The sequence below is a fragment of the Taudactylus pleione genome, unplaced genomic scaffold (assembly GCF_031769625.1).
Source record: "Taudactylus pleione unplaced genomic scaffold, aTauple2 ptg000235l, whole genome shotgun sequence".
Taxonomy (NCBI): Eukaryota; Metazoa; Chordata; class Amphibia; order Anura; family Myobatrachidae; genus Taudactylus; species Taudactylus pleione.
In genome coordinates this window covers 2,683,186-2,827,364 of record NW_028284637.1, presented here as the reverse complement: position 1 = coordinate 2,827,364, position 144,179 = coordinate 2,683,186, and the positions used below count along the sequence as shown (strand labels likewise).

The window sequence follows — 144,179 nt, the reverse complement described above, 5'->3', positions numbered from 1 at the left end:
CACCCCAGCTGTTGTGGAACTACAAGCCACAGGAATCATACCGGCTTGGAAGTTTCCAAACAGCTGGGGGGCATCATCCTGTCCGCCTCTGCCCAATAATAATACTGTTCAACTCCTATACAATAGACCAACATGCCTTTCCAAATCATATAGGGGCCCATTTAATAATGGATCACAATGCAAAATGCAATCACATTACCAGAATGTATCATCCGACACCGACAGGGGCTCCGAAAGGAGCCCATCCCTGCAATGTGCCCAGAATGCTGCCATGGCTACTGCACATGCGCGGCCACCATTGCCAGGGAGGGTTCCGGGGGAATCCTCTCCCAGCTAGTTATGCGAAGTGTAGCCCATAAGCTACAACAGGCTAACACCATCTTCAGATGGCGGTAGCTGTAGGGGCCAATATCCAGAATGCATTGCATGCTGGAGCTTGATAAATCTGGCAGCACCCCCCCCCTACCCTAGGAATGGAAGGATCGCAGCAGGTATCAGAGATATCTGCTGGGGTCTCTCCTTCATACAGGGGATGATACTAAATATTTGCGGTTACCCCGCGAAAACAAATGTTTTTGGGGAATAAGCCACAAATATTTAATTATTATAAATAGTCCCCATAGTGTGCATCTAGGACTTTATTGTGCAGTATACCTTACACTCATGCAGAATTTGCCAGTCTCCCTACCAACGGGTTGGGTACGGGATGTCGGCGCTTGAGATCCTGGCGGTTAGAATCCCAACGCCATCATCTTGACAGGGTTAGGACACCGACACCGGTCAGTCAGTATCTTAACCCTCCCCTTCTCCCTACCCCTACCCCTCCCGCTGTCTAAACCTAATCACCCCCCTCCCGCACCCTAAACCTAACCCTACCCCTTAGTGCCTAACCCTAACCCTCCCACTAGTGGCTAACCCTAACCCTCCCCCTAACCCAAATACTTGCCGTCGGAATGCCGGCACCGGGATTCTGACAGGTGTCTTCATTCTTGTAACGGCATTCTAAGCTCCAGAATCCCTGCAGTCAGTATTATGACCGCTTCCCCTACCAACATGAAAAGAGCCGAACAGGGAATAGGAGTCACAATGCATTCATTTACCAGATAAATAATTTTTTCTACAGTTACAAAGTCTACTGTGATCTCTTGCAAATGCTCAAAGACAATAGCGAGAATAAACTAACTACAGTACTTTCATGATACTAAACTATGCATGCTAGCAGCATAGAGACTATATAGCATATCCAGGCCATGGAGTTTAATCACTGCACTCAACACAGGTATACTGTAGTTGCCTATATAAAGGTAAGGTTACACTAGGGGTTCCCAACCACGGTCCTCAAGGCACACTAACAGTCTATGTTTTTTTAAGGATAGTCATACTTGAGAACAGGTGTCTTAATTAGTACCTCAGTTATTTGGATTTAACCAACTGTGCTCAGGCATGGATATCACTAAAACCTGGACTGTTAGTGTGCCTTGAGGACTGAGGTTGAGAAACACTGTGTTACACCAACAGTCTGGCCTGCCGAGCGTCACAGGGGGAACATGCTAACATGCACCCATGATGGGGAGGCTGCACATCATTAATGCACTGTAATATGTGGCTGCAACAGAGCCACATGCAAAACCAAACTGTCAATCATCACTGATCAATGATTCTGAATGGCATCCAAAAAGGTTCTGCATCAGTCCTGGTTATTATCAGTCACCTTCTTGTGCAATGGTCTAGCTCAGGTAAAGGAAACCACCAGACCCCAGGGACATCTGCAGGAACTCTGCAGAAACAACAAATCACACCACAAAGAAGAATAATAAAAGTTGTTACCTGCGGATGAGAGAGTATTGCAATGAACTTACAGTCACTGATTGTCTGTGTTCAGCTGCTGGTGCATGGCCAGTGAGAAGCCAAACAAACTCCCAACTTCTTCTCCTTTCTTGACTGTCTGGGAAAGAAGTGGCCGGAAGGCCAGACGCATACATGCTGGGCAGCACGGCCCCGCCCCCTGTGATTGCGGCCTGCTAAGCCCCGCACCATCTCAGAAAGGGGCGTGGCCTCAACTCCTTGGGGCCCATCTGGGAATTACTCGGCTCTCCAGTGGCCCAGTCTGAGACTGAAAGCACAACCGGCACCAGGCTGTTTTGAGCTGGTCCTGGCTGTGAAAACATAGGGTTCCCCTGTATTTCCATTGCAGCTCCCCTACATTCTGTCAGCCCAGCCATGTGAGAGCAGGCACAGTTGCCGAGCCTCATTCTCTTTGCAAAAAAACAATATATTGTTCAGTTGGGCGGCGATGAAGCGGTGGCCAGGGGGGGTTTCTAGGTGCTCAGAACCCCCTCTGCGTGCGTGTATGGGTCCCCTGTATTTTCCACAACCAGCACCGGACTCTTTCTAATGGGGGTGTAATGCCACAGCCGGGGGACCCTTTCAACGGGTCCCCCGGCCAAAGCATTATCACCTGACAGCTAGTAAGCCCAGGCCAGGAATCCTAGGGGAGGTAGTGACCCCCCAATAAAGGGTGGTCCCTACCTGGGCTTGATTGTGTAGATTCAATAATATTGTCTTTCACAGTTGGACTAGTGGTCCCAGCAAGCCTCCCCCACATGCTGGTACTTGGAGAACCACAAGTATCAGCTTGTGGGGCATTAAGGGCCCCCTGGTATAGTACCTCTAGATCACCTGCAAAAGAAATATTAAAATAAACACAGGACAGGGACCCCGAAGGTTGTAATATTTTATTTCACACTCACACATACTCACCTACAATCCCTATAGCCATTCACGTCCTCTTATAACATCCACGACACCTGTAAAAAAAAAAAAAAATCAATACTCACCTATTCCTAGTGCAGATCACGTCTTCTTCAGGTTAAAAACAAAAAAAAGAACACATGATCCAAGGCAGACAAGAGAAACTGTATGTGTGTTTACAGTCAAGGCCTGGGGTGCCCTGGAGAGGTGTACCCCATTATTGGGGGAGGTCCCCACCTCCCCAGGGATCCCCAGCCTGGGCAGACTAGCAGTCAGGTGAAAGTGCTTTGGCCGGGGCACTCGGTGGGAGGGTCTCCCGGCTGTGGCATTATTATTAATAGTAAGAACCCTACTTTTTTTCCCTCTATATTTTTACAACCAGGACAAGGCTCAGCAAAGCCTGGTGCTGGTTGTGCTTTTAGGTGCGAATTTCACGTTGTTGTTTTTTTTTTTACTTTTTTTTTTAACACAGAAGCATGGACAGATCTCATGGATCTGTGCATGTTTCTGTCTGACTTGGACCTGTTCAGGTCTTTTTACTTTTTGCAAGTTTTAGGTCAGTATTAGTGAGCAAGTTAAAAACTTGTACTCTTACATTGGCCGAGTTGCGTCCTCACAATGGCAAAACATCTGGATAAGAGTTTTGCATTGGGAGTGTGTGAGAAACATGCGAGTTTGCATGTTCTCACAACCTATTACATAGTGTGGGTTCTAAAAATGTTCAAAACTCGGACCCTATTACATTTTGCCCCTGGTGACTACAGAGGCCATTGGAATACACATAACTCATTGTCATGTCTGTGTAACCAGCTCGAGATTATGGCCCCTTTAGCGCTCACTAATGGTGTTATGACTTCCTTTCTGAATTTAACAAACAGTAGTAATCTAAGATTACAGCTGTTTGTCACAGCATTGTTCTCGCCATTCCAGACACTGCCAGGTCCTCGTGACACACATGCACACTCACCAAATACAACATCTCCGATTGTCTCATTTACCCAGCTCATCTACCTTAGACAAATCAAGCAAGCACACCAGTTAAAATGACACAAAGTTCTATGCCTAGACCAGTGGTCGGGGAACAGGGGTAAATTACCCCACATGGGGTAAAAATGAAATTCCTGGGGGTAATGGACGGACAGCCGGGCATGCATATGAATCATTCTATAAAATAGAATAATTCATATGCATGCCCGGCTCCTTCCCTGCAGCGCCGCGTTAGCCGGAGGCTGGAGTTCTCTTCTGAACTCCAGCTTCTGGCTCTCTCCATGCGCACTATGGGAGAGACGTCATGACGTCTCTCCCATAGTTCCGAGGAGCAGCCGGGCGGACAGGACAGCGGTGGATGCAGGAGCGGGGATTAAGGTGTGTTTTTTTGTGTACTAGCGGCACTACAGGGTCATTATATGGGGGCACTACTACAGGGGCATTATATGGGGGTACTATATGGGGGCACTATTACAGGGGCATTATATGGGGGCACTACTACAGGGGCACGACATGGGGGCACTATATGGGGGCACTACTACAGGGGCACTACTATAGGGACATTATATGGGGGCACTACTACAGGGACATTATATGGGGGCACTACTACAGGGGCATTATATGAGGGCACTACTACAGGGGCATAACTATGGGGGCACTACTATATGATTTCCTACCTTTCAAATCAAGGGGTAACGTCGGCGTATCTAAATATATTTTGGGTCAAAAGGTAAAAACGTTCCCCGACCCCTGACCTAGACATAGTGTGTGGACTGTGGGGGGGGGGCTGTGGGTCAGGGGGGGAGGTCACAGACTGCTCTGGCACCTAAAAATAGAGGAACCTCAGCAGATATCAGATTCTTATTTAATGCGTATATCCACTGAAAACTGCAGTTTTTAGAGGATTTTCCACAATAGGTGCTAAAAAAATGTCAGCGGTGTCCCTCCCAGCTATTACACCCAGTGCGGGGAGGGAGAGGGCGCCGTCTAAAAGGTGGAGTGGCCTTGCGGCCCATACCCCGTGACAACAGGGGAACTCCAGTGGAGGGGTCCCAGAGTTGTGGACTGCACCCGGGGACCACTACGCAGGCAGTGCTGGCTCCCTCACTGTGTCAGGAGCCGAGTCCTGCACATAATGTTACAGTGCAGCACCCGGCAACTGTCACTGAGGGGGAGTCGGCCCGCACCCCCTTGTGACGCCAATGATAAATATGCCCCTGAGAGTGAGACAAAGGGGTATATTTACTAAAGTGACAGTTTTTAAAAGAGGAGATGTTGCCCATAGCAACCAATCAGATTCTACTTAACATTTAACTAGCACCTTCTAAAAGATAATAGCTAGAATCTGATTGGTTGTTATGGGCAACATCTCCACTTCTAAAAACTCTCACCTTAGTAAATGTACCCCTAAACATTATTATTATCCTTTATTTATATGATGCCACAAAATGTATACAAACAGCGATGTGCTCACGCTGCCACGATGTGTACGATTTCTCCCTGAACCCTCCCCGGGAGCTCCCCAGCAGTCGTGGGCACGATTTGGTCTGAAAAGCTGCCAATTTGGCACACAATCTATCGTGCCTCCTAAGTCCTAACTATCCAGTGCATTGTGATTTAAATTTCAATTAGATTATCCGCTCTACCCAAGTTTTTATAAAGTGTTTTCCCAGTAGTTTAACATTATTCCCTGTAACTCTGACCTGTTTAAATGATGCCGAGTGAATATAATTTAAGTCTGAGTAGTCCATTGCGGTTGCTGCTCGAGTAAATTTTGATGCTGCTCTGGGGTATATTTGTGAAAATGCGGGTTTTTAGAAGTGGAGATGTTGCCCATAGCAACCAATCAGATTGTACTTAACATTTCTCTAACACCTTATAGAAGATAATAATAGCGAGAATCTGATTGGTTGCTATGGGCAACATCTCCACTTTAAAAACACGCACTTTAGTAAATATACCCCTCTGTGTCTGTGGAGAGTCAGGGGTGCAGAGACAGCAAAAGATGATAATCTGAATAAGTGAGGGATTATGCATGCATGCACTTTGCGGTTGTTAAACCTGCACCTGCAGGGACGCCTGTTTGCTGTTCACCCACTGAGTCTGAGGTAAGAGAGAATAAGATAAAGCTGTGTGGAGCACAGAAAGTCCGAGAATAGTAGGTGTAGTGGCAGGGCCGGACTGGGACTAAAAATAGGCCCTGGCATTTATAGAGCGCACAGGCCCACCTCGCGTCAGCATCTGCCTGTTGGCTTGGACTCCTCCCCCTTACTATTCTTGGCCCCTCCCACTTCTTAGTCTATTCTCTTACATATATAATTGATATTAGAATAACATACTGTACAAGTACACATCATTCTCTGTATTAATAATGTAATACCTACAACAGAGCTCATCCTGCAGGGGATTCAAACATGTGCCATAGTCAGACATTACTGGTGTAGGTCACACACAAAGAAAAGGGAACGCAATTTCCCAAATGACCAATCCCTGGCTTAGCAGTTGTACAGGATTAGATAGTGTTCACTGCAGGAATTATTTAGGGCAGGGGTGCTGAACGCAGAGGACACATCTGTGCACACCAAAGCAGAGCCGTAACGACACATTTTGACAAAAGAGCATTTGTGCCGCAAACCACAGGTGATGCAGGGAGAGAGCGTGCCGAAGGCACGCATGAAAAAAATCCAGGTGTGGTCTCGCTGGGAAGACGCGTAAGCACATAATAGTACCCCCAATTAAAATTATGCCACACAGTAGTGCCTCTTAGTCACATTATTATTATCCTCTATTTCTATGACGCCATAAGTGTTTAGCAGCACCTTACAAAGTACAGTACATAAACAAATAAGTGAACAAGAAACCAGTGACTTACAGTACAATAGAATACAGAACAAGTATATGCTGCATTAGCGATCATAATGCTCAAAATAAGCAGTAGGGAGTCAGCAATCACATTACGTCACACAGTAGTACTAGTAACCCATAGTCACGTTATGTCACACAGTAGTGTCTCTTAGTCACATTACACCACATGGTAGTGTTCCTTCGTCACACTACACTGACAGTAATGTACCTTATTCATGTTACGTCACTCAGTAGTGTCCCTTTTTCATGTTACGTCACTCAGTAGTGTCCCTTTTTCATGTTACGTCACACAGTAGTGTCCCTTTTTCATGTTACGTCACACAGTAGTGTCCCTTTTTCACGTTACGTCAGTGTCCCTTTTTCACTTTACATCACACAGTAGTGCCCCTTATTCACATTACACCACACAGTATAGTCCATTCAGTTATGCCACCCAGAGCCCATTCACGTTATGCCACACAGTAGTAGTGTCCCTTATACATTATGCCATGCAGTAGTAGTGTCCCTTATACATTATACTACACAGTAATGCCCCTTATACATTATGACACACACAATAATGCCCCTTAAAACACATTATGCCACTCACAGTAATACCCTGGCATCTGCAGATGGCGTCTGTCAGCAGATCATGAGGCGTCCAAAGATGGCATCCAGTCAGCTTCTCGCCCGCCCTTTGCATCCATCGGCCGGCCGAGTCATGACATCAACGCGGCCGCACGTGACACTCCAGTTACTCCACCATGTCCTCAGCATGGTGCCACCGGGCAATCCTGCTGGCAGCTCACAGGAGCTGTCAAAATGCCGTCCAGCCGTTCCTCCCAGATTATTCCCGGGCCCAGCCCCCGCCGTGCATCACATACCAGGCCACATCACTAAGTAATGACGTGCCCCAGGGCCATATTAAGATTGTGGGGGCCCCATCAATAAAATTGCCAGGGGGAAGGGAGAGAGAGAGACACAGAGGGAGGGAGGGAGGGAGGGGAGAGAGTAATAGAGAGAAAGAGAAGTCGAGGGAGGGAGAGGGAGAGAAAAAGAGGGAGGGACAGGGAGTGAGATATATAGCGGCCTATTCATCGACACTTCATTTTTACAAAAGCAGAGGAGAATGAACATTTTCACCTGCAATTGTAGAAATTAGGTGTTTGGGCCATTCATCACGAAGGTAAAGTAGGAGATATAACAGATATCTCCTGCTTAACTTCATCTTGCGGAATGGCCCGCTGTCCCCATACGCTCTTGTGCGCATGCGTGACCCGTAGGTCACACGTGCACTTGTCTCCTCTGAAAGGAACAGTGAAACACTTTGGGGACACAGCTGATTTTTGGATCAGCTGTCTCCACGCTGGAGCAATGATGAATTGCTCCGGTGCTTGCGAAGCATTAAAATGTTAATTATCAGGGTCCGTTCGACCCTGATAATTAACATCAAATAGACCCCTAAGAGAGGGAAAGGGGGGGGGGGGAGAGGGTATATGTTTAGGAAGTCGGCAGACGGAATGCCGCCTGACGGCTTCCAGACAATTTAATCCAGACGAGGGACGAATGACAGGAGTCTAAATCTAGATGCCTGTCATTTTACGTACGCTGGGAGACCGGCGCCCGGCAGCGGACAGCCGCGGGGGGGGAGGGTTAGGTTTAGGGCTCCTGGGGGAACTTAGGGTTAGGCACCCCCCGGGAGGTTAGGGTTAGGCCAGGGGGAGGGAGGGTTAGGGTTAGGCACCCTTGGGGGGAGGTTAGGGTTAGGCACCACCCTGGGGGACTTAGGTTTAGGCGACGGAGAAGGGGGGGTTAGGTTTAGGCCCATAGAGGGGGGATTAGGGTTAGGCACGGGGGGGAGGTTAGGGTTAGGCACCCTAAAGGAGGGTTAGGGGGAAAAATAGGTGAATTGGGATTTGAACCACCGGCCAGGGGTCCAGCGGTAATTCATACCGATCCCGGGAGAGAGAGAGAGAGAGAGGGGGAAAAAGGGACAGGGAGGGAGACAGGGTAAGAGAGGGGGGGAGAAAGTGAGAGAGATGGAGAGAGACAGAGCGTGAGATAAAGGAAGAGAGAGGGAGGGGGGGACAGGAGTAGGGGACAGATAGAGAGAGAAATGGAGTGAGTAAGAGAGAGATTGAGAGGTAAGAAAGGAGTGTGTGTGTGCACTGCACACTCTCTCAATAGCACTTAGGTACCAGCTTTCCTAAAGGGGCGGGCACTTCGCGGCATAAGGCCACGTCCCCCACTCACGGCATTATTTCATAAAGAAAAGGGTGATGCTGCCGGGTCTGCCGGGACGTGGGAGCCAGCCAGGGGGCCCCAGAACGACCGCCCTGCGGCTGCCTATAATCTGGCCCTGATGTGGCCGCACATAGTAGCTGTCCAAGCAGGGCTGCTAGGCACTGTAACAACCCTGCACATTGACAGCTCGCAGGACCCGCCTGACTAATTCACCTGCCCGGGGGTGGATGCTGCCTTGGTGGAGCTTGACCACCGGCCGCGTCATTACGTCATTACGCAACGACGTGGTCGCTGCTTCAGAGCATGGCGCCGCCCGGGAGGTAGTTCTGCCGGGCACGCCAGCGCTTTGTCAAACTGGCCCTTGTGGCCATCGGCCCTTCTGGCATTTGCCAGAAGTGCCCGATGGCCAGTCCGGCCCTGTGTAGTGGTAAAATACACCCACCAGGCAGAGAGGTGGTAACAGAAAAAAGGTTTGACTTTTTGTCAGTATTGCAGCATACTTGCCTACCAGCGGCTGGCTGGCAACTTTTAGCCTGGGGGGCAAATGCATGCAAGCGGCCCTGGCAAGTATAGATGGCACCCTGCCATCCGACCCTCTAAAGCAGTTATGTGGGGCCCCTCCGGCTAAATGTTTCTTTTTGTATCTATTACAGGTCAGAGAGGCTTTCAGCTTTACTTGTAATAGTGAAATCACAGTCCTACCCTGCTTTTGCTCACACGCTAGGGGGTGACGTGACAAGGGGGAATGTTCATTATGGGTGATGACAGGGCTTATATAGGAGTTTTTTCTGTTATTGACGCTTTGTTTCACACACAAAAAAAATCACTTGCCCAGTGATCACGATGAGCGACAAAATATGTGGGTTCCAGCGACCCTCCACTTAAAAAAATAAAATAGGGTGCTACATGACCATTTCTGGGTCCCATCATAAATTATGTTTTAGCGCTCCCAATATACCCCTCAGACCTCCCCATATGCCACCACACATCCCCACATACCCCTAGAATGACCAGCTGATACCCCCAATAGCATGGTAGTGTCTACTTTCCCTTCACAGAGAGGACCCTGACGTCATCAGCTACTGTCCAACGTCATTCCCTACCATCCAAGTGGGCATAGAGGGGGAATATAACCTTGTGGCGAGAACAAAGCATGGCGAGCGGACAACTTTCTTCTTTAGGTGGCCTTTATGGGAATGGAACTGCACTTCCGCCCTCACTCAGGTCACTTCCAGGTCCCTAGCGCGAAGGGGAAATAAGCTCTACTCAATAGCATCAGTTTTATACCTAGAGGTCAGACTGCAGTCCCCATTAACAATAATGGTGACTGCAGTCTGCTGCGGTAGTTAGCATTCTGCAGGAGATTTCTGTGAAATCTTCTGCATTAGACTGTTCTGACATAGCGGTGATGCATAAAATTATGCAGAAACTGCAGTTTCAGCATAATGTTATGAAAAACGACGATCCAATAAATACATTTTAAAAATATACCAAAAATATGCTCAAGGAATTCTCTGCGTCTAGCTGTGCATTCTTCTGTCCTTTTTATTCTGTGGGAGCTGGATGAGGGGACAGGTGTAGGAGGTAGGAAGCCGGGCACAGGAATAGGAGGTGGGGAGCCGGGAACAGGAGTAGTAAGTGGGGAGCCGGTGACAGGTGTAGGAGGTGGGAAGTCAGGGACCAGAGTAGGTGGTGGTGAGCCGGGAATAGGTGTAGTAGGTGGGGAGCCAGTGACAGGAGGAATCGGGGAGGGGAGATGGGAGCAGGAGGGGTAGGCAGGGACAGGAGAAGGGGCTGGGTGCCACTGGGTATTAGAGGGGAAGGGGAGCCCAATAAAGGAGATGGCAGAGGTGAGCTGGGGATAAAAGAAGTAGGTAGGGACAGGAGAAGGGGCTGGGTGCCACTGGGTATTAGAGGTAGTGAGGAGCCACATACTGAGGAGGTGGAGAGTAGCTGGGGACAAGAGGAGTAGGCAGGGACAGGAGAAGGAGCTGTGTTCAGGGTATTAGATGTTAAGGGAAGCCACATACAGGAGGAGGTGGAGGGGGAGCTAGGAACAGGAAGAGTAGGCAGGTACAGGAGCAGGGGCTGGGTGCCACCGGGTATTAGAGGAGGCGGGGAGCCACATACAGGAGGAAGTGGAGGGGAGCTGGGGACAAGAGGAATAGGCAGGGGCTGCAGAAGGACCTGGGTGACATTGGGTATTAGGAATGGAGAGGGAAAAAAAGGACAAGAACTCAATTACCTTCAGAGACTCCTGAAATGCCATGTCTTTCAAAGACATTTACTAATGTCTTTGAGGTGGGGATTAGAGGCAGAAACCCGGGAACTACTGGAGGAGCTGCGGTACTGGCAGCAGGCACCTGTATGGCTATTCTGTAACAGGCTTTAGGCTATGGCCGTGCTGTCCTCAGCGATTGGGGGCGGAGCCATAGTGGAGGGGAAGGTAGGGATTATTGGTTGATTCGGCTGGGCATGCGGGACTCGGGAGCCAGGCAGTAGGGGCTGACAGGGGGCCGTTCCCTTTACTTGTAAGGGGCAGGGCTAGATGCCGCGGTGCTGCACGGGCAGCTGTGTCATACTGACTGACACAGTCTTCCCAATGCAACTTTGCTGTGCACGTCGCTGGCGCGGCCAGCCGGCCCAAAGTGCTGAAAATGGGACCAGCCCGTGGGGCATCTGTCACCCTGCCCCTCGGCCCAGCCCGCCTCTGTTGCCTACCCTCCTGATTCGGCCGAGAGCCTCCCAAAATCGTGTGCCGCTCAGAGCCCCATAGAAAAGCAAGCAAGCCTCCCTCCACCCCCCCCTGAATTCCCCGCAGCGGGAGGGGGGGGTGACGGGATTCACGATGAGTCACGTAATTTTGGCCCCGCCCCCTGCCTCCCAATGCCGGTGATCTGCGGTGCCTAAATGACGTGATCATGTGGCCACGCCCTTCAATGTCGGCCAAGCCCACCTGTGATGCCAATCTGGCTGCCCCCTCCCGGAAGGAGCAGCCAGAAAGTCGGCAACCGTGTATTGCAGCAATGAGCACGTCTGTGAGCCTGTGGGAGAAGAATTTAGGAACTGTAAGTACCTATTTAAAAATGTCCAAAGCGGTGCCCCCCATCATTCCCCTGCAAAATAAAGTATTGCTGTTATTTGCCCCATTATGATATCATTGTATTGCTAAAATTGCTGCTGCTTATAATTTTCCATGGAATACAGTATTCATCGTTATATTTGTCCATATTGGACTTATGTATCTACTGTATCATTGATGTGTCGTTAAGATCGCTTTTCATCCTCGTTTCCCAAAATACATTTTGCCTGCCCCTGAGGACATGTAACCATTACTTTGTATGGGGTTTGAGCAGAGCTGTAAAGCTGCATTCACACGTAAAGATTTTCTGTCCAACCAGCCAACTAGTTGATTGGTTGGAATGAAAATCTGGTAACGTATGGGAGTAACTGATGATCATCAATTTGCTCCTAAATGGCAGAAAACAGATGAAAATGGTTGTTCAGACAAGTTTGTTAAATGTTTGATCTAAACCAGTGGTTCTCAAACTCAGGGGGTCATTCAGACCCGCTCGCGAGCGCAGGACGCTCGCAAGCTGGTCGATGTTGCCCCACTGCGCATGCGCACGACGGAGGGAGCTCCGTCGTGCGCATGCGCGAGACCCGGATAGTGACGGGCTCTCTGTCGCTCCGGGTCTCGCACCAAAGGGGGCGTGCTGTCGATGTTGATTGGCAGCACGCCCCCTTTGGTGGGCGTGCCGGGGGCGTGACTACCAGACGGAGGCGTTCCCATGGGAACGCCTACCGTCTGAAGCCGGCCCCACTGACATCACTAGTGATGTCAGTGGGAGTGATTTTGGCTCTGATAGAGCCAAAATCACTCTAGGGCTTGCGGCAGCGAGACCCTACCGTAGGGTCTCCATCGCAAGCCCGATGGTCGTGATGGTCTTGACCATCGCGACCATCATCATGGACGCTCGCTATAGCTGTGGGTGGTAACCATAAGGCCGCTCCATTTTCAGGGAGGAGGGCCCTGATTCAGAGCGAGCGCTCTGGTCACAGCGTTCGGCTCTGAATCAGGCCCTCAGTCCTCAGGACCCCACACAGGTCACGTTTTTCATGTCACCCAGCAGGTGCACAGGTGTGTTCATTACTCACTGACACATTTAAAAAGATCCACAGGTGGAGCTAATTTCACTTGTGATTCTGTCAGGAGACCTGCAAAACATGTACCGTTTGGGGTCCCGAGGACCGAGTTTGAGAACCTGTGATCTAAACAATTTGTTCAAACAGTTTTTGTAAATTTTCCGGAATTTGGGAGCAAATTGCTGATTGTCATTTGCTTTCATTCCAACCAATCAACTAGTTGGATGGGTGGACAGAAAATCTTTAAGTGTGTATGCAGCTTTACTTTTGTAATACAAATTACATGGAGCAGTGGAAATTAATCCATTCCAGAGGAAGCTACTATCACTTTACATTATGCAGCATTTTTGGAAAATACGTAAAAAACTAATGTTTGCCTCCTTCCTGTTACCTTACATGTTGATAAAAGTGAGGAGGCAGGCTGTACCAGACTGTGGACCACAAAATAATTGTTTCTTAATGCTATATTTATTATTCTCTCCCATAGTCCTGTCCTCTTACATTGCTGCAAATGTAACTCTGGCATTGAAAACTGAAATACTGCAGTGATAAAGCTGAATAGTCTGTTTATGCAGAACTTTTCTAAGGAATTTAATGACTGAAACGGATTATGCAAATATGAGTTTTAATGTATTTTAAATAGGAAACTTGAGAGTTAAGTGGTTTAAGATCTGTTAAAGAGTGAAAGCAATATAAATATGAAACTCCATTATGTTGCATAGACTCTCATGGACATGCATGGCAGAAAGGAACTTAGTGGAAAATCACATATTAATGTTGTTGTTCTTGGTGTATTAGCAGTGGGAGTCACTTGCAGCCAAAATCACTTGTAAACCATCAAGGTCTCTATATAACTAAAACTACCTACTCTACCCTAGCCTCTTGCCAGTGGCATAGCCAGATTTTGACAGGAGGGGCAACGAAGATGGAAATATTGGCGACCCAACAATTCGGCATGCTGGATTAACTCCAGGCTCCTGCGACCACTGCAGAGACAGACGGCCTTTCACACAGATCAGCCATGTTGGGACAAAATGGGCGCTGGATTTTCAGCACCCCTCCCTACATCACTGCCACTTGCTTAAAGGGCTTAAACCTACCCTACTGCAACTTGAACTGCCCAGACACACTGCATACCCTAACGGTTTTCATGTTATATATTTCCTATCTTGCATGTCACATTACTACAAATTTGTTATGGTTTCACTATGTATAAACCAAATGCGGATTTCTGAAGCAGATGCAGGTGCATAAAAGGTTTATTTTACAAAGGCAACTTGGGTCAGTAACATGCAGTGAGTGAACATTATCCAAGTTACTAGCAGAGAACAGGGGCGTGTTACAATTACAGGGCGGAGGCAGATCAACTATTTTTTTTTTTAAACGTTACATTTTTATTATTTAAAAAAATTTTTGAGGTTGGGTTTGGGATACAGAAAAAAAAGAGGGATGGGGGTACACAAAAACAGAATAAGGGAGTTAGGTACAATGTTTGCTTAGAAGAGCTAACATTTAATATAATAATATAAATACAGTTCGGAACTAACAACTGTTCACGTCCATCAATAAAAGAATACAATACTTTAATCCAGTAGTCACTGATGGTGGACCGCTAGACTGACTATATTAGACTACTAGGTAGATTAATGTGATCCAAATGGTCAGGGCTGAAAAAGGGACAAGAGAACTCTCTGAGTAATAACCCCTGATCTGCTTAAATTCGGGGACCTATCCTCAGATCAAAATTCTAGGATCTTAAGATTTGGATCCCGCGGACCAATAGTCAGACCAATTAAGCCGCTGGATCAGCGGGTTTGATGACGCTGAGGAATAATTCACCCCAGCAGTTTCAAACTCATAGTGAGCTTGGACTTTTTTTTACTATTTCCTCCATAGTGGGGATTATAGGGGATCTCCATCGTTGAGCTAGCATTATTTTAGTGGCAATAAGGATGTGTCCCATTAAGTACCGATCATTGGGGGTCATATCTACTTTATATAGATGGAAAATAGCTATAACCGGATGTGGAAAGATTGTGATTTTTAATATTTTTGATATTAAGATGAATACTTCTTTCCATAATGAGGAAATAAACGGGCAGGTCCAAAATATGTGGAACAACGAGCCTACATGGCCACAGTTCAGCCAACATAAATTGGAGTGAGATGGTGAGATAACATGCATTAGTTTAGGCGTAAAGTATAGTCGGTGAAGTAATCGGTAGTATTGTTCAATGTGCGACATGCATTTTGAAATCCTATAATTATTTTTAAAAATTATACGGCAGTCTTCCTCGGAGAAGACACACGTAAGGTCCGTTTCCCATTTCATAATCATTGAGGGTTTATTAAATTCAGTGGGGATCATAAGTTGAGTATACCACCAGGTAATACCTCCTTTATTATTGACTTTATTTAATTGGTTAGTTAAAAGTTTCCATGGATCATAAATAATATATGGGGGAGGGGTTATACTTTGTAACCAATGTCTGATTTGTAAATATTTATAAAACTCTCTAAAAGAGATGTGGAATTGGGCATTAATATGAGTGAATGGCTGAAGAGTGCCGGATGATGTAATTTCTTTAGGTGATAGGACACCCTGTGTTCTCCAGGTCTCAAAACTTAAATTAGGCATTAAAGTGGCCAATCCCGCCAGAGAAAAACCCGTGGAAAGAAGACTAACCTCTGGTGTCTCTTTAATCATTTCTAACCAGGCTTTCCTGGTTGTGGATATCGCTGTACATTTTTCAATCCACGGGATCTTAACACGAGGTGGTAACCAGAGACAGTCTTTGAATGGAAAAGGGGAGGCCATATCCCTAACTGGGCCCAGGTCATCAATTTCCCATTTGAGAGCCAAGAGTTCACTTGTGTTAATATAGATGCTATTTGGTACCGGTGTATGTCTGGGTATCCCAAGCCTCCCTCTGTCTTGGGTAAAGACATTGTTGTCCTTGCTTGCCTATGTTTCTTACCCTTCCAAATATATGAAGAGAAGAGTTTTTGAATCTTAATGAGAATATAATGAGGTATTAGAATTGGCTGTGTCCGAAAAAAATACAATAACTTTGGTAGAACCACCATCTTTAGGGCAGAAAGTCTGCCTATCCATGATATATCGGACATCATCCAATCCTTGAATAATATCGACAATTGTCGTATCAATGGTAGGTAGTTGGCTGCTATTAAGCTATTGGTAGTGGCTGTTATGTGAATTCCTAAATATTTAATAGAATGGTCTTGCCAAGCATATGTATAATTTGTTTTAAGGGAATCCAATAAATGTTGTGTGAAGTTGATAGGGAGCGCCTCAGTTTTGGAACAATTCAATTTATAATAAGAAACCCCAGAGAATTCTTTCAACAAGCTGTGAAGAGCAACTAAGGAATTCATCAGATCTGTAAGTGTCAGCAGGATATCGTCTGCGAACAGGCTTGTTTTATATATTTTGCCATATAGAATGGGGCCTGCAATATTATGGTCATTTCTGATGGCTTCTGCTAATGGTTCGATCGCCATAGCGAACACCAGTGGGGACAAGGGGCATCCCTGTCTCGTACCATTTGTGATCGGGAAAGGGGAAGACAGAATGCCATTAACAAAGACTCCGGCCGAAGGCGATGAATACAATGCAAGAATTGATGTTAGAAAACTACCCTTAATACCCAATTTGACCAATACTGCTTTTAAATATTTCCAATTCAATCTATCGAACGCTTTTTCTGCGTCTAATGATAGAAGTAGGAGGGGTTGGTCTAAGCTGGAAAAGGATTCGATTATATTGATCACCTTTCTTGTGTTGTCTGGTCCCTGCCTTCCCGTCACAAATCCCACCTGGTCTTGATGTACTAACATTGGTAACAATGGGTTAAGTCTATTCGCTAGGAGTTTAGCGAATATTTTAATATCCGTATTGAGAAGTGCGATAGGCCTGTAGTTAGCCATGGATGTCAAATTGTTACCTGGTTTGGGGAAAGCTACTATTTTTGCCTCTAACATTTCTCTCGGGAAGGAGCCCCCAGAGGAAATATCGTTAAACAATTGCGTTAAAATAGGAGATAAAGTATCTTGAAAACTTTTGAAAAAATTGTTTATATAACCATCTGGACCTGGAGCCTTATCTAAGGGAAGGGATTTAATAACAGATAATATTTCTTCTTCGGACCAGGGAACCATTAGTGCGTTCAAAGTGTCGGCATCTAAGGATGGTAGATTCACTTTACTAAGAAAGTGATCAATCTGGGTTAATGAGGGTTGGGGAGTCATTGGGTCATCTTTTAGATTGTAAAGGGAGGAGTAATACTGCACGAAGGATTCCGCTATAGCAAAGGGATCTGTGAGTTTGGTACCTCTGATATCGGAAATCATTCTTATGCTGTCTTTCGCTCTTTTCCCTCTTAACTTTCGTGCTAACAAACGACCCGCTCTGTCTCCCTGTGTATACAGTTTTTGGCGTAGTTTGAACATTGTCTGATGGACTTTTTTAAGTGCCAAAGTGTTCCATTCATCTCTGGCTTTCAGCAATTCTCTATAAATTGTATCGTCGTTTGGGTTAAGTTTATGTTTAGAATCTAAGTCTGCTATTCGACACTCGATATTTGCTTGTTGGAGGATAGACGCCTTATGTAGACGGGCTGCTGCTTGAATGGCTGAACCCCTGAGCACTGCTTTTAGCGAGCACCAAAAAATGACTGGGGAGGTGTCCTCTGGTTTATTGGTTTCCAGAAACATGGATAGGGCATTTGATATTAATTGTTTAGATTCCGTATGAGCCAGCAGGTATTCTGCCAAACGCCAGGGACCAGGAGGAGGTCTCAATCTATTTATGTCCCATTCAATTGACAGAGCTGCATGGTCTGACCAAGCAACAGGAATAATTAATGATTGTTTAATGTAAGGCAAGGACCATTTATTCGCCAGGGCGAGGTCAATGCGGCAATAGGATTTATGCCCCTGCGAATAAAAGGTGTAGTCCTTCTCGCCTGGATGTCCCGCCCTCCATACATCATAGAGCTCATATTCGCTAAGTATTCGTCTAAAGCTCTGAGATTTATCTTGGGAGTCAGTTTTATATGAGGATTTATCCCATACCGGGTCCGGGGCGATATTAAAATCTCCTAATAGTAGCAAAATCCCTTTTTTATAGTTATGGAGAGTCATGCAAAATTTCCTAATAAATGATATTTGTTTCGTGTTTGGGGCATAAATTGATGAAATTGTCACTGGGGCATTATCTAACCTACCTATAAGAATAAGGTAACGACCTTCCTTATCCTGTATTTGTTTTTCCAACATAAAGTTACTTGTATGAGAAAAAAGAACTGCCACTCCTGCTTTTTTGGTAGGGCCGTTGGAAGTATAGCAGGTAGGAAATTTCAAATTAGAAAATCGAGGGGGGGCAGATTGTTGGAAATGGGTCTCTTGAATGGCGATGATGTGAGCTTTACATTTATCAAAATATCTCATTGCGAGTTTTCTTTTATTGGGAGAGTTGAGTCCCTTAACATTAATAGATAATATCTTAACCATTTGGAAATAGTGTCACTTTGCACAGTATTAATTGTTCCGAACCTAAATGTATCAAAAATAAGAACTGATTGTCGGGCAAATGAGGTACCTGAGGACTAGTTAAATTGGTAAAAGGAGAAAAAAGATAGGAATACAGATTTAAAAAAAAAGAAAATATATCCGTAAAGGAACTATCGGGGACCACCTTCTTAGGTGGTACATTGGGGCGAGTGACCAAAAGAACATTTAACCCCCGTCGCCCGGGGCTAGACTACGTTGCTTTAAAATTGAGTAATCATTGTAGGGTATAGAACACATATATAGGCTACCTATATCTATTGTTTTAAGCTAAAACATAGAGAGGAGAAGGTCTCAAATGCATGTGTACAGGAACACACCCAGGGATCCAAACTGTTAAGTAAACGTTACAAGAACATGATACTCAAAACTGTGACCCAAACAGAAAAGGCAATTCTATTCCATATTTAACATCTTATTATGCTAATTAAACTAATTATAAAGTGTCACAGAAAAAAGGGTATCCTACAACAAATAGTCAATTATATCTAACAACCCTGGGTGGGTACATTGCTATGATAAAGGATACTGAGACTCTGAGAGCAGTTATGACCAGTCCTGGTTAATATGCAGGTCGCTTGGAAGCTTTTGTGAGATGTCTTCTAGATTCCAAGACACAAGGAGCTGGATACCTGCCGCTGGATCTGATGTGACCGTGGTAGAGCCGTTTCTATTTTGACACTGTGGACCACCCTCTCCTGCTGAATATCCTTCACTCCCTTGGTCTACGTGAAACTGCCCTCTCCTGGCTGTCATCCTACCTCTCTGACCGATCTTTCTCAGTTTCCTCTCACGACTCCTCTTCCCCCCCACAGCCTCTTACAGTAGGTGTTCCCCAAGGTTCTGTTCTTGGTCCTCTCCTATTCTCCCTCTATACTTCCTCTCTAGGTGAACTCATCAGCTCTTTTGACCTCCATTATCATCTCTATGCTGATGATACTCAAATCTACCTTTCCTCCCCTGATCTCTCCCCCTCTCTTCTGACTCGTATCTCCAACTGTCTCTCTGCTGTCTCTTCCTAGATGTCCCAGCAATTTCTTAAACTTAATATGTCTAAGACAGAGCTGATCATCTTCCCACCCTCCCACATCACCTCACTTCCCACTATTTCTTTATCAATTGATGGAATAACTATCTCATCTAGTCCCAAGGTGCGCTGTCTTGGAGTTATCCTGGACTCATCCCTCTCCTTCAAACCACATATCCAGAACCTTTCACAGTCCTGTCGTTTCCATCTCAAAAATATTTCTAAGATCAGACCCTATCTCACCCAGGATGCTACTAAAACCCTCATACACTCACTGGTCATCTCCAGATTGGACTATTGTAACCTCCTCCTATCTGGCCTCCCCAAATCCCATCTCTCTCCTCTCCAGTCTATCCTTAATGCTGCTGCACGGTTTATCTTCCTCTCCAAGTGCTCTACATCTGCCTCCCCTCTCCTACAAGCTCTCCACTGGCTCCCCTTCCCTTTTAGAACCCAATTTAAGGTTCTCACGCTCGCTCACAAAGCCCTCACCCAATCTTCTCCCATATACATCTCTGATCTCATCTCCCTTCACGCTCCTCTCCGCCCTCTTCGCTCAACTAATGCATGCCGCCTTTCATGCCAGCTGATTACTTCCTCCCACTCCCGCCTCCAAGATTTTGCCCGCTCTGCTCCCTACCTCTGGAACTCTCTCCCACTCCCCATCAGACTCTCCACCTGTTTGCAATCCTTCAAACGGGCTCTCAAGACCCACTACTTCATCAAAGCCTTCCAGCTATCATTCTAACTCCTTGCTACTTGCTCCTTCGTCCCCATCTGTGTCAACCCAGTTTGTCTTCCCCCACCTTTTTAGAATGTAAGCTCTCACGAGCAGGGCCATCTACCCTCTTGTGCTTCTCCTTACTATAGTGTCATTTACTTCTTACTCACCACTAGGGCACCTAACACTTGGTTGCTTATGCTCTGTTGCTTATCTGGGTGATATGGTCGCTAATGTAGCAATATATATTATCCATGTCCTGTATTGTATTGTTCTGTAAGTCACTTGTATACAATTTGTTTTTGTACTTTGTAAGGTGCTGCGGAACACTTGTGGCGCCATATAAATAAATGATAATAATAATAATAATAATAATAATAATAATAATTAGTTTAGTGGGGAAACCCCATCTATAATTGATGGATGCCTTTTGTAGGGCTCTAATAAATGGCAGAAATAATCTCCTTGATGCTAGTGTAGCAGCAGAGAGGTCACCAAAGAGTTGGATTTTTCCAAGGACGGCAGCATCTGCTGACCTTACTGCACGGAGGATTGCCTCTTTAATATGAAAGAAGTGTACTCGCATCAGGACATCCCTAGGAGCCTCTGTAGGAGCATTACGAGCTTTGGGCAGTCGGTGTAGACGGTCTAGCAGAAAGTCCGAAATCTGTGTAGTTGGTAGAAGTTTTGTAAATATTTGCGTTACGTGTTCTGTCAACTCTTGAGGTTATTTCGCCGAGACCTTACTTCTAGGTCTGCGGTCTTGATCCTCAGTGATGTAACCTCTGACTGTAACTCTTCATGAAGCGTGATCAGTTCATTGTGTGATTTAACTACTTCCTCTAACTTGTTCTCCAAATGATCTGTTCGAGACCCCAACTCGTAGACCGAGCGTTGACAAGATTGCAGCGCTGCTTTAAATCCGGATGTAATATCGTCCTTAAAGGAAGCTAAGAGCATCTTCATACAGCCCATTGTGAGAGGGGCATCATCTGCAACTTGGCTGGACGTAGCTTGTGGAGGGCCATCAGGCGAGACATTTACCGCAGACTGGTGTTTACTGCTTTTATTATTTGACGGACCTGCTTTGTCCATTTGTGAAGAAGGAGATGCTTTAAAGAAAGAAACTGGTGGAACAGTTGAGGTCTTTGGGCGTTTAGGTGCCATCATAGAAGAGTCGGAGGCCTGTAGTTATGTTGATGAAAATAGAAAGAGGAGTCTGTACTGTTATTCAATATATAAACGGGCGACAGAGGGCCAAATTGGGATTAGTGAGAGTGAGCCCACATTTTGTAGCAACAAAGATATGTATTACTTGGAGTGCAGACTAAGAGTGTCGTGGATGCAGCTCCTGCAACAATAGATTGGCAATGGACAGTGTGCCAAATATCCTTAGCAATAGAGAGCCCTTAACTGTACAAGCTATCGGTGATGCCGGAGGTGAAGACGACAGTCGGCATTAACTGGCTGCTAGGAAAGGCCAAAAGTTAATAGTAGACGAGGTTCCTGGGCTGGGCCGGGCAGCCTAATGAGTAGCCTCCCAGGTATCCAGGCAAGGATGCAATGTGACTGAGGCGGCCAGTAGCGGACACCGCTGCTGATGTCTTCCACAGTATAGTGGGCTGGATGCTATGATGATGGGGCAGCAGGAGGTGAGAGGAAGGCCAAGATGGCGGCCGCCTCTCAATAGGAGCCCAGAATCGGGCCTTACCTGGGTGCACAGGAGATGGACAATGCGCGGGCTATCCTGCCGAACCGGGAACACCAGCAGCGTGGGCGGCTCAGGGATGTGCGGCCGTTCCGCGATGTACACTCAGGTCTTGAGTCCGGAGCTGTCAGGCCACCAGCCGGCTCCCGTCTCCCCGCCGCAGCGTGCGAGCCCCAAAGCAGGAGCAGAAGGTAGGGCCCGGCCCCGCTAGTTAGCAGCTGCCGGCGGTTTGCTTCCTAGGCCTCTGTATGTAGCGGCCGAACAGCGGCCATCTTCAAAATCGAGGCCGTGGCTTGTGGTTGCTGGGAAGGCCTGAAAACGCGCAGGTCCCCCAGTCTGCTCCCAGAGGGGTGATGACTCCCAGGAGTAGGATTACTGTGTGCCCAAGGTTAGGGGCTGTTGTTTAGGGTATTTTTACCCCGTACTGCGATTGCTAACCAGGGAAAATAAGGGTAAAACTGCAGAGCTCTCATACACTGCGACCACTCAGCTCCAGAGTCAGGCCACACCCCCCGTAGATCAACTCTTTAAGTGGGGTGAGGATGATAAGCTGTTGCTGAATAATAAGAAAACCAAGGAGGTAGTGGTAGATTTTAGAAGGACCAGGAAAAGTACCTCTATTTTTAAACAGTTCAGAAGTAGAGAGGGTTAGTGGATTTAAGTTTTTAGGAATTAATTTTTCTGATAACTTATCGTGTTTTTCACATATCTCATCAGTGGGGGGGGAAGGCTCAGCAGCGCCTTTTTTACCTTTAAAAAACTTAGATCAAGTGGTTTATCAAGGCCATTACTTGTAATTTTTACTGTTGTATAATTGAGAGCCTTTTAATGTATTCTATCACTGTTTGGTATGGGAATTCCAAATGCTCAGACCGTGGTTCCTTACCTAGGGTGGTTAAAGCAGCTGAAAGAACCATTGGCCAATCCCTACCTAGATTAGAAGAAATTTATGCTCAAAGGTTTGTTTCAAAAGTAATTAAGATTGTTGCTTACTTTAGCCACCCGTGACATTCTCTGTTCTCCGTATTGCCTTCTGGTAAGCGTTTTAGATGTATTGGGTGTTGATCTAGGAGACTGCGGAAGTTTTTTTTTTGCCGCGATTATTAGTCTAATTTCCTACATTTTTATTGTACTTTTTAATGTCATTTTATCTGACTGTGAGTTTTCTTGCACCACAATTGCACTGATATATTTGTAATGTGGATGGGATAATACATTTTAATTGATTGTTGCAAACAGACAAGTCCAGAATCCATCTTATTTCCAAATGGCACAAGTATATTCCAGAACTGATGGCAAGTAACAGGTTTTCTGAATGCACAGGTAAATGCCTTGTAGAGAAATACTGAACAGTTCTGTCAAATAGCACAAGTATTTGCCACTATAGAGAATTGCAAATAGCTAATTGATTGCCTGAACAACACGAGTAAGTTGCACAACAGAGAGCTATTGAGTAGATCTTCAGAATACTTCAGATTAATAACACTGTAATGAAATGCTACACAGGTACAAATAATTTACATGAAGCAAGATACTTAGCAGATCTTTAGAAGAATCCAGTTAAACTTCACCATAAAGAATTATCAGGAGGTAACAGACTTTTTAAATGACAGAGTCAGAAACAGATAATCACCAACACTGTTTCAGTCATTTATAACAGGTGGAACACGGGTGAATGCAGTCATGAGGTTAACCTACAACAGATGGGATCCAGTGGGTCGATGGTGCCCTAGTGCGCATGCGCACGACGGAAGGAGCTCCGTCGTGCGCATGCGCGAGACCCGCATAGCGACAGCCAAGCTGTTGCTATGGGTCTTGCACCAAAGGGGGCGTGCTGTTGATGGTGAGGACAGCACGCCCCCTTTGGTGGGCGTGCCGGGGGCGTTGCTGCCCAGATAGAGGCATTCCCATGGGAACGCCTATCGTCTGGGGCCGGCCCCACTGACATCACTAGTGATGTCAGTGGGAGTGCTGTTGGCTCTGATAGAGCCAAAAGCACTCCTGGGCTTGCGGCAGCGAGACCCTACCGCAGTGTCTCGTCGCAAGCCCGATGGTCACGATGGTTTTGACCATCGCGACCATCTTTTTGGCCGCTCGCATAAGTTGTGGGTGGTCACCCACAGCTATGCGAGCGGCGAGCAGGCCGCTCCAATTTTAGGTAGGAGGGCCCTGATTCAGAGCGAGCGCTCTGGTCAGAGCGTCCGGCTCTGAATCAGGCCCAGAGTCCTAACAGGATGGGAAACACATGGAACTGATAATTCTGTGGTGTTCTTGTATTTCCTGTGTAGCTTTTTGTGCCCTATGTATTAAATTATGCATTTTTTTTATTTCCTTATTATGGATCACATCTCTAAGTATTAACTGTCCTGACCATTGAAACCTATGTAGTGTGCTCAAGATGCTGGCTCACCTGGTATGATTGTGTGTAGGATGAACAATCTGTGGATCTGAGGATTCTGTGGTTATTAGTTATATTGTATCTCACTTTCTGCATCTTAAGCTGGGTACACACTGGGCAATATCACATGCTGCAGGGTACACTCTGGGTCCCTATTACATGCTGCAGGGACCCAGCGGTGACAGCTCAACTGGGCAGGCAAATTTAAATGCTCACCCAGTTGTGACGTCAGGCCGACACATTGGATGGATGATTGGTAAGTGTATGTGCACTTACCATTCATCAGATAGGTCGATTTAGTGTGTACCCAGCGTTATCCAAACTGTACCACTGCCCCCCGGTATTGCCCTCCCTGACCATTGTAACCTATGTAATTCTTCAAAGACCGTTGCCTCGTCTGGTACTTACATGGGTGGGATAAACAATCCATGGAAGTGATGATGGAATAGACATCTTGAATGTTCTTTGTATTTCAGATTTAATATCATTGTAGTTCGCCCAAGATGGCTGCCTCCTTTGTAAAATATAAAGCGCTTTGCGTTCTTTTGCAGAGAAGAGCTATGGAAACATTCTACTATATTATCACTTGACCCTCATTCATAGATCAAATAACTTGATAGTAATGGGACATCAGGACCATATCTATTTTAATTGTTATAATCATGTAGTTTATAAAGTCAAATACAATAGTAAACTTGCACCTTATTGTAGGTATATCTTGTGCACTTATTAGAGTTTAAAAGAGAGATGAATCAAGCAGCTTGGAGAGATAAATTAGAGAAATTACACAAAGCATCCAATCAGCTCCTAGCTGTCATTTATCTAGCACAGTCTATGAAATGACAGTTAGCAGCCGATTGGTTACTCTGGTAAACTTCTCCACTTTATCTCTCGCCAAAGCTTCATACATCTCCTCTTAAGAATTGAAACCCCAACGCTAAGGGGGAGATGTATCAAACCTTTCTTTAACGAACAGATGGAGCTTTCCAGAGCAACCAATCAACCTTTAGCTATACATTTATAGAATGTGCTTGATAAATGCTACCTCAAAGCTGATTGGCTGCTATGGACTACTGATAACGCTTTTATACCTAAATTCTGGGTCTGTCCCAGAGGTTGGAACAGGGTTCGAAACCAGATCAGAGCCGGAATTTAGCTGGCGCCGACCCAGGATATTCTCGAGTCGGCACGGTCACACCGGAGCCGGGTCTGCAGTGACCTGGCTTCTTGGAGATGACGTCATCTCCAAGTGTCACTGAAGCCGGCCAATCATTCGGCATGTGGCGCGCTCCAGGTCATCGTGACTTGGATCGTGCAGTTTACATGGCAGGGTTTTACGGGTCATTCCCGTATTAAACCCTGCAAGTTACCTGGGTTGGATTGCTGGGTCACTCGACTCGGGAATCCAACCCTCTCCCCTTTTACACCAAGGAGCTACCCGGGTTAACTCTGCAATAACCCGAGTTTTAGCTCTGGTGTAAAAGGAATATGATCCTCTTTAGAAGGCATTATACATTTCCTCCTAAGAGTGTAATGCTCCCACATTTACCTTCCATCCAGTACTCTAGGAAGTAGCCTTGCAAAGGTGCATGTACATCATAAGAAGCTGAGATGAAGGAGGAAACAGTAGGATGTTGAGGTGGGAGATGATGGCAACCAGGGAGATAAGAAAGAGGGAGGAACTATCATAAGAATAGAGGGAGGGGGAGCTGCTCAAGATATGTTGGAGGGAGAAGAGCAGTTGGGAGCGCATGGCCCTGCAAAGTGGATCATTGTGTCCATGGACCACCCACTTCTTTGGGGAAGTTGCTGGATCTGGGTGGTGGCCAGTCCACTGTCTTGGCAGTCCAGGGGAGGGGCAGGTTAAGCAACAAAAAAATAGAAAATTATGTGCAAAAAAAATTTCTGGGTCATCAATGACTCTCATTGTTGTGTTATCACAGATCAAATGCGTCACTGAGCAGTACAACAAAGTATGTTACACTATTTCTTTTTACAGCTGGTTTGAAACATGTGTATACTGCAGATATTTCCTGATAGTGCGACAGGCACAAATAGTGTAACTCACATCTTTGCAATATGCACTGGGGTGTCACAGTCATGTCATAATTGCAGAGCGGGTAAACATGAGCATTATAATTATTATTACCTTACAAAGAAAATGAATTCCCTTATTTGAGGGGACATTTCAGTTTGAAATTTCCTAATAGATCTCCATTTTCCAATGAGTGTTTTTAATCAGCTGGGAATAGGTTAGACAAGTGATGGTAATAAGATTGCTTTTAAGCATGCTCCTAAATCATTGCGGACTAAGAGCCCAGTAATCACCTCACTGAGCAATTGAGACATCTCGGACAAGCTGTCTAATTTAAAATGCAATAACCTGAATTTTTATCAAGTTTGCTGAAATGCCTCAATTAATTGTCTGTCAATAAATATTAATCACAGCTGATTGTTAAGGCTGTTAACTGCAGGGAGTAAAAATGAATGAAGTTGCTAGTTTGTTACTGTAATGATCTCAAGGCTTCTGATGCTAATAATTACAGACACCAAAGTATTTGCAATGATTATTTTCTAGGTTGCATCTTTCTGAATTGATTGTTCATTTACTCATTGTATATTCATCTAATGTTCATGATTAATGTAATGTCATCCGACATTACAGTATTTATTGATCAATTAGTATGTATTGTATGTTGTACTATATGTTTTTTTTTTACTAACATTGTTCTACATTTAGCCATGTTACCACATATTTTTAAAGCAAATTAATATTTGTATAGTGCCAGGATATTCCTTTGTGCTTTGCAATGTACCCTCTACAATGCAAACAAAAATACTCAGAAACACAGAATTAGGTTGTAAATACTTTTACTGAGCATATTATTGAAATTTCCTTAGTTCTCTACAAAAAGAGTAAAAACCTACCTGTTTGGTCTGAAACTGCAAAGATCAGGTCATTCGGCATCAGACCTAGATTACATATCAAAGGCGGTGTTATGAACTCACAATGGGGCAGATGTATGAAGCTCTGGGAAGTGATAAAGTGTAGAGTGATAAACGACCAACCAATCAGCTCCCAACTGTTATTTTTCAAACACAGCCTGTAACATGTCAGTTGGGAGCTGATTGGTTGGTTGGTTATCACTCTGCACTTTATCACTTTTCAGAACTTCATACATCTGACCCAATGTGCATAAACCAAAACACTGATCCGAACCAGTAGCAGGTGCACGAATAGTGTTATTTAACATAAGTACACATGAATGCAGGTTTTTAAGTGAATCCCTTGCAGGCTGCAGACTAGGAAAACAAAACACAGGGTACAGTTCATTGCAGGCAAACAGATTAGCAACAAAACAGAAATGTCATAAGAACACAAGACCAGCACAGGAAACATTAACAACCCAGCAATGAGTCCTGGGACCCGGCAGTCAAAATAGGCAGGTGTCAGGTATTGTCCATGCTGGTAATGAATGAATGAATAATTAATCACCTGATACCTGACCACAGAAGCAGAATTGCAGCTCACAAAGAGGCCTGGTTACCCCTAGTGGCAAGAAAACATACTGCAGGGGGACAATGCAAAACAGACAGAGGACCAGATTCAGAGCCGGACGCTATTTGCAAACGGTCGTTCAGAAAAAGGGGCCGGCTATTTAAATTGAGCGCTCGCTCTTTGCGGTCTGTTGACGCCTCTATGTCTGAGCGAGCGAATGAAACATGCGCTCGCTATTTTGTAAAGACGCCCCCTGGCCGTTTGCCTCATACGTCATCTCCGCTATTTATTAGATTAATCGAGTACATCGAAAGGCGTCTGAATTGCTCGCAGTGCTTGTGGTAGGTTTTACTTCCCACAATCACTGTGAGCAGTTTAGGCTAAAAGACAACCAAGTGACGTGATCGATGACACTCCCTTACTAATTATGCACTCCCATTAAACGCCCATTTTGACCGTTTGGCACGCCTGCGTTCGGATCTCCACTCCCCGTTTTCAAGCACCTTCCCCTGTTACCACCCACAAACGCCTCATTCTGTCACTCAAATTAGCAGGCCCTCGCTGTTTTGCGAGCGCACGATTTCCGACCGCAATGACTGGTTGGCGCATGCGCATTATGACCCATACGCATGCGCAGATGTGCGAACATCGCTCGGAGCGAACGAGCGGCCGCTTACGAGCGGCTCTGAATCAGGCCCAGAGTACTAAAAGTAATTAATAATAATTAATGTGTGACAGAAGGTGGAGACAGCAGTACCTAACTTTCTGCAAAGCTAGCACGAATACAATCAAGAAGAAACAGGGGGCCTGATTCAGAGCCGGACGCTCTGACCAGAGCGCTCGCTCTGAATCAGGGCCGGCCTAGCTTAAAATGGAGCGGCCTCCTGGCCGCTCGCATAGCTGTGGGTGACCACTCACCATCGACAGCACGCCCCCTTTGGTGCGAGACCCCGAGCGACGGCTTCCCCGTCGCTCGACGGGTCTCGCGCATGCGCACAACGGAGGCGCCTCTGGGTAACATCGACCCACTTGAGAGCGTACATCGCTCGCGAGCGGGTCTGAATGAGACCCAGGGTTCCAGACTAGTATGTAGGGGGTGACACCTAAGCCTTCTTAGTGGTGTTGTCCTTCACATTTATAATCGTTAAAGGGGACTACCATGGAAAGTAATAATACATTTATTGCAGCAAAATAATACATTTTTCAATTTGGTTAATTTTTAATGGTAAATATATATAATTGAGCTTTTGTTATCGACAAATATACTAAAGATGCCCATCCACTAGTAGACCAGGGAAAGACGATACAATTACGACATCGTAATCGTACCGTCGTTCCCCTAGGGGGTGCAGTGCCTACACTGAACGATTGACCGTTCATTGTAGGCACATCAATCATCCCTGAACATGGCCAATCTGTCGTTATCGGCAGATTGGCCTGCATGTTCGACCGATGATTGAAGTCGAAAACGACCAGCGGGAGCGCGCATCGCTGGTTGTTTCCGACATTTGGGTGCACGATTTGTGCACGATTTGCGGTCAATTACTGAGCGATTGCACGATTACGATGTTGTAATCATGCAATCGTACAGTGTAATCGGCTAGTGGCTGCTTAGGGAGTTTGCTTAAGCCAGGTAAATTGTGTGTTTCCGGTATGAGTTTTATATTAAAGTCTGATTTATATTTTATTTCCATTTGTGATATTAAATAATCACTAAATCCAAAATTGTTTTATCTTGCTATAATGCGATGTTCAATATCTTGCCAGTTTTCATTTTTTCAGAGGAATTTTTTTTATTCGACTGAGTTTTCTTATGTGGGGTACACACCTGGACGGATCGACTGACCGATTTTGGTAAGCATACACACTTAGAAGAACCAGATGTGATATCCTATTCACTGGTTCCTGTGGTCAGCAACCTGCAGATGTGAACAACATATCTTTCAGATATATCTGCCATGCTGCACGCATGTGATACATCTGTGAAAGACATCGTTCACAGATGTATCTTGCGTACATACGAGCAGATGTCCTAACCGATATGTCGTTTAGGCTGTACGAACATTATTTAGCCTAGTACATACCCAGCATTACAGGCAGATGATCATATGAAACAACGGTCCTGTTTAAGAGATGCGCAAAATGTCGATGTCGGACACAAGAGCGTTTTTTTACTACTGCACATGCACCAAAGCATCACTAAGCATGTGTAGCGATTAGTTAGCGATGGTGGTTGAGGGAGGTCTATTTGCTAAGTGAGTGACAAGTAGTCAGCAGTTGTGGGTGGTAATGGGGGATGGCTACGAAAACGCAGGTATGTCGGGACCGTTCTCTTGGCGCGTCCTAGTGAGCCTCTGCGAATCTGTACGCAGCTGGAGGCCCCGGCGTCTTAGGTGAGACGCTTTGTCCGAGACAGCATAGACTTGCTCAGAGGAACAATGTTTCCGCTTTTGTACGCAAGCGGCATATGTGAGACGTCAGAGGTGGGCGTCTCTGTGCACAAAGCAGAACATTTCGGAAGTCTGCCCCGTATGGTATCACTGCAGCCACGGGCACTGCGTGCCTCAGTGGAACAGGCCCAATGTCCTGGCTGTGGAATCCTCACCACTGAGTTGAATGCTTTCAATCAACAGGAAATTTCAAACATGGAGCTTACAGTGCTCACTGGCAGGCAATACATTTTGCAAGCTACATTATAGCTATTGGGAACTTTGTAGCTTGTGATGATGTAAATGCACCAAACTCCACTGTGACCTCTGACATCTTTTTCATTATATACTAAGTGGTTACATAATCCCTTATAGTACATGACTGATGAATGATTGTATACTCATAACTGACGCCATACATGTTACTCACAAGGGAAGGAATAAATAGTATGTATAAACAGAATAAAGTATGTACAGTACACGTTCAGGTCAAACATTGTTTGATAATGCTTAAATGATGCTATAATGTTTGTCCACGAACAATCACAGCTGCATTATGTATGATCATTGTCATTATAAATCAATAATCGGTTACTATAGTGTTACTCTAGCTCCCTGCATACGCTGGTGAGTTATGATGCCAGAGGAGAATGTCTATAACAATTATTAGGGAGGAAAAACAAATTCATCTCTCATCTCAGTACTTATTACTGGCAGACATTGACTATGAGGTTGCAGTGTAATTATTTACTACAGTATCTCATTCTGTGCCCAGGATTCATTAATGGCAAGTGAGAATGAGAAAGGGGTGGTGGGGTGATAATCGGGGAACTGAAGAGGAAGCGGAAAACATCATGGCTACTTACAGAGGGAACTAAAGGTTTTATACAACTAACACTGGGTTGGGTTCGGTATATATGCCCAACATTTACCATGCCAATATTAGAATGTTGTAAAGTTGATGCTGAACATGTTGACATGTCAACTGCATGTCGACACTGATGTTATGTTACCATGTAAAATATCATTACAAACACAAATAAATACCAAATTAAATTTAATGAACTAAATGAAATGCAAGTAAATACAAACACACAGTACCAGTCAAAAGTTTAGACTCATCTTCTCATTCAATGGTTTTTGTGTATTTTAATTATTTTCAACATAGTAGATTAATACTGAAGACATCAAAACTATGAAAGAACACATATGGGATTATAATGTAAACAAAAAGTGTTAAACAAATAAAAATATGTTTTATATTTTATATTCCCCAAAGTAGCCCCCTTTTGCTTGGATGACAGCTTTGCACACTCTTGGCATTCTCTCAGTCAGCACCATGAGGTATCTCCTGGAATGATTTTCCAACAGTCTTGAAGGAGTTCCCAGAGGTGCTGAGTACTTGTTGGCTGCTTTTCCTTCACTCTGCGTCCAACTCATCCCAAACCAGCTCAGTTGGGTTTAGGTCGGGTGATTGTGGAGGCCAGGTCATCTGACACAGCACTCCATCACTTTCCTTCTTGGTCAAGTAGCCCTTACGTAGCCTGGAGGTGTGTTTGGGGTCATTGTCTTGTTGAAAAACAAATGATGGTCCCAGTAAGCGCAAACCAGATGGGATGGCATGGCGCTGCAGAATGCTGTGGTGGCCATGTTGGTTAAGTGTGCCTTGAATTTTGAATAAATCACCAACAGTGTCACCAGCAAAGCACCCCCACACCATCACACCTCCTCCTCCATGCTTCACAGTGGGAACCACACATGCAGAAACCATCCACTCACCTTCTCTGCGTCTCGCAAAGACACAGCGGTTGGAACCAAACATCTCAAATTTGGACTCATCAGACCAAAGTACAGATTTCCACTGATCTAATGTCCATTCCTTATGTTTCTTAGCCCAAACAATTCTCCTCTTCTTGTTGTTCATCGTCAGTAGTGGCTTCTTCACAGCAATACGACCATGAAGGCCTGATTCACGCAGTCTCCTCTGAACAGTTGATGTTTTGTCTGCTACTTGAACTCTGTGAAGACTTTATGTGGTCTCTAATCTGAAATGCTGTTAAGTAGCAGTTTCTGAGGCTGGTAACTCTAATGAACTTATCCTCTGCAGCAGAGGTAACTCTTGGTCTTCCTTTCCTGGGGCGGTCCTCATGAGAGCCAGGTTCATCATAGCGTTTGATGGTTTTTGCAACTGCACTTGAGGATACATTCAAAGTTCTTGAAATTTTCCGTATAGGCTGACCTTCATGTCTTAAAGTAATGATGGACTGTCGTTTCTCTTTACTGAGTTGAGTGGTCAGTGCCATAATATGGATTACAACAGTAGTCAAATAGTGGTATCCACTGTGTACTAACCCTACCTCTGCACAACACAACTGATGGTCTCAAACACATTAAGAAGGCAAGTAATTCCACAGATTGACTATCGAAAAGGCACACCTGTTAATTCAAAACCATTCCAGTACACTACCTCATGAAGCTGATTGAGAGAATGTCAATAGAGTGCACCCCCCCCCCCCCGCCCGATTACAGCTGTCTTTGGTGCGCATATGCATTACGGAGATGTGTATTGTACGCTAATAAAACAGTGGCTCGAATAGTGAATACAGAAATAGCTGTGCCAAAGTATAATGCTGCAGGGAAGGCCTGTGCAGGTGTGGATGTCTGGCTTTTCCAAAAATTCTGAGTTACACTTTACACTAGAAGGGTAATTGTCTCAGTGCAAAGGGCAGGTGTGATAAATGACTTCTGAATAAAGCATTTACAAGACGTGTCTATGCTGTTGCTTTACTCACCAAGACAAGTCAGATAATTGCTTCCAAACTAAATAAATGAATTCTTAAATTCCTTGAATAGTGGCCATCTGTGAAGTATTACTTTTCTCATATTCTATAATAGATGCATTCTCATTAATTCTTCTTGTTCTGTAAGCTGCCCAAGTTACATTTTATTTAAGGCAATTATTTAATAAACAATAGCATTCCATTCTAAGTATATGAATATTCATGACCTAATTTGTGCTGTAACGCATGGAGATAAAGTCTGGGGTCATCCGGGCTGCCATAGTCTTTAGTGCTGCAATGTAATCTTCAGTGTCCTCCCAGCACATCACATCATTTTGAGATTTACTTCTCTAATGAACAAACATAGCACTGTGGGCCTTATTTTTATAAATGGACTTACTTAGGAATGCGGATGGATCTTGCGGATTGCACCACACTACGCATGTGTTAAAGGAGCTGGCACAACCACGTGAACAGAAACTGCTAGTGCGTACGTATTTTTCTGTCCAACACAGACCACACTTTGGCCGAGATGTACTAAATAGGAAAATGCGGTAAACCCCCCCAAAAATTCAGTTTTCTGAGATTTTACTGCATTCCCCATACGTACAAAGTATGTACAACTTCAGATGGCGTTACCCAATAGAAGCCTATGAGCTTCATTTGGGGATGCACCCCTTGGGGGGGATACTATCGGATCCCTCCCATGAGCCTCCGTGGCTCACGTCCTTCTGCGCATGCGCAGAAGGACACCAGAGGAACTTCTGGTGTTAAACGCACAGGACAGCTCCTACCGGGAGAGCTGTCCTTTGCGATATTCTTGGTACATACCGCGGTAATGAAGCCCGGTATGTACCCAAAAGACAGGCGGATGTACTGCATCGCTAATGCAATGCTTAGTACATCCCGCCCTTTCAGTGAAATGGGTGTTTCTGGGTGGCGACGTCTGTTCCGACTTGTGGGAGTTTCATGATAGTGGTTGGGGTCACAGTCAGACCTCACAGCGGAATGCGTCAGCAGAACTCTGACCCAGGAGCCTGTCCTGGGCCTTCCACTGGATGGATTTGGATGACATCACATAATATAACTTTAAAGATTTAAACCCGGGCAACGCTGGTTACTTCAGCTAATATTATATATATCTATTCCCATCACATATTTAATAACTGAACATACAGTGCTGCAGCATCTTTGGATGTTAGCACATTTGTACTAACTTTCCTTTATTGGCGGTCTAATTGAAAATACTCAACTCCAATTATAGCCATTCCATGGGGCCTATTTCTCAAAATTGCCTGAAAATAGAGCTTTCCTATTGCCGCTGAATCTTTTTTATGTCGGGTAGGTATAGGCTTGTAACTAAAAGCCTGGTGAGAATTACGCAAAGATGATATTATGCAGATGGAGCAATTGTTGGCCAATGTGTATGTGAGAAATATGAGAAGGCAACAGTGGGCGTCCCTATGATTGGCTGTGCTGTAGAAGGTATTAGCATATTATAGCAACTGCGATCCGTGAGAGAATGCAGTTGCATTTGCATTGCAAGCCATAAAGCTGGCCACACACTAGACCAACATGCATCCAACCAATTGATTGGTTGGAATGAAAATCTGGTAACGTATGGGAGTAACTGATTATCAGCAATTTGCTCCTAAATGCCAGAAAACAGATGAAAATCGTCGTCAGACAAGTTTTTTAATGTTTGATCTAAACTGTTTGTTCAAACAACAGTTTTGGTCCATTTCCCAGTGTTTGGGAGCAAATTGCTGATTGTCAATTGCTTTCATACCTTACCAGATTTTCATTCCAACCAATCAACTAGTTGGCTGGTTGGACAGATAATCTTTAGATCTGTGGCCAGCTTAAGTCTACACATGTAATCAGGTACATATGTCATTCTTAGATAGGGAGCTTTTTCAGTCTTATTGATGTGTATAAATAATATCATTCCCTCCTAGTAATGTACTTATATAAATGGAATTTAAGAACACCAGTAAATTTGGAGCTTTTTTTTACCTTGATAAAAAAAATTTTGCTGAAACATTTTGCCCAGTTAGTGGTTTATTAGAATTTAATTATATTGCTTAAAATGACCATGTTCAAATGTACAATATTTAATTTCCATAACAAAGTTTTATTTTAATCTCTCTATTTAACCAGCCCTTTTATTTATTGGGGCTTATTATAGTTCCGGATTTATGGGCTGGTTATAGGAAATAATTGTCATCACACCAACGGACATTGGGATAGACAAACGATCGTCCAAAGGTCCATAATTTTTTACTAAAGGTGAGTGCAACCACTAGTAGTATTTGTTTGGAGGATATACACCTTGTTGTTTCACTTTTGTCCCATCTCCTGAGTATTAGAGGATAGTTTTCTTTGCCACTGTCAGTATGAGTGTCAGAAGTGGGGAAAGCTTAGAGTTGGCCTGCGGCGGGAGGTGAGATGCCCAAACGTCGTCATTACAAAATAACATAGGAACCACATGGGAAAGAACATTACAAGAACGTTGTTGATAAAACACTAAAACTTTATTCCAGAATCGCGTGACTTTCCTGCGTTCTCTGAAACAGTAATAAGTCGCCTCGCTGCTGGAGCACTTATGGCAGCAGCCTGTTTCATCGGGGGCAGAGTGTTTCCATTTGTAGGGAGAAATGTATGCCCTATTTATGAATTTGATGTGGACTTCCAGCAGGGAAGGGGACTACAGATGTGTCAGGGTCTTCGTGTAATAAGTCAAAACAGTCAGAGACGGGAATCCCGGACTCAAGGCATCCCAAGCTGCATAACCCGGAGCCCATATATCTGCTCGAGTGGTGGCAATGAGGTCTGTGTACAGACATTTTATTCTATGAGTTAGTCATAAGAAAATAGGGTAGCATTTCAAGTGTATCAGCAGGGGGCAGAAGGTTGTCGTGAAGAAAGTTTAGTTATAATGGCAGTACTGTAAGTACATAAAGAAATTGGACAGGGGGATCTGAAGTTTATCTTTCAGCTGTTGGAAGGAATACAATGTGCCCCCAGGGTCAGATACATCTCGGAATTTAGCTATCCCGGATTCCCTCCACTGTGAAAAGATAGCGTTGTGCAGTCCACGTATGAAATTTGGATTCTTCCAAAGAGTGATGTATCGATTAGTCAGATGTGGGCAATCCAGTTTTATTAATTGGGGTCCATGAGGAATAGAAAAGATATTCTGGAGAATAGCTGGGGGAATCATAGCTTTCACCGTTTACACAAGTGTATGGGGAGCAGAGCTCCCAGATTATTACACTAGTTGCTTTTTTTTGTATGTTTGCTCTGTTCGGTGCAGCAAAGCTTTGTGCGCTCTAAATATAAGTGCTAAAAACAATAACAGCTAATTAAGAAGAAAGCGTCACAGGAGATATCGTACAGTGGAAAGCGTTTGCAGCAGCTGTCCCTATGGTTCTCTATGGGGATGGCGATGTGGGACTGTTTGACAAGCGCCAAAAAGCTTAGCTTCTATGGGCAAAGCCTGGCCAGAGGGGAATCGTCTGAGCTTATCCCCTTCTTCACAATGTTTTCACTAAGTGCAGCCTGACGGGTCTGACACCGGCAATATACTAATAACGGAAGCTATTATTATACATTTGTGCCTTTGCCGAGAAAGTGTCTCCCGGCTGGGACTTTTTGGCAAATAACTCCAAAGCTTCTTCGGTGAATATCGGATAAGAAATGCTTGGTAATGGGGCACAATTACGCAACTTGATGCATGTGTCCATTGTATGGCGCATCATTATCAATGTAAGGCAGTGATTCCCAACCTCGGTCCTCAAGGCACACTAACAGTCCTGGTTTTGGTGATATCCAAGCTTGAGCACAGATGGTTAAATCAAAATAATTGAGGTACTAATTAAGTCACCTGTGCTTCAGTATGGCTATCCTCAAAACCTAGACTGTTAGTGTACCTTGAGGACTGTGGTTGGGAACCCCTGATGTAAGGGTTTGCTGCTATCGTATCTTATCCAATGACTAAATTCTTCAGTTCTATTGTGTACTAGGTATACAATTGGGAAGCCGGCTGCCTTAATACCGCAAGCCGGCTTCTCGACTGTCATATCCCGGCAAGGGTGAAATGCTGGGCATCTAGTTGTAGACGCCCGACATTTCTCTGACGCCGGGAGGCCAGCGCCTGGCATCCCGATCGAGCGGACAGCTGCGCGGGGGGGGGGGGTGTTAGGTTCAGGGCACCCAGGAGGGACAGGGTTAGGCACCCCCCGGTAGGGTTAGGCTAGGGGGAGGCACTTGGAGGGGAGGTTAGGGTTAGGCACCCCTAAGGAGGGTTGGGGGGTTAGGTTAGTCAATACTTAGCTATCGACGATCGGGATTTCGGGTCGGCCAGGCGCTGCCGGGAATCGAACCGCCGGGAATATTAGTACCAATTCCGTTTACTAATATTAAAATGTGTTTATTTACTTTATCCTGCTTCTTAGGGCTCAATCCAATTAGCCGCAAAGGGTGCGAGTTGCTGCTGCCACATCGTTTAAACACTGGCAACGGCACCGCTTCTCGCACCCCCAGGGGCCCGCTCCGAACCTGAATTTGCACTATTTTGCTCAGAGCCATATGGGGCTGCGTGCGCTTTAGTGCAAGTTCGGGATGCTGTAAAGTTCGGCTGTTGCCGAGATGACTCGCACCCGCCAGATCATTGTGACTAATTGGATTGACCCCTTAATATGTTATATATCTAGTATTAAGATAAGGGGTTAGTGCAATCGCTCTCCCCGCACATCATGCAGGGTGAGAGAGGACTTACTGCTGCTGCACTGCTGTGCGCTGGGGAGAGGCTGCAGCCGCTGAGTGGAACCAGTCAGACCTCTCTCTATCTGCACGATATGCCGCTGCCTGTTTCAGGGGAGAGGCCCCTCCAACAATCCCGGGGAAAGAGTCCCCCCTCCCCTCTTGGTTCCCCTGCCGGTGGTAACCATCAGGACCCATGTGCAGAGTGTCGCAGATGCAAACACAGACTTAAAACATCCATCCACCTCTGAATCAGGCCCTATATGTGTCTACAGCATGGAGGTATCAAGCCTCTATGGGAGAGCATAAAAATACTGCATGGTACCCTCCTAGCGAGCACCAGTCCTATTCTTTAAACCCCTTGAGATACTTCCCAGAACTCCTGGGCTGTGGCTACTGGGGGTAATGAGGAATACCTGGATCGCTAACTTGCCACCTGATTGATACCAGTATAATGGTAAGAGGTCAAATAAAAAAATAAAAAATAACACGTTATATTAAAATTACAATATAAAGACAAATGAAAGACACTGATCTTAAATAAACTCTTATTTATTAATTACATTCTAAAATCCCTCTTCTGATGATCATCTTCCTGTAAATCAAATGGAAATGTGGAAATGTTACAAATCTCTAAAACTTAAAAAAAATATATTATTATTTTAATCTATTATTATTTTAATCTACTGGAAATAAATAATTAAAAAACACATGAAGTGAGGGAAACTGCTGCGCTAAGAGCCCACCCCAGAATGAGAGAAGAATGAATGGACCAGTATTGTTGGTGAGGGGAAGTCCCTGCTTTGATCAAACATCAATAGATATTATTTGAATCTGTATAGGTGTAGGATAATAATTAAATTACCATTACTGTGTAGCTTTATTCATGTCTTCCACCTATTCCTTTCAATGGGGTTTTTACTTATACTGCACAACTGAAAGGGATGGGCCATTCACATGTATGGCTACACTACAGCACAATGCAAATGGACTCCTATAAAGAGCAATGAACTTTTACCAAGTGCAGTGACATGCTTTGAATGCACTAAAATGGAAGAAATCAATGTCTGAAAAAAACCAACCATGCTGCATATTACACAAAAGCAAACACGAGTGTGAATGAAAATGGTTATTAGCACTAAATCCATAAATACTAAAGCAGACATTGTTTCAACATAAGTAGAGAAACAGAGGCTTCATTTAAATACTATTGTTTTCCTGCTAATTCCCCGATTTTGTGCCGGGATATAGTTAAATTACCGGCCGTCGGAATCCCGACGTTGGAAGCCTGACCCGGGACTAAAGATAGACGGAGAAATCCCGACGCCTATCTTTAGGCTCACGCCGAAATCTCGACAGCCGGCATCCCGAACAAAGGTAAGCGGGGCTTCTTAGGTATTTGCCACATGTGGGGGGATGGGGGTTTAGGCACCACTGGGGGGACTTAGGGTTAGGCACCCCTTAGGGTTAGGCTACGGGAAGGGGGGTTAGGCACCAACAGGAGAGTGTTAGGTTTAGGATGCGAGAAGGGAGTTTAGGATTAGGCACCACCGGGGGGCAATTAGGGTTAGGCACTAGGGTGGGAGGTTAGGGTTAGTCACCACTAAAGGAGGGCTAGGCTTAGGGGGTTGGGGGAGGGGTAGGGATAGCATACTTACCACTCCTGTTGGGATCTTCAGGTATTGGGATACTGCTGTCGAGATTTGAACCGGCGGCTATTGAGCCTCTGTTAGTTCATACCCATTCCCTTGTGTCTTACAGCTATTACTAGATATATGAACAAGGACAGACACCTGCACAAACTCAAAGTAAGACTATTTAATCTAGATATACAGACTCAGAACCTATAATATAGGCACTAGGTCCTATATAATAACATATTCTTCCATCCTTAGATTAAACTAGCAGGCTTATTTAATGGTGCAAGTAGTTCTTATGCATTATAAAATGTAACAAATGTTACTCCATATACATTGACATACAATTTCAAACATATAAATTTGTACATAATAATGGCACAAATTGCCATAGAGAATAAAATGGACTCTCAACATGGTCTAATATAGACAGGTGAGTCTTGTTTGGTGGACACTGGTACATCTTTCAGACAATTAATTATACAGTACATGTTTGCAACCAATCATAAAATAAGATCAGTTTGACTCTTATTTCCCCCCTTGAGAATTTAGATTAAAAAAAGTTTTCAGATTGAACTACAGTTACAGTACTACATAGTAATCAGGCAATTATACAGACAAACATAAGAAAACAAGACATTACATTGTATGGAAGTACATTGTATATAGTAAACGCACTTCGCATATTAACAATCTGCCTACACATTAATTTAATTAAAGGTCTAATTTTAGAAAAAGAGCCAGCTAGCCTTAGTATTATTATTTATATGTGTAATTTTCATAATTACAACTGTAGACGTTCTCAGCATGTGAAAGTACTGTATTTGCATAAATTGCTAATCAACTTGTGCACTCCTTTCAGCTTCTTAGAGGTCACAATATTATCTTTATTCACTTGTAATTGTGCCTAGCTTAATGGGAAAATATTATAGTATAAAATAACGAATTCACCATTTCCACAGTAGTTGTACTAGACCAGTTTCTATAAGGAGGCAGGATTTCACGCAACACCATGGTCAAAATTCAGCTATGGAATTTGTATCTATTATCGCACGCCAGCATTTGAGTAATGGATTTAGACTACATTTCGGGACATCTGCAGGAAAAGTAGACTTGTAAGAGACTCAATGGATTTTATACCAGCAGGGAACGGCCTCCTGCTGTGGCATTTGAACTACCAATAACATTTCAAGTACACAGTGCTCTGCAAAGTAAAGAACACCTTTATAGATAGGTTTGTAAAAGAATACTTTCCAATATTTACCATTCCAAAGTTTAAAAGACAGTAGACCATTCTTCAAGAGCTATTCATTTAATGGTTACACTTTTACAGGTATGTGATCTATTATTCAGAATACGTGTGACTTGCTGCTAAAGACATGGATTGGCATTTAACATCAATCTGGAGCACTATCCAGAAAATGAACTAAAATAAATGTAACAAACACCCCTGGTCATCCACCTACACACAATGTTTAGCAGCAGTACTATGACTGTAGGGTCATGTACTGTATACGGGATCGGTATGAAATACCGCCGGACCTATGTCCCAAATCCCGACTCCTGGAAGACCGGCAGCAGTGATGATCCCGACAGGTCCAAAAGGTAAGTATTTACAAATCCTACTCCCCCCCCAACCCTCCTTTAGGGGTGCCTAACCCTAACTCCCCTCTAAGTGCCTAAACCGAACCTCCCCTTCCCCGCCTAAGTCCCGCCTCGGGGGTGCCTAACCCTAACCCCCCCTTCCCCTAGCCTAAACCTAACCTTAAGTCCCCCCGGGAGCCCTAAAACCTAACCTTCCCCCCCTGCGGCTGTTCGCGCCCGGCTTACCTTTGTTCGGTATGCAGGGCATTGGGCTCCGCGTGTGTAGGCCTAAAGACAGACGTCGGGATTTGACAGTCGGGAAGCCGGCGGTCGGCATTTCGACCGTCGGCTTTCTGACTGCATCGTCTTTATACTAGTGTAATAAGATCCCCCCCTCCGCTCTGATTTTGATGTCTCCCTCTTGGGTTTCAACTCCAATCTCTCCTCTTTAGAATGTAGGCTCTCACAGCAGGGGCCTCCGTCCTTTTGTTTCTACCACTCCCCTTCCTTTTCTTTCCAAGCCTTATATCCAACTTTATCCTTCATTTTTTTTCTGCTCAATGTCTTTAATGTCTTATGGCCTCCGCTATGTCCATACTCAACTATGCTTCCTTATTTAAGCAACCAATTAGATCATTGTTACTGTACTATATTACCCTCATTGTTACATGAATCTACTGTATTTGTGTTATGATAACCCTTATATTCAGTGATACACTTGTTAGGTAATGTTACTTGTGTTATATGTACCAAAAATATTGTCACCAAACAGGAGAAATTATCTTGTTTTTGTTTTCTGGTTTTTCAACATCTCTGGAGAACAGAGATCGCAGATACCACACGTGTGTACAAGAAAGAAAAACATGCAAACAAAACCCTGATAAACCGCACAGTATTATGGTGATGTAGCTGCTCAGAGATCCTGATTATTTACTTACAAAGTGAATTTTACCTATAAAAATGAAACAAAATAGTAACATAATGTGACATGTATGGTGCGGACTATATTCACTTGTGCGGAAGGCTGAGACATTGATCATGAGAGTGCCAGTCAGCCTTTTCCAGGCAGGCCAGTGCTCGGAGCTAATTCAATATTTTCAATGCTAGTTACCCGACTCTAGTTTGAAAATCCAGGAGTCTGATGTTAAATGAAAATCCCTGCCAGAAATAATTGTAAAGTACAAAACACCTACCATACTGCCACCACTTTCTCATTAAGGCGAGGTAAGTTTCCTAATGTATCTACACTATGAACAAATCAAAGTACCAGGAGTTGGATGTAACTGACAGCTCCCAACAGCTCTACCCCCTAGCATCGAGCCAGTGTGTGTATTGGGGGAGATACATGGGAGGGAAAAAACAGATCAGGCAGGGGTGGCCCGGACCATCCAGCTGCTTGATACAGTAGATGATTTGCAAATGAACACTAACTGGACGTTAGTTTGATTTGTGTTCTTGTCATACCTTCTTACCCTGTCTGGACCAGTCTACAACTATTACCTGGCTTCCTTAGTAGACACACCATCAATAATAGTTGTCCACTTCTTAGGTTGTCCTATTGCTTGCTGCTTACTGTCAACTTTCACCTGTTGCATTTGCCTCATCAGTGACTTTGAGCTATACTTTTAAAACCTGTTATTGGTTACCTTTAGGTACTACAGCGTGCATGCAACTCACTCTGGCCCTGATTCAGACCCACTCGCAAGCGGCTGTCCGCTCGCAAGTGGGTCGATGGTGTGCACTGCGCATGCGCACGACGGCGGGAGCTCCGTCGTGCGCATGCGCCAGACGCGACGAGCGAAGGACTTTCCTTCGCTCGTTGTGTCTGATCAAAGGGGGCGTGCTGTCGATGTTGATTGACAGCACGCCCCCTTTGGTGGGTGTGCCTCCCAGACGGGGGCGTTCCCAAGGGAACGCCTACCGTCAGAAGCCAGCCCACTGACATCACTAGTGATGTCAGTGGGAGTGATTTTGGCTCTGATAGAGCCAAAATCACTCCGGGCCTTGCGGTTGAGAAACTCAACCGCAGGCTCCGGCTCGCAGTGGCGATGGTCGCGATGGTCAAGACCATCGCGACCATCAACCTGCACGCTCGTATAGGCTGTGGGTGGTGACCCACAGCTGTACGAGCATCCAGGAGGACGCTCCATAATTATGGAGGACGGCCCTCATTCAGAGCGTGCGCTCTGCTCAGAGCGTACGGCTCTGAATGAGGGCCTCTGTTACATAGTCTGTGCTGTAGCCTGGAATTCCCTGCATTCTAGTCCAGTTTCTGATTCATTAATTTGTGCACCATTCTGCTGTCCTTCCGTTGTACAGGGGAGCAATACTAACAGGTCAGTCCTGGTCTATATTAGTATCTATCTCCTGTGAAACTGCACCTGATACATTATCACAACTTTGAATTGAAAACATTCTCATTTTCATTTTGTGATTCTTGGCAAACATTTCTATGCATGGAACAAAACACAATATACAGAGAAGGGCAGTGAAACTTACAGACATTAACTTATAATGCTATAGTGCTTTAGATTTTCAATGTGCTTTTGCAGAGTCGGGTTTTTAAGAATATAATATATTGTGCTGATAGTGTGCATTAAAGCAGGACAAATAGGTTGTTTTAAGTCTGCCATTAAAATGTTAGAGTACGTTGGTGTGACTGGGCCTGTAAGAAATAGTTCATCCTAATTTAAACGCAGGACTCTGTTATTAGATAATGGCTGAAAAATGCATTAACATTGGAGGAATGTTAATGAACCCTACGGGCAAAATTTACTAAGTGGCGGTTTGACGGTGGATTCTATTCTAAACCCCGGTGGTTAGGTGACGGTTTCTATTCTATTCTAAACCCCGGGGGTTTGGTGGCGGTTTTGCAGCAGTTTCTAAATGACAGCCCTGTTCTATTCTATTCTAAAATGTGTTTTGACTGTGGTTTGGCGGCGGTTTTGCTATCTGCAGATTTACGAAGGCCAAAACCGCTGCAAAACTGCCATCAAAACACATTTTAGAATAGAATAGAACAGGGCTGTCATTTAGAAACCACTGCAAAACCGCCACCAAACCCCCGGGGTTTAGAATAGAATAGAAACCGCCGCTTAGTAAATTTTGCCCTTAAAGTTAATATTAGATATTTCAAAACCGCATGACTTGAACACTTTACCGTATTGCTTTATCCACAAACATTACTTGCGTACAAAACCACCATCAACGTATTTAAGGAGATCAGTTTTATAAAATATTTATTATAAAAAAAAAACATTTCGGTTGTTATGTTCAGATGAATGTAGTGTAAAAAGAGCAAGTTTACTTTTCATCTTTTTTTGTTTTCGATATTATTTCATTTACTTTCCCAAGATCTCCAAATGACATTGTTGCAGAACCTCTCGTCGCTGGCTTTGCCTAAGTAAATAAAAGAAATGTTTCAGATCGGTTGGCAATTTTCTTGTGCAGTCCTCAGACTATATTGAATCACTACAATCTCTTTCTGTACACTACATGCAATATGTGTGATGCCGTTTAATAAACTGAAAAACATTGAATTTGTTTAAAGCAAAAAGAGCGATACATGTTTGACTTATTCCATAATGATGGGCATAAAAGTAAGTGTAACATAACCAAGTATTCAACGGTAACCTATTACACCATGGAGACCTGCTGCCCTGACACTGGAGAAACAATTCATATTTGGAACAATGTTTTTGGAGTATGTAATTGTGACTTGGTTTTTTTATTACGTAATTGTGAGTTTTGTAAAGGCAATGAAAGAGTACTTCATATGGACCAAAATCTAACCTGCAACTTGATCTCATTTACTGTAGTTATTATTGATAAGGGTCAACCTCACATTTTCTTACATAACAGCTTCACTTCCTCAGAAATATAATTGACAGGTTGCTCTCTGCATGCTGCCATATCAATATGAGCCCACTTCCCTAAGTAAACTACCATGTTTACAGCAAATATACCAGGGTTGGACTGGCCCCGCAGGGCGCAGAGTTAATACATGGTGAGCCCCACTGACCCGGAGGCCAGCCCTTCACTGTGGGAGGGTGGAGCCCAGGGAGTTGCCACTCAGAGCGGGATAACCTATTAGATGAACTAGTAGGCATGATTAGTTCCTCCTCAGACTGACAGTCACACTGACGGTGCGCTCATGTCAGGCAATGCGCATCATCTGTAGCAACTGCCAGAAAGAGTCTTGAATCTGGTACATTTTCCTTATGCTACTATATGAATCCCAATATTTCAAACCTAAATATCAAACCAGTCTTGCATGCCTGCCTCCTGCACACATTTTACATAGGGCTTGTATCTGGTCATGCTTAGTGAGACATTTATTTGCAGAAGAGTCTGCCTCTGAAATGTCACGCAAGTGGGGGCTTGGCTAATAATCTAATGGTGGGTGGGAGGTAATTATTTATTTGTGAGGCTATTTACTGTAATAGTAGGGTCTTAGTAGGGTCTTAGCGGTGCTTATTTTGTTTTGGGAGGCCCAGGGTGATAACTCATTGCTGGGCTTTCCACGTCTAATGTGCTCATCTCTTTTCCCAAACAGCTCCAACATCCCAGAATCCAGACAAGCTGCAACGGAGCTTTAATACACAACAGCAAGCGGAAGTTGCAGAAACAGGTAGGGGAGAGCGATGTCTGGCAAATATCCCGATTCTGTCTGGGCAGTCACAAGTTTGTGTGACTGGCTCGCTCACTCGGGACTTTGCTCTGACTTCAGGAACAGCTGGGAGGTATGTACCACAAAATACAAATGAACTTTGGGGGCAGTCACAGGTGGGACCCCTATGTTTTAGTCTCTATTTCTTTTGGGGACTTGGCATTATATGAGGACTTATCTGGTTATAAATTATGACAAGAATACCACACAAACAGCACCATTGTTATTTATTGTTTAGTGTGCAAAGTGCCACACAAAAAAAATAATAGACAAAAAAATGCGATATGAGGCATAGATGTGACCTAATGACAGCCCTAATGGCGGGTGCAGGGGGTGGTAGGAGCTATACGCACAGCTGCACCCTCTAAGTTGTATTTCTAGTTTACTTTTTGTTTTAGGCCATTTTCAGGCAACACTACCATGAATAATTCTATGATAGCCATTTATCAAACATCTTTCTTACTATGAGTTGTCAATCAAACATATGTTTTCTAAAAAAAAATCCTGTTTCATTTTACTATTTTATTACTTTCAATTATGAAGATTATTTAAGGTATTGAGGATTGATATTGGGATTCGGTGATTTTTTTTCTTCAATAAATACATTTTGCACTTACTGTAGTGATAATATCATCTGGCAATATATGCTAACTCTGGCTATTGGCACTCTGACAGCATTGAGTGTCTAATACATGCTGATATGCCAATTTCTATACCAGCAATGCCTGATTATTGCTATAGCTGCCCCACAAATACAGACTCTCCTTCTGTTACTGGATTTAACTTTGGTGACTGTCAGTACAACATGACAGCAACAGTATCTTCCTGTTCTCGCTCACCTTAGTGGTCATTCTACTGAGAGCTACCACCAATGTGTGGTAACACAGTAGCTCCAGCTGATGTGAGTGCACACACCGACGTTAGCAGAGAATGGGTGAGGGCCCCGAACCAGCATCTTTCATAGGGTCTCCAGTGGTTTTAATCCGGCTTTGAAGTAGGGCCGTTATTCATCTTTCCTCCTGCCTCTCTGGTAGGTGGTAAAACATCTCCTGTCCGTCAGTGGATCCCTGCCATAGCATTCTCCCTGTGGGTCATTCAGGCCCCAGTCGGATACTGCCAGTAAGCTACAGTTACTGAGGTGTATATATAATAATGCAGAGAGTGTGGCGCAGACAGGCACCTTACCCATACTGCACACCCTGCACCCGCTGAATATACAACGAGGAATCGCTTACAGATACTATGGATTTACACACAGTGGGGGCAGCCAATTTGTTGCCTGATCCAATATCCTTAAGAATGTAGCAAACAGGGATCATCTTTATTATCAACAATCTGTATCAGAAGCATTACCTGTGACTTATGCGGCTTCCACCCGATCATACAGTAGATGTGAAATGTGGCTGGTACGGAGCCATCCTGCTCTCCATACATCTCTACAAAATGAGGAAACACATTTTACAGAGCCATTTGTGCAGTAGATGGAAGATGGGATTGGAATGTTTGGGATACTCCGGGAAGGAGCTGGATAACTCTATCGTGTACACACTAGTCACAGCAGACCATGGCCAGACCATGGTCTTGGCACGCCTTCAAAATGGGGGCAACAAGGCCCAGTTTTGTACAACGGACCTAGTGGCTGCCCCCTTTTCGTCCCAGGGGGCACTGCAGGCAATCTCGCAGGACCCATTCTGTACATGTGCAGAATGGGTCTTGCGCAGTCCCCACGCCATAGGGGATGTATGCAAACAATAGAGTTTGGGTACATCTCTGGATCAGGCACTAAGTACTGAATGTCAGTCTAAGTCTGGCCACAAACATAAATGCCCAAAATAAAGGGGATACAGCCGAAACCCTTCCAGCATCATTGGGCCTCCTTAGTGCAGGCGCAATATCACCACACACAGGCCAATAGAGGTTATAGACGGTCGTCATTCATCCCATTCACCAAGTTGTCCAATAATGATCCAATCCACTTTGATGGGATAATTATGGGCATGGAGGTCAGGCTAGATGCACGCCCTGTGCTACAGCGTTTGCAGCCAACATGCCAGCTGATATTGTTGGCCACGGAGGAAATACTTGATCACACTTTACTTTTTAACACAGTTGCAGAGGAAACTCACGTAAAAGCAGAGCAGGGTATTTTACCATCCTATGCAGGAATATTAAATGTTGTGTCTAGTAGATAAATAATAATTTTCTTTTAAATTATGAATCATTCTTTTGGGTAGCCCGCAGGGTTGTGGGGACGTAGGAGTGACTCACGGGCTACAAAAGCAGAAGTGATCGTCACGTGTTGGCAGAAGGGCATGACCCCAGCACAAGGGGAAAGGAGCCAGAGATGGGGGAACACTCAGTTAAAAAAAGGGGAGTAGACATTGCCTGGTAATCGTCGGAGAGCACCTAACAATATACCACTGCAGTACAGCATATAAAAAGACAGAATGCATGTAAATGTACATACAAAAAAATATATATATGAAACATATCATTTTTCCACCATCTGGAAACTACTTTGCCTTCCAGTTTGGGTTATAAAGAAACCAATAGCATTTGAAAAATAATCAAGATATCAGTTGTACGGGCATTGCGAAGGGAGCAGGGGGTGAGCATGGCACAGGGGGCAGCGTGCAGACACTGTCTAAAACAAAAAAATACAACAATCAGTGATGCAATTAGACTAAAAGGTGCCAAGACAGAAGGCCCCATACATCAGCAATTGATTGCAGCAATCATGCAATTTGCAATCGATTGTGTATAAAAATCTTTGCAGAATTGCCACAATCGATTGCACATTGCTGCAACCAATTGCTGATGTATGGGGGCCTAGACTCAGCACAGGGGCTAAGGATCATGTGATCTCAGTTGACGTTGATTAAGCACTTGGGAAACTGTTTTAGAATCTGAACGATAAAGGGGGGCAGTGTCTTGTGTTCAAATGAAAAGTATCCAGAAAAATAGGTGATTATATTATATAGACAGTGTTTCAGAGTTCTGTTCTTATTGTCAGTCAGTTCTTGTTTACATACTGACACACAGACAGAGGGACATAGCAAGAACACAATACATAAATCATTTGAAACAAAGACAACTGTACAGCATGTTACCTTGATATATGGCTGCAGCTGCTAACATCGAATCCCTGTGCAGCAAACACCTCCTGTTCCAAGCGCAGTTACTCTCTCCCATACCTAGAACACACACAGGCGTATAATGTAAAGGTAAGCATGACATAGACAGGTATAGCACCGTTATTTATATATCGAACCAGGAGGATGCAGATTAACAAACTATTGTTCAGTAGAACAGTCTAGCTTTACTAATGATATATATATATATACACACACACACACACACACACACACACACACACACAAACCTACACATATTGTATCAATATCAAAAAAACTATATGACATAGATTAAACATCTGCTCATTGAAGTACCAATGTCAAATTATGAAATATCGCATTTGTACTTTAAACGTTTGCCTGTTGGCTTCATAATATACTGCACTAGCTCCACTGACACGTACACAAGAGAGAGAGTCAGCAAAGACCATGTTTCTTCATTACGAGTTGCTATGCCTGGAACGGCCCTTTTGAACCTAAACACGCATATAAACAAATGCAGTTATTGAGCCCACGCTGATGCATCACTAAGGTTTGTCTTCTGAATGCGAAGAATGTTTCTAGCCATGTAAAGCGCAACGGAATATGCTGCGCTATATAAGAAACTGTTAATAAATAAATGACACAAACCCGAAAGTGATGTACACACTGATGGAGCTGCATTAGTCACAATGTATTTTTTTTTTGCAGTATCCGTCCACCACCTAGTGGTGAGATAAGGAGTTACAAGAGTTCACAGTGGGCTATTTCTTCAGTTTTTCGACAACATTTTCATAAATGATAAATATCACGGGGCGGTAGCTGAAAATTGAGCGTAACTTACGTTTGAAAACGTTGCAAATAAAAAACAGCATACATACACCCGTATACGGAGTTTGAGAGCCTGGTGGAAACCATTTATTTAATGTTCAACCAAGACATTCACTATTGCACCAATTAAACAACAAAAACAGTAATACAGCAGAAATGCCCGGTGTATACCCCCCCCCCCAAAAAAAAAAACAACAACACAATTTTGTTATAAATGCACACAAAAGCATAATCTATGCCCATGCGACAAATTAGGTGCCAAATAGTGACAACAGAGCGTTCACAGCCACTCGCAAACAATTCCCTAGCGCTGGTGACTGTCGTCATCATTCGCTATTGCACCTGCCCCTGACCACTTGCAAATAATAGGCTTTCCCAGGCATATATGCGTCTTTTTACCCGGCCTGTATGTTTGCAAATGCGTAATGTACTAAGCTTGTGCCTCCATCCCGCCCGTCTACGAGCAGAAGCAAATCTGTACACTTGCCACTGCGCAAAACCAACTGGCGTAGTCCTCACGGTCCTAAACACTCATAGAATGAGCACATAATATAAAAAACCTAATCTACAGCATAACAAAGCGTTTTAAGCAACAATTTTACTTCATGCCTCTCATGGGCACCCACAAACAATCGGTTATGGTTCCAAAACTTTATTGAATCACCGCGCCCTAAAGTATCAGCATTGTTTTCCATGGCACCCCTGGTCCAAAGGTTTCTTATTGAGAAATTCAGCAAAAATGAAATGAAGTAAATTGTGCTTATAAGTCACCCTTAGGGTCAGTTATGTGGTGGCTGACAGGGCTGCGCTTTTTTTTGTCCACAGAGTTTTTGATTGGCAGCCACCAGCACTGGTTTGGCCAATCACACTGACTAAAACAAATTTTATTTGGTACTGGACCACCAATCCGAGGCACCCCTGCAACTGCCCTGAAGAACCCAGGGGGTAATTCAGACCCGGTCGTTAGCGCCGATGCGCTCGGACCGGGTCGATGGCCCCCCACAGAGCATGCGCATGCGTGAGACCCGCTACGACCGACAGCGCCGGTTGTAGCGGGTCTCGATCCAAAGGGGGCGAGCTGTCGATGTTGATTGACAGCTCGCCCCGTTTGGAAGGCGGGCCGGAGGGGTGGCAGCCCAAATGGGGGCGTTCCCATGGGAACGCCTACCGTTTGGGGGCGGCCCCACTGACATCACTAGTGATGTCAGTGGAGAGCTTCCGGCTCAGACAGAGCCGAAAGCTCTTCGGGGCTTACGACAAGGGAGACCCTAACCCTAGGGTCTCGTCGTAAGCCCCGATGGTCGCGATGGTTTTGACCATCGCGACCATCACCTTAGGCAGTCATAAGGCTGTGGGTGTTAACCCACAGCCTTACCACCGCAAAGGAGGACGTCTTAAAAATTCAAGAGGTCCTCCCCTCATTCAGACCGACCGCACGCTCTGTGCGACCGGCTCTGAATGAGGTCCCCAGTGTGGGAACCACTGGGTTATAGTGCACACTGTATAACATTTATCATAGACAGTGAGTGCAGATTTCAGCTTTTTGCTGCCCAGACAGTTATCAGGATTCACATACGGGCCACAAACAAAGACCTGTCATGATTACTTCTGCTTGTTATGCCTGACAATACAAAGCTTTGGGCAACACCAACTATAACACCTGGTCTTTAAAATCTGTTACGTTGTCAGTACAAATGAACCCAGGTGTCTGTTGTGTCATATTGGACTAGGGGGTCTATTTACTAAGCAGTGTTAGGAGACAGAGTGAAAAAGTGATAAGAAAGTGATAAGGTGCCAGCCAATCAGCTCCCAACTTCATTTTTCAAACACAGCCTGTGAGATGGCAGTTAGGAGCTGATTGGCTGCCACCTTATCACTTTCTTATCACTTTTCACTCTGTCTCCTAACACTGCTTAGTAAATAGACCCCTAGTGAACCAGATAACATCATGAAGCCTTCCACTCCCTGGTAACTGGCAGCAAGCAGACATTGCATTTCACTACACTGGTCCAAGCAACGATTGGATTGGTTGCTGTGTGCAACCTCAGTTTTACAATAGGATGAATGGTCCTGATTCCAAGATGAACACAATGGCGATTACGTTCGCAGATCAATCGATTGTTTGCCATGACGCATGCTTAGAAGCCGTGTGATCGGATTGGGATTACGGACACACAGAATTCATTGCAAAGTGAGTGACAGGTTGTCAGCCTTTGGGGTTGGTGTCAGGGGGGGGCGGTCAATAAAAACGCAGGCGTTTAAACGCTGTTACGTGGGCGTGCATAAATTAGGCCCTTGCGATCTCCTACGCAGCATGACAGCCCTCTGCGTGTCAGGAGAGCTGCCAAGTCTGCAGCTGGTCAGACCTGCCGCAAGGATAAACTGGCCGCTCGATGTGCGCAGATGTTACCGATATTTACGCAGGTAGGCGACGTCGCACGCACATGAGAAAGCAGCGGTGAGCGTCCCTATGCTCGGGTAAGCTTTGTGACTATTAGTATATTTTCGCAGCTGCGTTGCGCACGAAATCACAGCGGCGATCGCATTAGCGCCCGTCGTTGAATCAGGCTCAATATCCATAAACATGATGATAAGTGGGGTACTTGCCTTGTAAATCTTTCATTAGTTCAAACATTCCTGGGTAGCGAACCTGAATTTCATCGGTATCCTGCACAGATAGGAGTATTATGACATGTCAGACAATACTAAGGTAAAGACTAAAGCACTTAATACATCTGTTCCGTGACACACAGTGGCAATGCAAATTCTTCATAAGGTATGTGCAGGGTGTTGTGTGGTAAGAGAGGGCACTAGCGTCAGTGAGTAACGTAACTCTAAAGGAGTGCTGCCAAATCTCTCTGTGTGCCTAAAAAATAAATGACAGAGCAGATGGAGTTTATCAGCCATAAAATATTTCATGAAAAAGACGTAGGCGAATCTATAGGGGTCGATCTTATTAGCCGCGAGTTCCCTCCAGTACCTCTGGACTAGTAGATTTTTATTTGCAGTCCCATAGGGCGGCGTACAAAAATCTGCTAGCCCAGGGTGAGACCGGGCCGCAAAGCGAATGCGTTGCCGTTGCTTCTGTGACTGTACAACGACAACTTGCAGGGGTATATTTGCGAAGCGGCAGATTGCCTATCGGCGGTTGTGAGCTAAAAATATAGAGCAGCACTAATATTAATAGCAAAGCCAGGCATGATTTAAATATGCTATCTTAATTCCGCTTTAAATCTTGAGCTCAAGCTTGTCGCTTTGTAAATAAACCCCACAGACTCTCGCCAAACCTCTTGCTTCTGTCGGCACAGCAATGAGAGAATCACTGGGAATAGTATCTGTCAGACTGTCAATCTCTTAGTGCTAGCTCATCTGCAAAAACATGAGTGGGTGGGGTGGGAGGGGGGCTTACCCATCTGCCATTATTGCCAGCCTTACCATGCTTGGTGTCAGACAAAACAAGAAGATGTAACTGGCCTTCGGTCATTTTCTTTGTTACTTACAATAGTTAGCATGTTAAAGCCGGCTCTTCCCATCAAGTTCCCCAAGTCGTTGACAGCAGTGAATGGAGACACATGAGGAGAGAAGCCTCCTTCCCTTTCTATCTCTGCCAGTTGCAAGGAGCAGCGGAGCTCGTACAGAGTTTCCCCACCAAACATGGCCCCAATGAACACTCCATCTTCCTTCAGAACACGATAGATCTGACAGACAAAATTATGTATAAGAAAAAAAATAACATTTTAAGTGCATTTATCTCATTATGACATTTTTGTGCCACCAGCAAACAGTTGCAGACACACACACTCGCCGATGCGCGGTTTTCGCCACATACCGAAGTATCGCCCTATTCAATTCCAGGACGTGTTTGCTTGTGCGAAAACTCCATAGGGAAAAACAGGCACAAAAGTTTCTCCACCCCGAGGCAAGAGAAAAGTTGAGCAAAATCCCTATTTTCGGCTGAAAATGTGAGGACTTGGGCCCTGATTCAGAGCCGGACGCTCTGACAGAGTGCTCGCTCTGAATCAGGGCCGTCCCTCTGATTTGTTTGAGCGGCCCCCTGGCAGCTCGCATAGCTGTGGGTGACCACCCACAGCTATAGCGAGCAGCCAAAAAGATGGTCGCGATGGTCAAGACCATCGCGACCATCGGGCTTGTGACGAGACCCTTGTGGTAGGGTCTCGTCTGCCGCAAGCCCTGGAGTGCTTTCGGCTCTATCAGAGCCGAGAGCACTCCCACTGACATCACTTGTGATGTCAGTGGGGCTGGCCCCAGACGGTAGGCGTTCCCATGGGAACGCCTCCGTCTGCCCAGCCACACCCCCGGCACGCCCACCAAAGGGGGCCTGCTGTCACTCACCATCGACAGCACGCCCCCTCTGTAGCGAGACTCGGAGCGACGGTTTGGCCGTCGCTATCCGGGTCTCGCGCATGCGCACGACAGAGCTGGCTCCCTCTTGCGCATGCGCACTGGGCCAACATTGACCCGCTTGTGAGCGATCGCGAGTGGGTCTGAATCAGGCCCTTGGTTCAGAGCCATTTGGACACCTCCCTTAATGACTAATTAGGTAAAAAAACAACAACAAAAAAAAAACTTAATTCCCAGTGAAAAACACATCATTTGGGGGGTGAAAATGTAAGAAGTGTTGGAAAATGGGTATAAAGTACTGGGTCTGGTACTATAGGACAGGTGTTTTTAGGATTGCAGGTGGCTGCAGCAGGTGTCATTTTTAAAGTTGTTAATAATGCACTTTAGAGCCCCAAAAATATACTAGTACCCAAATAAATGTACCCCCAATTTACCTACAGCAATTATTTTTCACAATTGAAATTGCTTTAGAACCTTTTTCCACACTTATGCAAATAACAGCCCTTTGACTTAGTTTCAGAACCCAAAATACTTATATTAGGCCTATTAATACACTTCTATATTGATTTCCTTTGTCAGTTAGGCTTTTACTGGGGTACAGCCTGAATTCCCCAAAATATGCTGTCGTTTTCGCTAGTTTTGCCTCTCGCTCTTCTCCGTTTTAGCCTGTTTTGGAATTGAATAGGGGGAAAAGCGTGAGCGCGCACTGTGAAAGTACGCGATAACTTCTAGTACAAACAGGTGAACGAGGCAGCAGCGAATGCATTTCGCCGGCTGCGACTTTTTCGACCTCTAATTGAATTTGGCCCACTGACGCGATGGCGTCCTACTCACAATCAGGCCCATTACGTGCGGATGGCATGACTAAATAGTCAATTTCATTTGTTCAATGGAAAAAGAGAATGTAAAAACTAAGGGCCTGATTCCGAGATTTCTGCTAATGCAATTGCAACGGCATTCTCTCACGGATCGCAGTTACTAAAATAAGCTAATGCCTTCCACAGCACAGCCGAGCATAGGGACGCCCGCTGCTGCCTTCTCATATCCGTCCGATAACGTACAACAGCGTAAACATCGGTACCATCGACGCACAACGTGCATTCACACTGCATGTCCGACCAGCCGCAAACATTGCAGCTCTCCTGACACACAGAGAGCTCTCATGCCGTGAAGGAGATTGCAATGGCCGATTTATGCACGCCCAAGAGACGTGTGTTTAAATGGCCTGACACGCCTGCGTTCTTCTAACCACCGCTCCCTTACCACCCCCAAACGCTGACTACCTGTCACTCACTTTGCGAGTAGCTCTGTATACTAATGTAATCGCAATGCAATCGCTGCCCTCCCTCATCTGTATGTGCTCTCACCCCTCCTCTCCCTCCTCTGTATGTGCTCTCACCCCTCCCCTCCCTCATCTGTATGTGCTCTCTCTCTCTATCCCTCCTCTGTATGTGCCCTCACCCCTCCCCTCATCTGTATGTGCTCTCTCTCTCTATCCCTCATCTGTATGTGCTCTCTCCCCCTCCCCTCCCTCATCTGTATGTGCTCTCACCCCTCCCCTCCCTCATCTGTATGTGCTATCTCTCTCTCTCTCCCTCATCTGTATGTGCTCTCTCTGTCCCTCATCTGTATGTGCTCTATCTCTATCCCTCATCTGTATGTGCTCTCTCTCTCTATCCCTCATCTGTATGTGCTCTCTCTCTCTCTCTCCCTCATCTGTATGTGCTCTCTCTCTCTGTCCCTCATCTGTATGTGCTCTCTCTCTCTGTCCCTCATCTGTATGTGCTCTCTCTCTATCCCTCATCTGTATGTGCTCTCACCCCCTCCTCTCCCTCATCTGTATGTGCTCTCTCCCCCTCCCCTCCCTCATCTGTATGTGCTCTCTCTCTCTGTCCCTCATCTGTATGTACTCTCTCCCCCTCCCCTCCCTCATCTGTATGTGCTCTCTCCCCCTCCCCTCCCTCATCTGTATGTGCTCTCTCTCTCTCTCTCCCTCATCTGTATGTGCTCTCTCTCTCTCATCTGTATGTGCTCTCTCTCTCTGTCCCTCATCTGTATGTGCTCTCTCTCTCTATCCCTCATCTGTATGTGCTCTCTCTCTGTCCCTCATCTGTATGTGCTCTCTCTCTCTCTCCCTCATCTGTATGTGCTCTCTCTCTCTCTCCCTCATCTGTATGTGCTCTCTCTCTCTGTCCCTCATCTGTATGTGCTCTCTCTCTCTATCCCTCATCTGTATGTGCTCTCTCTCTCTATCCCTCATCTGTATGTGCTCTCACCCCCTCCCCTCCCTCATCTGTATGTGCTCTCTCCCCCTCCCCTCCCTCATCTGTATGTGCTCTCTCTCTCTGTCCCTCATCTGTATGTGCTCTCTCCACCCAACCTCCCTCATCTGTATGTGCTCTCTCCGCCCAACCTCCCTCATCTGTATGTGGCTCCACCCATGGCATCGACGCCACGGAGGAGCGTGTGTCAGAAGGCCCTTCTTCCTGGTTGACTCGGCAACCAGGACTCTAGGTGAGCTACCAAAATTATGGCAGCGAGCTACCAGTAGCTCGCGAGCTATGGGTTGGAGACCACTGCCTTATACTGTAGGTTGTTGATGCAGCGTTAGTAAAATTGTATATAATACTACTGCTATTTTGGCAGAACTGCTGGCTGGGGAAGGGGGGCGCGTTCTGAGCAGCTGGAAAAGCCCCTGCATATATATGTACCATAATTTCTAGGAATTATAAGATTATTATTACTAGTGCACCCTGATTTCATCCACATGTAACCTACATTATATACATTCACTGCGAGGAACCAGATTTGACCTTTTATGTGATTCATAAATTAAATCTTATTAGTAATTTAAATAATGAAGTTGTAATTACTTCATGCAATCCAATCTTTAGATAGCTAAATAACTGACTACTCCAAAAATTCTTACCTCTTGAAATGCCCTAGGTAGATCATTCACCCAGTGTAAACTGAAACAAATAACAAACCACAAGAAAAAAAAAAAAAAAATCACAATATTAACAGGAACTCTCTCATATCTATTGGTATAAGAAAAATAATAATTGCAGTAATAACGGTTAATTACAAGAATTACTTGTACAAGAAAGAACAGATGTATTGATTGCATTTTGTTCCCAACAAGATACATTTTCCCTTATTATATATAGAACCCAGATCAGTGATGTTCAGGGGTTTTTATAGCGAGGACCCCAATGTATCAGTGTGGCATTGTTTTGGGTCTCAAGTGCCAACGTGTTATTGAGCTTTGACCCTGAACATAGGTGGTTCCTAATAGAATAGTTTGATAAAATTGTGAGAGCCCACCGCAGGACAAATTGTGAGAGCCCACCGCAGGACAAAATCAGGAGAGCCCACCGCAGGACAAAATCGGGAGAGCCCACCGCAGGACAAAATCGGGAGAGCCCACCGCACGACAAAATCGGGTGAGCCCACCGCAGATCAAAATCGGGAGAGCCCACCGCAGGACAAAATCGGGAGAGCCCACCGCAGGACAAAATCGGGAGAGGACACAGCAGGACAAAATCGGGAGAGGACACAGCAGGACAAAATCGGGAGAGAACACAGCAGGACAAAATCGGGAGAGCCCACCGCAGGACAAAATCGGGAGAGCCCACCGCAGGACAAAATCGGGAGAGCCCACCGCAGGACAAAATCGGGAGAGGCCACCGCAGGACAAAATCGGGAGAGGCCACAGCAGGACAACATAGGGAGATCTTGCGAAGAATCCCAACTTGGCTTCCTGACCCCACAGGCTGTGCACCAAGTAAACTGAATTTCATGAATGCAGTGAAAAAATTTAGCAAACAGAAGCGGATAAAAGGAAATGATATGGAGAATACAGATGAGAGGAGGTGTACTAAACACAGTATGGAGGAGGAAGCAGCAAGTATACTCAGGTAGCCTTACAATATTATATATTTCCTTTTAGGCAAGGAAAAAAGTGCCTTGTAAACTGTGCCCAATTTACCATGGAATTACATAAAAGCTTATTAAACAAAAGCTTGGGCAGCAACATACGCTAGTAACCCTAGTGTACATTAAGGTCACTACTGTGAGTTTATGCAAATGTCGCTACAAACTCCTTCCTTTGGGTACATCTGTTCGGCCGAACGTGCAAGGCCTGAGGGGTCCACTGTTAGGGCCCAAGCACGCTGTGATACTGATTGGTGCGTCCTTATTCGCCACCAAGGGTCATACCATCGAAACTTGCGATATGAGCAGTTTCTCCGTCTGACCATGGCCTCCTATGCCGCTTGCTTTGACACGCCCACAACGCTCCCACGACTCTATTTTTGCGTGCACTGGCAGCCACCGCCCAGGAACACCCATTACTTTTCCTCCACCTTTCCGATACCATCTGAACCGATCGGAACAGCAGCTTTGTCTGTACACTCTGTGTAACACATGCGCCGTAAACGTTTTTCAGACATTTTTGCGTATGCACAGTAGCAAATAATGGCTCAGCTACGTGGCCATGGGCATTGCATTCGGCTCTGAGTCAGGGCCCATATAATGCAGTAACAGGTTGCAAAACTTTTAAAATGACAGATGTTGAAACTCCATACCTCAAACTGCTGACAACTAGGTCAAATGTGTTATCTTGAAAAGGCAGAAATTCCTCATCAGCGACAACATTTACAGTCGGAATTTCAGAAACTGCAGCAGGTTTCTTCTACAGAAAGAACAAAAAAATAAATAAAAAATAATTAAATTGAAAAAACAACAACAATCTACGTAGGGCTTAAAGTGGACCCGTCACCTACACACTGGGTGGGAGCCATATCCAGCCTATCAGTTCATTAGGAACTAGCAACATTACTGAGACCTGAAGCTAAAAGTTCCTCAGTCAGTGAGGTCATTAATTCCTGGTGACGCGATTGGCTGCCATCTTGTGCATATTGGTTGGTCCCACAAAATGGCTGCTGCCAGGTGACTGGGTCAGTTTAATGACATGAGACAGAATAAATACAACACAGCACCAGAACAGATGTGACATCTCTCTTACCAGAGCCTCCTCGCACACGTTGGCTTGAACTAATTTTTCTACGGTTTCCTGTGCACAAAAGAAAACAAGGCCGTGAATTTTCCGTCCTTGCCATCCTGGAAATAACCAAGTCCTACAAATTTTGCGCTGATAAGAATAACCAGATAAGCACAAAAATATAAAGAATCCTATGAATCTCTTTCACTTGTGGTCTTCTTTAACCTTCTAAATTGTCTGTGGCATTATTCCAAGCCGCCGGCAGTAAGTCGCCCATACATCACAGTATAAGTCTGCCGCAGTCATGTTTAGTGCAGCCATTCCTGTGCGCACATCTTTTACTGGGACAATAACACACAGATATCGGCCATTAAGCACAAAGAAGCTGCACAAACTCCAATCTCCCAAGCAAAACTGGAAGCCATAACACAGTTATATAGACACAATTGGAAATCACAGTTACTGCGTATTGTATAACTTTATTTAGAGGCATGAGATATATTGTGTTGTGTGCAGGGAATGGAACGAGCTCCGATATTTTTAGACAAGACTGAAAGCTCACAGTGGTAATAAATATGTCTTGGGATGTAAGCTGCGAGATGTCTGCTCATTGATTCTCTAGCTTCACGGTTATTTCTTACATAATGTCACCAATGTAGGGTTTTTACGGGAAGATAATGTTCTATATTCTCTGGAATTAGATGGGTTTTGTTAGGCTGAAATACTAGGAAATATTGTTTCTATTATATGGGCCATTAAGCCTGCAGTACAAGTTGGTTTATAGAAAAGGAGATATTAATGTTCACAAATCTATATGTAAACAATTCAGAGGCTTATCAGTATGGCAAATATTTGAGATAACATGGTGACGGTGAGCAGAGATAATTTAATGTGCATAAAGTCAGTAGTCCCATCAAAGGACACTGCACAAATACTCTTAGGATAGGCTCACATGTGATCATGCCGAAGTACATAGAGTAGTGTCCTAAAGATGCAGCCACGAGTTGGTATGTGGCAGTGTCGGACTGGAGCACGAAGGGCCCACCGGGGGAATTCAGTGGTAGGGGCCCATGCTTTGGGGTGTGGCCAGTTACCACAGGATATGGGGTCAGCCCCCACAGAGGCTTGGACATACAATGGAGACCATGTAACTGACCCTATAATAGAGTAACAATGTATAATTCAAGTGTACAGTCTGAAACCTGACATTAGAGCAAGTGGTTGGGCCCCCAGGCAGTGGGGCCCACCGGGGATTTCCCCTGTACCCCTGTGGGCCAGTCCAACCCTGGTATGTGGTCATTGGAACCAAATGTTATAGTCCCCATAGCGGCTTACATACTTTCACTAGCATTAAAAATACTACCAAATCGTGATGGGTAAGGGGCCTGGTTTTCTCCTTAGTCACTACATTTGCATCTCAGTGAGGATGTCGACATGTTTCAATTATCAACAGAGTTAGGCTGTAACTAGGGTTAGAGTCAGGCTCCATTAAGACTTATAACCCTTGACCACTACTACCAAAACCCGGGTTATTGCCGTGTCAACCCGGTTCGCGGCTCAGTGGAAATGGTTCCTACAAAAAAAACCCAGGTCGACTGCCCTAGTATTTCTTCCCGGATCTTGAGCAAGGTTTTACACGGGATAGACTAGGGTAAGGCTTAGTGGAAACTGGGATCCCAGGTCACCCGACGGGTTGTTAACAGCGCTTTTTCCCCGCACTTGGAGATGATGTCATCTCCAAGCACCAGCCACGACTATATCCCGGGTCCAGCCTGCAATCAAAAAGAGGGTTAAAGCCGATGATGCACTTGAAACCAGTACTGGGTTGAAACCAGTGTTCAGTATCCCAGGCTAGACCCGGCATTTTGGTGGAAAAGTGGTATTAGGCTAAAATAGCGTGTCAACATTACATACCACACCCTCCTCTCAGTAAAACAAAATTTGTTAACATTACTCTTTAGCTTTCCCCCAGCTGCCCCCCTTTTACTGGAGCATGAATTCATTATAAAAAACTCCCTGAACCCTTGTGAAATCAAGTGTTTCATGTCAATGCCTGCTTTATACCCTGCGTCATTCTGTAGTCCCTTTCTAGATCTTTTCTGTTTTACCAACATCCTTGTATAGGTGATGTCTCCAAAACCGAACATAATAATGTGATTGCAGTTCACCTCCAGCTCCGCAAAGAGGAATTAAGAGCTCAAAGCATGCTGGGAGTTCTAGTGCATCATCAGCTGAAGTGTCACAGGTTACTCTATGTCCTATAGATGTCCATACTGCCTGAGTCAGTATTGCTTGTTGAAGCATGAATTTCTTTTTGACATTTGCTCCTTTTCTTTACAATATGTTACAAGAAAAAAATAAATAAAAATAAACCAGGATAACCAAAAATCACAAAAAGCATATTTTTCCAAAATGCTTAACTCTGTTATTCTGGAGCTGCTCGCAGTCATGCAGACATTAAACTGTTTATTCCACACTACAACAACAATTTGGTGTATATATAAGGGAGGCCAGCAGATGGTAAATGATATGCGACAGACATTAATGCAAAGCTATGTATTTCAGCATTCCTGGGGACCACTTGGAGGTCACAAAAATCATTCTACAAGTAAATCAGGAGAGAAAAAAATAAAATAAGGTAAAATAAAATATAAATACGAAACAAGAAGTGGCAGATTTATAAAGTATGTGCCAGGACTGAATTCGTGCAATAAATTAAGTTAGCCATTAAAGTACAAAAAAACGCTCCATGCTTTATAACTGCTGTGTCAACAGAGTAAAAAATAAAAGCGCAGCAGTGAAAGTTGTTTAGCATCCATGACAGGGATTACTTGGCGTCTCCACTGATAAACAAGATTTTATTAGTGAACGGCTACAGCAAAATGGTTTCCAGAGAACATAAGAAAATAGATTAAAAAAAAAAAAAAAAAAAAAAGGTTAAATCTTTTGAGTCAAAGGCAAAAGGTGATTTCATTTTGCTGATCTTCAGGTGAAATTTCCCAGACGCGACAGGATCCTACAATAAGCTGCAGGGGTAACTACTACTAGGTCCCTCACAAGCCAAACTCTAGTCCGTGCATTTATAACATCAATAAAAATGTCAAATGTTTCTGCGAACAGCTTGCCTCCGAGTATTTAGGGATGGAATAGAGTACCCACAGCAGCCAGCGAGTGGGTGTATTTTCATTTGACATCTGTGACAGAATCTGAAGCTTGTTCATAGCAGAAGCATAGATTTTAATGGCAGGTAGAAGCCATTTAGCCTACCAGGTCCGTCTAATTTTTGCACATATACCTCCCTCATTTCAAACGTGTCCTGCATAAGATCTGTGTTGCGCAAGTTCACATATCAGTCCTTAATTAAACAATTTACATTTTATTTTAGTCATAAAACCAAGAAAACAGCCATGCGTGGCGGCATTGATGGATAGGGTATTGTAGAAGGGTGCTGTACTGTAAAAAAAAAAAAAACACCTTCTAAAAATAACTGTGGAGCAATAAGGGCTCATTTTTATTTAAATATATTATTATTTGATTGACATTTACTAAAATATTACATTTGTGGATGAGAATCCCAATTCCAGGGTGCACTGGATACCTCCCAAGCTACTAGCATCTGCCTTAAACATCCCCTGATATAAAACCCTGCTTTATATTTTAGCATTCATTTTGGACTGCCCTATTTGCATACAGAAACTTGGAAGACTCAGGTACTTTGCACACAGAGAATACATTTTGTCCAGGACTGTGCTAGATATTGTGTGAGACCACTAGGCGTGCGGTAGCCTTTCCGCATAATGGAGCGTGGGATTTATATACCACTTTACAACGGTCGTAGTTACCTACTATGGGCATTGGTTTAAAACAGGGATGGAGAACCTTTTTTCTGCCGAAGGCCATTTTGATATATAGAACTGTATTTGTGGGCGTAGTGCAGGCCACGCCCCCTCCGTGTGATGTCACATGAGGACGGGGCTACAACTGGCGGTGATTACAGCAATTCCTGATGTAAGGGCAGCGGTGTGAACATCTGCAGCATGTGACCATCCTAAGGTTCTCCAGGTGGCACTGCTGCATAGATTCTGGTTGCAGTGTGCCATTCTAGGCACCCTGCTAACCAGATGAGGCTAGCAGAAAAAGCTCTGAGGGCCAGACCAAATAATTCTGGAGGCCTTATACGGCCCTCGGGCCTGAAGTTCCCCGTCCCTGGTTTAAAACAATTGCCAAATTGAGATTGAACACTCACTGAGGAATTTTACATGACCCATTTCCTCATTAGAATAATCTATTATGGATTCGGTGTATTATGTTATAAGGTTAGAATGTCGCATGATGTTGGCATGATGTCAACATGATCATAATGTCAACATTGACCATGTCGAAACTGGTGAAATGTTGACATGCGAACAGTGCAGACAATCAGCGGTGTGGCATTGCGGCTGTTCCGGGGGCAAGTACCCTGTTGCAATGATGACCGCATCTCTTCCATTATGGTCCCTTACCTACCCCATTCTGAAGACCGTGCCCTGATCTCCTCATGTTTTTAATCGTAATCCTTATTACAAGAACAGACAAACCCTATACAGGGATTCTTGGCAGTAACTTCACCCATTCCCCAAAAGAAGCAGCTCTAGTCCCTACATCCTTTATTGATAATATAAATACCAGCCCTCTAATTCCCAACTTCTGCTTCCCCAATCCAGTTACAGGGGCCAAGTGGTACACATTGGTGATTTACAGACAGCGGGCACCAGATAAAGTGGTGGAATTATTCTCCATCAACCCTTATACCCTGTTCTCCTTTTCTGGACTAAGGAGTTTTCTCCCAATGGTATTATCCAGAAGAACTATATATACACCCTAGGATTACTTACATTCATTTGTACTGGCCCGTATGACATTAGCTGGTAATTGACCCCAAGAAGCTTCCTGCAGAGTTGTACTGTACTTTGCTTTCTGCCGCTTGGTTCTGTTTATTTTTTTTAAAGTTATTTTGATAACATTTTTGAACATATGACATAACCTTTATTTTAGCACATTTTTATCTTACCCATGCATATAATTTTAATGATTTATTTTTTAAGACCATTTCACACCGCAAAAAAATATTAATACAAATGTACTATGCATGGGCTATGAGTAACATACATTTGTCATGTGTTTGACTAGAGGAAGATGGAATCTTCCTGTTTTAATACAGATGCATGTTAAAAAAATACAATTAGAAATGCATTTAAAGTGTATCTGGAATATAAAAGCACATTGTTGCATTATACATTATTTAGTATTATCCATCTGTCCAATCTCTCACATTCACCTGCGCCTCTTACATGTGTTTTTAATATTTTATTATCCTTTATTTATATAGCGCCACAAGGCTTCCACAGTGCCGTACAATGTACATAAATGATCAAATAAGAAAACAGCGACTTAACAGTACAAAACAATGCAGGACAAGGACGTAGTTTATAAACATTGCTGCAAAAGCGATCATAACAGTAAACATAGCAGTGGGCGTCAGCAACCAAGGGTTAAGTGCCCTTGTGGGGAGTTTGGAGTAGATGATCGTATGAGTGCGGGAAGGAGAAGCACATGAGGGAAGAGGGACCAGCTCGTGAGAGCTTACATTCTAAAGGGGAGGGGCACACAGACAGGGGTGACACAGTTGGGGTAGACAGTGAGGAAGAAGCATGGAAGCAGCGGGTTAGAATGAGAGCTGGAAGGAGCGGGCAATATGATGTAAAACAAGTCTAACATTAGCAATCAAAGGTTCTATTGTTTTGCCATACACACTATTGCTGTTACTAGCATTGTGGTAGCATTTCGCTATGTATTTTATTGCTGTAGTTAAATGTATTGATGAAGCCTACAGTGAGTTCCTCAATGCAGCAAAAAACACGAATAACAAATGTATGTCAAATGTGTTTCCTATAACATGAGTTTTTAAAAACACATACTAAAAGAACAAACAAAAAAAAAAACCACCAGTGTATATTTGGTAAGTCAGGTCAGGAGCCGATTTGCGTCACAGATCTGAGACTTGTCAGTCGTGTAGAATTTCTCTGTTATTTTAAAGAAATGCCAGTGGGCTTGTGGCCAATCTCTACATGAAGAGACGATGGGCATCTACAGCAGACGCCAGATAGAGGGCATCTATGGCAAACATCCAAGATACAGGTCCTCATTTAAGTACGTAATACCAATCCCATTGCAGTGATACTAACGAATATGCCACTGGTATTCAACTGTATTTACCTCTTCAGCGTTGGCCAATGACGTTCGTCCTCCTCAGCGGCGTCCTCACTCTGTTGCTGGCAGGCCATTGACGCCAGCGTTGCTGTGCCATGCCCGACGGCCAGTCTGCACATGGGCATGACACTTTCACCCGGCGGGGACACAGCACAGCCTGGAAGGGTTCACTGAAGCCGGAAAGGTTGTTGCCGAGGACCGCATTGCACTCGCCATGCATAGATGGTGTAAGCGGTTCAGTGACAAACAGCTCGGCAACCATAGGCTTCCGCTGTTTGTTATATATTGAGCGAGTGCTAAAGGGGTTATATCTCGTTGTTGAATCAGGCCCATAATGTCTACTTCAAACATCTGAGCAGGAACACAGGTAAGAGAATGGTTTGTTTACATTTAAAAAAATATGGGCAGATGTGGACAAGCGGAGAAGTTGAACATAACAACCAATCAGCTTCTGCCTCTCATTTTATAGAATGCATTTGATAATTGCTACCTCGAAACAGATTATTTACTATGGAAATCTTCCCCACTCTTTTCACTGCTCGATACATCTCCACCTTAAAAAAATTCCTTCGACTGAGACTCCCATCATCATTAATATAAATCCTACTAGGTAATAAGCCAGCATCAGTGCAGGTAACAGGTGAGAGACCCTCGTTGTTTGGCAGTCACAAAAGACCTGGGGTGTGGCTTTACGTTACAGAAGCAATGCTATACTGCTCACAGAGACTGAAATGTACTTTTACATTCAACTTGATCTTAAGGTGCCCATACATTTGTCCGGCATTTCCGCGATCCTGCGACGCGATCTGCCGGGTGGAAACGCCGGACAACATCGATGGTCAGCGATCCGTCGCAGGATCGCTGAAATATTACATGTTAAATGTCCCCGATTTGACGATCACGATAATTTTTTGATCGCGATCGTCAAATTGGGAATATCCAACATGTTGGATTTCTGCGATCCTGCGATGCGGGGTTGCAGCATCGCGGGATCGCAGCAATCTATTGTTGATGGATGGGCCCCATTAGTGTTAGAATTTCTTTAAAAAATATAAAGACATTTATCACACTTCAGGACATGCTTCCTGGGAATATTATACAAATAATTCTCCATAACTAGAAACCTTATGAAAAATGCCGTTCACATGGCTGCCCTGTGAACCAATGCTCTACGGAATTTTATAGAAGTCCCTTCAGCTTTTGCAGAGACTTGTTTGAACACTTTTAGCAGTAACTACACTCATTCCTAAGCAACAACAGCGCCACCTGCTGGCTTTACGAATGTAAACGCACAAGGTGTATTTTAGTTAGCTTAAAAGGTAGATAATGATCAATTCCAGTGGTTGCCAAACTATATGCTGCGGCTCCCTGGCGTGCCGTGGCACTGTCTCCAGGGTGCAGCGGCAGCCGGTGGCCTAAAGAGGTCGGTCAGTGTATTTTTTTTTTTTTTTTATGTCAAATATTTACATTTTGCACAGGTGGGACAGGAGTTGGCAGCAAGGAGCAGAGAGGAGCGTCGGGGAGGGAGTTGCGATGAGCGGGGAAGAGCTGTCACTGTAATGCAACAGGCAGTGAATCCTGAGGCTGTCTGTTGAAGAATGGGGTACTACAACGCAGTGAATTATGGGAGATCAGAAAGGAGAAGTATCTGATCTGAGGAGCAATGCTGCAGAAGGGAGCAGACGATCACAACTGAAGTTAAGAAAGGAGGGGGGTCATGGAGAGGAGCAAAGGGAGAGACATGGAGGGGGCAAAGGGAGAGACAGATGGGGAAAAGGGAGAGACATGGAGGGGGCAAAGGGAGAGACAGTGGGAAAAGGGAGAGACATGGAGGGGGCAAAGGGAGAGACAGAGGGGGGAAAGGGAGAGAGACATGGAGGGGGCAAAGGGAGAGAGACATGGAGGGGGCAAAGGGAGAGAGACATGGGGGGGGCAAACGGAGAGACAGAGGGGGGAAAGGGAGAGAGACATGGAGGGGGCAAAGGGAGAGACAGAGGGGGGAAAGGGAGAGAGACATGGAGGGGGCAAAGGGAGAGACAGAGGGGGGAAAGGGAGAGAGACATGGAGGGGGCAAAGGGAGAGACAGAGGGGAAAAGGGAGAGACATGGAGCGGGCAAAGGGAGAGACAGAGGGGAAAAGAGAGAGACATGGAGGGGGCAAAGGGAGAGACAGAGGGGGGAAAGGGAGAGAGACGGAGGGGGCAATGGGTAAGAATAACACAGTTTTTCCTCTTTCTTTTTTAAGTACTTGTTACGTTATCTTGATCCAACTATTTAAAAAAATGGGACTGCTCAGTAATTATTTTGGCTTAGGGGTGCCTTGAAACATTATGGAGAAACTAAGGGTGCCTCGAACTGAGAAAGCTTGAGAGCCACTGATCTATGCTTCATAGAAGGGTCTATCTGACATACTGAACAGGGCTCCAAGCAGAACAAAAATAAATAACTCCATTTAAATTTTATTTACAATGCTACAGTACTTTACTAACCACTGTAAAGAAAATATTTTTAATCCACAATACTAAAAGTAGGTTTAGGAGGAAGACAAGCATGCAGATTTTAAAACGGTAACATCAAAAATGTAAGTGAATCTAATTATTTAAATTAATGTACATATTTTGGCACTATTCCTCCCCCCCCCCGCTTGATTGCACCTGTTTTACCCCAAAAGGAGGACAGCCTGCCACCAGTCTAGCGGCAGCCTTGCTTGGCTCCAGTCACTACATACTTTTAGGTGCGGTGAAGATGACAGTCACCCCATTAGACTAGAACAGGCACTCTCTAAACTTCCATGGTTACTGCCCAATGAGCGCCTCCAAAAAGTTCTTTGCTAGTTTGTAATTTGCAAATAATAGAATTAGCCTTGATTTGCATCCTTTGTACATTTTGTATTACGAGATTGCTGACTCCTGACAGAATGTTCGGCACAAACTTTTGCAAATATTTCTCCAAATATGCCTCAATCCTTTTGTCATTAGAATCTGTCTAGTAAATCCAATCCCTTCTGACCTGGTGCACACTATGGCTGGGTACACACTTGTCAATATACAGTATTGTACGATCGACGAATGATATATATCGCAAGTGCATTGGCAGGTGTGTACACCTGATATGTCTGAACTAAGTTGTTCACAGACATATCAGGTCGGCCTTAGCTGATGCTGATATAACTGAAACATATATCGATACATCTGTATGTGTGTACGGGCGACCGTCCACCCACCCGAACAGTGACTGCAGGGACCGCCCACACGGACATCACAACTGGGCAAGCAAATTTAAATGTCCACCCAGTTGTAATGTCAGCCTAAACACATCCAGCGGCCGATTGATAAGTGTGTATGTCAAACATGCGGCCCGAATAAACATTTTCTGCGGCCCCAGAGTGTGGGCTCATATATATAATATATATATATATATATTAATATATATATATATATATATATATATATATAATATATATATATATATATTTATTATATATATAATATTCGGCCCACACCCCAGTCTGCAGGCTGGCAACAGTGGTCTCTGAAGCGATCAGAAGCCTCTGATCGCTTCAGAGGCCAGCATTCCCAGTGATGCAGTGCGCGGGTCATGTCACCTGCGACGAGCAGAGCCTGGGGCATTACTGGGGGCACCACTAAGGGCATTACTGGGGGCTCTGTATAAAGGGACATTACTGGGGGCTCTGCATAAAGGGGCATTACTGGGGGCACTACTATGGGCATTACTGTGGGCACAACATAAGGGCATTACTGAGGGTTCTGCATAAAGGGGCATTACTGGGGGCTCTGCATAAAGGGGCATTACTGGGGGCACCACTAAGGGCATTACTGGGGGCTCTGTATAAAGGGACATTACTGGGGGCTCTGCATAGGGGGCATTACTGGGGGCTCTGCATAAAGGGGCATTACTGGGGGCACTACTATGGGCATTACTGTGAGCACAACATAAGGGCATTACTGAGGGTTCTGCATAAAGGGGCATTACTGGGGGCACCACTAAGGGCATTACTGGGGGCTCTGTATAAAGGGACATTACTGGGGGCTCTGCATAGGGGGCATTACTGGGGGCACAACATAAGGGGCATTACTGGGGGCACAACATAAGGAGCATTACTGGGGGCTCTGCATAAGTGGCATTACTGGGGGCTCTGCATAAGAGGCATTACTGGGGGCATAACATAAGGGGCATTACTGGGGGCATAACATAAGGGGCATTACTGGGGGCATAACATAAGGGGCATTACTCGGGGCTCTGCATAAGGTGCATTACTGGGGGCACTACTAAGGGCTCTGCATAAAGGGGCATTGCACAAGGGGCACAAATTCAGGGGGCATTGGAAAAGGGGCTCTAATACAGGGTGGAATTGCAAAAGGGGCACTACTACAGGGGGCACTGCATTGGTTTTTATTAATAATAAACCTTTCAAAATTGTTTTTGTTTTCGGCCCACACACTCGTAGACCTTTAATATTCGGCCCGGTTGGTATTTTGAGTTTGACATGCCTGCTGTAGAGTGTACCCAGCATAACTGTCAGCCTTGATCAAATTATTCAATCTTTCCCACTAAATAGGTATTTCCTTGTCTGCCTCCCATTCAGCATGACTCCCATTCTCAAGAAATGCTCTTCTGACCAATCCCGGCCCTATAGCTACTAAACAATTTCCCTAGGTCCATTTGTTTAAAAAATACTGGAGAACCTTGTTTACAACAGACTGACATTTTTCTTACCACTATCTTCCTGCTAGACCCAGTTCATCCTGTCACCTTCCTACTGTACTCCATTCAGCTTGCAAAAAGAACCAATTAATGTCTCATAGTGAAATCAAATCTTCTCTCTAATGGGTAGATTTAATAAAGCTTCTAAAACAGACCAGTGGAGCATCCAATCAGATTCTATCATTTCTAGAATGCAACAGAGAAATGTTAGCTACAATCTGATTGGCTGTTTGGTTACTAAGAGCAACACCTCCAATTTTAATTCTTACAAGCTTTAGTAAAGCTACCCCCCAAGTCCTACAGGATCTTCTCCTTTTGACACATCTGACAAAGTCATCCTTCTGCACGTGCACAACACATACAGAATACTCCCTTTCCTGACAGAAGATGAAACCATCTCTAGAACCATGACTTTATAACTTCCCATCTTGTCTATTGCAACCACCATTTGTCTGGCCGGCAAATAAGAAGACTAACCTCCAGCAATCAGTCACAAATCCTGCTTCAAAACACACACCTCTAGTCCTTCCTCATCTGCTGCCTCTGTGTTACTCCCTTCACTAGCTTCCCATAAAGTGCAAAATAATAGCTAGAGGACCAAGCCTAGCCTACAAGTAACTACATCACCTATTTTCCCGAACTCATTGTCAAATACTTTCCCAATAACCCCGTGTGCTTCTCTAGTGAGGTCATCCCCTCTCATTTCCACAAAATGTCTCCTGTGCACCTACACTTATATGGAAAGCTCTACCTAACAGTATAATGCTCTCCTCAACTTACAAAATCTTTAAACTGACCTGGAGGATTCATTACTTAAAAGATGCCCATGCCTACTCTGCCCCATAATCAGCGTTCTTGCACCAACTCTGCCTCACACCAGCCACACTCTCTGTCCCCAGCATCAGCTACAATTCCTACACCAACTAAACACACAAAGTGGTTTGCAATACCCCCAACCACACATCTGCTATACACTGAGATCTTCACAATGAAATAAATAAATGGTCAGGTGCCATGAAAACAGCAATTATTTAGTTGCTTATTCCTGTAATAATACCATACTCAGTATTTAGAGTAAATGAGTTCAAGAGAGTAAGAAGGAAAGGACAGCTGGGTGATCTGGGGTCCAAGGAGAATATAACCCTTTTTCTGAATAAGGCACAAAGCTTTGTCACTTAATAACATTTGTAGCTCAAATCACATTAAAAAAAATATATATAATTTTTTTAATCTTAAATCACTGTGGCAGGCTATAAAAATGTTGGTATTAACATTTTCTCTTGTTTTTTTTTCTTGAAGATGCTACTAGTAGTTTGGGATCCTGGACTGCCATGGCAAACACAGTCACATGGCATATGATGTAGTGAGCAGAGAGGCTTTGGAACCCCTCTCTGAAATTTTGTAAAGGAATTAATAATCGGATGCATGTGTAAAAGTTACTTGCTACTTAAAGAATAGAAAATCTTCTAAATTGGATTGCTGCTTTCAATGTGCCCAACATGTGTCAAACATATAGCAGGAGAGGGTACTATACATACCTTTGTTAAATAATGTGATGCATAACCTCTTCCAGAACTAAGATCTAGGGCAAAAGGAAAAGTTCTGCAAAGGAAATGCAAATATATTTATGTTGTGATATAATAAATCAACCTAACACAAGAAAAGTGGCACAAAATACACACTTTAACAAATAGGAGGAAAAATACTCTTGACTATACCAATTTTTATTATATGTAAGCCTTGTGAAACTTACAGGGAATAACTTTTAAATTATTAATCTATCCATGAACATTTTATTTAGTTTTTTTGTATGGAACAGATCATACTTTCATTTGGTAGCATGATGAAATAAACATTGTCCCTGGTTCTGCCTAGAATTAATTTTAGGTAAATGAGCCCATGATTTAACCAGCTAGTTCTCCTGGGTATAGGGACCAAATATGTGTACTTTGTGCAAAGTCTGATGGAATAATATGGAAGAGACAAAAGGTATATAGTTTTGTTTTAGAAGTTTTTTTGTTTTTTGCTTTATTTTGAATTTATATTGCAACCTAAAGCTGCCCACACACATAGCGATATTTTACACGATTTGGCAGATTTCAACGAATCGTGACGGCAAATCATGTAAAATATGCCCAAATCGAGAGTAAATCGTGAGTCCCCACTCACGATCGCAATGCGATTCGCGTCCCCGCAGGTCGCACATCGCATCTTCAGATCTGCCGTGCTGTAGGGTAGATTTGCCAGTCTGGGACACGATGCACTGGAAAAAAAAAAAAAAAGTTAAGATGCAAGATAGATCTTAAGTCAGATTGGATGCTTTTTACTCCAAATCGTGTGTAGGATTGCCGGGGAGTTGCCGGGGGAGAGTTCAAGGGAAATCATACACGATGTCGGATCGTGGGGCACATCGGTATGTGTGTGGGCACCTTTATTGTTCACAAATATTTAGGGTGGGAGCAGTTAGGGGTAGGGGCAGGAGAAGTGTGGACAAATATTGGGATGACCATGCTATTTTTTTATTCCTTTTTATCTGCATATGTGGGGGTCAAGTTAATTCTGCTAGACAGTCATAGGGGGAAATGCAATTGTTTTTTCACAGCAGCAGCTCCCGTCTAAACTGACAGGAGCTACCTAATTGTTTGTGCGTGCGGATGTCGTGCCCTAATGCCACGGGATTAGCCAAATAAAGAGGCTAAACCTGTGCAAACTAGGGGGCGTACTGCCAAAACGGTAATATGGGCACCCTAAAGCCTGACTTTGGGCAATTTCTTCTCGCCACCTGAGAATGGTGCTTGCATAAATAATGGGTAACGCCGGCACAAACAACCAAATAGCGCCCGTCACTTTAGACAGGAGCTGCGGCTGCAAAAAATCTATTTAAATCCCCGTCTTAAACTGTCACTTAGAATGGGTGACATCATTTTGGGTTTATATTGAAGGGGGGGCGGGGTTTGAGCATGTCAGCATAAAATAGGGGAGGGATCTCTGCAGGAATAGATAATTTGTAATAGTGTTTTAGTCATAGCTGGTATGCCAACTAGCAATATATTTGGAAGATCAGTGACTTATAGATGCAGATAAATACATTGCACAGTGATCATACTGAATGGAATCTCACATTTATTAACATTTGAGCTGACTTGTTGGATAGAACTGTTCAGCCCCTACACATTGGATAGAAAGCCATTTAGCGAGCAGGGCTCCATCACCGGATTCTAATGAATTGTGTATAGAGGACATTAACAGCATATTTGTATATTTGTTTATGGAAACATACTAAATACAGGCAAAAATACCCCAAAGTGTAAATAGTAAATCATAAAATAAAAGAAACATAATACCTGCCTGGATCTAACTAAACATGACTCAGAAGCTGTCCCCAAGCATCTGACAATTGTGTGTGGGTGTAAAGCACATCCCTAAAATACAGAGAACATAGCGTTCTATTGACTAATCCCTGGATGGAGATAAAGTGAATGGAAAAAGTACCAACCAACCAGCTCCTAGCTGTCATTTTTCAAACACAGCCTGTGACATGGCAGTTAGGAGCTGATTGGCTGGTACTTTATCTCCAACCAAGGCATAGTAGAGAATTGTTAATGATTTTCTAGCAACCAACTTTACAATATGGGGTCGCATATATTACTGCAGCAAGTTAGTGAAAGCTGGCTTTTTCTGGTGCCATGGAGACCTGGATTTGTCCTTCTAAATGATGGTGGTAGCAGTGGCCCATCTTCTACCACCCATAGGTGAGGGGTACGCTTAAGGCGGCTTTTTTTTTTTTTTTAAATTAAGATTAATTTGCACATACAGTATTTACAGCATGTCTTAGACCAGGGTAATAAAACCTCTGTCACTCACCTCGCTACATCAAACACACGATCTGCAATTCGGCCTCCTACCTGTAAGAAAGGAAATGACAATTACTACGAAGGACAAGAATGAAAAATACACAAAACAGTGGCATTGTGCATTTTCCAAGATAGAGGACATACCCAGCCAGTATCTGGTCTTTGAATAAAACCGGATATTACCAAATTTGTAACATGCTAATAATCATAAAAGAGAGCAACATCAACAACATAAAGCACTACATCACATAACAAGGTTGGCCGTAAACATTTGACCAATAAAGGATGTTTCCAATCTTTATTGTGGTGATAGAGGCACATTGTCCAGCCTGACCAGTACAACTATGGGGTTCTCTCTCTTCAGATCACTGCCCTTTACGCAATGGAGCAGTTCCCAGTATTAATTTATACTGGGAGCTGTTGTTAGAGATTAAATTATACTAATGACACCTGCATATTAAGCTGGGTACACACTCTACAATGCAACAATGTGACGATTGTTCCAATTTCACTAAATCCCAGAACACGGGATATAGAGTGTACACACTATACAATCTTCTGAATTGCGGCACAATAGATCATGTTGGGGGATTGTATCCAATTATTAGTTTCTCCTCTACACTATGTACAGTTGTGCGTACACATTACAGGATGTGCACCACATTGTACATCCACGTCAGAACGATATACAGGACGATAGATCGTACAGTGTGTACCCACCATTAGATCCGCTCATCACCTTACCACCCAAATGTTAATTTTCTTACCGATGTGGGACAGTTAAAAATGGTGTACTTGGTGACATCACACCGATGACATGATCTGCTGGAATACTATCTCTTATCAACTGCTGGGGTCACTGAGATAGATGGTTATGTTGTTGCTTTCTCTGTTCAGCTATGGTATCTCGGGACAGCTTACCTGCCTGCTGTCACCTAGAAAGTACCAGTTGTGTCTGATGGAATATTCAATCTAGACTATGCTTTAATTATGATTTATACAAAAGTAATAATCAGTTGGGGTTAGCTTGGCTACTTAAAGAGCCGATGGACCAGTGATTTAAGCATACCACCACCTTGACTGAGATTACAGCATTAGGTTAACCGTGGAACCCAAACTCGCACAGGAATACTGATGAATCCCATTTTCTGGACGATTTTATGATTGGATCACTGGTGGGAAGTTGAGTTCCTGATGCGGTGAACCCTGCGGCTTCTTTGATAGCATCAGGTGCCACCACACCTTTCAATCTCATGTCTCCATCTTCCACCTTCTCTTCACATTTCTACGGTACCAAACTACCAAAAGCAGCACAAAATACCAGTCACAAAAGACCCCTTTAATATTGACAGCTGACAATGCTTCGGTATAGAAGTAACTGCTCACACTCTTCCTACCAGGAGCTAACATTTTTATTCTGATACTTTATGTTTCAAGTGTTCCGTAAATATCTCTTAGCCTATTTGGGCAAGGCCATCTTTACCTTGTATATAATGTCATTGTATATAGCTTATTTTGATTATGAGCCCATCATTGCATTGTGTGGAGTTTATATGTTCTCATCTAGATTCTCCAGTTTGTTCCAACACTTAGCATCTTGCCAAATTTACCCTAGAACACACAGGACAAAATAATATGGAATGCGGAAAGACAAGGTGGTATAAGTTCAACGAAGCGGGACATGAACATGTGTGTAGATGGTGACACTAAAACTATTGGATGATCATTGTGAATGTCTGAGATGTTGATACAATGCAAATTTGTTGAGATATTGTTTCTTTTTCAAGTGGAACCATGGGTTGTACATGTGACGTGACTGAGTGGCAAAAGGGAGCCATTGTGTTTGGCCGAGAGCATGGTCATAGCCTGTAGGACCTGGTGGCATTTGTTTGTGTGCCCTTGAAAGACAGTGAGTAGTATCCATCTACAGTGGAAGAAGCATGGACACCAAGAATCTCAGCGGCAGAACAGTGGCCAAAATTCAATAATGGCAAATCGGGACTGCAGGCATTTAGAGAGCCTAGCAACCACCAATCGGTTCCAAACGAGTCAGGAACTGCTCCAACAGTACAATGCGCACCCAGCCAAACAGTATCAGAATGAACGCTTTGGCGTTAACTGCATGGGTTACGAATTTTCAGCCGTATAGCCCAGGTATGTCCCAGGTTAACAACCATCCAAAAGAAACAGAGTTTGACATGGGCCAAACAAGCATCATCACTGGACCACTGAACAATGGAGACGCATCATATGGTCTGATGAATCCAGATTTTGCTTATACTCCAATGCCGGTCGCTCCAGAGCCATGAGGAGGGCTGGGGAAATGTTCCAACTAGAGTGTGTCCAACGAGCTGTGCAGAAAGTAGGTTGAAGTGTCATGTGTCATGTTTTGGGTGTGTATTTTGAGTGCTGGAGCTGGACCCTTGGTCGAGGTGTCCAATAGCATGGAAGCGGTGGACTATGTGACATTGTTAGATCATGCGGTTTTGCCATTTGTCCAGTTTCTGAAAGACGAAGACCATCTTGTGCATCCATTGTTTCAGGATGATAACTGTACTGTTCATCGTGCTAGGATTGTGCAGGATTGGTTTGCAGAGCACCAGACTGACGTTCCACATCTCACATGGCCCTCCAATTCACCAGATCTCAATGTTATTTACAAAAATTGGGACGTGTTGGAACCGGCTGTGAAGAAGAAACACAAACACCCTCCGAATTTGGCTGCATTGAAGGACCACTTGGTCATGGAATGGGCGCAATGCGATATGAATGTGATCCAGTCATATTGATAGCATGCCTCAGAAAATCCGAGCTGTCATTAAAGTAGGGGGTGATGTAACGCCATATTAATGTCTAATGTGAGCATTCCATATTATTTTGTCCGGTGTGTTTATAGTAACAATTATTACAATGGGTGCAACTAAAACGTTCTGAACGTCAATGCACACATTTGTCCGTGCAGATTTGCAGATAGAGGGTCTAATTCTGAGTCGCTTCGACTTTGCGATTTCATCATACTGTGCATGCAAAATTAAATTGGCTTTGCACATACGGCGCATCAGGTATCCGCACACGGACGGAGATTGCTTGTGTGTGCGGAGTGATCCTTCCGCCGACAAATGGCACTTTCTGTGAAATGAGCGGAAACCATGCAATCTCACAGAAGTCTTCTGCATCGTGGCAGTGTTAGTGGCACAAGAGAAGACTTCTTTGCTCAATCGTGATGGGACTACTGTGTCTGCAGGGTCGTTTGCACCCAGTATGGGGCTGGTATACTGTAGCTTAAATCCCAATAATAATGGTGACAGCTGCTGCGGGCATAAGAACAGTGGGCGGGATAGGCATCACCATGCAGCCACACAGATTTTGGTATACAAGGGCAGATTCTCACATGGCATAAACTAGAAAGCAAGCTGCCATGGGCGTACGTATACGGTAAGTGGCATCTGCAGAATCAGGCCCACAGAGAGACACAGGGAAGAGTGTAGTTGTGCTACTCACCTCCTCCTGTAGGTAGTCATACTGCTGAGCATTGTCCTGAGATGCTGCCCACTTCTTCTGCCTCCTTTTCATGCTTCTGTCAAACACATTGTAGAGACTGTCTGTTGCGGAAGTGGATGTAGCTCTCAGGGGCACACAGAGCTGGGGTATTTCACAAGCTGGTGTGGCATTAGAGCTGTACCACCCACTGGTGAAATGCAACCTGTACCCACCTCTGTAGACCAGGCGAGAACACTTCCTGCACAGGGACACCCCCCAGGCACTGGTGGCCATGGCAAGGACTGGCAGTGCCAACTACTATGCCAAACCAGCAACAGTGAATACTAGCCAGACCTACACAGCAGCACAGATGGAGTCAGGACACATCTGTCATCTGTATTAGGGGCACATGATAAGGACACAGCTAGCTAGCTCAATAACTCCTGTATGTATGTGATAAAATACACAGTAGGCACCGAGGATCTGCAGCACCCTGTACGCAGCACGCTGGGAGCTCTCTCCGCCACACAAACTCAGCACTAACATTCTCTGCCAAGGGCACCAAAGCAGGACATGGAAACGCGCTGAGGAATACTGACTGCAGGCGGCCGCCGTAGCCGTGTTAAAGGGCAGTGTGGCGCAGGGCGTTGTGGGTAGGAAACACATGGTGAACGGAAGTAAGAGGTGCACAGCGCTGGGAGCCAGGACAGTACACACGTAGCGGGTATATAGAGCCCTGTGTGCTGCGTCTTGTAGTTTAGCTGGCACCGGTGTGCCCAGGCTTGGTTTTTGTGTTGCCCTTAGCATGGGAGCTGCAGCTTATAGTTTACTATATATACACACACACGCTTGCCCTCTCCTCTACCTAGATCAAGGGGCAGATACATCAAAACGTGGAAAGAGATAAAGTACCAACCAATCAGCTCCTGTCATTTTTCAAACACAGCCTGTAAGTTATTGGTTAGTACTTTATCTCTCTCCAAGCTTTGATCTCCTCCATAGTGAGTTGTGTGCTGTGCAAGGTGCTACAGCTTTTGCCACTAATTTATTCAGAGTAGCACTAAGGAGGGGTGTATTGTACCATCTAAAGAGGGCACATACAGTAGTGGTGTTGCCTGTACTAACAACCAGTTTCTAGCTATTTTATAGACTGTTAGATAAATGAGAGATAGCGGCTGGGTTGTTGCTATGGGCAACATCTCCACATGTCCTTTTTTGGTTTACTACGTGTCCCTATAAGGCCACTGAATCCTTGATGATCTGTTAAGACCCACACTGGAATCGATTTAAAAATGATGGCACCTATTTGACTTTGTCATCATCAATACGTTATTGTAATTCCTGCCGCTTGCAGGCCTATCAAGTCAAACACACTTATACATTATGTTTACAAATAAAATACAACCTGAATGTATATGGTATTGTAATTAGTAGAATCCTGCTCCAACATATATGTAATGTTTCCACTGTGTGAATAGAAAGCACATACAGCAATACCTGTAAAACGCCCCCTTTAACACTCAAGGTTCTAGTGCACACTGACTAGGATGGGGATTTTGCCCATTTTAAATCATTATTGCCTGCAAATCACTACAAGCATGGTGCAAAAAGTCTCCTAATGTGTGTGTGTATATATATATATATATATATATGGTGGGTGGCCACCAGATGTACACCGTGATGGATGGTAGGTTCTGTTGGAAGAGAACAGCATTTCCATCTATATGTGGTCATATTTATTTATTTATTTATTACCAGTTATTTCTATAGCGCACACATATTCCGCAGCGCTTTTACAGAGAATATTCGGCCATTCACATCAGTCCCTGCCCCAGTGGAGCTTGCAATCTATATTCCCTACCACATGCACACGCACATACACACAATAGGGGTAATTTTGTTAGGAGCCAATTAACCTACCAGTATATTTTTGGAGTGTGGGAGGAAACCGGAGAACCCGGAGGAAACCCACGCAAGCACAGGGAGAATATACAAACTCCACACAGTTAGGGCCGTAGTGGGTATCGAACCAACGACCTCAGTGCTGTGAGGCAGTAATGTTAACCATTACACCGTCTGTGCTGCCCTATGATAGCATCTCACTGTATACTGTATGTACGTGGAAGATGGCCTCATCTTACTGGGCTTGTAGTCCTCTTCCAATGTGCTAATGTAGCTCCATCAGATCTGGATATTTTGACAGAGTGGCAAATGTCTGTATCATTAAATTTGGATGTACATGTATGGCTCAATACGATCGATCTACAGGTCGAGCCTCTGTATGAGCAGGGTTACTGTGCAAATGCTGTTAGTCATTTTTTTTGTCCACCATGAGCAGATTTGTTAGCACTCTTGCACTGCATACAATATACAATGAAATTATAGGCACAGGATAAAATCAATCTCTGGGGAGCTCCAAATAACTAGATTAGTTTCCTGATTTCTTTGTGGATTCTTCTGTATTTCTTGGAGCTTAATCGTACACTAAACTTACACATGTTTCTCTGTTTTTTCATTTAAGTTTCTGACCTACATTGGATTATTTTCTTCAGCACTTGTCTGTTTTATTATAATCCCTGAAGATGGCGTCGAAAGAAGGACTCTCCTCTGACCAGCGATTTAGTCGGGTCACAAAGGATCCCAGATTTTGGGAAATGTCTGAAAAGGACAAGAAGATTAAAATTGATAAGCGCTTTCGTGCAATGTTCCATGACAAGAAGTTTAGTCTTAAGCACACAGTGGATAAACGGGGACGGCAAATTAATCGCAATACGACTGAGGATCTGAACCGTTTCTACGATCTATCAGATTCCGACGACGATGTGTCATCCAATAGAGAAACTGCTTTGCAGACCAAGAAAACTAAACAAAAAGCGAAACTGAAGAAAAAGGTTGAGCCGGAGTCTAATGAAATATATAAAACAAAACAGAAGGAAAAGAAAACAACTCAATCGCCTGACGAAACAAATGACAGTAATGATAACAAAAAACTAAAGGTGAAAGGGAGTAAACTACCTAAAGATATAAAACTGGGTAAGGGTGAATGTCTGATGGCTAAACAGAAACCATCTAGCAACGTTCCTCTACAAACGAATAAAAAATCTGTAGAAGTGATGGAACAAGATGAATCCGAAGAAGAATCAGGTATCTTTATGTGAATCTGACGATTATGTTCATGTCTAGTGAGCTAATGGCTATCATAGTGAATAGAGGGTTGTTTTTAATTCTTAGAAATTCTAAAATTATAAGAAGCTCTCCTAGATTCACAAAGACATTGGACCTGATTCAGACCCGCTCGCTGTGAGCGATATTCTCCCATCTGAGCATGCATATAATTCGCAGTGCGCAAGCCATTCGTTGCGATCTGATTTTGGTAGCTCGTAAGCCACTATCAGGTCGCTACTTTGAGTGACAGTGCTGTTTGTGGGTGGTAACAGGGGAAGGTGCTTGTAAATGGGGGAGTGGATGTGGGAACGCAGGCGTGTCTGGCCGCCAAAACGGCGTGTAAAGGGCGTGCATAATTAGCAAAGTAGTGTCATAGTACACGTCACCTGCATGTATTTCAGCCAGCGCTGATCACTGTGCTTGCGGCAGGCTAAGGCAACCCCAAGGGCTGTGAGCAGCTCCGATGGCTCACGTTGGTCTCGATTAATCCTTCATTTCCCAGAGATGACGTGTGTTGCGAGAGGCAAGGGGGTGTCTTCAGACATTTGCGAGCGCACTTTGCCATAGCTCGCTAAAACATAGTGGGCGTCCTTACGTGACGCAGTGCGAGCGCTCCATTTAAATATCCGGCCCCTTTCTGAGAGCGAGCGATCGCATCTTGCGAGTGGGTCTGAAACAGGTCTATTGTCCATGTATTAGAAAAGTGATATTGCAGCCATAAGTCATCCAATACATTTTCCACTAAATTTAAGCCGCGTACACACTAGCTGATGTTTTGAACGATAATGATAGTTTTCGTTCAATTGTTCAAAATATCGGCTCCTGCTGGCCATTTACGATAACCCCAGTCGGCTGTACATGCAGCCCAATCTGGCGATATCGTGAGCGATGCAATGCTGCTAAATGCAGCATGGCACCGTTGTCCACCCCCGCGCGCCGTCGCTGGTCGGCATCGGCGACTGTGTATACACTTGCCAATGCCGGCAGGCCCGCTAATGACTGTATCGCCGCATACACACATGTAGTGTGTATGCGGCTTTATTGTGATTTTATGTAGACTAACTTCCTAATATAGGTGTGTTTGAGTTCATCTATAATGTTACAATGCCTCTTGAATCCGCATTCTTAGTGACTGGAGTTCACACTTATGTATTTATTCGTGGTGGACATGGTGAGCTTGTAGACTTCAGAGGTCCAGATGCTCTATTATTTTGGATTACAGATTGTTTTTTGTGTGTTTATTTTCTCCACAAAGTGGACATGATGCCACAGAATGTGGGGTTCCACTGCCCACCAAACACAGCAGAGGAATGGATTATTGCACCCCTTGTGAATTTCAGTCGTTTATGGGGGAAATTTGAATCAGCCAGGGGACCACTGATTGCTCTATGTGCATGGACACTGAAGTCTCATGACATTTAAGCTATTGGTCTGAATGCTGACTAGCTCTGACCAGTTTAGTCACCCTGTGCATTCTTAAATTGGAGATCAACCTGAACTGCTGCATCATAGATGCTGACTGTGTTCTTGAAACTCATTACTAATTAAAAATTGTCTTGGTTGGAGAAATTGGCGTAGACTTAAGGAGTTCATTAGTGACTATAATGTTTGTTAATCTTCCAGGTGTTGAAGATGAGAGTGAAGAGGACAGCAATGAAGAGGACAGCAATGAAGAGGTTGAATCTGAAGGAGCTTCTGAAGGAACTGGTATGAGCCTGGAAGAGGAGGGCAGTGATGAAGAAAGTGAGGAGGATGAGCCTCAAAGTGAAAACTCGGAGGAGTCTGAGGAAGAGGAAGGTTCTGGTGAAGAGGAAGACAGCGACAGTGGTCCTGATCTTGCCCGTGGTAAAGGGAACATTGAAACAAGTTCTGAAGATGAAGACGATGAAGAGGACATAGTTGACATAACCGAAAAAGATCCTGAAATTGAACATGCCTGGAGGGAAATGGACAAAGATGCACCTCGTGGAGACCAGGTAAGTTTGACATTAGGAAAACTTATTTTCCCTACTATGGCCCGTATTCAATTTGAGGCGGAAAGTCAATGCAATGTAATAGGCGGAAAAGTTTCGCCTATGAATAGCAGGCGGAAAAAAGTGCAGAATTGGGGTTTTGGGGTGCAACGTTGCGGGAACCCCCCTGCAGCCTTCAGACAGTCCCCCAAAGGTAAACTGCGTCAATTTTAAAAAACACTTAAGAACACCCCAAAAAAATCGCTTTCATTTTGGGGGCAAAAAAAAAAATGTTGGGGGACAAAGTTAAAAACTAGCAAACTAGACTCTAGGGGGGGTCCCCAAGTATGCCCCAGGTGTTTTTTTTCATTGCAGGGGCTTGCGGCAGGGGGATTTTTCGTGATTTTTTAAACTTAACTTTAGCATCTTTAAAATATGCTGGCTCCCATTTTCAAGTACCCCAAATTTGCTGGCATAAGTGATTTTCTGCAAAAAAACCTCCTGAATAGTATTCTTCACCACTTGTACAAAAACGCTATTTAGCTGCATTTAAAAACATCAAACACCTTCAGCAAGCCAAATCGGGGGTAACCATAGCAAACCCCCATGTCAGAGCATCTTTTGGGGGTGTCAGGTTGATTTCCCCAAATTTGACATGACTTTCCGCTTGTTTAAGTTTCGCCGGGTCCCTTTTCTGCGTACTTTCAAATTGAATATGGGGGCACGCGCGCGATACTTTTCCGCCTGCAAAACACACGATGTAGGCGAAAAGTCTGGGAGGCGGAAAAGTATTGCGGGTCCGCTCAAACTGAATATGGCTCTAAGTCGTACATGAGAATTAGAAGCATAGAATAATAAGACATTTATATATATTTAATTAATGGATTCATATTTGGTCTGCTGGTCTATGGCGTTCAGCAAAGTTTTAAGTGTTTGTGACTTGGAAGTTTGGGGTAGATGTATCATAGCGGCACACACTACCGATGAGATGTATTAACATTTCATCTGCCGGAGTGGAAGAGTGAAAACAACCCCCTCTGGCGATCCCTGTCTGAGCACACAGCGCATTAGCCTAGTGCTAATGTGCTGTCTATCCCTTCCCTGGCTGGCTCCAATGGGCATGAGTGAGATCTCACAAGCCCGGAGCCAGCAGCCGCAGGACAGTGCAGTCCCTGCTGTGGTGATAGGGCAACGAAATCTACAGTCAGTATCGATAGCTGCAGATGTTGGAACGTTGAACCTTGATAAAGCATGGAAGCGAAACGCTGCGTCGGTTAGCGGCGCATGTTCATACCCCTTATGTCTTGAAATAAGCGATTACATTGTATGTTTATAGTGAGAGTCATATGTGATTGTCCTGAGAAGGGTCTTAATATACGCGACTCTCACTATCAAAAGCTCTTGTCAAATTGGATAACTGTGACCAGTGCGGTGCGGTGTTCCCAGAGCATTACATTGTGTGTTATATTTGCATATTTCCCAGCAGCATCCATGTGTGTGCTAAAAAGATTTATAATATTATGCTCAAATTGAGAGTGTTTTTGTAATAAATGAAAATTAAAATATAAATTGATATCACTCTTGGGCATCATATCAGATATATAAGGATGATAGACTGCATTTTAGTAAAGTGACCCACACATGTATCACTATAACCATATTAGTGATTTATAAGAATCACCTTTCAATTGATTAGCGTTGTATGTCTACTAAATGATAGAAATATTTTGAATACACTTAGGGGACATATTATTAGTTTTGTCCTAGTTATTGAAACATCATTTGAGAACTGACAACATAATAACACATGGGTGACTCCTTGTGATTTAATATAAGTTTATTAATATTGAATAGAATCCTTGTTAGCCTTATTTGAGACTATCATATACATACTTGTATAATCAGACACTCAAATTGTATGTGATACATGTTGGATGTCATAACTTACTGTAATTATCACATTGTGACGTAGATTTATGGGGTATTAATGTGCCGCTTTTTTAATCACATTTCTTTATTTTCACATTCACTTCTATATATTTTTTAACCAATTTTCGCTGTTCTTCTTAATATTCAATAATAAAAGTTATATTTTAATATCCAATTATGTGCACCAATAGGGACATTTCATCCCTTTCCTCTTCTTTTTTGGGAACGTTCAGTGCCACTGACCGTTCATACATTGCCCAGAATATTGGTGCTGCTATCTTATAGATAGCAGCACCGATAATCATTTACTGCCCAACCCCACAATAATACATGGGGAGAAGCGCTGATACCACTGCTCCCCCATACCGTCCCTTCATACATCTTCCCCTCTGTGCAGTGCGCCTTTTAATTTTAGCCTTGTTATTTTATATCCGTGACAATTTGCTTCTGGGAACTGTAGGTGTAAATTCAACATGGCCTCTGTATCTCCCAACTCCCCTTTCCTCATGAATTTTCTTTTATTGAAGAATTACATTTTGAGTGTACTTATGGGTTGTATAAAAGCATGGAACAGGGTCATTCCATCTCAAGTGGACCAATTTTGAAGATATTGCCCGTCCTCATCCCCCACTTTAAAGGCCATAGTTTTGTTACTTTTGCATATTGTGAATTTAAAATTTTCCCAGAGTGAGTGTGACACACACACACATTCAGGTGCATAAATATTGGGACATTGACAGAATTTTCATATTTTGGCCTCTATTCACCACCACAACGGCTTTGAGATGAAACAAACAAGATGTGCTTTAACTGCAGACTTTCAGATTTAATTTGAGGGTAATTACATCCAAATCAGGTGAACGGTGTAGGAATTACAACGTTTCTATATGTGCCTCCCAGGGTCACAGCACACATATTTATACCCCCCCAGAAATAAACAACACAATAGAGAAGTTTGTTGCTAATACCATTGGTCCTAAAGGAGAGGGCATATGTTACAAGGCATTTAACAGGTTGATTCAAATAGACACAACCCAGCCTCTAACAACTGGGGTCTCTGGTTTCCTGCCTCATGCAATCATCCTAACAGTTGTTCATATTATGTACATTTTGTTGCTTGAAGTCTCTGCGGTCCATAAGTTGAGAATGCATGATGCGATCTCCACACCGATGGTACCGGAATACTGTTGAAAGAGTACGCATCAGTACAATACCAATCACGGCTTACTTATCATGTATAAAACCTTAGTTACCAAATAATCTTTATTTCACAGCATTTCTGCTAAATGAACAAACTTAAATCTTATACTTTAAAGCTTATTAAACCTTTTATGTGAATATGTAATGTGTAAGTATGCGGGGTGTGATGTAAAGACGCTAGTTAACTTGGGGCAGATGCGTGCGCATGAAGCTAATAAACAGCGTTTTCATACAGGATCTTATGCATTCACTAATATGCGATTAGTTAAGAGCGCAATTGTGCGTATTAATGTGTGTATGAGAAATGGTGCACTTAAATCTCACTTAAACTAAGTGAATACCTAGCAGTGTGGAATGCTGAGCCTTATAGTTCCACACGCCCCCCTCTCTCAGCAGCCCCCACCCTTCCCAGGCTCAAAAGTACAGTCCTTTGTTCTCCCAGGTTCTTGTGTAAATGCAAATTAGCACAGCTACAAGACCCAAACCTCAGATAACACTCTTGGCTTTGAAGGTATTTTATTGTAGGAAGCCTGCTAATGTAAGGTGCTACAAACGACCCTCTTGCTGTATTCGAGCAGGGCCACCTGGAGTGAGAGCAGACGTTATGTCCATGAAGCTTGTCTTCACAGACTAGTTGTCACGTGGCCATTTGCTCTGTTTAGCTACTGCAATCCAATTTTGACATACTGTACAGCCATTTCTGAAATATATCCTTTAGGGGAATTATAATAATATACACTTTATCCAGAGCACCCAAACTACGTTAAGTCATGAAATGGGCTTTTGGTGAATCGCCGTAACTTATGGCGATGGTCACAGATGCAATCGCATGATGCTAATAGTAATATCGCCACATGTACTAAAGTGTGAGTTTATCTAAAATGGCGCTTAGGTGGCCATTCGCAAAATGGCGTCTTGCGATCTCATTTCCAAGATGGCGTCTTGCAGCCAGTCGCAAGATGGTGTCGCTGTGATTATTGTCCAGCTTCGACAGAGGTTAGTAATTTCTGAGTAAGGTCAGAGCTTGTGCAAGTGTGCGTGAGGCTGCGATTGTACTTGACTGTACCGATGTTTTTGCTGTCTTGCTAAGGATTACAGATGTGTGTAAGGGAAAGTGGGCGTCCTTATGTTGTGCTGCGATGGAATAGCGATCGCAATTCGATTAGCATACTATCGCAGTGAGACTGCGTGTGTAATCGCTATTGCAATCGCAGTTGCTATCCGTAATGAATCAGGCCATAAGGCCCTTAGGGGTATATTTACTAAAGTGAGAGTTTTTAGAAATGGAGATGTTGCCCATAGCTACCAATCATATTCTACTTAACATATTAGGTGCATACACACGTAACGATTTAACTATAACTACGTCGTTATCGTTCAGTCATTGAAAAAATCATTCAGTTTCTGAGTTATAACGATGAACGATTATCATTCATGTGCGTTCCCGTTTGTAGTTCATTCTGACTGACCAACTGAACGATTTTCATTAAGGGAAGTTACAAAAATCGTTTGTAGTTCAGAAAATCGTTGGTAACAAAATCGTTACATTTGTACGCACTGTTAGTTATCACCTTCTAGAAGATAGTAGCTAGAATCTGATTGGTTGCTATGGGCAACATCTCCACTTCTCACTTAAGTAAATTTACCTTCTTAGTCTTGAGTTTAAATCAATATAACTATTCAACATTTTTCATTATTGCGAAGTATAACACTGCCCCCACCTGGCTGGGGAGAATATTGCATCTGTACATTCCAACTTCCTCATATTTTGATTTTAGTTATACTTTAAACTAGGGGCGGCCCCCCCCATATGTTTTAAAACTACACATGCCAGCATGCCCTGCCACAGTTTTGCTATTTGGCCATGCTAAAAATGCATGCTGGGATTTGTAGTTCAACAAAAGCTGGAGGACCGCTTATTGCCCGCCCCTGCTTTAAATCTATTTGTGTATATAGAGAACCTGCTGACTCACGGTTTATCACTTTCTGTCAAGTGTCAAGTGATAAGTTTATTACACAATCAAACAGAAGAAAAAGGAAAACTAGTCTGGCTTTCATTGAGCGATCAATATGTTTCAGATTTGATGATCCTAAGAGAAATGAGTCAAATATTAGTCTCTGTTTCATAGCAATAATGGAAATTTCTATAAAATAATTAACACTAGTTATCAATAGATGAAATCCGTACAGCAGAAATGTGGGCTGACTTTGTAGACCTCATAGATAACATTTTGATATTCAACCAAAATTTATCAAAGACTGGGAAGAAGATCTTAGGGAACTTTGAACACAACTTGACCAACATATTCCACACTAAGGGGGAAATTTAATTAGCCGCTGTACAGCGTGCTAACTGATTTCCCAGGACTATCCAGTCAGCCCCAAACAGGGCCGGCCCTAGTCCAATTTTTTTGGTAAGCGAGTACAGTATATATCTTAGCGCCCCCCTATGCAGTGCCCCTTTTACAGTGCACCCCAGTAGTGGTACACCCTGTGCAGTGCCCCTTGTGCCCCCAGTAGTAAGCCCCTTTTATAGTGCCCCCAGTAGTAGTCCCCCCCCCCCCATTGCAGTACCCCCAATAGTGGTACCCCTTATGCAGTGCCCTTTAAACAGTGGCCCCAGTTGTAGGTCCCCACCGTCCTATGCAGTGCACCCAGTATTGCCCTTGGTCTGGGATGAGCCGGCCCGTCCCCTGTGTGCTGGGATGAGCCGGCCCGTCCCCTGTGTGCTGGGATGAGCCGGCCCGTCCCCTGTGTGGTGGGATGAGCCGGCCCGTCCCCTGTGTGGTGGGATGAGCCGGCCCGTCCCCTGTGTGGTGGGATGAGCCTGCCCGTCCCCTGTGTGCTGGGATGAGCCGGCCCGTCCCCTGTGTGCTGGGATCAAAACAGCCTCCAAACACCTGGGTTTTAAGGGTCTTGTCATTTCTTTTGCGCTGCAGATTATCGTTGTTAGGAAAATATCTGTGTATCCAGAGAAACTTTATATTACTGTAACGAGGTGCAGGTAGCAGGGAGTCTCTAGCCTGATGGATTATCTGCAATACCGATTTAGGGGCTGATGCGGAGTTGGCTGCAATTGCCCCCCTAATCTCATTTGTTAAATGACTTCACTAAAAAAGCTGCTATTGCAAGTATATGCAAAGTTGCAACTATTGCAAGATGCACCAGGATTGCATTGCCCATACTTCATACATGTGAGTTTATATGAACGCAAAGCTATTTAATAGATCAGATACAACTCTTCCATCTCGTAACTTGATATTCGCACAAGTAAGTAAGTAACTGAAGCGCCCATCAACTTCAGAGGCGAATTTGCAATCAGCCAATCACAAGCAGTTCACCAATGCCGTTGACCATAATCATTGTGCATTTGCACCTGGGGGTTTATATACTAAGCATCGGGTTCTAAAACCTGCTGCTTCTGAATGTGTTTGTGCCCAAACGTTAAAAGGGCAATGGTTTTACCAGCAAACCACTCCAAATAAAAGCATTGCCTTTTTAAATTCCGTGCATAAACACGTTCGGGAAGTGCCAAGTTATAGAACCTGAAGCTTAGTAAATAAACCCCCTGGACTCAAGTATTTAAAAGTAATATAGATTAGATAGGCGTATATGTGTCTCTGTGTTGGCATGCATCTATTCTGTGGACGTGCCCTTACAGTAATAAGCCTAGGTTAGCCCACTCCTTCCCTTCCCCATCGCGGCACTTCATTTGCAAGCAGAGGCGTCTGATTCACGCAAATGTTCATAGGCGCATTCGTGTGTGTCCTGTTCTCTGCCATGTGAAGGCTGATTTTACATATATGAAACTATACAAATTGGCCTAGTATTTATTCAGCATCAGCCTCTACATCTGTAAAGTGATCACCTGCTAACTCTGCCAGGAGAAGACAATCTGTCAGTTTATATATTTCCTGATTTCCTACTAAATTGTAGTATGAAAAGTTTTGAATTCACAAACTTTTTTTTTTTTTTCTTGCCCATGTTCTGGAAGTGTGAATCACTGCTGATCCTTTTTGAATGATTTAGTATCATTTTCTGCGATGATCTCCTCTTTCAACCCCTCCCTATTTTCTCATCCTTTTATCATGTTACCGAGGCTTTCTTCTTACAAAAAGCCACCGCAGAGGGATAATGGCACATTATCTCTTCCCACACTGCTCCTTGAGACCCAGCAACCAACTTAGATGTTTCTATAGCAACTTAGTTATAGCAGGTGGTCCACATACAGCAGTTTTACAGTGACATAAATGCCCGGAGACAGATTACTTAATGCATGCACACAGAGGGATCAGACCAGCTTTATAGATGACTATAATATGTATCAAGGCCACCTAGAGACGCTGGAAGCTGCCATTTTCTGTCCCTAGCGATCCTGTATTCTTATGAGTAATGGCCTCATTGTGTCTGGACCGTGGGTGCACTTTAAGTGTTTATGTTCAAACTCCTATGAATTCTATAGTGTATGAATCATTGGTGTCTATGCTACATTATGTCTCCATTTCGTTTTCTGCCTTCTATAGGTCACCAGACGGCTGGCCATTTGTAACATGGACTGGGATAGGCTTAAAGCTAAAGATCTGCTTGCCCTGTTAAACTCCTTTAAACCTAAAGGGGGAATTGTTTTCTCTGTGAAGGTAAGTGGATTTCAATTGAACAAAATCAAAATGTATTATGGATAAAGAAATAAATTGTATTTAAAAAAAGAAAAGAAAACCCTATGTTGCTTTGTATCTATCTTGCTCCATATGACTCCGCAAAGCAAGAATGGGCAACTGTTACTACGGCTCCAGTTTACACCGGGCTGCACTCTGGCTGTTGTAGTTTACCCACTAAGTACACGACAGCCTCTGGCTGCGTAACCTTTTCTCAACTGGTAATAAGTTTTATTGTGTTCCACTTCTGTTTATAGTTATTCAGGTAGGAACTGAATTAATTCCAGGCATAAAGTATGTGGCTTTTCCACCTCTAGGGCTGTCCAGTGATGGAGGAAAGCCTTTGGATCTAATACTAATAGGGTGTAATCCTTCTGGCCACATTATTAGGTACACCCTTTTTAGTACCAGGTATGGCCCCTATTAGTAATGTTAGTTGCATGGATTCACCAAGGTGCTGAGTGATTCTGATCCATGGTGACACGATAGCATCACACAGATTTGGTTACTGCACAGTCATACTGCACTTTCTTGTTCCTTCACATCCAGTAGGCACTCTTTTGGATTAATATCTGACAACTGTGGAGCTCATTGGCATACACTGAAATCATTGTCCTATTTGTGGAACCTGCTTGAGCTGACGTGTGGCTGTGACTGGTGTGTTATCCGGAAGCAGGCATTAGAGAATATGGTAGACAGTGGCCTTAAAGGGATGCACATAGTCAAAAACAATAGTCAGATTTACATATGGCATTTACACAAGGTTCAGTTGGTGTTGAAGGCCTAATGTGTGGCAGGAAATTATTTCTCACACCATTATTATTATCTTTTATTTGTAAGGCGCCATACAGGGAATATACGGTACATAGTAACAGTGAAACTGACATATTTACAGTAAATGGAAATTGACACATTGTCCGATCAACACAGACCAGTTAACCGACAAACTAGGTGGGACGTGGAGAAGGGGTGAGCGTTTGCTAACTCACTGTATATTGACAGGCATGTGGAGGTGGGTTATGGGGAGGGGAAGGCAGTTCAGCACTCGGTGAGACTGGGTAGCACTCAATGAAGGCCGAGCAAACAGTCTGAGTTGCTAAAGGGGACTAGGAGACAGAACAAGGAGCACTGATGCAAGTAAGAGCTTATATGCTAAGAGGAGATTACCCTACCACTACCGGAATCTGTATTATTTACCGCCGGACGCTTGTCCAGAGGTTGGAATCCTGACAGCGGCTGCCCGACATGGGTGAAAATCCTGATCGTCCGTAAGGTAAGTATTTACTAACCTAACCTCCCCCTCCTAACCCTAACCCTCCTTAGGGGTGCCTAACCCTAACCTTCCCCCAGTGCCTAACCCTAAGTCCCCCTCTAAGTGTCTAAACCTAACCCCCCCTTCCCCACCGCCTAAATCCCCGGCGGGGTGCCTAACCCTAACCCTCCCTGCACCTTAGCCTAACCCTAACCTCCCAGGGGGGTGCCTAACCCTAAGTCCCCCCCGGCAACACTAAACCTAACCCTCCCCCCACCCGGGGACATCACTTCGATAGGATTGCCGGGCGCCGGTCCCCCGGTGTCAGTATAATGACAGGCGTCTAGTTTTAGTCACCTGTCTTTAACCCTCGCCGGGATAAAGCAGTCGGGAAGCCAGCTGTCGGGATTAAGTCTGCCGGTTTACCGACTGCATACCATACTACCACCAGCCTGAACTGTTGACACAGAGAAAATGGATCCTAGCATCTGTATGTTGCAGCAGAAATCCAGATTTGTTTTTTCCAGTGTTCATCTGTCCTCTTTGGTGAGCCTGTGCCAAATGTAGCCTCAGTTTCCTGTTCTTAGCTAATGGGAGTGGTCTGTTTCTGTAGCCCATCCACTTCAATGTTTGACATTCTGTGTGTTCAGAAATGTTTTTGTGCATTACACTGTTTTAGCTTGTAGTTTTTTGAGTCGCCTTCCTGCCAGATTGAATCAGTCTGACCATTCTCCTCTGATCGCTCTCATGAAGGAGCCACAGAACTGCCGCTCACTAGTATTGTTTTTTGTGTGCACCATTCTTTAAACTCCGGAGACTGATGAGTGAAATTCTCAAACCACCCTGTTTAGCTCCAGCAATCATTCCGTGGTCAGTCACTTAGATTCTTTCTTTTCACATTTCTTCCCCATTCTGTGTTCGGTCTGACCCATTAGTTATTTGCAGTGATGAGTAAGTGCACAGGTAACATGCACTTACTCAGGTGTACATAATAAAGTGACCTCTGAGAGAATGTTTGTTCTCAATTTCGCTGCTTTCAAAGAACGTTTTATTCTTACTATGCTAATGCATGGATTTAGTCATTAACCCGGGGCTGCTCCATTTCTGTCACGCCCCCAGCCAACACCTGGAGGTGGGAGTGAGCAAATGAACCAATCAAGAGTTTGTGGCTTAAAATTGGTCCTCCTGTTCAGAAACCAGTCTCCGCCTCCATTTAATGATAGTAAACTTGATTGATTTGCACCACAAAACCATGGGGAAAACACCTGCATGTAGCCGCTCCCCAGGGTATGCAGTCCGGATGCCGACGGTCTAAATCCCGACCGTCAGTATCCCGACTGTCTAAACCCAGCAATGGTCTAATGACAGGCATCGAAATCCCGACGCCTGTCATTTTACCTACGCTGGGAGCCCGGCATCCCGATCAAATATAAGCCGGGTGCGGACAGCCGCGGGGGGGGGATGAGGGTTAGGTTAGGGGCTTCCGGGGGGGACTTAGGGTTAGTCACCCCCTCGGGGGGTCAGGCTAGGGGAAGGGGAGGTTAGGGTTAGGCACCCCCGGGGGGAGGAATATAGGGTTAGGCATTCCCCCCCCGGGAGACTTAGGTTTAGGCAGCGGGGAAGGGGGTTTAGGCACTTGGGGTGGATGTTAGGCACCCCTAAGGGAGGGTTAGGGGGAGGGGTTAGGCTAGTTTATAATTGCTTTAGCGCAGTCGGGATCTTCACCTCTGCCAGGCTTTCGATATCTATTACCTCTTCACTCCCATTATAGGCAGCCAAAACCCCTCCCACATCTTTAGGAAACAGGTCAAAAAGCTGAGACCACAATAGTTTCACGTGTGACACCATTGGCCCTACCCCTCTGCTTGATCTACCAGTCAAAACTGTGCAATTTTTCTGCAAAGCTGTCAGTCACTGTTTGTCGGCCATTTTAGAGCTGAGTCTCTCTCATAACATAGCAGCTTGCTGCAAAGACAGCTAACAGAGCAATTTGGATTTGCACTAACTGGGCAACGAAGGGCTGGATCATGCACACACATAGTTTACCAATTTCTGCTCGCTTTTCTGTATAAAATGCAATAATAACCCTTATTTGTATTGGTGACATCTCTGATTATTACTGAACTGATCATTCTCAGAGCATAAAATAGACACTTTGTGCAAGAGATGGGTGCACATTAAACATAATACGTTTGCTTTTCCAAACACACACTCCAGTGTGATTGAGTCCAAGTTGTTTCTAAATGTGCAAAAGTTGTTTAGTATAAAGTCCCCTTAAATAACCCCTTGTTTCATGTTATGTGTCATTCCCTATGAATTGCTCAGATTTACCCCTCGGAGTTTGGAAAGGAAAGACTGAAGGAGGAAGAACTTCACGGACCCGTGGAACTAAAGAACATTTCTGAAGAGGACGCTGCAGAACAAGGGTACGGGATCTGCATCTATAGACTACAGTAAACGAGAGACAGATTTTGGTTTTAACTAAAACCAGCTGCACCCCAGCAATTAGCACAGTGGGGAGTCATTTGACAGTCTCTTACTTGGAAATATGAAGCTTACTGTTGCTGTATTTTGACAAGTACTTGTACATGTCATGATGTGATTTAGTACCATGTTTTATGTAGTACTTGTCCTGCCAGCCATAAACCATTTTTTTATGTTGCTGTCCATCCGTGTCTGTAACTATTTTTCATCATAGAGTAGAGTCAGACGTTGTGTAATTCAGGTGCTCAAACATGGCCGATATCCCGTCTTTTCTTAGAGGTCTATAACTCAATTTGATGCTGGCCCAATAATCTAGCATTAAACAGAATTAAACCTGCGTGGAGAGCTCAGAATGACGACATCATTAATTCACATTTGGGGGCAGGGGGATTAAATGTGTAATTGCTTCATTTAAAAAAATATTTTTGTTTCTGTTTTCAAAAAGGAGAGATCTCTAGAGATGCAGTAAGTTGGCGTTAGCTGTCTGTATCTGCACATGACCGAAACAGCAATGACTTGGCCAACATAAACCTGCTAAACATATCGATTCAATGATTTACGTGCTTCGCAGTCAGTTACTGTGTAGCTTGAGGAGTAATGTTTGGGGCTAAATCATACTATGTCATATGTCCATCTGTCTCCTTTTACTATTAAGTAACCAAGTGATTGTATTGTTGGACATTTCTTAAAATGCATACATACAACCAAATAGTTAGTTAGTTAGAAAATATAAGCTAACCTCTAACTACTAATGGTGCTTACACTTTTTTTTGTCACCTACAGATCAATGTGCAAAATGTGTGATGTTTCTAAACAGTATAACTTAAAATAGTATATAAACACTTAAAGCTCCGTTTATAAGAGGCTTTTAGGCCCTGTCTTTTTTCCAGAGATAGTTTTTTTTTTTTCTGTTTATTAAAGCCTAATGTTACGGCAGTGGCTATTGATTAGTATCACTGGTGGTTGCCATCATGGGGTGGCGAATTAATTAAGCGTGCTGTTGATAGCGCCAGGAAGTTGGTCACGGAGCTATCAATTCAGCGCGCTGTTTAATCTGACTAGTACAATTTAAGTTGGAGAATGCCGGTTCTCGCGACTTAACCTGGGCGTTTAGTCGCGAGAACCGGCATTCTCCGACTAAAGTGCCGGCCGCAAGGCTTTAGCACCATGCTAAGCCGACAAACAGCCTCGCGGCCGGCACTTTAGTCGGATTTCACTACTTCAAAGCCGGACCCACTACTTCATAGCCTTTCAGCTTCATCCTAACCCGCTGCTGTGTCACTCCTGTCTGTATGCCCCTCCCCTTTAGAATGTAAGCTCTCACGAGCAGGGCCCTCTTCCCTCATGTGCTTCTCCTTCCCGCACTCATACGATCATCTACTCCAAACTCCCCACAAGGGCACCAAATAATTGGTAACTGACGCTTCTGCTTATTGTGGGTGTTATGATCGCTATTGCGGCAAGGTATATAATCTATGTTCTTATCCTGTATTGTTTTGTACTGTAAGTTGCTGTTTTCGTGTTTGCTCATTTGTTTATGTACTTTGTAAGGCGCTGCGGAACCCTTGTGGCGCCATATAAATAAAGGATGATAATAATTTCTCTTCACACCCTCAGGAGAGTGCGATTAGAAATCCTTTAGTCGCCCTAACAGCACGCTGAATTGAATAGCTTCGGAAGCTCCTTCCCGGCGCTATTAACAACGCACTTAATTGAACTGCCCCCCCTTGAGGCTTTCACAATTAATTAAAATATGTTTAAATTGAATCTGCCCCTGTATGCACATGTCCGGGCTTCAAGTGTGTGCCCGGAAAAAGCTTGGCATGGCATGTGCAGAGTGAATAGAAGACTGACCGCTCGTATCTCTGGGGAGCGAAGTATACTTGGCTGTTTTGGCACTATTTTAATGATGATTTGGTCTGAAAAAGTTTTCCTGTTGTTGAAAATATCTGTCTTATCCCCTAGTATTTATAAATGCACTTTGGTTGAGTGAATGCCTCTAGCCTTAGGAGGTTTATTACTATTAGGGGAGCACTGTATAATACAAAGAAAAGCCCTCTGTTACCTTGATTGTTGTTTTTGTGTACTGAGGATTGAGAATCATTTTCTGCAATATTTCTGGTTGTTCCTTTTTAGAGTTTATAAGGAGAAATTGCGTGACTACCAATTCAAACGCCTCAAGTACTTCTATGCTGTGGTTGAATGTGACAGTCCAGAGACGGCCAATAAAATCTATGAAGAATGTGACGGGCTGGAGTTTGAGAGCAGCTGTTCTTTTGTGGATCTGAGGTAAGCACAGTAAAGGCCTATTTAAACTTGAAGTCTATAGCGGGCCATACATGGTGCGATAGACACCGTGTGACTCGACGGGGGATCCGACGTCCGACATATCGGGCAGTCTCCACACACGGTGCGATTGACCGCCCGATATGCCGGTTCCCCCCTCCCCTACCCGCATAGCGCAGCGTGGGATCGCACATCGCATCTCCTGATCGACTGAACCTGCAGTAAGATCAGGGGGTGCGACGTACAACCCCACGGGTGCGCGCTTGGTCCGACATCAGGCCTATAAACTGTGCGATATAGCAGCCATATCATACCAATCCGTCGGATCGGCTGCATTATCGCACCATGTATTTTAGTATATTGTCTAGAAGTTATATATGACCACAGGTTATTTTCTGCAATGCCTTTCTCGGTCCTACTTAGGTGGATTTGGTTTGGGTGTAATACTGCATCTCAGGTGACTCATTTTCTGTGATCCACAGTGTGGAGGATTCAGTGAATGTTCTGAAGACATCGGGGTACCTTAAGTACCTTGTCTATCGGGTCTCAGGAGACTACACTTTGTGGCTGGGGTATAACGTGTTATTCCACCCAAAACTAAACTTTCTATTTTGGGTGTTATTATCTTCGCATGATGCTAAATTTCCTCTTTTGCTATATAGTAGAAACGTGTTAAGAGCCACAAATTATCGTTTTACAAAATGGTTTACAGTTCCTGCTTCTGACGTGCTAAAGTTGAGTTTTATTCACCCTAAGAGTATTTATGAAAGAGTCGTGGTTTTGCAGCTGATTTTTAGCAACTCCACACAGCGATAGCAAAATCTGTTTCTAAAAAGACTGCTTGGTCTGACAAGAAATTTATAAAGAATGGGGCATTAAAAGCTAATTTCATGCACTGTAGCTGTGACGCGATGTACTGTATATTAGCTGATTTAATGTCCTGGAAAATTGTGAAGGGTCATTATCTGTGCTGATAAGGAGATTATCATTTGTGACAATGAAACCGTAGGGTATAGATCTATTTTGACTATTAAGAAAAGGCCTTGTTATATAAAACATCAAAAACACTCATGGACTTTAAGGCACACATCCACTAGACGACAGGCAAAAGACTGCACAAGTACAATGTCTGTGTGTGATGTGCCTACACTGAATGAGCAGTCGTTAAGTGCAGGCACATCAATCATCTGCAAACATGTTGAACCTGACGATATCGTCAGGTTGTACAACATATATAACGAGAAATCTGCAAACGATTTTCTAACGATATCATAATCGTTCAGTCGCTTAATTTAATCGTCTAGTGGATGTGTGCCTTAACTTTTCCTAAGGCTTTATTTGTCTTTATTACAGACTTTTATCTTCCTTTTACATTTTTATATATTTTTCTGAAAAGTCTGCAGGGGTCAATTCAGTTAGTGGCAAATTTTCAACGATGCCTGTGATCTGCCATTGCAATGGCATTGGGATACCAGCAACAATACCTAAACTGTGCAATTCTCATCCCGGTTTTGTCTAAATCGCACACTGTAGCCCCACATAGTTGCATTTTAAAATACAGGATTTAGGGACTACTGTAAGTGCAGCTTATCTGTGCAATACGTCACAGGCATCTCTCCCTTAGGATCGTTTCTAACTTAAGTTTTGGGACTGTACAACGGTCACAGTAATAGTGGGGTTCAGCTTAGTGTGTTTAGTTTTTACTTCAGCCTAGTTGGTCATAGCACTACCGTAGTCAACTTTAAAAAAAGAGACCATTCTATTTATAACAAGGGGCTCTTGTTGTCTTATGGCACCAAAACCCAGAGATACAACTTATCCATTGTCCATTTAATGGTTGGCTCTGAAGAATCTGAAGTTTTTGCCCATTTGTTAAAACAGCTTTGTATACGGTTCTGTGTAAAATTCAGTGGCTGTAAAAATAATGGATAAAGTGAAATGTGTTCTACACTTCCTCTAAGAAATTAGCATAGGGACAGGCTTCTGTTTGAATTTAAATATGTTTATCTTTACTTTGCTTAAGCAAATGGGAACCTACAGATGTGTTTACAGACACCTATCAGTGGCGGACTCTAGAGGTGGAGCTGTGGTTCAATCCAAAATTGAAATAGGGGAGCCACACCAACTGCCACCCCAAACGCTACCAAACATTGCTGGCTGGGACTCAGTGGTGGGGCTCTCCTATTTGATTTTTGGAATGTGCTGCAGCTCCACCTTTGGAGTCACCACTTGCACGAGATAACTCCGTTTGGCATGCCATGGACTTTGCAACTTGGTTGCACCATGAGTTCTGCCACATGCTTTTTCACAAAATATGCGTTTTAGTCTGGTGTATAGATGCAGAGATAACCTGGACAATAGTGGCATTTAATAGGCAGACTGGGGTGGCTGGCTCACTCAGGAGGATATGGTGCCTGAAATTATTTGAAATCAGTAGGAAAATGCCAGCTGTGGTTTCGCCCTAGAGCAGGGCTTAACAAATCCTGGGGGCCAGGTCACCATGGCGACCAGATTTTGCTGCCTGGCTGCCAGATTTTGCAGGGAGGGGGGAAGCAGACCCTCGTCAGCCCCAGTGCAGATTAGTGTCTGTAGTATTGCAGCGGCCATTTCATGCACAGGAGTCGCCTGCGGTGTCTGTCCGTCCTGGCCTGCGCTGGCTTCTCCTGTACGTCCCATCCTGCACTGACTCCTCCTCTCTGTCCCGGGCCTGCACTGACTCCTCCTCTCTGTCCCGGGCCTGCACTGACTCCTCCTCTCTGTCCCGGGCCTGCACTGACTCCTCCTCTCTGTCCCGGGCCTGCACTGACTCCTCCTCTCTGTCCCGGGCCTGCACTGACTCCTCCTCTCTGTCCCGGGCCTGCACTGACTCCTCCTCTCTGTCCCGGGCCTGCACTGACTCCTCCTCTCTGTCCCGGGCCTGCACTGACTCCTCCTCTCTGTCCCGGGCCTGCACTGACTCCTCCTCTCTGTCCCGGGCCTGCACTGACTCCTCCTCTCTGTCCCGGGCCTGCACTGACTCCTCCTCTCTGTCCCGGGCCTGCACTGACTCCTCCTCTCTGTCCCGGGCCTGCACTGACTCCTCCTCTCTGTCCCGGGCCTGCACTGACTCCTCCTCTCTGTCCCGGGCCTGCACTGACTCCTCCTCTCTGTCCCGGGCCTGCACTGACTCCTCCTCTCTGTCCCGGGCCTGCACTGACTCCTCCTCTCTGTCCCGGGCCTGCACTGACTCCTCCTCTCTGTCCCGGGCCTGCACTGACTCCTCCTCTCTGTCCCGGGCCTGCACTGACTCCTCCTCTCTGTCCCGGGCCTGCACTGACTCCTCCTCTCTGTCCCGGGCCTGCACTGACTCCTCCTCTCTGTCCCGGGCCTGCACTGACTCCTCCTCTCTGTCCCGGGCCTGCACTGACTCCTCCTCTCTGTCCCGGGCCTGCACTGACTCCTCCTCTCTGTCCCGGGCCTGCACTGACTCCTCCTCTCTGTCCCGGGCCTGCACTGACTCCTCCTCTCTGTCCCGGGCCTGCACTGACTCCTCCTCTCTGTCCCGGGCCTGCACTGACTCCTCCTCTCTGTCCCGGGCCTGCACTGACTCCTCCTCTCTGTCCCGGGCCTGCACTGACTCCTCCTCTCTGTCCCAGTCTGTGCTTATCCTCCTGCAAGTCCCGGCTGTCTGCTGTATCCTAACTCTGGCCGCATAGAGCTCTATGTGTGGCCAGGGATTGCAGAGCAGCTTCAGAGGGATAGTGCTGTGTCCACGAGGGGGTTGGCATGGCTGCGCAGGAGTGGTTTGCCGGCGGGTACCTCCCCTAGTTGTGTGGCCATTTGGGGGGGCTAGCTGCTTAGTAATGTGACCGCGGGGGGGGGGGGGGGGGGGTTGTTTGCCCGGGGGGAAGCTGCACAGCAATGTCGTTGCCGAGCACTGGTTTGCTTGGGGGGTACCCCCTCAGTAGTGTGGCTGCGGGGGTTGGTTGCCAGGGGGGTAGGTGCTCGGGAATGTGGCCCCGGGGGAGCTGTGCAGAGCAGTGAGGGAGCTTCCATTTTACTATATCCATTCAACTGCGTACATTTTGTGGACTAGTATAGTGTGTATAACAGTTGCATAACACACAGAGCTGTGCTCCTCCCTCACTCCTGTAATTGTTTGGGGGAACAGCGGTCTGGCTCCTACAGTTTCATCCTGGCTCCTAGATTTTAGAAAAATTTGTCAAGCCCTGCCCTAGGGGGCAGATTGAACAGTACTTAAAGGGACTACATTTGTTGCGCTGAGACCACCATAATGTAGCATGTTTCTGTAAGACCTGAAAAGGAACCTTATCTCTGCCTGGTAAAATGCTATAATGGCACATAATTATTGACCTTAAATTCAGTGTTTAATGTTGTGTTTAGAATGTTCTATCTAATCTGCTCTGTTTTACTTGGCAGGTTCATTCCAGACGATGTGCAGTTTAACGATGAGACAAAGGACTCTGCCGTAGATGTTGACCTTTCGGCTTACAAGCCAAAGTTGTTCACTTCTGCAGCGATGGTCACTTCCAAGGTATTTGCATGTTCCTCTAAATGTGCACAATACTTCAGTTTATTAGTAAATGATTTTATATTAAGGTGCCAAAACCTTAATAACTGCTCGGACACTTGCTTTCATTGTAAACTTACATTCGACATAGAAGACCTAACTACCGATTGGTTGCTGGTGATTAGGGTGAATTTTACACCAAAATGCAATGTTAGTACATACTGGTGCAGCCTGATCTAAAACCACTTACATCTGATTGCTGACTGCAAATATTTCACACGTACCTCACTGTTTTGTTAAATCACATCAATAGTATGCATGGGGGGGGAACATTAACTGTTCTTCAATTCTTTCTGCTATTTTATTATCCGGAACAATTATTATTTATCTTACTATAATTGTCACACACTGTCAGTTTTGTTTTATATATAAATCAAATTTGAAACTTTTGTTTGACACACAGATTGTAACTATAGCAGTTTAGAACAATATGTATTTTTTAATCTGTATTGTATACATTATATGATCCATTTTATGTACACCTTGGTACAGTAGAAACAAAACCTTCTTCCTATATACTGTAGGTGTAATATACCCTGGGCTGTGAACTATTGGCTGACAGTCTATAGCTACATGTGGGCATCTCATATTTATGTCACAGTACTAAGTGTAAATCTGTGTAAATCAATCTTTCAAATTGTTTTCAGGTAGAGCTGACTTGGGATGAGACTGATCAGGATAGGATTACAACACTAAACAGACCCTTCAACAAAAAAGAAGTCCTTGATATGGATTTTCAAGCATATTTAGCATCCTCTAGTGAAGAGGAAGATGATGTTCTGCCAGGTAAGTCCTTCCAACCATTCATTTATACTTACGTTTATGACCGCATCATTCACACACTGCATCCTCTGTAGTGTGGCTGGGAAGCAAGGTGACATGGTGGTTAGCATTGCTGCTTCACAAATTGAATTCCTGTCCAGGACCCTACCTGTGTGTAGTCTTTATGTTTCCTACCACATACGCTTGGCTTAAGTTTCCTCCTGGTGCTCCAGTTGCCTCAACACTCCCAGGAAATACATACTGGTAGGTTGATTGGCATCTGACTACAAAGTACCCTAGTGCATGTGTGTGCACGCTTTTGTGTTAGGGAATGTAGATGAAAGCTCCAATAGGGAAGCAGCTTTAGTGAGTGACAAATATTAATTGTTATAAATATCATTTCCACTACCTGCATTGTGCTAGCTAATGGAGAATAAAAACCTGTGGTTCCAGAGGTAATGTATATGGTGGGTACAGGAAGGGGTGTGTCTGACACAGCCCTAGGATTGTGAACCAGTGTATGCCATTTTGTTTCTGTGACCATTCATCAAGTATTTATGTTCTGCCAATTACCAACACCTTTTGTTAATACTTCAGTACAATGTACATATTGTGAATTAGGGTTTAAAGTAGGGATGGACATCGGAAACCGATGGTTAGCGACAATCAATGGTTTTTGAATTGATGAAAGTACTTTTTCCATCGAATACCGGGAATTCGATGGTTGCCAGCCATCGGATGCAGTTTTCCGATGCCCACTCGGTGGCTGACTGTGGAAGGGCATAGCAGAACAGCATAAGAATAGATGCCGTGCGCATGCTCTTGGCAATTATTTTCAGTGTAAGGGCAGTATGGGGGCAGCCCAGCATCTCGGAGAGTGCTAGGCATGCCCGCACAGTGACGTGGACAGGCTCTGCCCCTTTTTCGGATGGTAGTATAACCATTGCGATGGTTATACTATCGAATTGTTGCTATGTGATGGGTAGTTGCCATTATATCGCATGATTTGATGTCGGAAGCCCGGCAGCTGTTCGATGATGGGCTGCCGATGTCCATCCCTAGTTTAAAAGAAACAAAAGTGGAATGCATGTTAACAATGAAGTAAAAAAGTGTATAGTAATAGTCACAAGTGTCTAATGCTGCTCGCAGCGTGAAACAACGTAAGACACTTACATTTTATGCAGCATTGTTCTCTATCAGAGCACTAGTGGTGTAATATATTGTAATATATACAGAAACCTATAGCTTTCAATGATTGCAATGACAGGTGTTCTATAAAGTATTTTATTTTAGTTGCTTTAGCAAGGTGAGAGAAAACCCCCAGTATAAACACACTGTAAACTTATACAAAGGTCAGACAAACCAGAGCAACAGAGTATTTATGAAATTGTTTTGCTTAATTTGCTTCCTCTCTAGATAGTGAAGGCGCAGCAGCGAATGGAGCTGCAAAAGCTAAAAAAGGCCCAAAGGACGATGATGAACAAATTGCTCATTATAGGGAGCTGCTTAAGAGCATCCAGGATAAAGAGAAAAAGCAGCAGGACAAGGATCTGGGAATGGAAGTAAAATGGGTGCCAGGTAATAGTTTTATCCTTTTTTACAATGATTGTAGAAATATTACTGTGAGGTGGTAATAACTGCATATCACCACTAAGGGTCACTGGCACAACATCAACATGTAGAATGGTTTTCATTCTTCTGTGCGTAGATAGTAAGTTATACACATACAGTAATATTAGAGCTTACCTGTTGCCTGGGCTCAGCACAAGCAGCCATTTTGTGTGAGCCAAACAGTTTCTCATCAGAATCTGGAATATCAAATCACTAGGAGCCAGTGACTTTACGGTAAAAATCTTATCTATAGATTGTAAGCTTATGTATGTGTGTGTATACTGTATATGTTTGTTTTAGTGTATATGTTATACATAATATATACATGTTTGAGATATATATATATATATATATATATACTTTGTGTGTATATATATATATATATATATATATATATATTATACTGTGTATATATATTACACAAATACATATACAGTATATGTATAAATATATATGATGATAGATGGATATTAAGACAGGGCCTGACAAATTTTTCTAAAATCTAGGAGCCAGGATAAAAGTGTAGGACCCAGACCACCATCCCCCCAAAAAAAATTACTGGAGTGTTTGAGGAGAACAGCTCTGTGTGTTATGCAACTGTTATACACACTATACTAGTCCACAAAATGGTCGCAGTTGAATGGATATAGTAACATTAGGCCCACTCACTGCTCTGCCCCACCCCCCACCCTCCAGTAATAACAGACCACATATCATATAAAACAATGGTACAAGAAAGTACAACAGAACCCACCTCCCCTCGTGGTCACACCACTATCCCTCTGAAGCTGCTCCGCAATCCCTGGCCATGCATTGACCAACCTGTCAATTAAGGGCTCATGAATGATGTTGGCTTCTCCTACAGTTGTAACTTCTCTTGGAGGCCATAAGGTTTGATGCCAGTGCTTTTGTTTTGCACGACTATCCTATAAGCATATGTGACAAGGATACTTAGTATATCCACTTTGCTGCCCAAGAATAAAGTTCACCATTTTTAAATCGACACCACTGATGCTGAGAATAAGACTAGCTTGATATTTTCATACTGTTCTTTTAGTTTTGTTGAATGACCGATAGGAATCAACGCAAATGTAATTCTCATTGTGCAGTAATACGCATTTTAAGCTCCTTTTAGAACTATCCAAAAGAGCCGCCAGTCTTCTGCTCGATATTCTGGTAAGCCAATCATCTGGAGAAGTTCTGGAATATTGTTGGCTAAATAACGGCAGTATGGCTTGCTCTCTATTTCAATACAACGTTATAGTAACATCCGGCTCAAGACAGTGCTTTTCTTGAAGTCTGGATGCTAAAAGCTCAGCTCCTTTTTTCGATAAATTCAAGTCACGAATTAAATAGTTTAGTTCCTTTTGAGAAAATCTGTTTGGAGTAGAGGAACTTTCTTCAAACTCGTTTTCATCTGTGTTGTCACTTGCACTAGATGAAATTAACATTTCCACATCATCACATTCAACTTCGCACAAAAAACTGAATGATGGTGCAGGTAAATTTTCGCTATGTGGTTTCGGTTGTTTTGCAGAATTCATACTTTGGTATTCCCATTTGCGTTTCTTAAATCATAAGCCTGATATGCTTGTTTTACGAATACAGTTATATATATTTTGTTTTTCTTTTGCAATGCTGAATTTGCCACAAATATAACCAAAAAACAAGTATCAATCCTGGGGTGTCTTAAGCTGTACCCTCCTATTAATCTTTAGGTGGTATAGACAATTGCTGTTTTAGACTTCTTAGTCTTGCTCTGTCCTCACATGTACTCTGAACTCCTTGTTGGAAGGAGTGAATCAGAAATATGTTTATCAATATGGACGTGTCACCTACACTCTTTGGGGGTTATCAGTGTTGTTAATTGAGCCTATATTTAAATGTAGCTTCTTAATCCATTGGGAACCAGTTACATCCTTTAGCCACTACGGCACTGATTACTTGGGGAAGATGTATGAAACCTTCTAAAGAGGACAGTTGGAGAAGTTGCCCATAGCAACCAATCAGCTTCTACCTATAATTGTATAGAATGTACAAGTTAATGATAGCTAGAATCTGTTTGGTTGCTGTGGCCTCCATTTGTCCGCTACTGAGTTGATTGGCTGCATTGTCATTACTTTTGTTTCAGACCATAACATAGCAGCTTCCTCTGCGTGTTAGCGGCAAGTTCCAGGACAGAATAGACTTGTTTTACAATAATAAGCTAATCCAGGCCTGGCCAGCCTGTGGCTCTCCCGCTGTTGTGAAACTACAAATCCCAGCATGCTATACCAGCTGATCAGTGGGAAGGTATGCTGGGATTTGTAGTTTCACAACAGCTGTAGAGTTACAGGTTGCCCAGGCCTGTACTAATCTGTATTGGGCTACTCTTTACCAGTATGTGTAGGTAGGAGGGGACAAGGAGCCCAATTTCTGCAATAAAAGCCCCCAATATCCGACAGTTACACTTCCTGTCTGATGTCCCCTTGCTTACTAAGACACATTACGTCATCGGAGTCCTCTAAAGCACTGGTCACGTCTGCTGGCAGGACAGACACAATGCTGCTAGATTTCAGGGTAAATAATGGTCACGTTTTTTTATTCTGGTTTTACAATACAGGTTGAGTCTCCCATATCCAAAATGCTTGGGGCCAAGGGTGTTTTGGATATCGGAATATTCCTTATTTTGGAATAATTGCATATCATATTTAAATGTTTTAGGAATAGGGCCCAAATCTAAACACAGAATGCATTTATGTACTATATACACCTTATACACACAGAATGCATTTATGATTCATATACACCTTATACACACAGCCGGAAGGTAATTTTATACAATATTTTCAATAATTTTGTGGCTCAAACAAAGTTTGTGTAGATACATGAAATTAATTTATATGTCATCTACACCTTATACATACAGCTTATAGGTCATTGCATACTTTATTTGTAATCATTTGGTGCCTTAAACAAAGTTTGTGTACATTGAACCATCAAAAATCAAAGGTTTCACTTTCTCAGTCATGCTAAAAATATTCCGTATTTCAGAATATTCCGTATATCGAAATATTTGGATATGGGAGACTCAACCTGTATTACTATTTGGAAAATATTCTCTTATTTTCCTTCATATTGTATGAGAAGAGGCTAATACTTTCAGGCTTTTGTTGATTAGATATCCTGTAATTGCCAGTCATCTGAAGTATAAATTTGAAACAGTTTGTTCATGCGAGCTTTGTGTAAAGGAAATGTTTATTGTAAGATCCAGAAGACGGTAATCGGAAAATAGAATACTTGAATGGAAAACGGTTTGATTTCTTTACGGGAATCTCATACTAGCTGGGACCCTAGCAAGTTAACCCTTTCTACATCAGTGCCTCATTGGTGAATAGTATTGCAGTAGTGCTGCCAGAGGTATTTAAATTTTTAAAAATATATGTTGTTTGGCTCACACTGTACTGTAGAGTATATATGTATTTTACACATATATACCATACTTGTCTGTCTTCCATGGTGCTCATACCAGATAAGGCTTTCACACAGTATATATTTCCCTTTACGAACATGGAACAGGATAACTATATTCCTGGCTTTAACAACTTCAGCCATCTTGTTGAACCAACAAGGCAGATTCCATGTTTTGCTCCAGCTGTTTATTGCATTGATAGGACTGCATGAATACAAGACTAATTGTGTTTTCTACGCTAATGATAATTATTAACACAGTTATTGAAAAAAGTTACTGTTAGTGTTCTCCCCAGGCTCACTCCCCAGTGAGAGCAATGCTTCTTTATTGAGCCTTTTAGTATGACTGAAGAACGTTTCTTATCTGCATGTAGACGCTGCATTAGGTGCGAGTGGTTTTCTCTGCAGTACGTGAGCTGTTGTTAGTCCTGAGATGCTGTAACACCACTTTTTCCAGGGGGTTGCGCCTTTTTAAATCATTTGAGAAAAGCACGCTTCATTATTTTTGTCTCTCTCTTTACCCAACGCCTTGCCTGTGATCAAACCTTTCTCCACCGTTGACAGTGAAGGAAATGCTAATTTAATCACTTTTTCATAGTGCAGAGAGCTGATAAAAGGATGGAGATTTAGGTCATGCTCTGCTAATTATACCTAACAGTGTGGGGATGAAAGGTCCCTCAGGGCACTTTGATCTGTCACTACGCATCGCTGCTAAATGTAAAATGAAAAATGGAAGTAACATGATAAGCCTGAACAAATAAGTCAAAAATTGTTCCGTTTGCATATTCCAAGAAGTATTACCATTTTAGATGTGTTCTGTTAATATAATGTAAGAGGTACGCAATGTACTGAGCCCAGCTCAGCATTTACAGTGTTCTGCTAACGAACGGTTTATGTTGGTGAACTATTGCAGCAATATACATCACATACATTTTACTCCTATGTGAATTTGCACTTAAACCAAACTCACAGCGGAATCGGTATGAAATACCGATTCCCGGCAGCCCGACATCAGCAGAGTTCCGAGCAGCGGAAGCCCGACAGCGCTGGAAATCCCTATCGTGGATAGGTGAGTATCTGCTAACCTAACCCCCCTAACCTCCCCCCCAAGTGCCTAACCCTAACCACCCCCTTCCCCGCTGCCTAAACATAAGTCCCCCGGGGGGGTGCCTAACCCTAAGTCCCCCCCGGGGGTGCCTAACCCTAACCCTCCTGGGGGGTGCCTAACCCTAAGTCCCCCCCGGGAGCCCTAAACCTAACCCTCCCCCCCCCGCAGCTGTCCGCTCGCGGCGCCCGGCATCACTACGATCGGGATGCCGGGCACCGGTCTCCCGGCGTCGGGGAAATGCCGGGCGTCTACATGTAGACTCCCTGCATTTCACCCTTGCTGGGATATGACGGTATTTAGGCAGTCGGCTTCCCGATTGCATACCCTCACAGCAACCGAACTTACGTTATGTTTCATAGTCACAGGACAAAGTTTTCAAGGGATGTTGTTTAGTGCGGTCAGCAAGGGAATCCGTACGAAGTTGGCAGTACCATTTTTTTTCTTCATTGAGCATGTTTTCTACAGTTCCTTTACACTGAGTACAAACCTAGTGCAGTCTATGATCTCAGACATCTGCTGTGCTTGGGCCTAGTTATTATGGGTGAGATTCTGCTGCTAAACTTCCATGAAACAGTAGAAGCAATATCTGCCTTATATGTGGAAGTGTGAAGCTGTGCTAGTTCGTCACTGAGCGTGTAGTATTGGGAATATGGGAGGTATAGGTAGGCTTGTCATATCATCCCTTTTAATTCAGGACATATGTGAATTACACAGGTTCTGTGGCTGATTAATACCAGGTGGAATGAAGAATTGAAATCGGCCAGCCACAGAATGTGCAGAGGCAGTCACAACGGTTTTAGGGTGGAGGGGTCAAGCTATAGTTTCATTTTGGCGCCCCTAAGTCACCCCCCTAAGGGCAGCTGGAGTAACCTGCCACAGCACCTACCCGATGACAGACATAAGAAAGCCTGAGGGGTCTTTGCTTTTGCTGGCTCAGCGCTACCACACAGCTTCGGGAACACATGCAGCCAATAGCGCGTCCCTTTACAGATACGTTATCCAACCAGCGCTGGGAGAGGAGAGTGGTTGCCCATGTGCTGCTGGGAGTTGTAGTTTGGCGTAAGTTTAGGCGCTTATTGCTTCTGCGCCCTGAGCGTCGCTCTAGGACTACAGAGACCATCATGCGAAGCCAGCTGCTTTCCTAACTTTATTAAACTGGACAAATCAATGAAAGGCAGTCTAATTATATAACCTGTGTGTTATGTCTATCCCTGCATCACAGCTGGATCAAGATCCCATGGGGCCTTAGGTGAGATTCTAGTTTGGGGTCCCCTCCCCTCCAATTTGTTACTGCAAAAATTATTTTTCCAGACAAATTAAATAACCCCACCCCACATTTAAACCCCAGTAAAGTACAGACATGTGTTAGGTAACTGAAGCAGCATCGGCAGGCCATATTACAGTGCATGGTGCAGTCCATGACCAGGGTCTTCCACCTATATACCCTCCACACTTTCCTCTCAGCAGCAATCAGCATCGCACAATCAGCCATAGACCAAACACAGTGACCTCAATCCTATTAGGTGCGAGTTTGTTACATGAAACTCACAGAGATCCCAGGAATGTGCACCCGAGAAATGTGAGATTCAATTAGATATGACAATTTTTGGTAGTTGCGGTGGGGGTGTGTCATTTTTCTACAAAATGCGACCTGGGAGAAGTGAATGAAAGAGTGGGGAAACCTCCCTTGACCCCAAAAAAGTGACAACTGAGCTAGCAGGATCACATAGAAGGAAAGTACTGGAGATGTTTAAAAGGGGTCAGATGGCTTATTTGTGCACTTTATATGGTTGAAAAAAAATAATAGTGCGCATGTGTATTTCAGCAATTACAGTCTGTCCAGAATTCAGATATTTGTCTATACTAATTTTGTAGTGTTTTCATAAAGGATTGTAAAAAGTTGGAACAAACACTTTTCCCTCTCATCTGCAAGTTCAGAAACCCCTCTACTATAAATACATTACAACACCCTTGCATACCCGTCCCACAACATTTACACCTCCACGTACCTGTCCCACATCATTTACACCTCTACATACCTGTCCTACATCATTTACACCTCCCACATACCCGTCCCACATCATTTACACCTCCACATACTTGTCCCACATCATTTACACCTCCACATACTTGTTCCACATAATTTACACCTACACATACCTGTCCCACATCATTTACACCTACACATACCTGTCCCACATCATTTACACCTCCACGTACCTGTCCCACATCATTTACACCTCATTATACCTGTCCCACATCATTTACACCTCTACATACCTGTCCTACATCATTTACACCTCCACATACCTGTCCCACATCATTTACACATCCACGTACCTGTCCCACATCATTTACACCTCATCATACCTGTCCCACATCATTTACACCTCCCACATACCTGTCCCACATCATTTACACCTCCACATACCTGTCCCACATCATTTACACCTCCACATACCTGTCCCACATCATTTACACCCCACATACCTGTCCCACATCATTTACACCTCCACATACCTGTCCTAAATTTATACCTCCACATACCTGTCCCTCATCATTTACACCTTCACATACCTGTCCTACATCATTTACACCTCCACATAACTGTCCCACATCATTTACACCTCCACATACCTGTCCCACATTATTTACACCTTCACATACCTGTCCCACATAATTTACACCTCCACATCATTTACACCTCCACATACCTGTCCCACATCATTTACACCTCCACATACCTGTCCCACATCATTTACACCTCCACATACCTGTCCCACATCATTTACACCTTCACATACCTGTCCTGCATCATTTACACTTCCACATACCTGTCCCACATCCTTTACACCTCCACATACCTGTCCCACATCATTTACATCTCCACATACCTGTCCCACATCATTTACACCTCCACATACCTGTCCCACATCATTTACACCTCCACATACAACGGGTAAAATAAGTATTGAACACATCAACATTTTTCTCAGTAAATAGATTTGTATTGGGCTATTGTAATGAAATTTTCACCAACTGTCAGCAACAACGCATACAATCCACACATGCAAAGAAATCAAACCATAGATGTCCATAAATTAAGTTATGTGTAATGACACAGGGAAAAAGTATTGAACACGCTTACTGAAATTTATTTAATACTTCTTACAAAAGCCTTTGTTGGTAATGACAGCTGCAAGACGCCTCCTGTATGGAGAAACTAGTCGCATGCATTGCTCAGGTGTGATTTTGGCCTGTTCTTCCACACAAACAGTCTTCAAATCTTGAAGGTTCCGTGGGCCTCTTCTATGAACTCTGGGCCTGATTCAGCAAGGAACGTACACTAGCAGACGCACGCACCCAGCCGCTGCGAGAATATGCCAATCAATGCATAAGCACGGAGACCGCAGCACAAGAAACGGACACCCAGCAAAACATAAAGCCACCCACCTATGCTGTGATTGACAGCATAAACATCGGGAACATCGAGTGCCATCGAATGCTGCGTGTAAGCTAAGGGTAGACCTGACCCTGCCTCAGGATTTGAGAGATTCCTGCCCGCAGAGAGGCGCCCGGCTGCTTGCGGCACCACTGAGATTAATAAATGCACGCCCCTGTAACGGCGTGCGAACGCATAGGCACGCCAGCGTTCGGCTGACCACACACAAACGGCACATCCTGTCAATCAACATCGAAGGTCTCTGCGGGCTCCCTGCGTACTCTGAGAGAGCCCTTACCATACTCAGCGACCTGTTCGCGCATGCACAATGCAATGCATGCGCAGATCGCAAACATCTGCTCGCACCATGCGTTCTCTCACTTGCGTTGCTTGCTGAATGAGGCCCTCTGATCTTTAGTTCTTTCCATAAATTTTCATTTGGATTCAGGTGATTGGCTGCTCCATTCTAGCAGCTTTATTTTCTTTGTCTGAAACCAATTGAAAGTGTCCTTGGCTGTGTGTTTGGGATCATTGTCTTGCTGAAATGTCCACCCTCGTTTCATCTTCAGCATCCATCTGTACATTTTTTCCATTCATCATTCCTTCAAATGTATGAAGTATGCCAGTACCGAATGGTGAAAACAGCCCCACACCATGATGTTCCCACCTCCAAACGTCACTGTTGATATGGTGTTTTTGGGGTGATGTGCAGTGCCATTTCTCCTCCAAACATGGTGTGTATTATGGCATCCAAAGAGTTACATTTTGGTCTCATCTGACCAGACTATGGACCTTTTTCAGAGCCGCTAGCTAAGATGCGTTCGCTCGTAGCTGGACAATTTTCGCATTCTGCGCATGCGTATGCATGGCAGTGCGCGAACGAGTACAAGAGATTGGGAAGAGTTCGCTCACTGCGCATAGCCTGCCCAGCTGAATGAGTGACAGGAGAAGCGGTTTGTGGGTGGTGACGGGCTGGACATTATAAACTGGGGAGTGGAGGTGCGAACGCAGGCGTGCCTGAGCGTCTTAATGCCGTTTCAGAGGCGTGCATAATTAACAGGCAGCGTCATAGTACACATCACCTGGTTGTATTTCACACTGAAGTGATCGCAGAGCTTGCTGTAGGGTATAGTCAACCTCAAGCGCTGCGTTTGCTTCCAATGGTACCCGATGTACCGATGGTTGCATACACTTCCTGGAGATGACGTGCGCAAGTGGGCGTCTTAAGACAGGCTGGTGGGCGTTTGCATACACAAAGTGATCGCACACCAAGACATAGTGGGCGTGCTTTTGCCTTGCCGTGCGATCGCCTGCCTTGCTGGCTGTGTGCCGGATTTGCATACGCTGGGTGCGAGCGTACACATCTAGCAAGTGGGTCTGAATCAGGTCCTATATTCTCCCAGTATTTCACAGGCAGGTCCAAATGTTGTGCAGCAAACTTTAAACGAGCTTCAACATGCTTTTTCTTCAGCAATGGAGTCTTGCGTGGTGAGCGTGCATACAGGCCATGGCGGTTGAGTGTATTACTTATTGTTTTCTTTGAAACAATTGTACCTGCTAATTCCAGGTCTTTCTGAAGCTCTCCACAAGTGGTCCTTGGCTCTTGGACAACTCTTCTGATGATGATTCTTTTCACTCCTCTGTGAGAAATCTTGCAAGGAGCATCTGGACTTGGCCGTTTTTTGGTGAAATTATGTTCTTTCCACTTCCAGATTATGGCCCCAACAGTGCTCACTGGAACATTCAGAAGTTTAGAAATCCTTCTGTAATCAATGCCATCAGTATGTTTTGCAACAATAAGGTTGCAAAAGTCTTGAGAGAGCTCTTTGCTTTTACCCTTCATAAGATGTTTATTGTGTGACACCTTGGTAATGCGACACCTTTTTATAGGCCATCAGTTTGGGCTGAACCAGCTTATATTTGCACTGACAATGGGCAGGATTGCTTTCTAATTACTGATAGATTTCAGCTGGTGTCTTGGCTTTCCATGCCTTTTTGCACCTCCCTATTTTCATGTTTTCAATAATTTTTCCCTGTCATTTCACATTATTACACATAACTTAATTTATTTAGGCCAAAATCCCGGGATCCCACCGATCCCTGGATTGGCCTCCCTACTGGTGACAGCAGTGAGTTTTACAGACTGGCTGTTGATTGTAAGCAGCACATTATGCAATAGGCACGCTGACGTTATGCCTGCGAAAACACTTATCACCGATGTTCTGATTCTTCGAATTATGCGGCGCCATCCAAAGTACAAAGGGAGAAATTTACTAAAGTGAGAGTTTTTAGAAGCGAGTTTTAGAAGAGTTGTTTCCCATAGCAACCAAACATATTCTACTTAACATTTAACTAGCACCTTCTAGAAGATAATGGCTAGAATCTGATTGGTTGCTATGGGCAACATCTCTTCTAAAACTCACTTCTAAAAATTCTCACTTTAGTAAATTTATCCCAGAGTCTCTTCCTGGAGTCTCTCATTGATGTTTTCCTTCTGCTCCTACAGTTCTTAAAATTCTGCTAAATATATATATATATATATATATATATATATATATATATATAATAATGGGAAAGAGGAAAAGGCGCCTAATAGTGTAGTATATTAAATGAATATTGTGAACAACATGTAACAAGTAACTCTTGTATGCGTACCAAATATTTTTTTGAGTGTACTTGATAGATAGAAACCAATTTAGATGTTCCAAAGCTTCATAAAAACGTTGAAATCTTGAAAAAATATGCAAAAAAATCCAGTGATAGAGCTATGGTTTTTACCGTCAGTTGGTGTAGTGTCCTATGTTAGGATATAAATGTAATCAATAGAAAAATATATATGTAATAAAAATATATTTATTACAGTGAAAGGGACAAAACAGGGGATATAACAAATGTGAAGACTATTAAAAAAAAATCTTAAAATATGAAATTCAGTACATGTATAAGCTAGGGGTGAACGGATTCGGTTCTACTCGGTTCCGTTCGGATTTAAAAACCGAATCTTATTGGGTATCAGCTGTCACGAGTTTTGGATAGCCAATAAGATTTGTTTTTTTTATCCGAACGGAACAGAGTAGAACCGAATCCGCTCACCCCTAGTATAAACACAGTATATGACGGAGTATATATTATAGCATGTGTTTAAAAAATAAATAACCTGATAAAAAAAAATCATAAGACTTAGAGCTTAATGAATAGGCACTAAAGTGCTAGTGCAGTATGCGGTAGTCCGTTATTTAGTCCATATGTTGGTGGGAGGAGAGGGTCAGGTTATTTGTTTTTTAAACACATGCTATAATATATACTCTTTCATATACTGTGTTTATACATGAATTTCATATTTTAATATGTTTTTTAATAGTGTTCACATTTGTTATATCCCCTTTTTTGTCCCTTTCACTGTAATAAATATATTTTTTATACATATATATTTTTCTATTGATTACATTTATATCCTCTTAACAGAAGACACTACACCAACTGACGGTAAAAACCATAGCTCTATCACTGGATTTTTTTGCTTATTTTTTCACGATATCAACGTTTTTATGAGGCTTTGGAACATCTAAATTGGTTTCTATCTATCAAGTAGACTCAAGAAAATATTTGGTACGCATATAAGAGTTACTTATTATATGTTGTTCACAATATTCACTTAATATACTACACTATCAGGTGCCTTTTCCTCTCTCCCACTATTCTAGATTTACTCAGCTGTTCTGCCCAAACCAGCACCGTGAGGAAAAAGCAGCCATCTCTTATTTACGGAGAAGTGTGTGTTTTATAAACAATATTATTTAAGGATAAACACTTTTTCTTAGAACAAACTACAAAAAGATTTAGTTTTGAACTACTCTTGCTAATAAGAATCAGGAAGCGCCAGGTGCCTAGACTATTGTTTTTTATTTATTTTTATATATATATATATATATATATATATATATATATATTTATATATATATATGTGTGTATGTGTGTGTGTGTGTATGTATGTGTGTATATATATATATATATATATATATATATATATATACACACACACACATACAGTCAGGTGCATAAATATTGGGACATTGACAGAATTGTCATATTTTGGCCTCTATTCACCACCACAATGGCTTTGAAATGAAACAAGCAAGATGTGCTTTAACTGCAGACTTTCAGATTTATTTTGAGGGTAATTACATCCAAATCAGGTGAACGGTGTAGGAATTACAACGGTTTCTATATGTGCCTCCCACTTTTTAAGGGGCCAAAAGTAATGGGACTATCAACTCAAAAGCTATTTCATGGACAGGTGTGGGCTATTCCCTCGTTATTTCATTATCAATTAAGCAGGTAAAAGGTCTAGAGTTGATTCTAGGTGTGACATTTGCATTTGGAATCAGTTGCTGTCGACTCTAAATATGAGTTCCAAAGAGCTGTCACTATCAGTGAAGCAAGCCATCATTAGGCTGAAAAATCAAAACAAACCCATCAGAGAGATAGCAAAAACATTAGGTGTGGCCAAATCAACTGTTTGGAACATTCTTAAAAAGAAAGAACGCATCAGAGAGCTCAGCAACACCAAAAGACCCGGAAGACCACGGAAAACAACTGTGGTGGATGATAGAAGAATTATTTCCCTGGTGAAGAAAAACCCCTTCACAACAGTTGGCCAAATCAAGAACACTCTTCAGGAGGTAGGTGTATATGTGTCAAAGTCAACAATCAAGAGAAGACTTCACAAGAGTGAATATAGAGGGTTCACCACAAGATGTAAACCATTGGTGAGCCTCAAAAACAGGAAGACCAGATTAGAGTTTGCCAAACAACATCTAAAAAAGCCATTACAGTTCTGGAACAACATCCTATGGACAGATGAGACAAAGATCAACTTGTACCAGAGTGATGGGAAGAGAAGAGTATGGAGAAGGAAAGGAACTGCTCATGATCCAAAACATACCACCTCATCAGTGAAGCATGGTGGTGGTAGTGTCATGGCGTGGGCATGTATGGCTGCCAATGGAACTGGTTTCCTTGTATTTATTGATGATGTGACTGCTGACAAAAGCAGCAGAATGAATTCTGAAGTGTTTCGGGCAATATTATATGCTCATATTCAGTCAAATGCTTCAGAACTCATTGGACGGTGCTTTACAGTGCAGATGGTCAATGACCCGAAGCATACTGCAAAAGCAACCAAAGAGTTTAAAGTTTAAGGCTAAAAAGTGGAATGTTATGCAATGCCAAGTCAATCCCCTGACCTGAATCCGATTGAGCATGCATTTCACTTGATGAAGACAAAACTGAAGGGAAAATGCCCCAAGAACAAGCAGGAACTGAAGACATTTGCAGTAGAGGCCTGGCAGAGCATCACCAGGGATGAAACCCAGCGTCTGGTGATGTCTATCTGTTCCAGACTTCAGGCTGTAATTGCCTGCAAAGGATTTGCAACAAAGTATTAAAAAGTGAAAGTTAGATTTAGGATTGTTTAGTTTGTCCCATTACTTTTGGCCCCTTAAAAAGTGGGAGGCACATATAGAAACCGTTGTAATTCCTACACCGTTCACCTGATTTGGATGTAATTACCCTAAAATTAAATCTGAAAGTCTGCAGTTAAAGCACATCTTGTTTGTTTCATTTCAAAGCCATTGTGGTGGTGAATAGAGGCCAAAATATGAAAATTCTATCAATGTCCCAATATTTATGCACCTGACTGTGTGTATATATATGTATATAATATAATACACTTATAAGCATTTTATGCACCCAATTTAAGTAGAACATTTGTTTTGCCAATAATAATACTTGCTTTTTATCATTATTCAACTGTTTTAGAAAAATACATATAACAGCCATTTGACACAATTTAAGAACCCCAAAAACTTTTATTAGGGCTATTACACTTCTATACTGTAATCCTATATCACGTTGCCTTTTTTGGGGGTACTGGCAAATTTCCCCATTTTCACCTAGATGCGGGTAAAAGCAGAATAATTATCGTGCAATTGCCGCAGCGTGATTTTTACAATTGGATTGGGTGAAAAATGTGAACGCGCATAGACACGATGAGCTAAATTATCACGAGATGGGTGTGTTAACTTAATGTGTGACAAGTTATCGCTTTATCGTGGCTAATTGAATTTTCCCCCTAACTGTCCATCTCTCTGTTGAATCATGTCTTCTGCAGGCATATCCTAACACATTGGTTCCCAAACTTTCCTGAATAAGGCACCCTAGAGTATTAGCATTTATTACACTGCACCCCTAGGCCAAATGTTTCTCATTGAGATATTCAGAAATAAACAAAGTAAATTGTGCTTACCTGTCATCCTTAAGCTGGGCGCACGCTAGATGATATATTAGACGATTTCTCATTTTGAGGCGAATCGGAACGGCAAATCATCCACATCGTCCAGTGCGTATGCACTATTGCGCACTCCCGCACGACATTCATCTGGCGGCTGACACAATGCTTCTGGATGCGGCGGGGGAAAGATATATGGGGGGGGATCATACACCAGATTATGCGGTGTGTACAGACCACCGGATATATCTTGCCGTTGCTGGGTACACACATCGTATAGTGTGTATCCGGCTTTAGGTTTATGTATGTGATAGTCGGCAGGGTTGTGCTTCTGTTTGTCCACATATTTTATGACAGGCAAAACCAGTGATAGTTGCTGCCAATCACATTGACAACTTATAATCTGATTTTGTCCTTGACCACCAACCGGTGGCACCCCTGCAAGTGCCCCACGGCACCCATTTTGGGAACCACTGACCTAACATAAACCTCACCTAACATGTTCTACATGCAGGTCTCCTGATATGGCAAGCCTAGGTATAGGTGAAGGAAGAATAGAAGCTGCCAGGTAGGTGTAGGAGTTCTCCTAGTCCTAAAATCTAATGCAAAATCAATACATATCCCACACTCCAAAAATATACTGGCAGGTTAATTGGCTCTCAACAAACAATTAATCCTAGTGTACATGCGGTACGGAATATAGATTGTATGATCCACTTGGGCAGGGACTGATTATAAATAACTGGTAATGAATATATATATCTACCAGTGCTGCAAAAAAAAAAAAAGGATAAAAAGTGGGAAAAACATATGAGAAATAAGGTGAGAGAAAAATAATAATAAAAAATATTATCCCTGAGGAAGCCTGTTTAACAGGATGTTTAGTGTTCACTCTAGGTCCGGCAGCAGGCAGGGCGCCGGACCTAGAGATAGGGCACTGAATAGCGCCTGAATAGGGTGGCGTGGCCAAAGAAAAGGGGGCGCGTCTTTATGACGTGTCCCCTTTTCGTCACTCCTGGGGGCCCTCAAGTGCTGCGCCGGCATCCATTCACCGGCGGTGACCGCTGCATCGCCCTTTTGACCACCCACGGGACACTGTGACCCGCGGATGGAGACAGAACCTGCAGGCTGTATGAGCGGGGTGCTGCACTGGAGGGCAGGGTGCTTTCTGCCCTTCAGAAATAGGGCATGGCGGGCGCCCCACTAAAAGTGCCTAGCGGGAACGCTAATGTTGGAGGATTACAGAGCATGGGGTATATTTACTAAAGTGCGGGTTTTTAGAAGTGAAGATGTTGCCTTTAGCAACCAATCAGGCTCTACCTAACATTTATCTAGCACCTTCTCGAAGATAATAGCTAGAATCTGATTGGCTGCTATGGGCAACATCTCCACTTCTAAAAACTCTCACTTTAGTAAATTTACCCCCATGAGTGAGAGAGAACTCCGTTCTCGGTATGTATCTGTTTTTTGGGGGGTTTTTCAGCGCCGGTAGATCTATATGTACAGTATATGAATCGTGTCTGCCTGAGGCTTCCCTTACATTTGAACATTCTAATATAGTAACAAAATGTTGCACGCATTAAGTACTTATATTCTGTGTGGATGATTTGATCTAATACCTGTAGTTTTGTTAGGAAAGTGTAAAACCCCCCAACTACATGTTATAAATCTTGTGTTAAAGTAGAACTAAACTAAATCGTGTAAACCCAAAACAACATATGATGAGAGATCTGTTCGTGTATGGGAAAGTGGGAATGGAGCTTTTTATTCTGACTTGGATCAGTTTTCATTAATTGATAACTCCACCCAAAACTGCAAGTTTGGTTTTGTAAGATAAATAAATGGTAAAAGATAAATGTAATATAAAATGTTTGCTAATGTCTGTAAAGGGCAGGCCGGGACATCCTATCACCCTAGTGTTTCCATAGCAGCGCTGTCAAGTTTCCTGTGAGGTTTCCATTCATCCCAATAGGAAGCTCACTTGAGAGGGAACTAGATAACGCTGCTAGGAATGTGGATGCTGGTTCTCCCGCTAGGAGCATTAATCATTGGGTGACCCACCGGACTCTAGGATCTGAGGTAAGTACATTATTTTCCTATTTGCTGTAACTCCACCTGCAAATATTTTATAGTATTGGCTACATTTATTCTGTAATGACCAGAAGCTCTTTCCTAGTGGCTGGTGCAGATCCTATGTACTGCTCTGAGGACAACTTGGATTTATGGGGCCCCCCAAGGCAAGTATCTTGGCCCCCGCATCTAAATTTACGGATAGGCATGATACACGTGTCCACATACATCTTACTTCCTTGCGCGTTAAACAACCCTTCTAGGTGTGCCATGCCATGGCATGACTCGGTAGCGCTGTGTGTGTTTTCATGCAAGTTTTTCCCTTCAATTGCATTTTATGCACAGTGATGTGAATAGGACACACAAGCAGCTTCTGCTGATTAAAATATGTGGCATGCTTATATTCTGTGTGTGACTGCGGGTGTATCTGCATGCGAAATGCTACGTTACAGTGTGACAGCCGCTGACACTGTATCATTTTGCATGCAGATACACCCGCATGTGCACACAGAACATAGGCATGCCGCATATCATTTTAATCAGCAGAAGCTGCTTGTGTGTCCTATTCGCATCGATTTGCAAATAAGATGCATTTTAAGGGAAAATGTTGCACAGAGGCTCTGGGTGCTACAGAGTCACACATCGCTCACGTGTTGTGTAACGTAACTTGTAGAGCAGAAGTGTTACAATGTGTCACACACAAATCTAACCATTATTAATGCTGGTAAAAATTACCAAAATAAAGGAAGACTGAGCTGGGGCGCCATAGGTGGAGATTCAGAAGCTGCACACAGCCCAAGGGCCATCACTGGCATAAGCTGGCTAAATGCTGTCTAGTGTAGTCGCTGCTTGCAGGTACCCATTACGGCTGTGCTGTGACTTGCTCAGCTGTATGTTTGGGGACTGGCAGTTTATAGTCCAAGGTGGCCAACAAACATTCTTAAAACCTTGCAGGCCAGGGAGGTGGGTGGATTCTTTCCAGATGGATTGCTTTGTTTTTGCATTACAAAGAAGAATTGGTTCATTAACACTAACTATAGCACTTGGCCCCATCCAGTGTCCCTGTCTGAAATAGGTAATCAAAGTATAATTTATTTTCACTTTCTGATGTTATGTATTTCCAGGTCCAAAGCTAAATGAGGCATTGCGAAATACCTTGTAATTAAATGTACGATCACCAGCATTTTCAAAGCCTTGAAATCTAGATAACAGCAAAAAAACAACCCTCATTTATGTCACAGTGACTTGTTTTGTTTCTTTTAAGATACCAGATGCAAAGGAAATCTGTATTCATATTAAATGACCCATAAAATATTCTTGGTTAGAACTGCAGTAGTAAATCAAGCATTCCTAAACCTTGTGGTATCACCGCTCAGAAATAAATTAGCATTCAAATATATTTTTTGATCTTTAGATGGAGTTCTTTAACAATTAATTTATCTGTGCAGTGGTGTTCCATGTAGCAACAGGAATGAACCAGTAGGTGGCAGTGTTCCAGGAACAATAAGGATGGACACTTAACTTGCATGTTACTTTAGTTAGTTTTGTTGACCTGCATTAATGCATTGCTTCCTCTTTTCCACAGGACTAAAGGAAAGTGCAGAACAGATGGTTAAAAACAAACTAGAGGGCAAGGACAAACTGACTCCATGGGAAAAATACCTGCAGAAACAGAAAGACAAGAAGAAAATGAAGAAGAGGAAAAAGGTAATTTGTGGCGTTAGAAATGGTTTAAAGTTTCGTACTCAAAATGGTAGCAGAACCTCCTGATGCAGGAGAACGTATACATGAGACGTGATACGCAGCAGGATTTCTCAGGCCAGCTCTTAAAGTACATCAAACGGATCATGTTTGCAGGGTTTCCTGATTTTAAATGGAATGTTTATTCAATAAGTCATTTAGAATAATGAACCTTTGCATAATTGAGGAAATCCACCTAACCATGACCTATTGACACAAAACAAGATCCCTGTGCTATACCTCACTGCTCGCCACAGATCCCTGACACCTAAGTTTCTAAGGGGTCTATTTACTAAGCAGTGTTAGGAGACAGAGTGAAAAGTGATAAGGTGCCAGCCAATCAGCTCCCAACTGTCATCTCACAGGCTGTGTTTGAAAAATGACAATTAGGAGCTGATTGACTGGCACCTTGTCACTTTCTTATCACTTTTCATTCTGTCTCCTAACACTGCTTAGTAAATAGACCCCTAACTGCAGACTGAGAGAGAAACCTCTAGATTCACACCCTGAGGTACATACAGGGAGACGGTAGATAATTATATTTCCTGGGCAGCATGCTAGAATAGTTGTTAGCTTTAAGGCTTCACAGCACTGTGGTCTTGGGTTCAATATTAGCCAGTTTGTATGTCCTCCCAGTGTTCGTGTGCGCGTCATTGGGGTTCTCTGGTTGGATGCTGCCAAAATATGGACCCTCGTGTGTAATGGGACTCCACAATGTGATGAGGTACTGATTTGAATTGAGGCCCTGCGGACACTGGTGATTGGGGATTATGCCAGTGGGGATTTAGGGTAATGTCAGTGGGGGATCTGTTGCTACAGGGAAGTGATGTCACAATGGGGACATATGACAATTGTCCATTTCAGCCCTTGGTATTTTTGTGGATTTTCTATTTTTGGGTCCCATTTTTAGGCGGCATCTCCAATGGCAACACTACAGGACATTCAGGCTCTTGCGTAACACTGAGTTCTGATAGCTAAGGGTTAACACTAATTGGCAACCCCATCCAGCATGAGATATATCCCATAGTACTGAAGCTGTGTATAGTCCTACTGCCTGCCACGTGTTGTAATGTCGGCCTGGCACTGCACTTGCACATCAATCATAAACATATGTGACAGAGAGAAATAGGCTGTTGCGGCTGTAGCCTCGCACCAACTTTGATCTTTGTTTTCGTTGTGTTTTGGAATGTTGGAGAGTCCTCAGAATAAACCCATTTGTGTCTGTGAACGTATCATAAGATCTCAGTGCTGCACGGGCACCGCTAAAACAGCTAATTCACCTTTAATAAAATGTATTTTAATTTTACCTACACTATTGAAAGTAATAGCATTTCTGGCCTAAAATTTGTGTGGTAATAGCCATTCTTTGCAATATATATTTAAGGCAGAGGGCCTGATTCAGACCCGTTCGCTAGCAGACGATCGCTCGGAGCGAGCAATGTTTTGTAAAGTGCGTATGTGTCGCAGTACGCGTGCGCGAACTAGTCCGAGCTATCGGGAAGCAATCACTCGCCCAGCAGAGACAGCCCAGCTGAATGAGTGACAGGTCAAGCCGTTTGTGGGTGGTAACAGGGGCAGGCCACTGGAAACGGGGGAGTGGAGGTGCGAACGCAGGCGTGCCTGAGCATCCTAACACCGTTTCAGAGGCGTGCATAATTTACAGGCAGCGTCATAGTACACGTCACCTGGTTGAATTATACCCTGAAGTGCTTGCGGTAGGGTACAGTCAACCGCAAGCGATGCGGTCAGTTCCGATGTACCGATGGTTGTATATGCTTCCTGGAGATGACGTTTGCTAGTGGGCGGCTAAAGACAGGCTGGTGGGTGTCTGCGTACACAAAACTATCGCACGCCAAGACATAGTGGGCGTGCTTATACCTTGCCGTGCGATCGCCTGCCTTGATGTCACTTAGCTAAATTTGCATACGCTGGCAGCGAGCGTCCGCATCTAGCGACCGGGTATGAATCGGGCCCAGAGTCTTATTTAACAATTTAAAACAAACACCTGTCATGGAACATTGAAATATATAACATTTATTATTACAGCGTGAGTAAAAGTTTAATTGCTGTGTACATTTATTTAACATGTACATCTCATTATTTAGGTGGTGGGGGATCCTCCTATTCATGAATGCTTTAGGCATTATATAATTACATGTTGGTGTGGGCAGAATGTCCTGTGTCCTTGAGGTCATGTGATCATTTACAACCAATGCACTGAAAGCTGGCAGCTTGATGATGTCACATGATGCTTCTTAGTACATGGCCTGTTTAGTATCTTATTAATATGCACAAATATTATTCATGGATGCACAGAAGTTGGCTACCTTCATACTAGTATGTAAAGGGTTGAATAGACTAGAAAATTCACATCTGTAACACACAGTGACTGTATTCATCAGGTTACTTTGTTATGTTTATGTACATGCTAGTGACCCGCCCCGGCTTCGCATGGGAGCAATTTCATCTTGCCAAAGCCCCCTGTATCTCATAACAACCTACGCTATGTCACCATAGTCCTCTGCATCTCACTACAGCCCCCTGCATCTCATAACAACCTACGCTATGTCACCATAGTCCTCTGCATCTCACTACAGCCCCCTGCATCTCATAACAACCTACGCTATGTCACCATAGTCCTCTGCATCTCACTACAGCCCCCTGCATCTCACTAGTGTCACCCCAACCCCACTGCTGCTGCCCTACAACTGGCTGGTGCCCGGCCACTGGCCTGTGCTGGGAAGGGCAGGAGGATCATGGGTGAGAGATTTGTATTGCAGCCACCATAAGCATCATCAGCAGCATGTCCCCGGGTCTGGGGCATCTGTGCATATTTCCGCAGCCTCCACGCGCACCCCTCCCCAGCTGCCGAACATGGGGATGAGCAATGTCCTCTTTGTACCCTGTATTTCCTGGTCTTCCTGTCAAAGTTTACTCACCATGGGGCCCCTGTCCGAGAACAGCGCTGACTTCCATCGGAGATGCCTCATGTTCACAGTGGGCATGTGGCTGAGTGGGAACAGTATGCTGGAGAGAGAGTACTTCCCGATGGAGGAGTGGTGGCCGGAGTCCATCTGCAGGTTCAGCGTAAGGATGGACATCGGAATCCGATGGTTAATAACCATCAGTGTTTTTGTTCCGATGGTAGTGGTTTTATCATTTGATTTTTGGCAGTCCGATGTTTACCACCATCAAATGGAAATCATTCGATGGTGTGCCGATGTTTGTTTTTAAAACCTCAAAGCTATGCCTCCTCTGGCTCTTACCTGGCTACTGCGTCTGCATCAGGGCATCTTTATGGGTTCATTCGAGGCTCTCTCTCACTCTGTTTGCCTCAGACATGACCCTGCTCAGATTGAGTGATTGTTCGCCATTGCTCATGCGTATAAGCCACGCAGCGCATGTGCAGTGATTGAATTGTGATTTTGGTCGCAAAGAGTATTTACTCGCACAGTGATTGACAGGTAGCCAGCGTTTGGGGGAGGTAACGGGTGGTGGCTACAGAAACGCAGGTGTGTCGGTCTGCTTATACACTTTTCTGGGCGTGCATATATTAGCCACTGTGATCTTGCTCGCAGCTGGAGAGCCCTCTGTGTGCAGGAGAGCCGCAGATAGCGTATATTCGCAAATGTGGAGCCAGTGAAATCGCAAATGCAATTGCGTCTGGATCGGAATCAGGCCCAGTGACAGCAACACTGCCACTTGTGCATTGAACAGGTAGTGTGAGCCCTTGAGTCTGAGTTGGACCCATGGGTTTTAACCTCAGGGATGCATGTTACTGGGATGATGCATAGAATGAGCTGTTGATCTCAATAAGAGAGACCTACAGCATTTCTGTAAGTACATTTGAGCACAAGTGACACTGTTTATAAAGATAGCAGCAAACACTTTTTAAAATTCATTTAAAATTTTTATGCAAATGACAATTTACATACTTCCTGAGACACCTTTACAAAGAGCTCTTTGTGCAGATGGACTGGCGACCTCTACAGAGGGTTCTGTGTTGTAGTTGATTGCTGGCCTATGTTTTAGGCATGTTCAGTTTATATCTGCCTAATGGGCTAAAGTGAATTTTATTGCTCCATGTGTTTTTTAACAGGAGAGCGTGGAAGAACCAAATGAAGATGACGATGCCCCGTCTGATGTTGATCTCAGTGATCCATACTTTTCCGAGGAGCTTAAGAAACCAGGTAATTTTAAAAATTATCCACTTGTTATAGTATCGGTAGGTTATGTCACCAATGTACAATGTAATATTTCCAATGTCCTTCCTGGATAAAACATATTTCCGCACATATCAATGCAAGGCTTGCCTCAGTTTCTTATTTTGACAGGTGTGATGTAGCCTTTCCATTCTTCACACACAAGGAATAGTCTCCATTAAGATAGATTTTTCTTTTTAAGGGTTAAATATGCAAAATAGACACTTTGATTCTATATATCATAGACTACCCTTAATGTATGTTGTTTGCTAGATACACTCTACTAGATAGTGAATCTAGCACTTACCACTTCTACAGATTATCCATCTTCAGAGGGCTGGGCATTTACAGTCACCTGGTACAAAGAGAAAGTGTACAGAGGGCTCACTGTGTGGGGGTTCCCTACAAATCACACAATCACAATCAGCTGGTCATCATACACCAGCACACACTCTACAAATCACTGATGCCAATCAAATGGAGACCAAACCCACACACCCTCATTACGTCACAGCCTTGACGGATAAATACTGCCCACACCAAAATGGCACCTATCATACTCCCTAAGGAAGGTCAGATGGCCAACATGCGTAGGAGAACGACAAGTACTCTAGTGAGTCCCAACAGAACAGGACAGGACACTCTAACAGCTCCAAAGTCTCCTCCCTATCGAGGGAAGTAGAGCGCGCAGACACCCCGGAACTCTGTCCGCATCTGGACTTTGTTGTGTCAAGACAGCACAGTGCTGGGCTGTGTTTCGGAGGACACTGTGGGGACCACGCTGGTGTGCAACTGACGTGTGCCCATCGGAATATGGCCCGGACCAACGAGGAGAAGCAAAAAGACTGAAGACATCAAAAGGCCTCACCAGAGACTATTTACGGCGTTCAGGTTATGGATTCTTCAGACTAAGGATCACATTACCTTGGGACCGAGGGACGCCTCACCGCCCACCGGTCTCCATTACCCTAATTTTAAACCATTGGTGATTCGTAACCATCCATATATCCTACCTATTCTCCCCCCCCCCCTCCCCCATATCCCCTCCCCTTAATTAGACTAAGCACATGCTAATTCTTTATCCACCGAGCATTGTGACTCGAATAAAGTGACTTTTACACTGGCTGTTTTTTATTTACCTGCTCCTACATTTATTTACCCATACACTTCACGCTATTCGGATTTGTCAGGCACAGACCTTATACACAGGACTTCATATGCTAATTTCACATATACAGTCACCTGTCTGCGCTTAGCCCGCACTGCCACTACTTCATAGTTCAAACCCATTGACATTGGGTTTGAACTCTGCATGTGGCCAGTCATAGACTGCAGAGGAAGTTGGAGAGTCTGTAGTAAAGTTAAGTACTAGATACACTCTGCTAAACAGTGTATCTAGCAAAAGATCAGAAAGAGGGGCATTTACAACTGTATGAGAGCTGTTATAATATTCTGTATATTGTATTTTTAGTCTGGCATATTTGTAATCCTCTGCATACTTGTTTGGAAGATGAATTGATCTGTCGCCTATTTACATTTGCTGCATATGCATTAAATTGTGAACAGTATAAAACACCAGTTGATTTGGGAATGTGCCACAGGTCTGAAGCAGAAATCTGCACGGGGCAAAAAAGAGGAAGAGCCGGTATCATCAGGAGGTGAAGACGAGAGAGAGAAACAGAAAGTAAGTGTGAGCGTTCAGTGTGTGTAATAATGTTACATAATACCACAAGGACTCCTTTACTAGCATTGCATATAGGTGCCAAGTTTACACCCATCCCCAGCAAACCATCCAGCAATTATCTTGTACCTGTCTAATGCACGCCAGTGTTTGGCTACTGTGGATCAGTGGACATTTTGCACCTAAATGTAAAGTTAGTCTGCACTATGGAGAAAATATGTTGTACAACTCAGAGATTTACAGTGGATTATTTTATAAGCTATTTGTTCTACATTCTCTGGGTTAGTATTCTCCATGTATCATATTTACTGCCTGATAATGCCATCCTACCTTTAGTGTTCCATTCCAATATCATTGTACATCAGTAGAAAGCATTATGGCTGGTGATACAGCAACAAGACCAGCTGTGATGATCTGTGAATTTCCTTTAAAATGTACTCGAGCAATCGCCAAGCTTTCAGATTGAGATCGGGACATTAATGTGGTGCACAGAAATAGGTGGTGTCCCATAGCGACCAGAGTCCAACGTTAAATAAACTTAACTGTAAACACCATATAATTGGCTGCAGCGAGCAAGGCCACCTTTTTCCTGGGCAATGCTATCTTATGCCATCACACTATGCATCAACTGTGCTAGGATATTAGTATATGTGTTGTACCATAGGAAAAGGGGAATTTTTTTTTTTTTTTCTTCTTTTTTTTGTTTATCTAGTAGTCTCCGATATTTAAATTATTGACAATACATCCAATAATTTCAACTGCTATCTATTAAGAGGAGAAATTGCATGTGCAAATAATGGGAGCGGTTGCTTTCGTACTGACGATCACAAGTAGCCAAATCAAACATAACAAAACCAAATAACGATAGGACACAATATCATAGTATCTCTTTTATATAAAAGGAGATGCTCAGGCGCAATATGGTACAAAGTTGCTCCAACTCTCTCCTATCTTGCCCAATACAAGATAACATATACAGAATACACAGATTTCAGGATAGAATCAAAGAGCTGTCCATTAAATCTTACAACACTCCTCTTCTTTCTTTTATCTTCATTTTCCTTGTGGGTTATCCACATAAAAGAGAAAAAAGAACCAAACGTGTAGATTCAACTTTCTTTAGATTTTATAGAGAATAGCGAAAGACCTACACACCGAGTTTATAATGCGGTGATATATATTCCGTAAGTGATTAAATCGCGGGGTCACGTATCCTACTCACTTCTTAAACAGAATACACATGTATGTAGCGGTATATTTATCGATTGAACTTGCCAGGAACAACACCAAACGTGTAATGTACACCCAACGTGGTCTGTCCAAGTATAATATACCTTACTCACTAAGCACCATTATAGCGGTATGCTTATCATGGTTTCTTTATAAGGAGTACAGAAATCTTCAAAGGGGCTGTGTACCCTATTCACTTAACAGATGTGCAGATTTTTCATATAGAGGTATCTTTCCACTCTGTCTTCCAAGTGTGATCATTTATTTTCCAGTTTTCTGGGAGTGAAACATAACCGGCTAAGCCAAGCCCTTTTATGGTTTTGGGGGATTTTTTTATTGTAATATTTCGCCAATTTGTAAGCGCTATGATATATTTGGCCATGGACTATTGCAAGCTGAGCACCTATAGATGCAAATGATAATGAACTGTTACTCCGCCTCCCGCCAATCAGCGGCTGCCGGCAGCTCTCGTGGAAAGCAGAGAAAAGAGGCGTTGCTTTCAAGGCGCAAACCCGGTGCTGACTGGCTGGGAGTTGCGAGCCTGGAATCGACATGTTAGAGAAAGTAGGTGAGGGAAGAGCGCCCCCTACGGCAGCAACCTCACGTGTTGTGCCGCCCGCACACCCTCCCTCATTATGTAATAGCTACGTCACGCAGCCAGGCGGCCAATCAGGAGCCGAACTGGGCAGAAATTAAACAGTGTCCGCACATGGCTAGGGCGCTGGGTCAATGTAAGAGCACAGACCACCAGTAGTGCGTGAGGACAGCAGCAGGCAGCGGTCACCCCTATCCGGCTTCCCCCGGGTCACTGTGCCGGGTCTGTGTTCAGGTAGTTTTCTTGATATTTTCAGGTTAGCTATACCAAAGCATTCATTCTGGTTTTTTTTGTTTGTTTTTTAATCAAATTTTATACAGTCGTATTCCAAATTCTGCAATTCATCGCTGATTGAAATCCGTCGCAAAAGAATCACATTAATATCTTAATTAGTCTTTGAGATATTCAAAAAAATTTCCGGACAAAGGGACTAAGTGTATGTGTATATATATATATATATATATATATATATTGATCATATACTACTTAAAATGGCGGTGGTTTTCACTAAACCACATGCAGTGTGGTTTATACAATATGCGATTTAGGGGTTTTAATCGATGCTGGAGATTTCAGTTTTAATCCTTTAAACTGCTGAATAATAAATTAGTGGTTTGGGGATGAAAACCGACAGTGATATTTGATTTCAAACCAGCAGAGAAAACTTTCCCATTCATGAATTCCCCCTTTCGTTTCCTTTACGCATTTTGTTGCTAAATTCTGCATCTTCATCAGAGGAATAATGTTGAAATGTGCTTACACGCATGTTTATATAGTTACTTTTGGTCGTGATACTACACAATCATGTGTTATACTCAGCAATCTATAAATGAACAAACTACAGCATAATACAAGAGAAGGCAGTCTCCCTGTTAGTTCAATACAATTAAGTCCACTAATTGTTTTTATTTAACGGTCCTCATAAGTGACGTTGTACATGTGCAGTTTTGAGTATTTCATATATTTTATCAATATAGTGATCCACAAATGTTATTAATATTAGTACTTACCTTGTTTTTGGGGTCAAGCTCTGTGTAATCTTATAAATTTGTGTGAAAATAACCCAAAGGAAATACTGAAATATATTGAATTTTATGGCTAGTTGAGGGAAAAATAGGATTGCTGTTTAATGCTGGAAAGTGAAATGAAAGGTTTTTTTTTTTTTAGTCTTTCTTGAATTGTTAAGTGAAATGCCTGCGGACTGGCAGCCAGATCAGGAAACCACCGCAGTGTGTAATGATACATTTCATGGTTTGTTTCAAACGAGTAAACACATGACAGGGGATTTATATATTCACTTAGTTTATTTAGTCAGACACCTTTTGTCCGGGCTGGTTTCTTTCTCCCATGTGCTGGGGAATGTTGACACTGCATGCTAATGAAATTACTGGCTTTAGAGGAAGTGGTCGTGTTCCTGACAGAGATTCTACATGGTACATTACTGCGGGGTTTAGCCTAACAAACATGACAGCTTATTTTATCACTGTGCATAGCCTAACACACTGGCAAGGGAGACGACAAGCCCGCTCTCAGCATGTGCCTACCGAAACTGTGGAAGATTTGTTAGAACTTATAGTTTATTACCCATAAAGTTTGTTACTGGGCCAGAAATCTGCAATGGGAGTCTTTTAAGGTGACCCTCTCATCAAAGAACAGTTTGAGCTTCAATTAAAGTCTACTTTCGCAATCGTAGGAAATATGTTTTTTATTCATGACGTGAATCACTTGCTAAGGACACAAAGTTCAACACGTACACTTTGTCACGTATACATCAGTCTGTTGACATGTAGCATCGCACCCTGCCATAGGTGTTTTTTTATATATTTTTTTTACCTTTTAAGCGATTGTTTGTCTCATAGACCTCAACGGAAAGATACAAGCTCACAGATTAGTGATTAAAGGGCATGGAGCATTTTAATGTATTTTCTTAGTAGTTTCTAAATTCTGAAGCCTGGACAATATTACCAGGTGAGTGCAATGTTTAGGTATGAAGACTGCACTTCCAATGTATTCAGACATACAATGTTCCTGTGTTGTAGGCGGAGATGGCGCTGCTCATGATGGACGATGTGGAGGACGACCGGAAACACTTCAACTATGATTCAATTGTCGAGCAGCAAAATCTGAGTCGCAGGAAGAAAAAGAAGCTGAGGAATAAGGAAGAATTATTAGACGATAACTTCCAGGTATGGACACATAATACACTGTTTTATAGTGCGCCTGACGCCTGTCCTTTACATCTGCTACTGGTCTGTACGAGCAAAGAAATGCAATAGCCATCGTCCAGTAACCGCTAGTGACTGGTCACTAGCCTAGTAGTTGTATTCCATGCCCTTGACTACATTAATGAGTGTCCATTAGATCATTGGCTTAAAGGACAGTTAGCACAGTTGCAGAAGCCAATTAGAACCCATTATAGAGAGCTGAAACCACATCTCACACCTTGAAGACACTGGGGGAGATGTATCCAGCAGTGAAAAAGGATAGACAAGTAGAGATGTTGCACATAGCAACCACACAGCTTCAAGGGTAGCACCTGATACATCTACCCCAATGTCATCTGGTGAAGATGAACAAACATTGGTGTGGTGTACTGAGGCTAGATCTGTGTATATATTCTGCACACAGAGAGCAAGTTGGAGACTGTCCACCCAGTCATATTTTTTTATTATGGCAATCTTCTCTAAGGGAAATAAAATGCAGCTATTGTTGTCTAGTTTTGTTCTGTTCCTTTCTGCCCACAAAGCACCATGTGTTTTCTTTGTAGCTGGTTGCAGACATAATTTCCCTAATTTTAGCTGAGATGTAATCACATTACATCCTCTTTTTTTCTGTATATTGTCCCCGTGTTTTCTAGGGAGGCCAATACTGGGATTCGGGATTGAAAAAAATGTCCATCCCAGGATTGAATTGTATTGCGATTTAACCCTCCCTCCCCCGCTCCCCATCCTCCGCTCAGAATTTAGAAAAAAACATTTACCGGCCCGGGGATTAAGATCTGAATATGAGTATTATATTTCTTTACTTACTTTACGGCCTGCGGATTAAGCCGCTGACATCACGCCACACACAGCCGTGCTGCGTTTGAGGCGCTGCCTGGCCCAAAAAAAGATAATACTTCTATGAAAATCTTAATCCCCGGGCTGTAAAGTAAGTAAAGAAATACAATACTCATATGCAGATCTTAATCGTGTGAATCCTGGGATTGGAGGCTCCAATTCCCGGATTCAAATCCCGGCAATTTTGGCCTCAAATCCCGGTATACCCCGAACCTGGGATTAGCCTACCTAGTGTTTTCCTGCTTCAAGAGGTTCTCAGGGTCTTTTTGTACATTACTGTTCAATTATACCAAGGATGTATCATGTAGAATGTTGCTGTGTTCGGGCCTTAATTTTGAATGCCTACCCTAAACCGTTATCAAGCAACAGATTGTATAACTGGTTCTTGCTTGTTACTGGGCGTGTAATATTAAAGTAATACATTTAAATTGTTTGTTTGGAAGCATGTTAGGTGCTATGTGTCTATAGACTGTTTGGATATCATTAGGGCTCCCATCATTTTGAAATTACAAATGGACAAAGTTCCAACCTGAGGTTTTCTTAAGTTATAACACCACCATAGTGCATTTAGGTGCCAAATACAGTTTAAAACAAAATATGTCTAGCTATCCATCTGTCCATGTATACCTACATTTAGTGCGCCACAGACTTTGCGACTTAGCCACGCCAAAACACCAATCCTAAGTACAGTGCCTAGTACACTATAAGCAAAGTAAGATGCAAAATTGAGGAAAAAGTGTGCAATCTGTGTAGAAAGGCAGAAGACAGGGGTGTTAGGAGTGACCCGTGAAATGCATGGCTATGCTTGATCTGCGACTTCATATTAATTCCTTTGCAACAAAAAACTAATCCTAAGTACCCAGTACACAATATGCTAACTAGAATGCAAAATTGAGGAAAAAAATCACAGCACGGGATTTGCTCCAGATGAGTTCAAGAATTCTTTTGGAAAAAGGGGGATTGTCCTGGGAAAATCGAGACACATCGGTGACTTTTAACAATGTTCCCCTACTGCAGTGATTCCCAAACTGTGCTCCGCGGCACCCTGGGGTGCCTCGGGACACTTGCAGGGGTGCCTCAGGTTGGTGGTCCAGCACCCAATCAAATTATTTATGGTCAAAGTAATGTAAACGACAGGCTTAATCCACGGCACTCAACCATCTGGGGTGCCCTTGGCATGTGACCACACCATCTACATAAAAAATATCATACAAACTCGGCACTCACATGCTTTTCAAACTGCAACTCCTTTGAACATAGGGAATGTTGGTTCCAAAATATTGCAATAATTTGTCAAAGTAATGTAAATATGTGGACAAACAGAAGCGCAAACCTGTCACCTACTACATAACTGAGCCTGAGGATGACAGGTCAGCACAATTTACTGCACTTTACTACTTCACTACATTTTTTTCTGGATTTCTCAATAACAAACGTTTGGCTTAGGGGTGTCGTGAAAACAATTCTGATGCACTAGGGGCACCGCGATTCAAAAAAGTTTGGGAACCACTGCCCTACTGTAAATGGTAAAGGAAATTATAAGTCACAGTGCAGTTCTATGACCATAGAAAGGCTGAAAACTGCAGGCCAGCTGCTTTTACCCCATCCACAGAACTCAAGGAAATATGTATTTGATTATAATGCATGAGATCACTAAGCTCAATTTATACAACTTTTATTTACAGATAGTTTATAGTATGGATGGCGCTTGTGTACTCTATAATAATACATTGCCTACACAGTTTGCCTCAGCTCCCATCCACGACCCTTCCTTTCTGTAAAATAGTTTTTATGTAAGTCTTTTCAACCTGTTAATATAAAATAAGACTCCTATGATCCTTAGCTAGTAGACGGCATTGGCTAATCTAATTGATGGATGTCAGAATGGCTAAGTATATAGAATAGAAAAAAACAGTCGGCGCTAATAGAGCCAAAATAGATATATTGGGATTGATTCAGCAGCTGTTCCAAAAAGAACTCTGTAGTTCGTCAAAAAAGAGGGAGTGTCAGAATATGTGTATAAGGAACTGCGCTATATCAATCACAATAGGTCCTTAATACGCACACATATATATGTAGTAAAGGTATAAACAATTTATTAAATAATTAGTAACCAAGTACTAATAATTACTAACATTCATGCTTGGGTCCCATGTAAACTTGAGTAGATATAATAATCATAATAAACACAATTAACACAAATAAACAACCCTTTCCTAAACAAAGGGGAAGGAAAAGGTAAATAAAAGATACACAAAGTCCCAATAGCATGGATGGAACATCCAAAATAAATCCTCTGTTATGGATTTGTTGATACAAAGTTCCAAATTTGTTGCAGATAAGTGGAGTGATATTTAGTGAGTACTTTCCTGAGAAAATACAACAATGTCTCTGCTAATGTGCACTGGAAATGTTCACATAGATTCCATAAATATTGCCAGAGTAAGCTGTATAGTGTGACGCTGCTTACCGATGCAGCATGTGCAGTAGATCTGTGAGCCTGTGCTGCTGGTATGGTAGCTCGCTCCCAGGTCCGTGCTGAGTGTCAACAGTGCCGTTCGCCCCGTCTGATGAGACCGACGTCTCTACCCGGCGGGGAGAGGTGTCCGTCTGACACGTGTAGCTGCCGGACTCCCGTGTCTCCTATGAGTGTTGTAGGAGAGCGGGTGGGTATTAATTAGCTGAGCTTGGTAGCCGCTAGTTGTAACCATGTAGACAGATTAGTAAGGCCACAGTGGGAGGCACAATAACACTGCAAGCTTCCTTCCTGGATCTCTGTGTTGGATGGCAATATGAAGAGTAGAGGATTTATAAGCAGTCTTCCTTCCTCCTAACGCGTTTCTTTACATCCTGGTAATTTCGTTAGAGGATCCTCTGGCTGGGAGTGATGTCATTAATTCAGCTAAATTGATCGACAGTGGGTATAGAAGCTACAAATCTTTGGCTAGACACTGCCTAAGTTTACCTGTTAAAATTGTCTACTTGATATTTTAAAATAAATAGAATCAATGAACAAGTCCATCATTGATGCTAACTCTTTAGGTTGTATAGGTTCTGTGGCTGAACGCAGCTCTGCTGCTATGGAAACCAAAGTGTATGTTCTGATAGTTTTCCTGCATGGGGTACTTAATATTAAGTCTGTTGGTTGGTGTTTTAATGTAACTGTATCCTACACATAAGTAATGTCTAATTCTTTGTTTCAGATAAATGTTGAAGATACAAGATTTCAAGCGTTGTACACATCACATTTATACAATGTGGATCCTTCCGATCCCAACTTCAAGAAAACCAAAGCGATGGAACGAGTGTTGGAAGAGAAAGCTAGAAGAAGAGAACAGGAGCAGAAGAATTACACAGAGACAGTAAACCGATACGAGGCAACACTGGAGACTGCTAGTAAAGCAGTGACACCTGCTGTAAAAACTGTAGATCCAGCTCTCTCTATGCTACTGAAATCTGTGAAGAACAAAACTCAGCAATTCCAAGCTTCGAAAAAGCAGAAGACAAAATAGCTTCTCGTAAGCTAAGCTGCATACGTGGCGCACAGTGTCCGTGGCTGCGGAGGCGTATGCTGGACGTTAGAACCCTGTGTATACTGCTGCACATTAATAGATATTTTTTCATTCAAAATGGTCTTGTGCATTGGCAATAAAATAAGGATTTTCACTTTTTTTGGGGGGGGGGTTTCTGAATGTTCTGGCAAACACAGATTTTTCTTTTTCGAAGTGCCAATTTTCTCAGATTTTAGATATAATTTTTCCCAAAAATATGCCATATTTGTTTGTTCTTTTTGGACACTTTAAAATACACACAGGCTGTATAATAGTAACCTAATCATTTGGGGAATGGTAGCGTGACATTAAGAATTATTATTATTATTTTTTTTAAATATACACCACCCAATTCATGGTGGTAACATGGTTTATAACTTTGTGAATTCAATGGTGCAGAAAAATTTGAATTTATGTTTCTCATTCGTCTACTTCTGAGCTGGAGATTTTATCGGAACTGTCCAATTCAGTTTGAAAATAGTTTAATGGAGAAATGTCAATTTTATCATGGGTGGAGTTTAGTAGGTTATCATAAATATAGTACTGCTTACCTGTGATCCTTTTGATCCAGCTGCTCCCCCAAAAAGCTCCAGCTTTCCAGCACTGCTTCCTGCTACTGCACCGTGTGTTCATTATAGTGTGACCAGTGCAGGGTAGGAAAGCAGAGAGATTTGTGGTAAGGTGAGATAAATGATGTGTAAGGATCATGCATGATGGAAGATATTTCACTATCACTGATCATACATTGAAATTGTTTTCCACACTTTATAGGGAAGGACATCCCTTATAGTGGGGCACCCTGCAGTCCTATTGGTTCATGAAGTTGGATATCTTGGTAAAAGAATTAAGCTGGCTACACACCTATACAGTTGTTGTGCAAATCTTTTGATTTCCCCCCCCCCCCGTTCATGCGCTGTGTGTAGTGTGTGTGTGTGTGTGTGTGTGTGTGCGCGCGCGTGTGTGTGTGTGTGTGTGTGTGTGTGTGAGCATCTTCGATCATGTTTTCTCAGAAGTAAACTGATTGCATCGAAAGATTAGGTTTTATGTGCAGTTTAATTTTCATCTGATGTATGGACTTTCCACTGTTCTGTCCGATGCTTCTGGTTACTCCTCCAACAGCAGCGCCTCCTTTGTGTCTCTGTAGCAGATATTTTAGGGGGGAATTCAATTGTTTTTGGGCTCCTTAACTAATAGATGCCCAATGGAGCATTTCACTTGTTGCTCTATTCGGGCGCCATAGCCGCTGCTGATGTTTGTGCTCTCATCCTCCTGAGATGGCGAGCAAAAATTTGTGCCTAAAACAGATACGTTGGGCGCAACATACTCGAATAAATAATGGGCACCCAAATTATTGAATTGCTCCGCTGGGCGCACTTTAACGCTTGCCTGGCGTAGTCACATCAGATGAAACTAGTCAGAAAAAGCCACTAGGCGGCTGCCGGAAACTAATCTTCCCGCAGCCGCCTATGTCAGAAGAACCTGCTTGTCTGTGACCGCCGACCTCACTTCCAGAATCGTGCCCCAGAATGCTGTGCGGACGGCAATCTGGGGTGCATGTGCTGAAAGTAAAAGTGCGAGTAAGGGATCATAGTTTCCCCCCCAAGCACCAGTCTCTTGATCTTTGTGTGTGCAGAGATCAGCTGCAACAGGGGAAGGACTGATGCCTCCCTGCCCCAGCAAATGTGAGGGGCAGGGCCTAGATCAAGGGGTAATGGGGGTGGCATCTTTTGGCCCCCTTTATGCAGGCCAGTAAAGTAGTAGTTTAGCTGGAGAGGGTAGGGTTATCTAAAAAAAAATTGTAACATGTTTATAGTGACACATGTTGAGGGGGGCCCTAAATTGGGCACCCATTTTCTCTTGTGGTGAGGTACCTATTATAACTAGGGTGGGGATTGTTATTGCTGGGAATCTTTTGACACTGGGGGGTGCTATTTTTAATGGGAGGTGGGTTGTTAATTACAATGGGGGGGGAGCAGAAACTTCCCGTAAGTATATATATTTTTTTAAATAAAATATTTAACTATATTAAAAAAAATACTTTTTAAACTTAATTCATCAGCTAAATACTTAATTATCGCCGTCCAAAAAAGCAATTGAATTCCCTCCTTAGACAGATGAGTTTCCTGGATTGCAAGATAGCTTGTAAAGATGTGTACGTATGAATCTGCGCTCAGAACGGGACTTCTGAACGTAAATGTAATCTAAAGTAAAATCATATCAAAAGTATGATTGTACCAGTGTGTACCTAGCTGTAGATATGCGAAGAATTGTACAATACAATACTAACTAAGAATTTTTGAGTCTGAGCAACATATCTGATTGGTATCTTATTAAGACTTCCAAATCCCCTCTCACCTGCCCCTCACCTGATAATAATGGATACTGTAGCTCTTGATTCTGAGGCTTCTCTGACCAAGATAACTTTGTAACAACAACGTTGGAGCATGGATTGTGGGGTAGTACGAACATGTGTCATGGTGTTTTTTTTCTTCACTCCTACTGATGTGTCCTCATACATGTAGCCTACTTGCGTGTTAAACAGCCCTTCTAGTCGCGAAGAGCTTTGGCATGACTAGGTAGCGCTGAGCCTGTTTTCGTGCAACTTTTTTCCCCTTCAAATGTGTTTTATTCACACAGTGATGCGAATAGGACCCACAAGCAGCTTCAGCTGATTAAAATGATATACAGCATGCCTATGTTCTACGTGCGGGTGCATCGGCATGCGAAACGCTACGTTGCAGTGTCCTCGCTGACACTGTAACATAGCATTTCGCATGCAGATACAGCCGCAGTCACACACAGAATATAGGCATGTCGCATATCATTTTAATCAGCAAAAGCTGCTTGTGTGTCATTTTCGCAACACTGTGCAAATAAGACACATTTCAAGGCATAATGGACGCTCGGCGCTACAGAGTTGGACAGCGCTCACACGTTATGTTTAACACTACTTGTAGTTGACGGAGGATAATTGTATGTGGACACATCTATACATGTCAATATTATGTCTGGAGAACACCAGTGTCAGACAAGCCTGGCGTTAACATTTGCAGGTGGCTTGTGACCATTACCATCTTACCTACCTGCCTACCAACCTATCTGTATGTTATTGCCCAGTCTTGTCTTATTAGTGTTGTGTTCACAAAAGTATACAGTACTGTAGAGTATGCTGACACTATATAAATATATGTTAATAAATTAATACTTTGCCTGTGGGTAAATCCGTGTGCCTGGCCTGCAGCACTCAATTTAAATAAAAATAAAAAAACTGGTAGCAATGTGATCACAGGTTGTTGATTTTTTTTAAAGTAAATCTAGCAATAAACTTATTACCCACTGGCACCACCGTAACAGGACTTTATGGCGCCCTGTGCTGGCCTCGCTCCCTAACGTCATGCTGAGGGTGCAGGAGCACCAGCGATGGAAAGAACAGCAGCACCGCAGGAGCATCCTCAGGCTGCTGTAAAGGCTGCAGGGTTGCCCGTCTGGAGTGTCTGAAGCAATGCCACTGGCTGCAGGGTGCCGTTACAGGCGCCCAGCTAGCCAGATGCAGGGGCTGTGACTCCGCTTGCACACCCCTAATTATGGCCCTGCATACAGGCCTTTTATGTTTAGGACCCTGGCAAATCTAATATGGTCCCACCTTTGTTATAACTGCCTCCACACTTCTGGGATGGCTTTCCACTAGATTTTGGAACATGGGTGCTGGGATTCATGTCCATTCAGCCACAAGAGCAGTAGTGAGGTTGGATACATGGGGGGCGATATTTGCCTTCTGATCTGTCGTGTACCTTACACCAGGATATCTCCAGTTCTCAAGTCTTCCCAACTAATGTGTTGAGAGTACAGGAGGACTGTCACACAACTATTCCTCAATGTTATCATGGAATATTAAGAGCTGCTTTTCTGTGTTGCCTAACCCAGGAGAGTTGTTAGATACGACAAAATTTGATAATTCCATCTGGACTGCGTTTATAGCCTAAGAACTGTGTAGATCAAAGCCAGCACCTCAATGTAGGGATGGCCATTGATGGTTAACAAGCATCGATGATTTACTACCGATGGCCAATAGTTAAGGCATAGAGCCAATGTTTCTTCGGCAACTATGGCAAATTGGAACCAATTGTTTTTTTCCTTCCGGCATGAGGCTTAGCCCTGCCACCTTGGTGCCCGCTAAGCCCCACCCATTTTTGATTGCCCCACGGTCTGACGTGTACTCAGCAGCGGTGGCCATCAACCTGTTGGATTTCACTGATGCCCCGTTGCCTGGAGATTGGTGAATTGGTCTAATACATTGCTGATGTGTGGGAGCCTTCAGAACTGTGCACCTAGGATGAGGTTGCTACCATGCCTGCTGTTCGGCAGATCTGAGATGGTGTAACAGTGCACCTAAAATGGGGAACATTATTGCCTGTGCCAGAAAGTCAGTCTGTTCATTTTAATTATGCAATTTTTGAGTGGCCTGATCCATTAACTATAGCAAAAGATCAGACAAGAGTCAGTCAGAAAACCAACATAGATCGATAATAGAAAAGTGTCAGACCCAGAGCAGGTAGTCAGAGAAAACTGAAACAGTCAAAGGGCGGAATTCAATTGATTCCAGCCCCTATCGCGCCCGACGGAGTTATTCAATTCTTGCTCCTGTCGGGCGCGATCAGCTGCCAGCGCTATATTTCAGCTCGCAGCCCCAGGGGGATGAGAGCTGAAATGTGCGAAAAGTGACCTGTTTGGGCGCCCAAACAGCACTTTTCGCAGCCGCGCCCAGCACTTTGGTCGGGTTTAGCTGCTTTACGCGGCTAGACCTGACCTCTATGGGCGCGATCAGCGCGAAAAACGGCATCAATTGAATAGCGGCCCGCGATCTCCTGTCACTTTAGACGGGAGATCCGGACCGCGTAATCAATTGAATTCCGCCCAAAGCTGGATGTACCAAGGAAAGTTAAAAAGGGACCTGCTATAGACGCGAACAGGACGGTAGTTAAATGACCACAGGGATATACAGGGAGAGCCATAGCTGCCGTCTTTATGTTTTCTCTTCGGGAGAACCCCCGAGCAGAGATTCAGCTGACCACTTTGGGGCTGGGCTCTCACGTCATTAGTCCTCGTCAATAGATTTGCATCATCTTATCCCTGCCCCCGCCATACAGACCTGTAATTCCTCAGTATTATCTCTCCATCCTGCCAACTGCAGTAGAAAGTTGGCAGTATATGGGCGATCCTCCTACTCTTCTGGGGGACTACCTAAAACATTTTCTGCACCTTCCAGGAGAGTAGATAAGTATGGGGAGAGCAGACACCACATTGCCCTAGGGATTTGGATATACCCTACACTGATTCTAAATCAGATGTAGCCGCATCCGTGTGTCCGTCATGTCCAGGGTAGTGTGTATGACTTTATGCTAATACCGCTACAAAGTCCTCCGAGGTACAGCTGTGCGTCTGCCTGTGCAAGGACTGAAACACCCACTTTGAGCATCTTTAGATACTCTGATACTGCTTGGTGCAACTTTAGACATTACCATTTTTAGCACTTATGAGACTTGCACAAGCCCTAAACTAGGTGCAGATTCTGCATCTGAGAATGTTCTCCATGCTCAGGAGAACACAACATATTCCACCCGCCTGGCTACAATAATTAAGCATACAATAAGAAAGTTAAAGCACAGCAGGTTTTAGGTTTGTTGCCAGAATTTTCAATAGGATCCATATTTCCTCACTTTTTTTTTTTTTTTGAACCCTCCTGGACTGTAAGAACTTTTCAACCTCAGGGATCGCACTTGCTATTAAATGTTCAGTTTATGTGCCTGACGCAGGTGGAAACTATTTGACATCTGCAAACATTTGTTTCTGAAAGGAAGGGGGCAGCTAATAAAGGTTTGTAGACACTTTCTTGTCATATTTTACAGGTAAATCAACACAATGGCAGCTGTAATCCTTCAAATCGTTGTATATTGTTCGATGCTAAACATGCAAATGTTTCTAATGCAGGGATAATGGATAGCAGATTGCGTAAACATAGCAAAGGGTTAACTATTGGGTATTAATGCTACTATTAGGCTCCATATGAATATAATTTATGATATAATGATGATTCATGAGATTCTCATCTAGCAGACATCCTAATCTGTTGCAATTGTTTGCTTTTGTCTTTGTGATGGAATCACATATGTACTTTGTAACTTCCTGTGCTTGGAATGGGAAGAAACATTCACATCTAGAAACACATTTTGTCTGATCTCATTCCTGTATTATTTCACTCTGTAGATGATTCAAGACTCGTTGTCAATAACTTCAATGTTGATCTGATAATTCTGACAATCCTGTTTCGATACTCTGTAATTCATATCAAGATGAAAGTAAAATAAATATATTGGTGCACGGGGAGATATAAGAAGGGGACTTACCGTATATACTTGAGCATAAGTCGACCCGAATATAAGCCGAGGTACCTAATTTTACCACAAAAAACTGGGAAAACTTATTGACTCGAGTATAAGCCTAGGGTGGGAAATGCAGCAGCTGGTAGTGCCCCCAGCAGTAATCCCCCCTGGTAGTTCCCCCAGAAGTAATATTCCCCCCTGGTAGTGCCCCCAGAAGTAATATCCCCCCCCCTGGTAGTGCCACCAGTAGTAATATCTCCCACTGGTAGTTCCCCCAGTAGTAATCCACCCCTGGTAGTGCCCCCAGTAGTAATATTCCTCCTGGTAGTGCCCCCAGTAGTAATATCTCCCACTGGTAGTGCCCCCAGTAGTAATCCACCCCCCTGGTAGTGCCCCCAGTAGTAATCCCCCCCTGGTACTGCCCCCAGTAGTAATCCCCCCCTGGTACTGCCCCCAGTAGTAGCCCCCCCCAGTAGAGAGACGTAATAAAAAAACAAAAAAACACTTACCTGAAACCCCGCTCCTGGTCCCGACACTGCTACCGGCTCCTCCGGCCGCTTTGCATTATGGGAGAGACGTCATGACGTCTCTCCCATTACCCACTGCGGGAGCCGGAAGATGGCTCCCGCAGTGGGAGCAGCAGCAGCCGATGAGAGTCTGACATACTCTCATCGGCTGCTGATTACAACAAACACACAGCTGCCGGCTCCGGCGGCTGTGTGTTTGGCAGTGTGTAGTGCTGACCGAACTCCGTCCGGTCAGTGCTACACACGCGGTGCAGCTGTGTCACAGAGACACAGTCTGCTCTGCGGACCGCATGGTACTCTACTCAGTTGCGTACCATGCGGGCATGACTCGAGTATAAGCCGACTGGGTGCTTTTTCAGCACAAAAAATGTGCTGAAAAACTTGGCTTATACTCGAGTATATACGGTAATTTGTAGACGTGTTCTACTTCCAATGACTCCTACAGCCAGTAATCAGGTCACAATCATGATGAATGTGACATGTAGGTAAGTGGTCAGTAGGCCTGATAAATTAATAGATGGATGACCCTGGTACAGGTTGAGTCTCCCATATCCAAATATTCATAAATACAGATTTTCTTTTTAGCATGACTGAGATAATGAAACTTTTGCTTTTTGATGGTTCAATGTACACAAACTTTGTTTAAGGCACAAAATTATTAAAAATATTGTATACAATTACCTTCAGGCTGTGTGTATAAGGTATATATGAAACATAAATGATTTTTATGTATGTACACAAACTTTGCTTGAGCCACAAAATTATTAATAATAATGTATCAGTTACCTGCTGGCTGTGTGTATAAGGTGTATATAAAGCATAAATGCATTCTGTGTTTAGATCTGGGTCCCATTCCCAAGATATCCCATTATAGTATGCAAATATTCCAAACTCTGAAGTATTCAGATATCCAAAATACCCCTGGTCCAAAGTATTTTGCATATGGGATACTCAACCTGTATAATACCCATTTTACACCATAACTAACACCTGGTATATTGCTGGGTTGCAGGGACGGATTGGTAACTTAAAGTGGACCTGGCAAAAATGTTGAGATTGGCCTCACTCAAATTTAAACTGTAAACACTACAACACAAACATAACTGGTGCTAGCAAACAGCCAATTTGACAGCCATACACTACAAACAGCATCTTTGTGCCTTCTGTACAGCACAAACAGCATTCCAGTCAAGGGTGTAGCTATAGCAGGTGCGCGGAGTGCGGCTGTTACGGGGCCCAGGCCGACCCTGGGGCCCGACCCTCTCCCTGCACTGAGTTACACTGCTATGTCCTGGGCCCCGGATTTTCTATTCTCACCAGAGTGCTGCTGCAGGGCATCTGGGCCCAGAGCTGATCCAAGCTACAGCCATCTGCAGCTGCTGTCTGTATGCATTTTGATGTCACAATACAGGTCACAGCCCTATATAAAGGATGCCCAGACACTGGCAGCCATTTTGTGATGACATTTTCTCCTACATTGAGTAGTTCCTGCTTTATTTAGTTGACTTTGGATAATGACTACTGATATGGACTTTGTATTACATCTTCCAATAAGTTCCTGAACAGCTACTTCTTCAGAAAAAGAATATGAATAACA

General features: G+C 43.7%; 2 protein-coding genes across 3 annotated transcripts; one reads left to right on the top strand and one right to left on the bottom strand.

Moving 5' to 3' along the window:
- Positions 1-44,238: 44,238 nt before the first annotated feature.
- On the bottom strand, positions 44,239-77,695 carry NDUFAF5 (NADH:ubiquinone oxidoreductase complex assembly factor 5). Its single transcript, XM_088479446.1, has 11 exons — positions 77,414-77,695; positions 73,923-73,963; positions 71,597-71,660; positions 59,110-59,157; positions 58,670-58,776; positions 57,013-57,052; positions 53,222-53,419; positions 52,329-52,389; positions 48,888-48,971; positions 47,131-47,213; positions 44,239-44,507 (listed from the first exon to the last, which is right to left on the bottom strand). The coding sequence occupies exons 1-11, from the start codon at positions 77,684-77,686 to the stop codon at positions 44,412-44,414; spliced, it is 1,095 nt and encodes a 364-aa protein (XP_088335572.1). The 5' UTR covers positions 77,687-77,695; the 3' UTR covers positions 44,239-44,411.
- A 319-nt stretch (positions 77,696-78,014) lies between these two features.
- Positions 78,015-138,334, top strand: ESF1 (ESF1 nucleolar pre-rRNA processing protein). Of its 2 annotated transcripts, none has more exons than XM_088479444.1 (14): positions 78,015-78,116; positions 79,914-80,536; positions 82,181-82,533; positions 90,162-90,275; positions 93,871-93,971; positions 96,166-96,318; positions 100,735-100,849; positions 101,533-101,671; positions 103,064-103,225; positions 121,203-121,324; positions 125,457-125,547; positions 127,161-127,243; positions 131,105-131,251; positions 135,328-138,334. In XM_088479444.1, the coding sequence occupies exons 2-14, from the start codon at positions 79,975-79,977 to the stop codon at positions 135,634-135,636; spliced, it is 2,451 nt and encodes an 816-aa protein (XP_088335570.1). In that variant the 5' UTR covers positions 78,015-78,116; positions 79,914-79,974; the 3' UTR covers positions 135,637-138,334. The 2 variants fall into 2 exon arrangements, with proteins under 2 accessions (XP_088335570.1, XP_088335571.1); XM_088479445.1 differs by having other exon boundaries at positions 78,025-78,069.
- The last annotated feature ends 5,845 nt before the right edge of the window (positions 138,335-144,179 follow it).

What these genes read in the sequence shown, in the direction of transcription:
- NDUFAF5 (XM_088479446.1), bottom strand. Translation starts at nt 77,686, where the DNA reads ATGGCCACCAGTGCCTGGGGGGTGTCCCTGTGCAGGAAGTGTTCTCGC. An exon ending in TACCTAGGGCATTTCAAGAG is followed by an intron (nt 53,420 to 57,012) that starts GTAAGAATTTTT and finishes TTTGTCTGTCAG; the next exon opens with ATCTATCGTGTTCTGAAGGA. An exon ending in ACTAATGAAAGATTTACAAG is followed by an intron (nt 48,972 to 52,328) that starts GCAAGTACCCCA and finishes TGTGTGTTCTAG; the next exon opens with GTATGGGAGAGAGTAACTGC.
- ESF1 (XM_088479444.1), top strand. Translation starts at nt 79,975, where the DNA reads ATGGCGTCGAAAGAAGGACTCTCCTCTGACCAGCGATTTAGTCGGGTC. An exon ending in GAGGACGCTGCAGAACAAGG is followed by an intron (nt 93,972 to 96,165) that starts GTACGGGATCTG and finishes GTTCCTTTTTAG; the next exon opens with AGTTTATAAGGAGAAATTGC. An exon ending in ACGAGAGAGAGAAACAGAAA is followed by an intron (nt 127,244 to 131,104) that starts GTAAGTGTGAGC and finishes CCTGTGTTGTAG; the next exon opens with GCGGAGATGGCGCTGCTCAT.